Raw genomic sequence first — 144,179 nt, 5'->3', positions numbered from 1 at the left:
AGTGAGCTAAAACTCGTATTTCGGATCCACGCATGTACCATTGAAGCTTTTCTAAGCTTCCCCGCACACCATGGACGCCTTTCAGTCATGGTTGCATGCCCCCAATGTCCCCATTACATTCGGCGGCACCTCGGCTGCCATTGCACATTCCCACATGTGGTCACCAAGCCACACACATTTGGATGTGTGAGGGCGAAACAATTTTTTAAGAGCCCTCATCTAGTGGGGCCTTTCCTCCATACATGCACCCCAGCGTGGATAGATGCCCCGCGTACACTCACACACCTTCTACTCTATCCACCATGGATTTATTCCCACCCCCACCCTTGCATCACCTCCCCTTACGCCACAACTTGACATTCCAAGCTTAGCACAAGCTCTAGGAAGGGGAGTGTCACAACACTTGCACCCATAAACATCACATACAAAACCTACCTATGTGGGTGAAAATTTTTAAACTTTTATCGAAATTCCATGGAGTTGGAAACCCCATATACCACATTGAGGTCTTTAACCAAATCTGTCTCAGGCATTTCAAATTTTTGACGATTCAACCAAAGTCCATCTCCTTGGACTCATGCAATGGTTCCAATCCTTGGACCCTCAGCCTCAGCACAAAGGTACTTTCAAAGTAGTGAGAGAGGCCTTTATTCTAGGCTTTGCACCCCTATCGGCCCAAATGGAGCCCCATTATCCAACTGTTCCAATTGGAACAAAAACCTAAGGAAATATTATACGACTATATAGCACACATTAAGTACCTTGATTCACGTCACGAAGATAGGAAAAAATTGAGTGACAAGTACTTAATGAACCATTTCCTCTTGGGGTTGCATAATCCAAGGCTACACGACCACATGTTTGTCAAGGACCCCTCCACCTTTGATTAGGCAAGCAACGAATGGGTGATCTTTCTCAATGACAACATGCAAGAAAGCTATTCCACACAATTGGCCACTGCGCCAATGCCAAGCTAAAGCTCATTTGTAACATTACCTTCCTCTCCTCCCCAAGCCCCAAGCCTGACTAGTGGCACCACCCTAAAATAACCACTCACACACACAGCGTCACCACAACCTTATCCAAGTACCCATCTTTCCATTCCAACCATTGCCTCTTCAGGCAAATCCTATTTCTCATGGAAAGATTCAAACCGGGTCCATTGCTAAACCTGTGGAGCCCGCGCACTCCACCCATCCCTAAGGCACCCTTAACACCTCATCTCCCTTTGTCGGCGTCTCACATGGACCCTAAACCACTTGTTCACACTATCAGTGCACCTTCAAGGAAACCACCTCTTCTGTGTTTCCTCTACCATGGACCTTATAGAGTGGCTGAATGCCCTCAAAAGAAACGTATGCAAATGCAACGACAATGTCACGGGTGGCTATGGAATTGACCACATTACTATAAGGATTGCCCTTTGCAATCAGTTTCTCAATCCACAGTCGAAGGCATTCCATCCCTCAACGTGTTGAGCATTCAACATGGGAAGATTTTGATTATCCCATTGAATGTCATCACACGGTTGTAGGCCAAGCTAAAGAAGGCCACATCCTAAAAGAAACAACGCTCACGTTGGCCATGGAGAAGATCGGGTTAGCTTCCGCACTGGCTCAACAATGACCACATTATCCTCCTCTGGGAGCAACGATCGTGCTGAGCTGCCACTCCCCCATGCAGCCCAGCAAAAACTCACCAAATGGGAAAAATGGCTAGCCAGATATCCCAATGCCATCCTTGAGAAGAAACCTCTTCAGGAGACCTAAGCACTGGTAGAGAAATGCCAGGCTTAGCTTCAATGCCTATTCCACAAATGACTAAGCCCAAATCCCACGTTCACATCGAACAACTCGATATGAATAGTGACACAAAGTATGATAGCAACTCATGAGGTTTGCACACCAAATTTGCTGAAATGTTTTATCCTCCTACGACAACCGAATCTCAACCTCCACACCAGTCAAATAAGGACCAAATTAAACTTCCATATACTATTGCTGGTCCACCCTATGATCAAGGCCCCACCCCTCTAGAAGCTCCTACTCATCAACGCGACTGGCTATCCTCTCTGCCTTCCTTTCCTCCCAAATCCAAATGCCCATTGGAACCTTGTTAAAAGGTAGTCCAAATTTATGGAATGACCTTTGGGATTAGATGGAACACAAACTACATGCTTCTATGGAGAAGGACGCTACCTCAAATTCCTTGGGATGAATCTGAGCTAACCATCCTGACCTACTCCATCACCACAACCCATAGCCCAACCACCAAAATTTTGCGTAAATGTGCTGGGCCACTACTTTGAGGTGATGACACCAACGCAACCTTTTCCATTTCCTATAATGGGCATGTGGTCAAAGGAATCCTAGATGGAGGTGTTGGCATAAGCATCCTCACACAAACATGTTGGGAAAACTGGGGCCAACCATACCTTACTCCCACCAAATTGGTGAGATTAAGCTTGCGTACGGGAAATCTGCAAAACCCTTGGGCATAGCGCATAACCTCAAGGTAAAAGTCTCTGACATGACATTCCACCTCACATTTGTGGTCATGGACTTTTGTAATGCTTCCTATGACAGCATCTTGGTGGGTAGATCCTTCATGCGCCAAACACAACTAATCCATAATTGGGATACGCATCATGTCTACCTCCGCAAAGGGTCTCAAATGCTTAAGGCCAATTTATATATGTGGCACTCACATCCCATGGCCAAAGCTCCCTTTGCTGAAGACTCTATAACCACCACTAGGAGCAATGATCTCTTGGTTTACGATGCTTGTCATCAAGCCCTTGATGACGTGCAGGTGCCATGCACGGTCACTTCTGTCAATAGTGATGAAGTCAACCATGATTGGCTTAAAATCGTTGCTACACTTGACACCCTCCTAAGTCGCAAACTCGGCACACAATTTGTGATCCCAAATGGCGAGACCCTCCATGAGCCCTACAAAGCCATTTCCTTGCTTAATACCCTTAGTGTAAGTATATCTCCCCAACTTGAAACAACCACCCTTGGGGTTTGGATAGATTTTCCCTTTGGCAAAAATATGCAGAAGCGAAAGTGTGCCTTGCTGTCACCCACAGTTAGCCACAATCTTTTCCGTGGGAAATATGGGTCTCTTTGGGAAAACCATCTCTTAAAACTGCCCATGCCAAAATTCAGTTGCCTAGTGGAAACTGTACATAAAGCTTTGGGTCCTTTACACAAACTGTACATACTATATCTAACCCATTGGCTTGTAAGTTCTATGTGGTTCCCATAGGTGAGCTAAAAGAAGCAGTCATCCTCGGAGGAAGGTGCGTCCAAAATGCTACAAGTACAATAAACTATGCTGACAATACAGCTACCCTCAAGCTTCCCCCCACAAGCTTCCCCCCAGGGCAAGGTAACAATGATCCTCTGGGGGGACGGGGAGTGTATTAAATTTGATCCTCTACCCCCACCAAATTGAATTCCACAAAGGGTATTCTCATACCCCCCACACTAACTCTTAAGTCTTCCACTGCCTTTGAACTCCCACCAGAACTCAACCCACCAAGAATATGGATTGTACTCCCGACCGCAAATGGTCTCCAATGGTGGTAAGCCCACATATATCCTATGGTCCACACCAATCTCATCTTCTTGGAGGTGTGTAAAGCTCTTGGAAAACCCACACTAACAAAAGAAGACACTTACATTAAAATATCACATGAAATGCATCTAATGAGTGGGGTATTTCATTCCTAAAATTTCTATTGGAAATAACCAATTGGAGTGCAGGTTTCATGTCATTGATGCAGGGGCACTCCAAGGCCAAATTATCATTGGAAAGGAGTGGATTAATGCCACTCACTACCAAATCAATTGGCACAAAAAAATGGCCACCATGGAAATCAATGGCCAAAAGGCTACAATCCTCTTGTGTCCCCAAGAGGAAATCATACACACCCCCTCGCTCCCAAGACTGCCCTTCCCCCTCATGCCCCATCCTCATCACCGTCGACAGTCTCCTATGTGCCCACACCCCATGCCTCACGAAAGCTGGTCAATCGGCCACCAATGTCAACACCATCCACCAATGACAATCAAGCCTTGTCGTCGACATTGCCCCTCACCTCTACACCCTCGACCACCCACACTGATAATCAATGGTGGGTGCCCAAGAATCTTCTTGCTGCTCAGGGATTCTACGAGGGCTACAGAGAACTATGGATCCCTAAATGGCCATCTCCACCACCCAAGCACAAGAAGCCAACTAAGCCAACAAATACCAATCGTAAGCCAAAGCTTTAACGTTGGCTTTGTCCCCAACCGCCTGTTGCTACAAGCACAAGGCTACTATGAAGGCAACACTCACCTTTGGCTACCCAAGCATGCCGCCTGTGCTCGTCCACCACAACAAATCCCTGAGAATTCACGACAAAAGGCCCCACATTCACCGGTTAGGTAATTCCAAGCCCAATGAAGCCAACAACACTGGGTGCCTACAACTGTCCTTAAAGATCAAGTATTCTGTGAAGGCAACACATAACTATGGCTTCCAAAGCCACCATCACAAGGCCCTCCTCTGTGTCAACAAAACCACATCATAGCTTAAAGCCTCATCGACAAAAAAGCTAGAAGCCTTGACAACCACGAACCTTCATCACTTGGCAGCGTTGGGTGCCCAAATGTCTCTTAGAAGCCCAAGGCTTTCATGATAGCAATTCTATCATTTGTCTCCTAAGGCATACCCCTCAGCAGTTTTCCCAAACCACACCCACCACGCCAGTACCTGTCCAATTGACAATGATGGTTTGGCAACCAATGGGAAGGCAAGTCCCCTCCTCCTTGTTAAAATCCTACGGATTTGCCCACACCCAACCCATGGGCACTCAAAATCTCAATTTGCCCACACCTTTTCCCCAATGCAGCCTCCCACACAAATCTCCACCCCGCCCCTCGACTTCGTCACCAAACCAAGGGGCAGTGCTACAAATAGTTGAGCTTATCCAACCACTCAAAGCTAAAATCAGAGGTAAGCTCACACATCTCGCCAAATGGACTACTCATCAGGACAAAACCCTCTTTAGGGGTACTGACCAATAAACACATATTTTAAAAAAAAGTCCCTAGGTGATTAGGACCACAGGCACACCTTTTTCCCTCACCTATGCACAACACCTGCAAATATCACTTGGCTTTGTCCTATGCGCACACACCGCATGAAGCCTCATCATACAACCATCTAGGTATCTCTGGATGGGGGGACCATGGTGGGCGGCGCAAGCCTGGTCAATGGTACGACCCATCGTCTGGATCTTCTTAATCACTCCATCTTCACCTGTTTTACTATGCTTCATGCCTAATCAATCCTACCCTTAACTTCTTCTTCGGCTCCATATGTATGGATCCTTGCCCATCGACTACCAATCCTCTCAACATAGGATCCCAGAGCTCCAATGACAGAAGAAGACAAAGCATAAAAAGAATTAGAGAGAATACTGCAACCTGATGAGTTAACTATTGAAATGCAAGCAAGAGTGGGCTATGGTGGATTAAATGCAAAGATCAATATGATTAGAAGGTGATTAGATGATGATTAAGATGATATTAGTGAGCAATTAATCTAATAGGATAATGTAGGCACGGATACTAAAAAACTAGCAATTTATAGGTTTTACATCCACAAGATGCCAAGCATCTAATCCCACTGATTTCTCCTTGATTTGTGTCACCTCCCCTATATCTGGGTGCACCTTTTCCTAGAATCTTTCCACACCCCTATATTCACTCATGCTACCCTTGATTCTCTTATCAGTAGATTCTTCTCACCTTTTCACTACTACCCACTTAATTACAGGCTCCCTTTTATAGTCTCTTGCTAAGGGCTTGTTCCCGCACACACCCATTCACTTGCATATTTCAACACCTCCCCTCAAGTGAATAATTCTAGCATGCTTTCCTCTTACTTGTTGGTAGCCCGTGACCTGTACCTCAAGTCCCAAACTCATAGTCCTTGTTGACACTCTCTCTCTATGTGTCCAAGGTTACTACAAGTGTCTATGACCTTGACTAAAATGGTCACACATACATCTACCACATGGCCTACATCATTGGTGGCTCAGAGATGGTTTTACTCTGTTGGGACAGGTTACATTGGGTTGTGGGGTTTCTCTCTTTTTCTCTCTCAGAAAAGATGTTCTAACTCCTCTACCTTAGGAGTTTGTCGATGTTGATCCTTCTTCATTTGGTTTGCTATAGCAATCTCTAGCCATGTGTCCTGGTTTCCCACAATTGTGGCAAGTGAAGGTCCTTCCTCCTCCCCTGCCTCTTCCTTGTCCTCATCCTTGTGCAAGGCCTCCTCGGGTGTAGAATGCGTTCTCCTCTCCAGTTGTTGGGTCCAACCCTTTCTTCTCTTTGACCTTGTTCTCTTCTAGTAGAGCTCCTTCTATCTCATATGCAGCTTCAAATCTAGTACATTCTTTAAGGTTGCCACAATGTTCTCATACTCTCCCTTGTCCACACTCTTCAGAAGCACTGCTAGTGCCTTGTCATCTTCTACTTTCTTTCTAATGGCCTGCCAATTGTTGCTTAATGCTTTTGTATTTATTCAAGTTTGTGGTTAGAGATTCACTTTCCTTCATGTCAAGTTTGTAGAATTGCATTAGCAGATTTATCTTTGAATTCTTTACTTGAGTGCCAAATAATTTGTTAAGTTCATCCCATGCATCTTTAGCTTGTTGTATTCCTACAATGTGGTGAATGATTTCATCATTTAAGCTAAGTGCAATGAGCCCTAATGCTTTCTCATTTCTTTTCTTCCACTCTTCCTTCCCATGCTCCTCTAGACATTCATCTCTTCCTTCAACTAGCCCCCACAGATTCTTCCTCATGAGCAAATACATGGTCTTTGTTTGCCATGTATGGAAATGCTCCCCGTTAAATTTAGCTATTTCTTATGTAGTGCTCATGATGATGTGAAGGGGGTCTTAAATCTTGATCCAATTCAAGATTCAAGGGCAATGTCTACCCTTTTATAACTCCAATCTCGTGTTAAATGATGATTACAACAGATTTACAAACATGAATACACTAAAAATTGCTTAAAGCCAAAGGTAATTGATTTGTACTGAATGGTTGGGATATCAAACCATCTTCGAATTGCAATCTAAAGTGATAGAGATCTTTATCAGATACCCAATGGTAAATTTGAACCATCAATTGTACCAAATGTAGTGATTAGTGCTAATTAATCATTGATTAATAAAATAATCTCCTATTTTATGTGCAAAAATAGAGTGTACGGGGAGGCTAGATCTGGTGCCTTAGGGTTCAAATCATATCAAATCCTTTCAAGAGCATTAATAGAAGTTAGTCTAGTAGAGAATCAAGCCAAGAAACAAAAGATTTGACCAAACATTGAATGCTTAATCTCTGTTTTACCAAAGTCACTCAATTTGATGCAGAGCTTGATTCCACTTCTCCTTGAAGAAATTTTGAAATCTAAGATCATAGGCTTGTAGAGCACCCTTGAAAACCTTTGGGGCCAAGAGGAATTAGCTTGATTCTCCTTGAGTGAGTGTAGATCTAAGATTTCCTCCAGAAAAAGGGCGTCGCGATGAATTCACGAAAATCAGCTCCATCCGACGGTGGTTTAACGAATTGACGTATGAGGCTGAAGTGTGGGGAAGCTGGCTAGGCTTGGATAAGAGGATTTAGTCTAATGTTAAGGATGGAGGGACATTAAGCCCCTCCACTAGCTGGGGGTATAGAGTATAGTTGAAAAAGACTTAAAAATGTGATTAACTCCTAATCATGATTAGCAAGGTAATTTATTGCTTAAAAACTAGATGAATACTAAGCTATGTCTCTCTGATACCATGTTGAAATGCAAGCAAGAGTGGGCTATGGTGGATCAATCCTACGATAACCTTGTAACTATGTTTAGGCGCCCCGGGTCACTTACTCCCGAGTGGCCTAGTTTGAAAAGGCTTGGAACTATAAAATCTAATTTTTCTTGTTTGAACCTCATTCTCCCATTTGTGCAATAGAAGTGGAGTGTTCTCTCTCTCCCTCTCTTTTTTTGCACCTCTAATCTAGCATGTGTGGTGTGCTTATTTATTAGGGTTAGAGTTTGGGAGTAATTAGTGCTAATCACTTGTTTCCCTCTTGCTTTCCTCACTGCTTTGTTGTGCTGCCATATATAGAGAAGTATGTACTTTCTTTTGGATTTCACGCTGTTGAGATGGAATTTAAGTTATTAGTTGCATGTGTTAGGTTTCTTATATTTTTTGTTTACTTTCTCAATTTCAGAGAGCACTGGTCTACTTGTTTAATTAATGTGGTGAAATGCCAGACAATTTTTATGAATAGCCTTCTCGGACTGCACGGACAGTCTAAATTGTAAGTCATTATAATCTATATCATTTCCTTCTTGCTTTCTAATAGCAGCAGTTGCATTGATTGAAACTCTATGTCCTGAATTGAAAAAGGATACAGAGTGGAAATTTCTCAACCAACCCGTTCCTATGCAAAAGGATTCGCATTCTTGTGGGGCTGGCGCGTATTCGCAAATTTTTGGAAGTTCCTCCTTTCCAAGTACACTAATTTTGACAACTGTGTAAGTTTCTTGTGTCACTGTAGTATAATTTCTCTATGTTCATTTTATGAGAGATCCCACATTATTCTAATTGACTTTTATGTTGTTTTGTAGTCTATTTGCTCAGACGAGTTCTGGCTGTGAAGTGTGTGGGGCAAAGGCAATAAAAATTATCCTCAATAATGCAGTTACGCCTGATGACCCTAACTCGCCACTTCCACCAGTTGTTGTTTTGGCACTAGTGCATCAAAGAAGAGAGAAAAGATGTCGTTTCATTCCCCTATTAAGCATTTCAGCTTTAAACAAGGAGTCCCTCAGAAGGGAAGCAAGGGCAAGGCAAAGAGAAAGCTTCCATTTGTAGGCAAGGCCAAGGACAAGGCAGGCAAGGTGCCAACAAAGAAGACAGAGGAGGAGGCCAAGGTGCCGAAGGCTGAGTCAAAGGAGGAGGCCAAGGTGCCGAAGGCTGAGTCAAAGGAGCAGGCCAAGGCCGAGTCTACAGAGCCCGAAACCGCTTAGAGGCATTTTGTATATGTCCAGAGACAACGTTGTAAAGATTCTATATTTTTATTAAGCTTGGCTCATTTTTGTATAAACATTCTATATTTTTATTGAGCCCTACTCACTTTTGTATTTTGTGAGTATTTTTGTGAGTATTGTGCTTTGCCATAATAAAATAGATTGTTGAGAATTTTTATTCTCATAACTTATCTTTGGTTAAAACTGAATTTTAAAGACATTTGCTTCAAAAATCGTTATGAGTACTTTGTAGAGTAGACACATGTTCATGTAGAAATTAAGTTCATCACATTAGTCATTGCTAAGATACAATAGTTCAGTTAACCCACCGTCCTGCTTTGGCACCAAATAGGAGTGCCGATAAAAGAAGACATTTTCCTTAAGAAGTTCTGCACTTGTTTTACAAGAAAACATTGCCTAACCAATGTCTGCATGATGCAATTCTTGAAATGTTCTGGTAAGGCTTTCCAATAGCTGCTCCTCTACCATGTTTGAAGGAAAAATATCTGCAAACAAGAAATAAGTTGACATAGATTGAAACATCTCTATCAGAAAATCTCACATGCCCCTTTCTACCTACGATACTTATAATTGTATAGAAATCGAGTTTGTTAGCGAAGATGGATATCTCGTACTATGTAAACATGTTGTACTGTGGCCACTAGTTTTCCATTGCTTGCCTTCTTGAAGCCTTGTAAATGACCTTTCCAATGGTGCTCCAATATATTTCGCCATCGAACTCAGTGAGGCCCGATTACAACAAGCTGTAGATAAACCCAAGCGCTCTTATGAAATGCCTCTCCCACCCAAGCACGATCATCGTCCTTCTTGTTGTGCAAGGATATTTCCTCAATCTCTTCTTTTGGTCTTCGTGGTACGGCCATATCTTCTTGGAAGCTAGAGTAGAAAGGTTAGGGTTAGAGTTTAAAAAAAAGGAAAGAAATGTGCAGACTAGGGTTTTACGGGAGCCTTGAAGATGAAAGAGATGGAGCTCCGAGAAGGGAGGGAGATTAAGATGGGGGAGAAAGTTTAGGGTTTCGGGCTTTGATGGTTTCATTAGGGTTGGGCAAATGAGATAGAGATGGAAGAGAAAGGGAGGAAGAGTTTAATTTAGACGTTCAAGAGAGAAAGCAGACTTGAAAATTAAAATTTTTTTATAAATTTGAGACGGGTTTTTGGGAGAAAATGTGAGTTTTGGGGGGATCTCGAAAATTTCAAAATTTTAAGGATTTTTTGAGCCACGAAAATGGTGGGACCATACCTACCCTAAACCCCCTATTTTTTTAAAAGGACAAGTGTAATTATTAGTACTGAAAGCCTAGTCCCCCTCCTTATAGCCTAGTCTCCCTCCCTATATTTAAAGGAGACCAAATGTTTATAATTCTCTATTCCTATTGGTCTGTTGCTAATTACTTTCATTAGTATAAAACGCCCAAAATATGTCCAAATGCCTCCTAATGCTTGCTAACATGGAGGAACACACACATGCTTCTACACATATATCCATGGAGTACACATGAGCATAGAGCACGATACATAGATCAACAACAAGATAAAAGACACAAGCATAACAACATAACATCATAATTCCATATCCATGTATCACATATTGTGTGTACAAGAATCATGTGTAAGAATGATATCCATACAATACTTATGTCATATCATATCATGTCTTATCCTGCCCAGTTTGCATACAAGAGGGGCTTTATAGCCATCCAACCATGTGACTCTTAGGATACCCATGTGACTCTTAGGATGCTCGTAAGCCAGTGAGTGTAGGGACCTTAGTGAGCCTTTATATCCAGACCTCATGCCTTCTCAGTGAGCTTTCCCCTCTGGCTTTCATGCCTCTATATTTAGAACCTATAGGCGATTCAGTAGGGATCTTTAGATGGGCTTCCTCCGGTCATCGTGCCTTCTCACAAGGTCTTACATATGACTCGGTAGTATCCTCAGAGCAAGACTCTTTCTCTTGCCCTCATGCCCTCATTTTTTCAATATTAATATCGGTCGGTCATGCCGTGTCACTTACAGGTGACTCGGTGTAGTATCCCAGCTAAGCGTCTCCTTGACCCTCAGTCAGGACCTCACTATAGGCTTCCTCTAAACCTCATGCCTTCTCATGGACTTATAGGCATCTTGGTAGTATCCCAACTAAGCGTCTCCTCAACCTGGTTGGGACCTTGCTGGGCTTCTTCCATACCTTATGCCTTCTCACGGACTTACAAGAGTCTCGGTAGTATCCCAGCTACGTGTCTCCTCGACCTTCTCATGCTTCATTCTTTCAATATTATTATCATTTTTCCATTGACACCATATTTCAAGACAATACTTCAACAATTGATGTAATTATATTGTTCCATTACTTCGTCAAATAGTCCACCTCGAGTTTCCCACGGAGGTGAAGGATGTGTTCCATGTACTCCATGCGGTAGGCATAGATAAGTTAGATTATCAAAAGCCAACATGTGATATGCCATATGTGTGCTTCTTTTTCTCACCATTTTTTATGCTTGATTTGATCTAAGCCCCGGTAACTAGTGCACCACACTAGCGCAAGACTAAGTGTGCTCCCAACAAGTAGAGCTTGGTGCAATACCAAGGTTCTTTCCATTCACACACAAGGCTGCTTGATTTTAACTTTAGTATTTATTTTAGAAAAAGAAAACCTCTTGCTTATGTGTATTTCCTGTGCATGGAAAGGCATTATTCCAAGGTGTCCAAGGAGTCTTAATAACTATGCATTATTCCAAGGTGCCCAAGGAGTCTTAATAGCTATATCATGCTTAATGACATGAGGGTCATCATCGAGTAGCCCATGTGCATCATCAGCCATGGCTACTTCTACATCAAAGAACACATCACCATCATCCTCAACTATGTGAACGGATAGCATCAAGTGGTGGGGAGAGGTAGATAACCATAGAACTTGTGAGAAGATGACATTTTGAATTGTTGAGAGAGTGCATGAAAATTTAGATAGAACCATACATTGCTTATGCATAGTTGCCTGCAATAAGAGCATATTGTTAAGAACTTTTGTCGTGTCAATAGTCGAGAGGATCACGGAGTTTGCAGCAATTTTGTGCCAAATAGACGTGTGATGTGTGTGTGTTGAGAGAGAGAGAGAGAGAGAAAGAGAGAGAGAGAGTTTGCAGCAATTTTGTGCCAAATAGACGTGTGATGTGTGTGTTGAGAGAGAGAGAGAGAGAAAGAGAGAGAGAGTGTGTGTGTTGCTTCTCCTCGTGGCTGCTATGTGCGCCATTTGTTGTGTACTTTTGGGCTGAGAATCTGTGGCCTCGATGCTGTTTAGAAAAGAAAAGGGATCTTAATCAATGGTGCTGGAGAAGCCAGCGGCATCAGCTTTTTCCCACAGATGCATCTGACTTTGAGATATGTTGAAGAGATCGATGTTCACAACGGAAGATGCCGGAAATGGATCCACATTTGTGGTGGTGGTTCAGGGGCAGCAGCAAACTCGGTTGCTTCAATCTCTGATTCTCCTTCATTTTCTTCATCACCCTCCTCCTCAATTTTTTCATCCCCTTCGCTTTCCTCTTTGTGGCTTAAATCTTCCTCCTCCTCCTCCTCCTCTGCTGCATCATGAGAAGTTCCTGCGGGTTGATCTGGGAGAGGGGCAGTGCCAACATGGCAAAGTAGTCATCATCGTCCTCGCAATCGGCCCAGGACGTCATAGACACAAGTGTCGACGTCCAGATCTGAGGCACAGGCTACGCTTCCTTTTGCTATGTGAGGTGAAAAATGATGCAGAGTCTTTAGAATCCCCCTTCTCCTTGTATAATCTCTTCTTGTTCGACCTCTTGCAGCGGCTCTGGAGGGCTGAGAAGAAGAGGCTGGAGTAACCTTCGTTGATGGGTGTTGTATCTGCCGTTAGTGTCGCTCTGCCGTCCTGAAGATCTGGTCTTGACCTTTTGGAAGAGCTGGCTCCTAGGATCAGCTGTGAATGACTTGATGTTGACATTGACCTCCCCAATGAGCCGGTGGTGGCAGGGAGGTTCATGCTCTATCCTAGAGCATGGTGATCCATAAGCAAAGGAGCCGTTGTAGTCAGCAGTCGTGGAACCCCACACCCATAGATTTCAGATGCACAAATCAACCTAGTCCACATTTAATTTAACTTATATAATAACTTCTTCCACCTATTACAATGAACAAACTTCTATCACCAATTTGGGAACTTCTTGAATAATCAAAATTTTTCATCATGCTATATATCATTGAAAAGGTCTTGATGAGTAGGTTCCAAATGTGCAATCTCTGTCAACTTTTGATTTGAAAAAATTCATTCATGAGCCTATTTTTCTAGAGAGAGGAAGCGTGGAAATCCTTAAGGGGAAAACATGAGAGTCCATACTTTGCCTAATACCTTGAGTACGAGACGGGCACATTAGCAAGATGTAAGGCTAGATGCCCAAGGAGCTATGCAAGAAGCGACCAACGTTAATGTCAATGAGGGAATGCATCAAGAGACTAATGTCAATGTCAATGAGAGAATACATCAAGAGGCTAATTCTTTGCAAATGCATAAGGTTGGCGGGGACATGAACATGAATACCATGATGTTCTTCATGCAAAACATGCTTAATAGAATGGATACAAATTTCCAACTCATAGTGAACAAGTCCAATGACTCGGTCAAGAAGAATCATTGTGGATTATCTAGCTTGAAACAAGAACTTATGGTGAACCAATGTTGCATGCATATGCACCAATCACATTGCAAGCCAATCTACCACAAGTTTGTAAGCCTTTTGTGGATTTAACACATGCTAATGCATCGCACACTTCTCAAGCTTAGTATACATCATGGTGATCGAAGTCATGGTTCTATGTCTGGTGTCTCTTTAATGTCTGGTGTCTCTTTAATGCAAGGAAGGAATTTGGACAAGGGTAAAAGTATGGATGTAAATGAGAGGACTCCAGAAATATTTGTCATGATGTATGAACTTGTGAATTCAAGTTTGCTAGAACCAAAGAAATTGGAAGCTTTCCTAGAGTATATAGTCTCTTCTCAAGTGAGTGGTAGTTATGGTTCAAAAGTGGAGAGCCATTTTAACAAGCTTTGTTTGTGTTTGATGGTGAAGGAGTCACTTACACGAGACTCAAGGATTGGATTCGTAATTGGTATGCTTACTTCCATGCCTTTCCTTTTGTGATGGCAAGCTTGACAGAGTGAAGAAAGTGACTTCACATTTCACAGAAAAAATTACATCTTGGTGGCTAAAAAGAATGCACAACCATGAGTGGGATTGGGAGAGTTTGTAGATTTTGATTTTGAGCTTTAGAAGACCATGTTTGGAGGATTTCTTTGATCCAGCAGGTACCAAATCTGCTGCTTCTTGCAAATTTGCTTGGTGCAGGTGTCTTTCCTCATGCAGATCTAGTATCCTCTTGGCGCCGTCTGTGGGATCTAGTGCCCTTGAGCCTCTACTTTGTAGGTGTTTCTTGCTTGAGAGTGGACTGCCATAGCTCCTCTTCTACCCACAGATTTGGCTTGCACGTGACAGTGGATTTCTCCTGCAGTTATTGCATGTTTACAGGTGGTGTGCCAGGCACACACACATGCATTTTTGTGAGCATTTGCTACATGTATGCTAACACACATGCATTTTTGTGAGCATTTGCTACATGTATGCTACTGTGGGTTATGCTAGCTCTTTGTGAGCTATAGTCATTGTATACACATTGTGTGGTCTCTACATTAGCTCCTCTTTCGGCAGCGAGTTGAGCATTCTCTTTTCGTGACCGCACACTACTTTGAGTCTTCATCTACGAGCAAAGATTTCTCGTCCGGTGGGAGCTCCCTTCGAGTCCAGCAGTTGCAGGTCTTTTCTACAACATTGGTTGCATCTTTTGGTTGCTCTTGGTGCCATGTTTTGGCATAGAGCGTGATATGCATTTGGGACTTGATTTTGATGCTCAATGATAGTTTGGCTTGCATGCCACATGCCTACAGTGCCTACAGTCTATGCGTTGACAGAGACAGTGATTTGTGGGTCAATTCACTTATGCATTGTGAGCTTTGAGCTCAGGTGGGAGATTATGCTTCAATGACATACAGATTCACTTGACAGTTATCTTGTACTTGGTTGCATTTGCTTACTTGCCGTGTTGGCATTGTGTTTCTGACTTTGTTTTGGGCTTGCCGTTTTGTATACGTGAGCTGGGATAGCTCTTACAGAATTGTGGTTGCCCATTATGTATGATCATTGTGGATATGTACTTTTTATGGTCAGATTTCTTTGCAGCCTTGTGTGAGGATCGTTGTGAGAGGTTTTATTGAGCTGGTGGCTGGTGATACAGGTGTGGAGCGATCCCTCGAGCACCCCCTCTGCATCGACTATATGTATGGACATGAGGTCTCAGCACTGACTTGCTGTGGACAGTGTTGCTTTATGCATTAGCCTTATTGGATAGTCTAGCATTATTTTATGCGTGATTTTGATCACTTTCTATTGGCTGGTTTTTTGGTATTTTGGACTATTTACAACCGTTATGCTGTCGAAATTCTGCCAGAATTTGTAGCTTTTTCATGCCTTGATATGCCATTGATATTCTCTCAGTATTTGCATTGATTAGACAGTCTATTTTGGCCGTTTGCTTTTGGTTCATAAGCCACTTTACAAAGAAGACTGCCGAAATTTTCTCAGTGATTTCGTGCATTATCTTGCTCTCATGGGGCGTCAAAGGACAAAGATGTCTATGACATAAAGAAGTTTGATGGTTTAAATTTCGCCTTGTGAAAAGAGTAGATACAAGATGTCTTAGTACAAAAGAAGCAAAGACTTCCCATTCGTTATGTAGCTAGGACAGAGCAGATGGATATGACACAGATTGAGTGGGATGAGCTAGATGCTATGGCACGGTCTACTATACGATTGCATCTTGCTGAGTCAGTCTATTTCACTATGTTGGAGTGTGAGACAACTTATGCAGTGTGGCAGAAGCTATGCAACACATATGAGAGAAACACTGCTAGTAGTAGCAATAAGGTGTTTCTGATGCGAAAGCTCTATGTTTTGCGGATGAAAGAGTCTGCTAGTGTTGCTGCACACTTGAATGAGTTTGACAGTCTGTTTGCCCAGATTAGAGCGCAGCAAATGAACATTGATGATGAGATGAAAGCAATTCATTTGCTTTGTTCACTCCCATTGTCATGGGATACGTTTTGTACTGCCATCAGTAATTCTGACTTTCCTCTGTGGAGCACTGCTTTCAGAAGAAGCTAGACGTAAGGCTATGGCTATGGGTTGCTAGACATTTTGGCCGGGCATGCTGCCCATGCCCATCACTAACTGGTCACTAACACTAAGTGTATAGATAACACTCGGTGAGCCACTCATGTATCATTATTCTATTAGCATACAATAGAGAAGAAGAGGGCATGGCTCTCCCTCGCACTCTGTGTCTACGCTCTTGCACTCTACTACTCTTGCATGCTTGCTCTCCGCCTCGCAGGTTTCTTCCGTTCCCTCGCTCCTTTCAATAAATGCATGGCATCTCTACATGAGGAAGTCCCTATCTAGGTATGCCAAGAAGATTGGTGCCTTTCCTTCTTTGATCCAGATATCAAGGAAAAGGAAAGTATAAATGGATTTGTGAAAAATCTAAACAAAGAATTCATATAGGTGGTCCAATGCATTATGGAAGGTGATGAAGACATTGCTCCCAATGATATATTGTTATTGGTGGGATTATTTTACATACCTACCTCATTTCTTAGTGGGCAATCAACAAGGCGTTCAATCCAAGTCTCTCATTGGAGACCATTACTTCCATGAAGACTCTTCAAGTGAAGATGACGATATTGATTGGGAATGCCAAGAGATTTCTATGTAGGCTGAAAATGAATTAGTGGATAGATGCTTTGTTGTGAGATGAGACTTTTCTCGATGAAGGCGATGACTATTATAGTAATCTTCATGATGGTGACTCTCAAGAGGTCAATGTGTATTATGATCATGAAGATGAGACAAGTGTTAAAGATCCATATGATGATAATGTGGATGATAATGGGACTGTAAATGATTGTGATCCATATGAGGACATTTATGCAAAAGATGGTATGGGTTATGATGATTATGAGGACATCTATAGTGCTTATCTATATAGATATGTTGATGACTCATAGGAGGACCATGATGGTGGTTCATTGGATGGCCATGGTACCTACACCTCCGATGATGACGATGATGATGCATATCCTTTTGACCCTAACATAAGTGTGAGTAAGAGCTTCATTGCTTATACTTTTCCTATGAGTATTAATGGTTCGGCTTCATTTCCATATGATCCAAGTGGATGATCTGCACATGATGGATATATATACATTTATACATCTACATAATGGGGGTAATGGATTTCCTTGGCTATCTTTCTTTGGTTGGGAGATGGCATCTCTCTACAAAGGATTGGCAAAGTGTGTGAGGCATGTTACATTGGAAAGCAATCAAGAACTAGATTCTCAAGAAGTACAACTAAATCAAGAGGGATCCTTGATCTCATTCATGCAGATGTATGTGAATCAAGCCATACACCTTTTCAATAGGTGGACATACATACTATGTTAGTTTCATTGATGATTTTTCCAGATATACTTGGGTATTGTTCACTCATCATGAAATCAAAGGATGAAGTATTTGATATTTTCAAGCATTTTCATATCATGGTTAAGACTATGATAGGTAGAAGAATCAAGCTTCTAAGATCTGATAATGGAGGGGAGTTCTTATCAAATGAATTCAGCAAGTACCTTTTACAACATGGGATACGAAGGCCGCTTTCTTGTAGCCACACACCTCAGCAAAATGGTGTGGCAGAGAGGAAGAATCGGACACTGTTTGAGGCAGCAAGATGTATGCTAAAGGATAAGCAACTTGCTAACTACTATTGGGCTAAAGTAGTCAATACTGTTTGCTACTTGATGAACCGGTCACCTACAAAAGTGTTGAAAGGCATTACACCATATGAAGCATTCTATGGAACCAAGCCTCAGGTATATCATTTAAGAGTGTTTGGATGTTTAGCTTTTGATCATATTCCTGATGCAAAAAGGAAGAAACTTGATGATAAATCAAGAAAATGTGTATTTGTTGGATATAGTAGTGTGAGTAAAGCCTACAAGCTTTATGATCCAATCAAGAGAGAAACTTTTGTCTCAAGAGATGTCATATTTAATGAGAATGCAAGCTGGAAATTAGCTTAGTTTTCAGATTTGGATGCATCTTCTTCCACATCTATCAAAGCACAAGTGCTAGGTTCTATAGAAGATGTTACTATTGAAGAATTGGAGGAAGAAGATGAAGAGCATCAAGCAGCTTTAAGGAGGTCTACAAGAGATAGAAGGCAACCCCAAAGATTGACCTATCATAGAGGTAATAAATCAGATTTTGAGCAATGCAATTTTGCTTTTCTTACATCAGTTTTGCAGCATGATGAACCTACTATATATAAGGATGCATGTGGTAAAAAGGAATGGACGAATGCTATGGATAAGGAGATGAATGCCTTACATAAGAATGACACTTGGGATTTGTGTTAACTCCCACCCAACAAACAAGCAATTGGTTGTAAATGGATTTACAAGCTGAAATTTAATAAGAAAGGTCACATTGATAGGCATAAAGCAAGGTTGGTTGCTAAAGGTTTTGCTCAAGAATATGGTATTGATTATGAAGAGACATATGCTCCTGTAGCCAAGATGAGCTCCATTAGGTTGTTGCTCTCTTCACAAATGGAAATTGTGGCAAATGGATGTCAACAATGCCTTTCTCAATGGGAAGCTTGAGGAAGAAGTCTATATGAAGCAACCAGAGGGATATGTTACTGCAGGTCAAGAGCAATTGGTATGCAAGCTGAAAAAGAGCTTGTATATGGACTGAAGCAAGCTCCACAATCTTGGTATGGAAGAATAGATAACCACCTCAAATCTCAAGGATTTTCCAAGAGTAATGCTGACCATACTCTCTGCTACAAGATTAGAGGGGATGATATTGTTGTTGTTTTACTTTATGTGGATGATTTGATTTTAACAGGAAGCAATGATGCTTTGGTGGTGGATGTGAAGTCCAAACTCTCTCATGAGTTTGAAATGAAAGACCTTGGATACTTGCATTATATTCTTGGTCTTGAAATCAATCGAATGAAGTCAGGTGACATATTCATTTCACAACAAAAATATCTTCAATCCATCCTTGAAAGATATGGTATGACTAACTCCAAAGCTATTTCTACACCCATGGAATCATCCCTCAAGCTTACGAAAGGATGAAAATGGTGTTCTTTCTGATGCTACAGTGTATAGATAGCTCATTGGTTCTCTCATTTACTTGACTATCACACGACCTGATATTTGTTTTGCTGTAAATTCACTTGCTCAATTTATGCAAAGCCCAAAAATGTCTCATTGGGTTGCATGCAAAAGAATTCTACGATACTTGAAAGGTACTCAACATTGGGGTATCTTATATGCAGGTGATAAGCTGAATTTACATGGTTTTAGTGACTGTGATTATGCTACAGACTTGGTTTCTAGAAAGAGCATTAGTGGTAATGCTTTCTTTCTTGGAAATTGAGGAATTTCTTGGTGTTCCAAGAAACAAAATACTGTTAGTCTGTCATCTACAGAGGCTGAATACAAAGCTTTCACTACCTCAGCTTGTGAAGCTATATGGTTAAAGAGATGCTTGCAAGAACTTGGTTTTTATGGATCTTGTGATCCCACTCCTATCTTTTGTGATAATACATTAGCTGAATCTTTGGCAAAGAATCCTATCTTGCATCAACGCACTAAGCATATCGAGGTTCGAGAGCACTTTATCAGAGAGAAAGTGCATGATGGTGATATAGTGTTGCATCATTGCAATACTAAGGAAAATGTTGCTGATATTTTTACTAAGGCTCTAGGCAAAGAGCTCTTCTTCAAGCATCAAGCAGGACTTGGCATGATGGAGCTTCCCTTAAGGGAAGGAGTTTGAGAAGTAAGGGAAGGCTCATCATGGAAGGCTTCAATGTCTTTCTATCATTGATTCGCTATTTAGATTTCTTTTTCATTTCATTTGTTTTGGAGTTGTATTCTAAGATGTTCAGAGATAATGTTGAACTTGAGGGAAGGTGTTAAAGTATACAAGCTCAATACAATCTCTTCACAAAGGTGTTAAAGTATGCAAGCTCAATACAATCTCTTCACAAAGGTTGATTGAGCAAAGTCAAGGTGATACCTTGATGGTGATATGTTGTAATGTACATGCCTAAGGTCATAGAATTGACTTTGGATGTACCTTTGATAGCACACATCACGTGTGCATGGTTGGTGAAATAGACTCCTTTAATCAAGGAGAAAAATTTTGGATGCTAACTTTGATGTATGCAGGGTTGAAGTATTAATATCTCTCAATCCACCCGTTAACTTTTGGAGAAGTTAAGAGATGAATTGTTCCTCTCTTTATGAACAACAATCTCACCGTTGGGATCTTCTAGATCATATTTCTAGAATGATATATACAGCCTGCAATTTAGCTATCTACCTACCTGCAAAATTCTGGACTGCACCTACCTACCTACTTGGCAACCTCAGTAACTAAAGAAGATTGATCCTCCAGCTCATGGAGCATGAAGAATAGTTGTCCCCCATATTATGGATCATCCACCTACAAAAGGATTGGTCGTGGTTCACTCACAGGGGTGAGATACATCAGTTCTTCTACAGTTGCAGTTTGCAGTCTTGGACATAGTTGGAGAGTGAGACACACACATACTGTGTAGTGTTGAGAGTGTAGTGTGGTGCTGATTGTAGCCAACACTCTTGCTATTGTATGCATTAACATATCAGAGCTTATTGAGCCTATTGGTATTAGTTTTGGGTTTGGGGATTAGCCCATGATTTGTACGTAGTAGTCATTGCTACTCTACTCCATTGAATAAAAGTGCAGTATTGTTTCTTCCATATTGAAATTGTCTTGTTGATTGAGAACATGTCTCATTTCCTCTCCATCTCCAATTCTTTTCAACAGGTCCCTCTTGGAGGAAGGAGAAATCTCCTCACATCCATGATATGACCAAGAGAAAGTGGATTTCCCACTTAATCCCCTTAACTAGCATGAAACTAGAGTTAGGCATGCCCATGGATACTTTTAAGTGTACTTTGAAAGGGAGCATGTATATGAGGCAATATGGAACCTAATCTCATGATAGTCACTTTACTAATGAAAAATTACCTTTTGTCTCGCTACACCTAGGCTAATCTCTCTAAAGTAGGCTAATCCATGCTAAGGTAGGATAATCTTGGTTAATCTAGAAGTAGCTTTCTTTTAGTGGTATTAGAGCTCCTCTTTGATCCATTTCAATTAATTTTTTGATTTTTCCTAAATCTAAAAATTAATTTTCTAGTTTTCATCAATCTTGCCAAGAAATCTTGTGAAATTTCATTTTTTCTAATTTCCTTGGTCATTTTAGAAGGAAAATTGGGCATATTTGATAAGTTTGTGCTTATCTTGGGCATTTTCTTGATTTTTTCTAATTGTTGTAATTTTCGTCATCATTTGGGGCCATAGGAGAAAACCTCTTTCTATGAGATCTTGTTTGCCCTTTCTTTGCCTATTTGTGAGCCTTTCTAGCCTCTCTTAGCAAGTTTTAGTGATCATTTCCTCTTCCAAAGAACACATGGAGCTAGTGACCAATTTCCTATAGGCCTAGGCCTAAATTTCATCATTCTCTTGAATAGTGGAGGTAAAGTGAAGTGTGTGGTGTTTTCAATGTTACAAATGGTATGTTACAAATGGTTCATCAAAAGCTTGGGACACATTGGTGAGTTTCTTGGTTGCCTATGGGCTGCAATTTCATGTATTTCCATTGAATAAACCCTATTAAGTAAGAAAAAACTCCATTGAAGCTTCATCCATAGCTTCTTGATTCTTAAGGGTTTCTTGTAAAATTTGCATTGCCATGGAAGCCATATACATATGTGCTATTGATTGACTGCCATTAAATCAATATACATGGAATGGTTAATTGATGCATGATGGATGCACAATGGTTACTTTGGGATTGCACATGATGTGGATGGATTGGCTTCTTATCATTTTGGACTATGTGTAAGAGGCTTTGAATTGGAATTTCTTGTTGGAAGCAAAGTGTTACGCCTTATGAGATGGGAATGATGAAATGAGCATGAGTGCTATCTTTGTAAAGTGAACTCTCTCACATAATTATTGTTGGCAAGCTTTAATTACATTAAAATTTCAATTCCAAAATGATTGGAATTGGAATTTCTTGTTGGAAGTAAAGTGTTATGCCTTATGAGATGGGAATGATGAAATGAGCATGAGTACATGCTATCTTTGTAAGTGAACTCTCTCACATACTTGATGGAAAGCATTAATTACATTCAAATTTTAATTCCAAAATCCTTGTAGAATCTAGTATGGTGAGAGGGTATCTTTGGCACTAGGTGGAGTGGCCAAAGGGAAGTGCAACTTGAACCTTTTATGCATGATGAGTGCCTTGGTAAAGCGGTACGAAAGGGGATTAGGTATATGTTATGAAGACATGTCCTCAACCCTTTCCATCAAATTCTAAACCTTGGTAAGGGGGTGGGAAGACTTGGCAAGAGATAAAAAAATAACGCTTCATTGATGCTGCATATTGGTTGTTATTCACATTGGTATCAATTTGGTAATGATTATGCAAGGCAATGTAGTGGTGGAAATGTTCATGGTTTTTCATTCATATTTTTCAATTGATGCCCAAAAGTCATGCAAACGTTTTCAAAATTTCTTGGAAATACATTGATTGATGCATTACTGAGAAATGGATTGTTTCCATGCTCAAAGGGATGCTTCAAATGCATGATTTTAGGATTTTTAGCAATCTTGACAATATTACAACAGAGGACAAAACCATAGTTCAATAGAAGAGGTTTTGTACTAAAGCAAAAGTGGATATAGGGTTGTATTCCCTACTCCTTAATAAGCTCTCATTCTAGCCCTTAATCTCTCCATTCAGACACCTCAATAACCGGGTGTCTGAATGGAGTAACCGGCTAGGTTGTAGTTTATATCGGCTGCCCTGTTTTTTAAAGTTTTGATCCACTTAGACTGAACCAAATATGACTTCATAGTTGGATAGTACACTCTTATACCATCCTATAGAGCCAAATAACTCCCAAATCTAACATCATTTCAGGGCTCAAAATGCCAATTTACTATCAATAGAATTTCTATGAAAAAATTACAATAGAGAGAACTATAGCTTTGACTGGGTTTTTAAAGGTGATCACCTATGTGAATTGTACACTCCATCACCTCTCGATAGAGCTAAGGATCACTCAAATTGGAATTTAGGAGCTTATCCAAAGGAGGAATCAACATTTTTAAGATGATGCTAAAGCCCAAACCTAAAGGAAACTACAAAGAAGCCATTAGGCAAAATATGGACTCTCATTTTTGCCCCTTGAGGATTTCCACACCTCCTCTCTCTAGAAAAAAGGGCTCATAGTGATTTTTTTGCAAATCAAATCAAAATTTAGCGGACATTACACATTTGGAGTCCCCAAATTGTTGATGACATGGTTACATGCCATATGATGTATGAACTTGTGAATTCAAGTTTGCTAGAACCAATGAAATTGGAAGCTTTTTTAGAGTATCACTTGTGTTGAGGTTCATGTTGTTGATGAAAGATTGAAGAAGCTTGATTGTACACTTACTCCACCACACCCACTCACTTTATTATCGGGCCTAAGCTATGCCGACGAGTGGCATGGCCTCACTACCCACTCTCATTATACAATGAATAGTGAGTTCAAGATTCTTAAATAATGAGAATTTGAAGCTCACTACTGTACAGTGAATAATGAGTTAAAATTTCTTGAAAAATTAGAATTTAAAATCTTACAATTTTCTTAGAATGATTAGCTTTTGCATTTGGAAATCAAATCTAAGCCTCTATACAATAAGATCTAGGTGGTTGAGGGGTTACTCGTCGTCGACAAGCCCATGCATGGAAAAGGAGAGGTCCATGTGTGGAAATGAAACTTAGGCATGTAAAGTGATTTCCATGCCTAGGCTCCCCTCCACCCAAAATTATGCACAATATACTTTGAAAAAAATTACATCTTGGTGGCTGAAGGAAATGCACAACCATGAGTGGGATTGGGAGAGTTTGTCTTATGAAGTTGTGCAAAAAAAATTTGACCACTCAAGAGAGAATTAGTTTTAGACATAAATGCATGGCACCTCTGCATGAGGAAGTCTCTATCTAGGTATGCCAAGAAGATTGGTGCCTTTCCTTCTTTGATCCGTATATCAAGGAAAAGGAAAGCATAAATGGATTTGTGCAAAAACAAAGAATTCATATAGGTGGTCCAATGCATTATGGAAGGTAATGAAGACATTGCTCCCAATGAGATATTGTTATTGGTGGGATTATTTTACATACCTACCTCATTTCTTAGTGGGCAATCAACAAGGTGTTCAGTCCAAGTCTCTCATTGGAGACCATTACTTCCATGAAGACTCTTCAGGTGAAGATGCCGATATTGATTGGGAATGCCAAGAGATTTCTATGTATACATTGGTGGCTAAAAATGAATTAGTGGATAGCCATGAGGATACAAGTGGAGATTAGGTTAATGAAGGACAATTGCATGGTTCTCTTGATGAGAATGATTATGGGGATAGTGATGCTTGTGTGATGAGACTTTTCTCGATGAATGTGATGCCTATTATAGTAATCTTCATGATGGTGACTCTCAAGAAGTCAATGTGTATTATGATCATGAAGATGAGACAAGTGTTGAAGATCCATACGATGATAATGTGGATGATAATGGGGTTGTAAATGATTCTAATCCATATGAGGACATTTATGCGAAAGATGGTATGGGTTATGATGATTATGAGGACATCTATAGTGATTATCTATATAGATATGTTGATGACTCATGGGAGGACCATGATGGTGGTTCATTGGATGGCCATGGTACCTACACCTCCAATGATGACAATGATGATGCATACCCTAACATAAGTGTGAGGAAGAGCTTCATTGCTTATACTTTTCCTATGAGTATTAGTGGTTCGGCTTCATTTCCATATGATCCAAGTGGATGATCTGCACAGGATGGATATATATACATTTATACATCTACATATGGGGGTAATGGATTTCCTTGGCTATCTTTCTTTGGTTGGGAGATGGCATGGATTTAAGTTTGATCTAAGAGGGACACATTTCATGAAGAATGCATTTAAGGACTTAAACGGTGCTTGAAAACAGTGAAATAGCTTGCTAGAATTTCTCAAAATCACTGTTTGGGTAGCCCTATACCCTTAAATGTATTGTGTGGTAGCTTCACGAGATTTATATGTCATTATGGAGTATGTGATATGGCTTGATTTGAGGGCATTGGGTTTACAGCCATATACATGTGTTTCCAGCTCCATGCCGGCTCCAACATACATGGCTCATGCATGAGCATGTTACTTGACGTAAGTCCTTGATGCTATTCTCCATTCATGCAAAACTGCACATGCATACCTAAGGTTTCGCGGCCCGGATGAAACCTCTTGGGTGGAAATGGTCTGTAACAAAGTTTAAGTCAATTTGGGCCAAACCAAGGGATCAAGAATATGTAAAAGGGACCAAGGGTTGGGCATACCCATGGACACTTTTTAAGTGTAGCGTGAAAGGGTGGCCTAGTATGTAAGGCAATATGGGTCCTAACTCTTGTTAACCACCATGATATTCATTTTACTAATGAAAATTGATCATTTCTCTCTCTAAACATAGGCTAATCTCTCTAAGCTATGCTAATCCAAACCTAATCCATGCTAAGATAGGCTAATCAAGGTTAATCTAGTTTGATCAAGGATGAAATTTGAAGGCTTCAGAACAACGGGTTTCAAAGGCATGTAGGCCTTCATAGGAAGGCATTGAAAATATTTGGCATGCAAAAAAAATTCATCCAAGAATTTTGGTCTTCACGCTTTGAAGGTTATGCAATAATTGATTCTTTCAAGAGAAGGCCAGTTTAAACAAGAAGCCTTCAATAGTTTTTAAATGAAACATGTAAATTCATTTTTTAAATTTAATACTGATTTTTTTCAAGTTGAGTTAAAACTTACATTACAACTTACAACTTACAAATTATAATTACAATTTATAAACTATAATGTTTGAAATAAAAACGTTCAGAAAATACAAAAAAAATATAATGATACTTAGTAAGTATTAAAGTTCCAACGTACCCTGCAGCCTGTATAAGAGCCAACTTGCCAAGTGGCCCGTGGCGCCCATGGGCATTATAATATTGAGCCTTGGCCCCTCATTTATTACTATCTCAACCTTAAAGCTTTTCAATTTTTTGTTTCCTGCTCCTTGCTGGCTCTAGAGGCTAGCTTCTTGGACTCTGGAGTCTTCAATCTTATCTCATTAGAATCCTTTAACCCACAATGTGATTTTCTCAGATACATGGGTACCCCAAACATGCCTGTAAACGATGAGTACTCATCATACACAAATCAAACTTCAAGAATGGAGTTTCTTAAAGCTGCACAGGAAGTGTATTGGTCATGCCTGAAGAGTGCAGTGTAAAAGAGCCCTTTCATTTCCATCTTGATTGGTGATAGCACAGATTTAACCTTTCAGAAACATTTGATTGTTTATGTTAACTATTTAGAGGATGAAGGTAGAGACGCATATGTTTATAAATATGTTTCTCTTTTGCCCTTGGAAGATGGACAGGCTCAAACTGAGTTTGATGCTTTATTCAGCTTAATAAAGCACATGGAGCTACCTGTATCATGTTTGATCAGGTTTGCATCTGACGGTGCCTCTACTATGAGAGGTGTAAATAAAGGGGTGCTTACAAAACTTTGTGAACTTGCTCCACATATTGTAGGGGCGCATTGTGTTTCACACAGAGAAGCTCTTGTGATCGTTGGTGCATGTGATCAGTTTAATAAGTTTTCTTTCACGGATGCATTTGCAAACACGATTTATGCATGGGTTGGTAGATTCGAAAAGACATAAGGCTTTAGATGAACTTATGAAGGAATTTAAGCTTCGATCCTTGGAAGTTTTAAGAATCCATGAGGTGCAATGGTTGTCATGAGTTCAAACTTTGCAAAGTGTAGTGAGATTGGTGCCTATATTACTTAAAAAATCAAGCAACATGATGCTAAACTATATGCCATGGCCACTACCTTCCAGGTGAAGTTTTTATTGCATTTATTGATAGACATCTTGCTTGAAATGAATGAGCTAAATAAAAAAATTTCAAAAGGAGAATATTGAGATTACAAAGATAGCTATTGGATTGGATTTTGTAATAGAGAGCTCTCACGAAAAAGGTATCTTAAACAACCTTTTGCTTACAACTCCAAGCAATTGAAAGAATTTCCTGCAAATTCTAAGGACGGTGCACTTTGTTGTATGGATGAAGATGGCACTATGCATATACATGCCTTGCATTTTTCTAGACTTAAAAACAATCACAGTGGACAGTGTAACTTGATGGATGCATTGCTTTGGGATGAAATTTTGTTGAAAACAATCGTTGATGGTTTGAATGAGAGATTTATTGACGCCTTTTTTTCATGCGGCCAAGGTGTTTTATCCCAAGCATTATGATAGAGATTTGGAGAACTTAGATGATGCACATAGAAATTTTTTGGATCGTATGTGTCATAAGTTTGGAAAATATGTGGAAGTAGCTACAAGTGAAAATAAAATGGAACATTTTTCCACAATCATTTTTAAGACCCATCTAAGTTATGGGTTCTTTGAAGCTTGGGAGCAATGCGGTGGAGAGGTTCAATGGATTGACTCTTACCCTAACTTGACAAGGCTTTGGAAAATAATGCTCTTGGTTCCAACGAGTAGAACATGTTGTGAACGTGGTTTCTCAAAACAAAACAAGATTAAAGAAGTAGTTTGAGCCTTATCACATTGGACACCCTTATGTTCTTGTCTCTCACACCACCTCAGTCTTTTTGATGAGGCAAATTGGAAGAAGATATTTGACACTCCAATTTCACTTAAGGATCGAAGACCTCAACAACTGGCTATATGACCTTTTGTAATTTTCCAACTAGTCCTTAGTTTCTTATTTCAATGTCAAGTAGTTTTTAATATTTGAAGTTTTTCATTTCAATGTCAAGTAGTTTTTTATATTTGAATCATCATGACTTGTAGTTTTATCTTGTTTCTGAATTTTAGAAAATTGCTTCAAGCATTGACTCCTTTCTTAATATTTGTGCACACAATCTTTATAGCTATAAACTCTTTGTAAGATCTTTAAAGTTCTTGAGCTTTTTTTTATCATATAAAATATTTTTAAAAATAACGGTCCAAGTAATACAATGGTATATTGATTCATTAATTTGGTTTCAAGATTAGAAGGTCACAACCTTGGGAAACAACACAATCTCTCTATCTCCACTGAACACACACGTGCCTTAAACGATGTAAATGGCCTTTTTTCATGCTTATGGATACATCATTGGCTCATAAAAAAAAGTATCAAAGAGTTCGATGTTTGTTCATATTCTCTGGTATTATTTTGTTTATTTAAGGCAAGTAGTGTATAGCAGTAATGACTTTCTAATTACCTTAGGTAGCCTAACATCCTTGCAAAAAAGCATAAAAGGAGAAAAAACCACATGGCATGTAAACTAAATTAAATTATCAAAATAACTCCCTAAAAGTAGCTCAAAAAGCTCAATCCACCTCTAAGGTATTTTTGAGAACTGTTCGTTGAAGGACGTACTTCCATACAATAAAAGACTGTCAACCACCTGCAGTGATTCATGCGCATATAGGCCAAGCCCCGGCTGTAGAATTCGACGTAAAGAGAGATTTCAAAGCAAGCTCGGCTTTCCTTCTTAGCGAGATCGCATCAGCTAGCTCATGCGGCATGTATAAATGCTGTTTTGCCCAGACGAGCAATCGAAAATCCTAGGCAGAGGCCACGAAACCTAATCTCGTCCTGACGAAAACGCCTAATTTTCCTCAACAGCTACTCTGTTTGAAAACCCTAATTTCCTCCATAAGGTACTCTAACATGCACTCAGCAACACTAATTTCCTTATCCACTCTCTGAAGCACGAAATCTTCAGAGCACACACTACAAGTTTAGTCGTTGTTGCGATCTAGAAGAAGGCGTGAGAGTTAATGATTGAGGAAGGGACAAATCAAGAAATGGATGGTCATGATATGATAAGTAAACTTACCATCTGCAACACTGCAACAGTGGGCAGCTCCCCCCAAGCGAAGATCATGCTGGACAAGCCTGGATGCAAAGCTGTTGTTGATGAGTCCCACTTGTGAGTGGAGAGAGCCGTCGCCACCGACCAGGACATCTATGGCATCACCACGAGCTTCAGAGCCTGCTCCGACAAGCGCACTTCACAAGTGGAGGGGGCCAACCTCTGGCCAAGATGTTGCCATAGACGACAGTAACGTTCCACTAGAGGCAGTAGTCGTAGGGGATACTCCACATGAGGGCCACGGTCACGTTGCGGTTGCGCACGTAGTAGGTGATCACGCCCACTGTGCCTCGAAAAGAATCATTGGTCTTGAGAGCTCCGAAGAGCAGCACATGGTCAGTAGGTATCGCCGCAGAAAGTCCCTCCTACTCTAACACTCTGCTGCTGGGTCTCTCTAGCATCTGGTGGAATGTTCTACAAGCTCAGGCGCATCTTGCCAATCTGAACGTTGAGGGGCGTCCCGCGATCCCTTACCCTTGTGCCACATGGTTGGCCTCCTAGTGGGATGGCCGAGTGTGAAAGCCTGTTCTCCTGATGCCTACTGTCTTATGTAACATAGACGGTAGCATCTTGCAACAAGTATAGACGCTAAAAAGTGTGCTGCCCAAAGTTGGATGTTGCAAATTTCATCTTCCAACTAGCCGGTGGCTTGTATATTGACCTGGCCTCCTTTGTGCTACTACTTATGGAAGTTCAACATATCTTCAGAGTTGCCCAGAGGCAAGTGTCGTGGTTCCCGTGCAAGGAGACGTTGCAAAGCCTCAATGAGGGCACCCTCTCCATGTCGACGATGGCCACGACCTTACCATGCCCATGGAGGGTCCCATAGACCAAATCTCCAAGGTCAGTGGTAGCGCATTCATGTGCACCATCATGACGCACATTATCAAGAAGGATCAAGAGATCTATTTCTCGTAAGACGATCCTCTTATTTTTCGCATGGAAGACGAGATAAGAAGCATTGAAATCTAAGAGATACCAGGGGCAAGCTTGTAGACATGGATGCTTGTGCTAAAGCAACACAACGGGATGGCTTTCTATGCATGGACACGATAAGAGAGCTTCTACTGATGCATTTCATTATAGAGAGAGAGAGAGAGAGAGAATTTAATCACAGATCTCTACTTTTGTTGGCATATAAAGACACTGCAAACCCTAACAAGCATGCTAAGGCTAGGCCATTTTCAATGGTAGCATAAAACAATAGTAGATCACTCTCAAAGACTGGCCAAATATGACTGACAACATGGATCTAGAGGCTACTTTCACAATGGTAGATAACATGTCCATGCCTTCTGCAGATCCCCTTGGTTTTCATGTCACAAATCGAGAGTTTCTAGACGTCGACTTCTCATTTTTACTTGTGAGCCATGCCTCCCGTATAGAAAAAAGCCTTTGCCATTTTTGCTTGGGTAGCATACTTCGTATAGTGTAGAGCATATTTGAAATGCTTGAATGGACATGAATTTGAAAGCAATGCTAGACTGCTATCCACAATCGATGAGCTTGAAGCTTGTTCTTATGTTTGATGGGGGTTCAAAAGTATCTCGCAAATTAGAAAATTACAAATTAATTACCACATTTGAAAATGAGTTTTGTATCATGAATCAATGCATAAGACTAATGGCCACCTTAAATACTGAAGGTGTTTTGGTCCACTTTCAATATTGAAAGTGCTATTTGAAAAACGAGAAAAGAGCACGTACTTCTATGTTTATTAAATTTCAAAATGGACTATGCAAACTTCCCGCCGTACTTTTATGTATGATTTATTTATTGTTACTTCACTCACACTCACACAAACAACACGACAATCCTAGAACTTGATGGATGATGTGTAACTCAGATTCAAATGTGGTAATAAATTTGGAATTATCTACTTGCGATGTACTCTAAGATCTCTGTCAATATCCATCAATTCCTCATGTCGAATATAATCATAGACTTGATGTTCATACTCGTTCAAGCTCTATAAGTTGTTCATATAAACTTGACAAAGACACGCACGCAAAGAAGGCATGTTGCAGAAATGGTATGGTTTGCAATGTCCATCTTCATTCAAGCACTTTAAGATATTTGTATGTGAACGGAAGGACACACGTTCTTTTTCAAAGTACATTGACAACACACAAGTGCAAGCAATCAAGAGGATAAGGGTACCAAAGCATTCTAGTTTTATATAATGAAACATTCATCTCATCAAAAATAGGGAGCTTGTTTGTCGACAGCAGGCTCTTGCCCAAGTGGTTAGCTCACTATCCAGGAGATGGTGAGTTCATCTTGAAAAAGAAAAAATTATGTATATATATTGATGGTTGTGTTTTTTCTTCTTGAAAACTCGTCAAATTGAAAAGACTGAGTGAGAGCATTCAACTGCAGTAGCTACTACACCCCACCTTTAGTGAGAGCGCCCCCTGCAATGTATTACAATGTCCTTGTGCAGATAAGGGGAGTATTATTGAATATACCCCCTAAATGGACACTGCTAGCATATCATGGCATTACTCTTATCAATAAGAAGAGACTGCTCGGTCTTTGTCAAAGAAACGTACTTTTGCCACCCAAAGTCTGCATCTTTCACAGGTCCAGTTGTCCAGCTGATGCCCATATCAAGCTAAAGTTCAGTTAATCAACCTGCCCAACTACCATTGAAAGGTGCACCACAGCCATGGAGATAATTTTACACTACTTGCCCAACTCAGCGTTACCATTTGCACAACTGCTCAATACCTGTCATGTGTTCGATCCATGGAAAAAGGACAAAGACGACCTTCGGAGAACAAGAGGCTTCCAGGTTCTTCCTGGCAGTCCAAACGGGGCCATTGCAATCATTTCTCGCGGGGGGCAGTGCAAACCCACTCTGTTTTCTTACATTTTTGAGCGTCAGGCCAGATGGGCCAACTGATAAGGACATTAGACGCTGAAAAGCCACTTGAGGACTTGCTAGATTGACAACCAATCATAACGATTAAAATGCTCAGTTTGCCCCCAAACTCACACCAGCGGCAGCCACCCATGCTTTGCTCTGCATTCTCTAGCCGCTAGTGAAAGCCTCAGGACAATGAAGGGAACTGGCTTGATCTATAAACACCCTAAATATTGTCTACCCTATCGATGACATCCAGGGCTTTAATCTTGTCCACTTCAAAATCAAAGGGAACTCTGGCCGCGTGTCGCCGGGAAGACGCGAAATCAACCTCCGTGGAGGTGCACGGAGAATGGCTGTTGCTTTTACTTAACCTGTTTGTACGGTACGCAGCTTTCACTTTTGAAGTGTTGAACTCCTGACTTTTACTGATTCCCGGAGTAAACTTTTTGTTCTTCACGCCTTGCAACATCACTTGATCTTCAGGTGAGAGTTCTGGTGTACCCGCAATGTGTCCATTCTCTCTCAAGGAAGGATTCTCATTGCCCGGTATAATCTTCATATGCTGTACGGGAGAACGGATCGGGGACTTTATGGGCGATTTATTGCCTGGAACATTGCTTTTTGCCAATCTTACAAGGTGATGAAGCCATACAACCAGCTCTAGTATGTAATGCTCTGTTGCTTTTTGGTCCGCATGGTGAAGGGTCTGAAGAAGCGTCAGCTCCATGTGTCCAGGCAGCCGTCGATCTAGTGAAGACCTTCATGTACAAGCAATTACCGTGTTAACAGTGGGCAGTAGCAGATTATCTTTACTCAAGTGATGAAAAGAATCTTAGAGCTTTACCCTGTGTTCGCCCACTCTCCTACCCAGCCAAATCCATGATGGGCCCTGACGTGTGTGATGGCAATCAGTGAGGCAAAAAACTAAAATCAGCTCGACATAACCTCAATATAGCCATGTTTACTCACTTGGTGGTATTGGCTGCTACTGGCACTAACCAAGCTAAAGTCCTTTCCATTTCTTCTTTAATCTGAGGAATAGTTAACTGCAGAAAACCCCTTATAATTAGAAATCCCTCCTTTTTTTTTACCATTGAATAAATCAACATTAAAAGCATGCTTCAGAATCCATATGAAAAGCTCGTGCAGATTTACCTCCTCCTTGATAGGAAAGCTGAGCACTTTATTACGCAAAGAAGATTTTATGCTTGGTGGAAGCCCTTGATAGAGGTTGTCTCTCGTGTTCGGGGGAACCGAACTTGGTCTAGAGACCTGCCAAGTCATTCCAACACAAAATCAGATCGAAACTGCAGCGTTCATATGTACATCTTACACAAAGGCTACCGCCAAGAACAAGGGGTGGACTTCAATGAGACCTTTACACCTGTGGCAAAGTCCACGACAATTCACACTGTTTTAGCATTGGCAGCTCATTATCAATGGCCCTTTTATGTCAAATCTACCTTTCGGAATAGAGACCTAGAAGCAGAAGTCTAACTCAACCAGAAGGATTTGTGGTCAGAGCATGGAAGACAATCTGCAAACTCGAAAAAATCCCTGTAAGGCTTGAAGCAAGCAAGTAGGTCTTGATATGCAAGAAAAAGATGCATTTTTCAGTAGTGCACTCTTCACAAAAGTGAGGCAGATCCTAATCTTTACGTCTTGCACGTGGTTATTCTTGTGCTTTATGTTAATAATCTCATCCTCAAAGGCAATGATAATTCAGTCGTTAAGCAGATAAAATAAGCTTTCTCCCAGTAGTTTGAAATAACAGCTTTGGGACTGTCGCACTACTTGGCATCAAAATACTCCAGCACAAAAACGGCAATTTTATGGGCCAGTCAAAATACGCCAAGCAGTTTCTGGGCAGGCTCAACATGCAGAATTGTAACACCCATCTCCGCTACCAAGGAGAAAGGCCTAAAGTTCAATTCGTGTCCTGAGGGTAAAGATACACTCATGGGCAAGCTCATCTATTTGACGACCATGAGACCTGACATGCATGTGGAGTGGGAGTTGTAAGTCAACACATGGTACACCCAAAAGATATTCACTTGAAGGCGGCCAAGCATGTATTGAGATACATCAATGGCACATTCAATTATGGCATGTACTTCAACCATGGACAGCATTTGCATCTCCAAGCTTCACACATAGTAGTAGCTTTGACAGAAAATCTACTACAGGTTATGCCTTGTCACTATGCAGCAATAGTGGAATCTGTCTGGTAAAACCACTATTGCATTATCATCCACAGATGCCAAGTATATGGAAGCTACAGTATCAATTATGGTTTCACAAATTACATACAGAGCTTTGCCTACCTATCAAGGATTCTGTCCAGATTGGTTGGGTGACTAATCACGCATTTTATTGGCAAAGAACCCTATTGATCATGCCCAGATAAAGCACATTAACATAAAATATCACTTCGTTAGAGACAAAGTGGAATTTAGACAGGTCGAATTGATCTGTTGAGCTACACAGCAAAATTCTAGCCAAAGACAAATTCTTCATGTGTGGACATCTACTCAGAGTATAGGAAAACTTAACTCTTAAGAGGAAGGATTAAGTTACTCGTCATCAAAGTCACTTTTTCATGCGAGGGGTGTAATTGGAAAAATGCTTCAATGTTGGGTTGTTTGTACTAGGTTACGATGGTCTATGACCAAAATAATGTGCAACCAGTACATTTAGGATAGCAGGAGATGCAGGAGCCATAATATAATTCTGAATTCAGTTAGGCCTCCCAGCCAAGGATTCTCTAGTGGTCTAAGTTATTTGAGGTGCCACATCATCATTTTTTAGGGTTAGGGTTTGAGTCTCTCTCTCTCATTTCATTTCTCTCTCTCTCTCTCTCTCTCTCACTATGAAGCTACTACTAGAGCTTCATAGTTCTCGAGAGAGACTCCTCCAGACACCCGCTCCCACTAGGGGTGGGAGACAGTCCCAGCTCACAAATTTCTTCCAGAGAGCTATGCCAATGCCAGCTGATGTACCACGTGGGGTGACCGCACAGAGAGCAGAGGAATTGAGAGCCAGGAGGAGACCTAGACAGACTGGACATAGAGCACCCCGACTCCGTCACCGAGAGATAGCAGCTATCCGAATGAGACACCAGATGGAGACACAGGAGAGGGTAGCTCGCTTTCATTCAGACTCAAGGTACATGTTCACGCCATTCACAGCCTCAGCATCGGCGATGTATGATATCTTATATCCCTCTTATGGCACTCGATGGAGTTAGACATAGATTTGCATAGCATGCTTGTACTACCCCTTCAGCATATAGAGATGCATCTTGCCTTAGCACTACATCCACATCCCCACCCCCCCTTATATTGTTTGTATATGGGCTCCACCGATCCATGATGATTCACAGTTGTATCCAAACACATGCGCACTTTTTCTTTTCTTTCTTTTCTTCCGATGACCGGAAGAACACAGTTGTATTATTTTTTGTCTCATAGGCCGACTTTGGCCTCTCGTAGACGTTAATATAACTTTCTTTCTTTCTTTCTTTCTCTCTCTCTCTCTCTCTCTCTCTCTCTCTCTCTCTCTCGTCTTTTGTAGATATTAATAGAACTTTCTTTTTTCTCCCTCACTTGCATGACCTAGATCCTCTCTTAAAACAAAAGATTAGCAACCCATACTCCATGGTATGGCTTGTAGAAGGTGTTGAAAACAAAATTTAGACCACTCAATAGAGAGATGATAAAAAGAATTTTTTTTTTCAACCGCATGTTCAGCTTAAGAAACTGCAATAGTAGTTATAAATTGCATTGGATAATTTTACATATTGAGTACTAACTAGCCTCTACAATGGAAAAGGGAACCTTTTTCCAGACATCCACACTAGTTCTTAGGGGTCAAAATGTAACAGAAAGGATTGGAGCATACCATCTGAACCCCTTGTTTAAGCAAGGCATAAATCTGAGAAATGCCTTTTTGCACCTAGATTTTAGTCAGCTTTATGCAACAGAGAGGGTACATACCAAGCTATCTATTTGATTGACGATATTAGCGTAGTGCAGAGAAAGACCAGCAGGACCTAGCCGCTGGCAAACTCCCTCACTAGAACTCCCTCGTTTGCCATGTAAGCTCTCACCTGCAACCAAAGATGGCATCAGGCGCCTCTCTCTCTCTCTCTCTCTCTCTCTCTCTCTCTCTCTCTCAACCGTAGTTGGGTTTTTTTTCTCATGTTTTCTCCGTGATTATGTCACTTCATGGACACATTGCAACACTTTTGGTCTCATAGAACCTTTGGTCTTTTGTAGCGTTAATGTAACTTTCTTCTCTCTCTCTCTCTCTCTCTCTCTCTCTCTCTCTCTCTCCCCCCCTCACCCCCCCCCCCCCCCCCGGCGGGCACGCGGGGGGGTTTTCAATACCACGTGTACATGGAGGCCTGCATAGTACGCAGGTCTTTTCATTTCATTTTCAGTACCTTTTGTTTCCATCTTCACAGTTTACACATGGAACGTGTTGGTCTCATAGACACATTGGGTCTTTTGTAGAGGTTAATGAAAACTCTCTCTCAGGACTTTCTCCCGCCAGCTCAGTTGGGTACCATGATGCACTGCCCTATGCAGGATATTTTAGGGTGATGTGAGAGCTTGACGCTCTTTGTATTGGGATCAGCTTTGGCATTTCAGCTCTTGTTCCTTTCTTTTATTTTTAGTACCCATGATGATGTATTCCATAAAGATGATGTAATCTTTTGGTCTCATAGGTCATTCGTTAATATAACTCTCTCTCTCTCTCTCTCTCTCTCTCTCTCTCTCTCTCTCGCGCCTGCTCTCTCTCTCTCTCCCGCCTGCTCTCTCTCTCCCGCTGCGCCCCCCCCCCTCTCTCGCGCGCTGCGCCCCACCCCTTCTGCTGCCCGCTTCGCTGCCTGGCTGCGCCCCCCCTCTCTCCCCCCTCCGCTGCCCCCTTCGCTCTCCTCTCCCGCTGCGCCCACCCCTCCCGCTGCCTTCGCCCTCTCCCGCTGCCCGCCTGCGTGCCCCCCCCTCCCGCTGCCCGCCTGCGCCCCCCCCCCCCTTCGCTCTCCCTCCCGCTGCCTGCCTTTCGCCCCTCCCTCCTGCTGCCTGCCCTTCGCTCTCTCTCTGCCCTCCCCCCCGTTTCTCTCTCCTGCACATCTCTCCCTCCCCTCCTCCCCGCCTGTACGCCTTCTTGCCTGCCTGCACCCCGCCTTTTGACCCCTCCATCTCTCTCTCGTCAGGCCTCTCTCTCCCCGCCTGTGCACCTTCTTGCCTGCCTGCACCCCGCCTTTTGACCCCTCCATCTCTCTCTCGTCAGGCCTCTCTGTCACCGATTGGCTTCGCGCACTTTTCCCCACCCACCCTTGCTCAGGCCCCCAAGGCAGCAACATAATGGGGACTTGAACTTCATCCACGTGTCACATGCTCATGAGCAGAGATGCTGCTGCTGCTTGGAGGAGACTCAGAGAGCCCCGTCCTCCCACACCTATTGCCGATCCTCAGACCTGGCAGACATATGCAGAGAGACTTTATGATGTGCCTCCACAGCCCCCTATACCACAGCCCACAGAGCCATGCTCCACAGTCTCCACCTTCTTCACCCCACCTATGGTTAGGAGGGCCATATGCCAACTCCAACATGGACGGGCGACAGATCATACAGGATTACAGGGAGAGCATCTCATCTATGCTATTGATACATTGGCACCATTTCTTGCTCATCTCTTCAACAGAGCTCTGTCAGAGGGGTTTCCGGCTGAGTGGACGATGCACACTATTGTGCCGATCCATAAAGCGGGAGATGTACTAGACCCCGGGAACTACAGGACCATCATGATTGGCCATATATTAGCCAAACTATACGGGGCAGTTTTGGAGGCAGAGCTGAGCACTCCTGCAGAGGTTGGGGGATTGAGAGCAGCAGGCCAGGCAGGCTTCCCTCGACCCTTTTCGACCATCGACCACATTTTTACATTGAGGTGCCTGATTGATCATGCCAAGGCACGGAGGCAACGGCTCTATTGTTGCTTTGTGGATTTCCACAAGGCATTTGATACTGTGCCTAGAGAGCGCCTCTTTCGGCGACTACAGACACTAGGCATACCTTCAGACATGATGTGGGGCATATACAGGCTATATGAGCAGGTCTTTGGGAGAGTCCGATGCCCAGGAGGCTTGTCCGACACAGTTGCTAGCATCATTGGTGTGAAGCAGGGGTGCCCGCTCTCCCCCACGCTCTTTGGGCTCTATATTGATGAGGTGGTCGATTACATCACACAGGGAGGAGGCTCTGGGGTTGAGCTATCAGGTATTACTATCCATGTTATGCTTTATGCTGATGACATCGTCTTGGTATCCGACACGCAGGTTGGGCTTCAAAGACACCTTGTGGCTCTTGATGACTTCTGCGCACAGCAGGGGCTCACAGTGAACCTTGGGAAAACCAAGGTTATGATCTTCCACACTTCACCCGCAGTCAGGAGCCACACTACTCTCACATTAGCAAGAGGGCAGGTCGAGGTGGTGAGCTCTTATGTTTACCTTGGCATCACATTTACTAGCTCAGCTGGACGCTTCTCCATGGCTCAGGCAGTCCGAGACAGAGTGACCCGGGGGTATGCAGCTTTTGCTGGCCTTGAGCGTTAGTGTCATCAGGCACATTTTCAGGAACCCCGCACGAAGGGGTGGCTCTTTGATACATTAGTGACACCAGCCTTGATGTATGCAGCAGCGGTTTGGGCACCAGGGCTTGCAGCCTCCACATGGGTACAGCTGGAGAGACCACAGATCTTGATGCTCTCGGGGATGATACGCAGCAAACCATCCGTCCTGCACCAGCAAACCATCCGTCCTGCACGACATTGTTCGAGCTCAGTTTGCTGCACCACCTATGGCAGTAGAGGCATTGTTCCAGACGATCTCCTTTATATACAAGATGAGGGAGATGCCCACGGAGAGATTATCCCGCCGAGCTTTTGAGGCATCCAGACAGCTAGCCGAGGCTGGACACACTAGATCTTGGTATGCACAGATGCTATAGTGGTTCTCACATCATGGGATAGACATTGAGCGGTTGCCACTGTTTCAGTATGATCAATCTGCTCCACGGGGTTACCTCTCTCTCAATGAGAGGAACAGAGTGATGAGACAGGACATATGGCAGCACTACATACAAGAGACATGGACAGCACCAGAGAGCCCACTACCACCGAAGATGCTGTATTACAGAGACCACTTTATGAGCATCTCAGGGGATGGGTTTATACATCGACCGTAGTACATGGATGTATACATGCCACACAACTCTCGCGTTGCTATTGGACAGCTACGAGTCTCATCACATCAGCTAGAGATAGAGGCTAAGAGAGAGGCACGGGTTCCCAGAGCTGAGTGGATATGCAGATTGTGCCGCGAGGAGCTGGAGACTGAGGATCACTTTGTATGTACATGTAGAGCCCACCAGGGGGTCAAAGATAGATATGCAGGATTGTTTGAGGAGCACTCTTCACTACATTAGTTGATGGAGGCTCGAACCAGCGACAGCTTGGCAGACTACTACTAGAGCTTCATAGTTCTCGAGAGAGACTCCTCCAGACACCCGCTCCCACTAGGGGTGGGAGACAGTCCCAGCTCACAGATTTCTTCCAGAGAGCTATGCCAGTGCCAGCTGATGTACCACGTGGGGTGACCGCACAGAGAGCAGAGGAATTGAGAGCCAGGAGGAGCACCCTGACTTCGTCACCGAGAGATAGCATCTATCCGAATGAGACACCAGATGGAGACACAGGAGAGGCTAGCTTGCTTTCATTCAGACTCAGGGTACATGTTCACGCCATTCACAGCCTCAGCATCGGCGATGTATGATATCTTATATCCCTCTTATGGCACTGGATGGAGTTAGACATAGATCTGCATAGCATGCTTGTACTACCCCTTCAGCATATAGAGATGCATCTTGCCTTAGCACTCCATCCACATCCCCACCCCCCCTTATATTGTTTGTATATGGGCTCCACCGATCCATGATGATTCACAGTTGTATCCAGACACATGCACACTTTTTCTTTTCTTTCTTTTCTTCCGATGACCGGAAGAACACAGTTGTATTATATTTTGTCTCATACGCCGACTTTGGCCTCTCGTAGACGTTAATATATCTTTCTTTCTTTCTTTCTCTCTCTCTCTCTCCCGCTGCTTGCTTGCGCCCCCCTTCGCTCTCTCTCCCACTGCCTGCCTGCGCCCACCACCCCCCCCCCCGCCCCCCCGCTGCCCGCCTACCCCCCCCCCCTCTCCCGCTGCCTGCCTGCACCCCCCTCCCGCTGCCCGCCGCACCCCCCTTCGCTCTCCCTTCCGCTGCCTACCCTCCACCCCTCCCTCTTGCTGCCTGCCTGCCCCCCCCCCCAACGTTGCCTGCCCTTCGCTCTGTCTCTGCCCTTCCCCCCATTTCTCTCTCCTGCACATCTCTCCCTCCCCTCCTCCCCACATGTGCACCCTCTGGCCTGCCTGCACCCCGCCTTTTGTCCCCTCCATCTCTCTCTCTCTCTCTCTCTCTCTCTCTCTCTCTCTCTCTCTCCCTTCCTTTATCCTCCCCCTTTCCCTGCCTGTGAACCCCGATCACCATCCCTGGGCCCTAATGGGGACTTGAACCCCCCACCCTATTTCATCCATTTCTTCTCTCTCTCTCTCCCACATATTTACATGCTCCTTTCAAACATTCCCTCCCTCTACAATGGGAGGGTCTGTAGATGACAAAATCAACCAGCTTGATCATATCCTTAGGGATCTTATCAAGGACCAGAAGATAACATTGGACAACACCATCACTGCCATCAAGGAGGACTTATTGACGCGCATGGGGAAGCTAGAGGCCGAAGCGGAAATATGGAAGGAAGAGAAGCTTACCATGCAAGAGGAGTGGGAGAAGGAAAAGCTCGCTATGCAAGAGGAAATCAACCTTTTGAAGGGCGAAGTGGCATCCTTACGCAATCGTCCACGGGAGGAAGGAGAGATTCTTGAGGTGGACAAAGAGGCAATCAAAGAAGAGATCACCAAAACCCTCACCCACACAATCGAGGGGAAAATGGAGGCGGCCCGTGAAGGATGGGTAGAAGTGATGAAGAAGAACATCAAAAAGGAGGTGCAAGAAGATGTACAAGTGATGAAGAAGAACATCAAGAAGGAGGTACAAGAAGGATGTACACATGATGCAGTCTACTCTTGATGAAGAGAAGATGCGACGGATCCGGCGCCTCAACATCCGAGTCACAGGGATACGAGAGAGCACTGCCTCCACGCCCGAGATTGACGGGCGGAACCTATGTACCAAGCTGGGACTAAAGGAGGATGAACCGCTCCCATTCACTAGAGTATGGAGGACAACCCAAAGGACTCCACCAAAGGCAAGGCCTTAGTGCTACAGTTCCCAGACAAGGAGAGTAGGATGAGCTTTATGAGAAGACGGGCTATCTTGAGGAGCTTGCCAGGGGACCCCATCTACTTCCATGATGACCTCACATGGTTGCAACTGGAGCACAAAAGATTATGCATGCCGAAGATCAAGGCGGCACGCAAAGAAGGAAAGAAGGCACATTATAGGGATGGTCACATCTACATTGATGGGAAGAAGGTCGAATAGCGCCATCTGGCCTATGAGACACGGAGGAAACAACATGAAGACAAAGAGATACACATAGCAGTCTGGAACTGTAATGGAGTCCTATGGACACATCCAGGGAGACTTGAGGAGGTGATGGAGGGCCGGGATATCATCTTGATGACAGAGACACATGAGAGCCGGAGAGGGGCTTACCACGGGTTGAGGGTTATCAGTGGGAGTCAACTCACCGACAGGGGATGAGACAGGCCACCTCCCGAGGTTCAGGAGGTATTGCAGTGCTTTTCAGACATGGGTTACATGAGCATGTTCGAGTCGTAGCACGAGACTCGGGCTATGTTCACCTCCCAGCTCTCACATGTACTGCACTCCGCAGCCGTGAGGAGTTTCCCATACCACATACAGACAGGATAGCCACCTATATCTGGGAGCATGCCCCAGAACCGATGGTATGATGATGAGTGCAGAAACCTTTACCGCAGTCTCTGAGTGCAGAGGGCTCGCGGGGAGATCACCCAGAGGCAGGCAGGCAGGCAGGCAGGAGGATGCATACTCTCACCCGCCGTAAGCAACGAGCTTATGAGGAGTGGAACTGGCCTTCAGAAATTTGACGGGTGGTGAAACAAACACTCGCACATAAAACACTTCAACGCCATTGAAGACCTAGAAAAGTAAATTAAACAGGGGGAGCTAGAGTGCTCCTGCAAACAGTACACGGACACCAATTGGCCCCAAAACGCAGTGGCGCCCCTTGCGGTATTTCTTTAATTGATTATAAGAGCTTTGATTACAATAAGGCTGGGAAATCAGCCGTCACAGTAGAACTCCTGAAGCCTGCAAAGAACCTGCATCATGGCATCCACAAACAAGTCCAGCCATTGTTCTCATCAAAAGACTCTCACACATTGAGTCTGCATACAGAAGCTTTCTCCCATAATCAAGGCTGCCACAACCATCCATAGCCTCTCACCCTATGAACAGCATCACACCCTGACACATCCAGTGCTTTTGCATCAGAACACCGACTCCCAAACTGTCTCTTCAAAAGAGAACTCGTATCACAGCACAGCATACCATATAGACGACACACCTGTACCAACCCTCTCTACCTTCCAAGGGTACTATCCATCTCTGTCAAGGATTCCCTCTCCCCTGCCCAATCAGTAGCAAGGTTGTACCAAACATGTGTCCATTCCTGTACCTTCTGCCTGCATGTGACCTATCTCCTGGAGAAACCCAAAAACATGTTTCCTCGAGAAACCTACGACCTGTTTCCACATGAAACCCTTAGGCCTGTTTCCCTTTTGAAACTTCTGTCCTGTTTCCATGGCACCATTCAACAACAGGCCAACAACGGCATACATCTAGTTACCTGTTCCCTCATGAAACATCTGGAAACATAGAGATGCCCATAACTGTAGGTCCCTCTGTTCCTTTCTAGCAGGAAGAAAACAATCTGCTCCATGAGCACGCAGCCATGCGAGCTTGCATCACTCCCATGCCAAGAAACATAACTAGGTGACCTGTACTTGCAGAAATTAAAAAATGGTCAGCCATACAAACGAGGTTATGGCAAAATTTTCTAAAATTTTGTGAAAACCCAAGTACATAGCTGAATTTGCAGCCAAACAAAAACAGCCCATAAACTGTCCTCGAACTGATCTCAAAACAGTCCCGAACCAAAGCAAAAAGAAGCTGAAAGTTCCATCAGTTGAACGCCATCAACATGATGTCTATGTTCATGAAAAACCAGCCCCTATCCGCCCTTATGTTCAGAGAAAACAGCCCCTCCCTTCTGCGAAAACACGGCGTCCTCCAAAAAGCACACACTGGCTGCCTGTGTGTCCAGAGAAACTAGCCTGTAAGCTGCAGCCTGACTATATACTGTCGCTTCAGCCCGCCAGCCCTCCTTCAGAAAAAGCACACGCATGGCCTAGCTTTTTATGCGCCGCCTGTACCCTGGTGATGCGCTGCCTGCAACAGTACAAAACTGAACTGTCCCGCCTGTACCTGCTGGACAGAACTGTCCTGGTCCGCTTGCATGTACCTGCACAGTAGGCGTCTGCAACCACTGCCATCACCTGTTCTGTACGGGCAGTTCTGTACGCAGCCAAACACCTAATGCCTTTACCCCAACAACCTCCCACTTAAAGGCAAAGTGCCCTTGAATGAAGGAAAAGAAAAAATCAGCATGTACATGATAATATACAAGGCCATATCAAGGCTGAAACTGGCCTCATCCAATGCCCATCAAGTGTCTGCAATGAGCAAACCGCTCTGGAGGCAAACTCTTTGTCAACAGATCAACCGGGTTGTCATCCGTACGAATCTTGACAAGCTGAATTAGCTTGTTCTCTATCACCTCTCTGATGAAGTGATACTTCACATCCACATGCTTCGTCTTTGCATGAAAGACAGGGTTCTTTGCCAACTGAATGGCACTCTGACTGTCACAATGCAACAATGGAATATCCCCTGTATAACCCAAATCAACCACTAACCGAGATATCCATAATGCCTCCTTGCAAGCCTCTGTGGCTGCAATATACTCGGCCTCTGTAGTAGATAAGGCAGTGTACTTCTGCATCCTGGATATCCATGACACAGCACCTCCTGTGAATGTAAACACATAACCGGTAGTAGACTTCCGGTTATCTGGATGACCGGCATAATCCGAATCCGAGTAACCATGCACTAATGCATCCTGTTTGCCAAAGCATATGCACATATCCTGTGTGCCCTTCAGGTATCTCATGACACCTTTCACTGCTTCCCAATGCTTCTTGCCAGGTTTGGCCATGTATCTAGTAACCACTCCCACTTGGCATACATGAGACTGCCACAAGCTGAAGCATACGGAATCTTGGCCATATTAGCCCTGTCACTATCCGACTGTGGGCTGTCTATAGCACTGAGTTTCACATATGGAGGCAAAGGAGTACTTGTCTTCTTTGATACCAGTTTTACTCCTACGCCACCGTCAGACCCGCGAACGGGTACTTTGCTGCCAGCGACACGCTTACTAGCACCAGACTGACAAAAATCCGTCATGTCACTGGATTAAAGAGACAGTGTCCCTTGCTCTCATTGTTGTAGCCCACAAAGATGCATTTGATTGTTTTATCATCTAGCTTTGTTCTAAGTTGCTCTGGCACATAAGCATATGCCAAACACCCAAATGTATGCAAATACTCCACTTTTGTCTTTCTGTTGTACCAAGCCTCAAATGGTGTTATGTTCTTCAAGGCTTTTGTTGGACACCTGTTCAACAGATGGATTGCACACATGATGGCTTCCATCCAAAAGGTATGAGGCAACTTCTGTGCTGTCACCATACATCTCGCCATCTCCATGAGAGACTTGTCCTTTCTCTTAGCTACATCATTCTACTGTGGTATGTAAGGCCCCATGCACTAATGTTTGATGCGCTTTTGAAGAATATAATCCTTGAATGCATTAGACATGTATTCTCCCCCTCTATCAGAGCGGAATGTTTGTACGTTACACATACTTTCAGCCATTGCCACAAAGTGTTGAAAGCATGTAAACAGATCTGCTTTTGCTTTCAAAGAATATACCCAAGCAAACCTTGAGTAGTCATCAATGAATGTGACAAAGTAAAGATGCCCCCCCCATGGATGGTGTCCGCATCAGACCACATACATCACTATGTATAAACTGTAATTTTTTTTCAGCTCAACAGCTCCATCTTTGGGAAATGGTTTGTGATGCATCTTTCACATACATGTCTTCTTGGAGAGTCAAGAGACGTGATACAGTGCGGCCATTAGAAGCATAAACGAAGTGCTGAAATACATCTTTGCAAGAAGTGATATGGCTTGAAGCACCACTATCAAAATACCAAATTACATCCTTACTATGGGAAGCAATCAAAGACGTATCCTGTTCTGTGGCACTTGGTGTGTCACTATTGCATGTGACCAAAAATGTCCACTCCTCATGGACTACATTAGCAGACTACTCAGCTTTGTCAATAGAATTGTCAGGTACTACATTACTTGCATCTTTCTTCTTCTCTTTTGCCATCCTCTTTCTACATTCATTTATGTAGTGACCAGGCTTATGACAGTAGTGACATTTGCCCTTCTTTTTGGGCTTGCTAGCATCCCCTTTTTCATACGTATCACCTCAAGAATGACCAGCCTTATTGGACTGGTGTCCTCCACGCTTAAAGCTCTTTGCTTTCCCCTTATCCTTGGCTGAAAATGCCCTGTCACGACCATGGTTGCTTGATAGATTTGCTCTTGTTTGTTCTTCCTGCAAGAGCAAACCCACCAACTCTTTAAAAGTGACAGGTTCAGCACCTCCTCTCATAGAGAGATTGAGAGAGGTGTGAAAGCCCAAATACGATGGAAGAATGCAAAGTATTGGTGACCAACTGTTTGTCTGGGATAACTTCACGACGACTGTTCCTACAAATCTTTCACTTTGGTGAGGTGATCTGTCATAGAGTCACCCTCATCCATAGAAAGAGTATCCAATTGCCTCTTCAAGCAGGAAACTCTTGCCTTGTTGTGTACCTGGTACATTGCTTCCAAAGTGTCCCATGTAAGCTTTGTTGTCTTGCAGGACCGAATGTGCGGAATGATAGACCTTTTGATAGAAAGGGCTATCAAAGACATGGCATGTGCATCCCTCCAATCCCATCTTTTCTACTCTTGTGTAGGAGCAAGACCACGTACCTCAGCTCCCGGGGCTCTTTCAGCAGCTCCCCTCTAAGGTGTTGCTGGCTACAAGGTAGGTGGGCGTGTGTCATCACCACACACAATGCCCCAAAGCCCTTTGGCTACCGGCAGATTCCGAATCATGAAACTCCACAAGAAGTAGTTTGATCCATCTAGCTTATCCTCCTGGGTTAGCACACCAAATACATCTATCGCATTTAGAGCCATGAGGTCAGAATCCACACTTTATTACCAGCATGCAAATCAAAAAGCACATACGTGCACTACCAAGCAACCCAATGTTCCTATGCAAACTGTCTGCCTGCAAAAATGCCAATCTCAAGCAAGATTATTCTTGCTGTAGATTCACTGTAGTGTCAAAAACACTCTGTGTGTACATGTGTTTCAAATCTCTGCCTTGTAACCCTGATACATGCTCCAAACAGAAAAGCCCCAAATTTTGCATATATTATTGGCTTCAATTTATGCTGAATTACATGAATTTTAGAAAAGCCCCAAAAGTTGTCACTCTGTACTATAGCACCTGCAAGCTCAAAGCATCATCAAATGACAAGATTCAAAAGTGGAGACCTATAGACCTTCGACAGGGAGGAGGTACCTGGCAACAGCAACAGTTTGGTCAGGTAGGTACAGCAAGCAACAACAGCTGGTCGGGTAGGCACAGACGACTGCAGCTGGTCAGTACAGCAAGTGACGGCAGCCGGTAGGTACAGCAGGTGCACGACCACGGGACAGCGACGGCAAACAGAGACAGCAGGATGGCAACAGAGGCAGCTGCGACTGAAGACAAATGGACCGCGATGGAAAGTTGGACAGAATGGCGATGTCAATGGGACCTCCATGGGGCCTCTGCCATGTAATCCTCAAAGTGGGTGGAGCACTGCCCGCTGTGGTTACAGCACTGCCCATTGGCTGGGCGGCGGGGATATCCAAGGGGAAAAACCACGTGGGAAAAAGTGCCCTTGGTTAGGTCCTGTGCACACATAGCACTACCATAAGTGTGTATTTGTGTGCTACAAGCATCCATTTGCAGTACCGAGCATATATCCGTGATCAGCAGGCTAAGGGCATCTCTCTCCACCCTACCTTGTAGCAAATCATCAACTTTCCTTCTCTCCTACCTCTCCGTTGTTTTTGCTCACACAAAAGTTCGAATATTCATCTGATGGCAATTCCGAGCATAAGGCTGTGATCTACAACTTGAGGGCAACCTACTCCATGCTTCATACCTCAGTTTTCAGCAAACCCTAAAATTTCACCTGTACAGGCTGCCACGTTATCAAGCCAGCCTGTTGGGGCTGTTTGGACAGCCTATGTGAAGACTTCGACACGGCCGGAAAGCTATTTATGCTGAACGACTTCTTCTACAAAGGTGAACTCTGATTTCGAGCTGATCCGGGTGGCCAAAGTGCCAGTTTGAGCCTTTTGGGCAGCACCCGTGACAGCCAAGGAGACTTTTTCACGGCCAGACTTGTCCACAGACTTGCTGCTGCTGGAGTTTGAGCCCGGGAGTGCTCTCCAATGCCAACACTTCTACACTCAGCAGAGGCCTTATTGTGAGAGTGCAAGCAAGAGCTAGTATGCGCACACCAGTTTGTGTGTGGACCTGGAACACCAAGGGATGCTTGCATCTCTCCAGGAACTGACGAGGATTGCTGGAAGACAGCTACAACGGGAAAATCTACTCCAACATCTTGTTCGGTATTTATGTTTTCATTTTGTATTATGGCAAATCTGGCTATATTTAGCCCATGAAGTTTGTACAAGATAAAATACACTCCGGTATTGAGGGGCGGATCGGCCTTTTCCGGCCCTAGTGGTGGTGTCTTGTGCAAGTTTATGTTCAGCTTTGATTATCCATCAATGCTGTGCCATTTAAATAAGTGTTTAAGTGATTTTATACTACGAGACGCGTTCAACAGTGCCCACACCCATACGGTGTGAGTTACAGCCGGAATCTATTAGAGACCTCCGTGCTGCATTTCAGAAAACCCTGCTGGTCGCCCTATGTACTTGACCTTCTTCCTTGCGGCAGCTCGCGACTTGGTCAGAACTTGCAGAGATTTGAAAAGCAACAGGGCTGGAGCACCCTTAAATAGGGGCTGGATGGCTGAATTATTAGCAGGCCAACTAGGTGCATGGGCTGGCTGACTTGCACTTGGACAAATAAATATTATTTGTCTTTGCGTTTTCCACACGTGAGGCCTTCCCAAGCTGGAGCAGCCAAATTAGCCTCCTTCCCACCATATGGGCTGTCCACCATCCATGGCCCCAAAAGCCATGAAATCCCACTAAGTGTTGCTAGTTTCCATCACATAAATAGGTTCACACACAGTCATGGGCTCCTGTGCCTAAACCTATAACTTTGACACATGCCTGTTCACCCGGCTACTAGCCTAATAAGTGCCCAGAACATTAATACATTATTTAAGAGGGTTACATCAGTGTACCAGGCAAGCACGACAAACAAGTGCCTGACGTGCACACATGACCCTGACATTCATGTGGTGGCACACTGGTTGACATGTCCCTCAACAAGGGCTCACAAGGGATCAGATGGCCAGCCACAGGAGGGCTAGCACTTTTCCTGTAAGTCATGTACACGGCATCCAAGTGTGGGATGCATGTGACAAAGTTCTGCCAAGTTAGACCATGCATGATGTATTTCATGTCTGTTGGTTGAAGCTGTGTGTGGGTACTATGCCTTCGCCAGGTTCTGAACGAGCTAGAGCCTGTAGTTACTATCAACAAGTTAAGTACCAGGGGTTGTCACGTGCACCCCGCATGATGCGATGTGGACATGTTGAATAGACGAGTGCAAGGACCCAAGGGCAGACACTGCATTTTTTGAGCCCTTGTCCAGGGACGAATCGCCAGTGTATCACAGTGTGGTCAAGTAAGATCGTGGAAGGCACCGGACAACCCAATCACTCTCAATTAGGTCCAGCCCAGGTCAAGCTGTGGCACGTATCTCACAAAAGATTCAAGTATCATCAGGAGTGGCTAAGTTGCACGAACGACATCCAGAAAAGCTGATGTCAGTGGTACAGGAGGTATGAAACAACAGAGATGACAGACTTTCACAAGGAGGCATTGCCCTGGGAGATAGACACAAGCAGATGCTCAGCTGAGTAGGAAACTACAGTTAAGACATATGGGGAACACTTGCTTGAGACGGGTATAACACATAGTTTGCTGATATAGAAGTACTCGCAACTTTGTTGATGCCGCACTGCTGCAGGCAATAAAGCATCTCTTGGCAAAGGCAGCCACAACTTACGAGTATGTGGTTTCAACATGGCCAAGTATTGCTGTTGTGGACATCATGTATTGCAAACCCTCAGTTCCAAAATTATGACAAGTTCTTAAGTGCATTGATGTGTTGCTAGGCAAAGAGTGATGCTACAGCAAAACCCGCAATATTGATACCTCAATCCTAGGAGCGACTCGCGAGATGGCTGCTTGTCAAGTCCTCCTTTAAGGTCAAGGGGCTACTGTGCAATGAGATTGACAAGCCCATTCTGATCGGAAGATCACTGTACAGTGCTGCAGCAAGCTATGTAATATTACTTCCCAAAACACATAATCAAATTAGTGTAATCCTCTCTTGATATGACACAAACCCTTGCTATACTCTCTAATCCTTTATGCATACCCTAGCATGGTATCTGATTGTACAGTGCATCTTGGGCAGTCAAGAGTTTGGCAATTGCATCCATCATTGATCTCCAATGACATGCAGTGCACATAGCTATCAGCAATGCAACCTTAAAACTCTTTCCGACACTCTACAGCCTCCTCCACAAAGAAATCCAGATTGCTCAGGTGGATGGATGGGGCATAACAAATGCCAAATCAATTGGGATTCTAGGAATGCAATACTATAAATTGCCTCTAGGTAAAACAGTGGTGATTCTCATGATGGGATCTCCTAATGGGGACCTGACTCTTTGTTTTGGAATTTATTTCTTTTTGCGGGTTTGTTTGGGTGGGGTTGGGAAGGCCGCGGGGGGGAGGGGGGGGGGGGGGGGGGGGGTAAAAGAATAACCTATGGTTTCTCTCGATAGAATTGGGAGACCTGTTGCTCTACATTGCTTGATTTGAATTTTTGGATTCCTTCCCCAACATTTTTTCTGACACAGGCAATATGGAATCGTGTGTCTTGTCGAAATCGCATTTTGGATTTCTTTCCTACGCTTTGTTTGAGAACCATAACGTGAGCATAAGGGCTACAAGATTGTAAGAGATTACCTGCCACACCGAAAGCATCTTGAATTTCCTGATGAAGAAAATAAACAATATCCACCAGCTTCTCCATAACCTGTGTGACATTCCAAACCTTTAAATACACAAAGATCGATAAAGACCTACCAAACTCAATAACATCAGTAGAGTTTGATAGCTTCACTGCATGCATACCTCTTCCAGTATCTTGGACCACAAGGATCTCTTTTTCAGGTTCTTCACGTGCTTCTTCTGGCTTTTTAATTCACTTCTTAGAATGGCAAGACTGTCACCTAAAACCCCAAGGCACATCCATCAGTCTAACAAAACCTTGTATACAAGCAATAGTGGCCACTCACTATTGCAAAGAGTAGACATAAACATATACATAAAACAAGCAATGTGCATTGACCAAACTGCCAAACCATAATCTAGTTATTAAAATGCCCACCTCTTTGAGAGCTGTTGAACAGCTCTTCTTCTTGGAGTTTTCGACGATAATCCATTTCAAACCTGTCCAGCGCATGCAGTTCATGATACAACTCCTGAAATGGATTCATTCAATCAAAGAAAAAGGGGTAAGATCATCAGCTAACATGCTAGATGGTCACTATCTGTAATTGCAATGTAAATAGTTGTATTGCAAAGAGCATCAATGACCTATGTACAATATCAAATAAGTTGAAACAAAATGTGGTAACACAGGGAAAGAAAAACCTTAACCGACCCCTAACAAACACTAGCAATAGTAGTGCTGGCAAGGCCCACCATCTAGGGGATCCTGTTAGTACAGAGAATGTTTTTGAATACTTCATATTAGCAAATACCAAAACAAAAATCACTTCTCACACACTGCTTCTGAATGGTCATGGAGGCTCCTGTAATCACATCAATTCACAGACATTGTTATGGGCGTAATTGGCCATAACAGCTGGCATGTAATTTGAGGCTAGGCTTGTACCTAGGTCTAAGAGAAACTGTTGGTTTCTTCTTACCGCTCCATGGGATGAGACCTAAGCCAAGTGAGCAGCAGTAACCTGTAGTAGAGTGTCTGCTGTATGGCATGATTCTGTGTACCCTACAAGTACCTGAGAACACGGAGACAAGCTCTCCAATGAGGTTGCCTGAGTTGAGAGGAAAACTGACTCAGGACTCCAACAAAGAAACTGATGTCAGGACAGGTGTTGGAAAAGTAAATGAGTGTACAATGCAGCATCAGCAAGAGGGGAATCATCATGTTTGGAAAGCTTGTGTCCTGTATCCATGGGGCGCTGTTAGCATATTCATCCCCAGATTCTGCTCTTTTATGGTGCCCATTTGGCCCCTTTTGCATGGCCCTTGCTTGTGGGCTGGCCACCCCTTTTTTACTATTTTTCTGGGAATTTTCCCAGCCTTTCTGGCATTTACCAGTCGGCCATGTCCATTAGCTCCAGTCGGCCTGTTTATCAGCTCCAGTCGGCCAGCATTCCCTTATTATAAATAGTGGGTGCTGGACTCTCTTTTCTCATTCAGTCTTGTACATATTTTTCTCCCTCACTTATGAGACAGTCTGTGTCTCTTGCTTGGGACTGTTTTGCTTCAGTATATTCAGCATAGTTCTCTCCATATCTCTCTCTCTCTTGCACTCTCTGTTTAGCACATTCTAGTGCCCCTTTGCTTCCGCTCTGTGCACTCTTTCATGGTATCATCGCTCCTGGTTTAGCAACCTCTTTGCTGCCTCAGATTCAGCCCTGTTTTCAGCACCTCCTCCTCTGCGTTTTTCTTCCAGATCCACAGCCCTTGCTGCTGCGTTTTCTGGACAGCAACTTCTGGTCTTTTCCCCTTCAGTTTTGGCTTCTCCAACAGCAGCCATCTGGCGTTTTCTGATCAGCGTCTTTCTCACTTGGAGGCGGCCTGTTTTCTACAGGACAGCGGCCTTTCTGTGCTGCGTTTTCCTCTCCAGTGACCCTTTCCCTTTTGCAGAGGGGGCTTGTGGTGTTGCAGGCTTTGGTGGCACTCTTGGTACCTGTGGAGGACACTTCTTCTTCATAGTTTGTGCATTTTTTGAGATTGAGCCCAAGCTTTTGTGATGGCTGCACCGACTTCTCTTCATATGTTTGCTGAGTCTGCCAAGTTGGATGGTTCCAACTACACCCTATGGAAGGTGAAGGTGAAATCGGCCTTCAGTGGCGTGGATCTTTGGGATTGTCTTGTTACACTAGCCAATGCCACCCCTCCCACCCTTGCTTCTAGTGGTGCGACTCAGGCACAGATTGATATTTGGCAGTCGAATGATCGACGTGTTTTCTCCTTCTTGATGTTGAACTGTCAGGATGTTGTTCTCTCTCATGTGCGTACAGCAGATGCTGCACATGAAGTTTGGAAGGCTTTTGCAGATCTCTATGAGATTAAGTCTCCGGGTCGGATTTTGGCGTTGGAAAAGCAACTTATAAACTTATCAGTTTCTACGTTTCATCTGCTTTCATCTCGAAGATGAAAGATCTCCGGGACGAGCTTGCTGTTTGTGGCAAGGACATCTCCACAAAGGATATGGCTATTCGGCTGCTCTCCAAACTTCCAGAGAGGTTTGATGCATACTTTCAGTCTCTGGTTTCTTCTCGTCCTGTTCCACTTTACTTGGGAGGAAGTTCTCCCCTCCGTTATGCAGATTGAGTCTCGCTTTGAGTAGCCGATTGGCACTTCTGGTGGCCCTGATGGAGCTTTGGCAGCACAAGATAAAGGGAAGACTCAACAAAAGAAAGGAAAAGGGGGATTCCGACAAGAATAAAGACAACAATTCTTCAAAGAATAAGGACATTGAATGTCATTATTGTGGCAAGAAGGGTCACAAGTCACCCCAATGTCACAAGAAGAAGCGTGAAGAAGCAGCAAAGAACTCTTCCTCGACGGCAGGTCTTGGATTGTTGATAGCGGTGCTACTGCTCATATGACACCCCATCGAGATTGGTTCGAGGACTTCATTGCCAGATCAGGTGAGATCACTCTGGGTGATTCTTCTTCTGTGCCAGTGCATGGACATGGCACTATCCCCATCTTCCGTTCTGACGAGGACAAGAGGTACTTCTCTAACGTTCTATATATTCCAGATTTGGCTTTTAACCTTTTGTCAGTGAGTGCTCTTACAGCTCAGGGTGCGGAGGTGATCTTTTCTCGTTATGAGATTACCATTCGTGATAAAGCGACTCGTAGCATCTTGGCTCAGGGAGTCCAAGACAGTGGTCTCTACAAGTTGACCGCTCTACTTTCTTCTGATGCTTCTTCTGCTCTTTGGCATGCTCGGTTTGGCCATTTGAGCTATCAGCTTCTGCAGCGAGCTTTGAAGGATGGGTTGGTTGAGGGATTACCAACCATCAAGGCTCCGTCTTCTGCTTGTTCCTCTTGTTTACAAGGGAAGCAACACTGAGCCGCCTTTCCAAAGGAGGCGACACAGAGATCTTCGACATCACTTGCTCTCATTCATGCAGACTTATGTGGTCCTATGAGTACCGCGTCTTTGAGTAAGGCGTTGTACATGCTCGTGATGGTGGATGATTTTACCAGATATACTTGGGTTTTCTTTATGAAGGCCAAGGATGAGACTTTTCATCACTTCTGTGATTGGAAAGCTGAGGTGGAAAAACAGACCGGTCACTCAGTCAAGGCTCTCAGGACCGACGGAGGGGATGAGTTCACATCCCAGGAGTTTCAGCAATATTGCAAGACACATGGCATTCGGACACAGCTTACTACATCATATACTCCATCACATAATGGAGTTGCCGCGAGAGGAAGAATAGGACCATTATGGAGATGGCCTGTGCTATGCTTGAGCATTCTTCATTACCTTGACGTTTCTGGCCTGAGGCGGCTTCCACTGTTGTCTACATTCAGAATAGGTCTCCTACTGCTGCTCTTTCCGACAAAACTCCATATGAGGCTTTCCATGGTGAGAAGCCCTCCGTTGTTCATTTCCGGATATTTGGGTGTACGGCATATGTTCATGTGCCTAAGGAGCACCGCTCCAAGTTGGACTTGAAGTCTCAGCGCATGTCTTTTCTCGGATACAGCACTGTGTCCAAGGCATATCGTCTTTATGATCCTCATGCCGGTAAAGTTGTTGTGAGCCGTGATGTGGTGTTCGACGAGACTCCTACATCTTCAGAGGGGGGTGGTGAGCTTCTGCTTCCTTCACCTCCGTCTCCACCTCCTCCTCCTCCTGCTCCCGCTGTTTCTGTTACACCTCCAGCTGAGGATACTCAGTCAGATGGTATTATCAGACATTTCGTGATTCTGGGTTACGTGAGCTTCCTTCTACTCCTCCGCCTGGTTCTCTTCAGCGTTCTTCCAGAGTTATAGGGAAACAAATTCATGAGGGCAACATGTTTGTTAATTATGCTCTTATGTCTACAATTATTAATGGTCCTTCTGATCCCACTTCCGTAGACGAGGCTCTTTCACATGAGCCTTGGCGTCATGCTATGCAGGCAGAGTATGCAGGCAGAGCTGGATGCTATCGAACGGAATGGCACTTGGATTTTGGTGCCTCGGCCTCTGCACCGTAAGGTGATTGGTGTGCGTTGGATTTTCAAATCAAAGTTCTGAGCTAATGGCAGCTTGGACAAGCACAAGGCGAGGTTGGTTGCCAAGGATTATGCTCAGCGCCGTGGTGTCGACTTTGATGAGACCTTCGCTCCGACGGCCCGGATGACTACCATTCGCACCGTTCTTGCACTTGCAGGACATCATAGATGGCCTGTTTTCCAGATGGACGTCAAGTCGGCTTTCCTGAATGGAGGGCTTACACAGGAAGTTTATATTGATCAACTGCCAGGATTTGTTGTTCCAGGCAAATAGGATCATGTGTACCGGGTGAAGAAGGTTTTATATGGTCTAAAGCAAGCTCCGCGGGCTTGGTACCAGCGGATTGATGAGTTCTTTCAGAAGCTCAGCCTGCACCGTTCTCACGCAGATTCGAACCTTTAAATCCTCCTTGAGAGGGGGTTGGTTGTTATCATTGTGGTCTATGTTGATGACCTCATCTTTACAGCTTCTTATTCTGTGCGGATCCGTTCTGTTATGGATGCTTTCGAGACAGAGTTTGAGATGACAGATCTTGGCCTCTTGCATTATTTTCTTGGCTTTGAGATTTGGCAAACCTCGAAGGGCATTTTCTTCTCTCAGCAAAAGTACACTCGGGAGATTCTCGACAGATTTCAGATGACTGGGTGCAAACCAGTATCTTCTCCTATGGATATTGGTGAGAAGCTTTCTTCACTTGATGCTTCTCCCGGGATTGATGGGACAGTATCAGGCTCTCATCGGTTGTTTGGTATGGTTGACCTACTCCCGATTGGACATATGCTTCGCAGTCAGTTTATTGAGTTCCTTCTCATCCAAACCCCGTCAGCAGCATTGGCGGTGTGCTCTCAGAGTTCTTCGGTACTTGCATGGCACTCTGGATTTTGGCATCTTTTATGGCCAAGGACGCACTCTTGTTGGATGGTCTCTCTCAGACTGGGCTGCAGATCTAGATACACGGCATTCGACCCACTGGTTGTGTTTTTTCACTTGGGTCTGGAGCCATTTCTTGGAGCAGTAAAAAGCAGCCTACTGTGGCGCTTTCCTCTACCGAGGCGGAGTACCGTGCAGTTTGTTATGCTGCATGTGAGGCGATATGGTTGCAAAGATTATTGGAGGAGCTCGGCTGTCCTCCTTCCGGATCTACTTTTCTTTGGTGTGACAATCAGAGTTGCATCGCCATCGCCAAGAACCCTGTGTTTCATGCTCGTACGAAACACATTGAGATTCAGTATCACTATGTTCGTGAACGGGTTCTTCCTGGATTTGCGTTTGGAGTATTGTCCTTCCGCGGAGAATGCTGCAGATTTGTTCACCAAGTCGGTTTCTCAGGCTTCCTTGGCTCCTCATCTTCGGATTCTCGGAGTTTGTTCAGCATCTGGTGCTGAGAGGGGGTGTTAGCATATTCATCCCTAGATTCTGCTTTTTTATGGTGCCCATTTGGTCCCTTTTGCATGGCCCTTGCTTGTGGGCTGGCCACCCCTTTTTTACTATTTTTTTGGGATTTTTCCCAGCCTTTCTGGCATTTACCAGTCGGCCATGTCCATTAGCTCCAGTCAGCCTGTTTATCAGCTCCAGTTGGCCAGCATTCCCTTACTATAAATAGTGGGTGCTGGCCTCTCTTTTCTCATTCAGTCTTGTACATATTTTGCTCCCTCACTTATGAGACTATCTCTGTCTCTTGCTTGGGACTGTTTTGCTTCAATATATTCAGCATAGTTCTCTCCGTATCTCTCTCTCTCTTGCACTCTCTGTTCAGCACATTCTAGTGCCACTTTGCTTCCGCTCTGTGCACTCCTTCAGGGGGAAGGTATGGATTTGCATTCAGCCATCCTAAATGCCTAAAGTATCTCCTTGGAGTAGCTAAGAGATGAAGATGAAGCCATCTTGCTGCCAGAACTCCAATACAAGGAAGTAATGCAAGACACTGAGATCGGTCATCTCCTTGCAAACCTTCCTTGGTATCTTGGATCTTCTTCTCATGATTCCCAATGATCAAGTCATCCGCATACAAGATGATTATCACAAGTTCATCCTCCTTAAAACAGATATAGAGGTTAGCATCAGCATTGCTTCTTTTAAAACCAACATGAAAGAAGAAAGCAGCATTGCGATGATACCAAGCTCTTGGGGCCTATTTCAGCCCGTGTAAAGCTTTGTGGAGCTTGCAAAGCATTTCCTCCTTGTCTGGCACTTGGAAACCTGGAGGTTGCTCTATGGTGACCTCCTCTTTGAGATTTCCATTTAAGAGTAATGATTTAACATCCATTTGAAAATAGACCATCCATAATGAGCAGCCAATGCAACTATTGTGCGAATGGTACTCATCCGTGCTGTGGGTGTTAAGCATAGGTGCAATGACACGCGTTTCACTGCATCTGAATGAAATAAAACATTTCATTGCAATGAAACGTGTTTCTTTCATGGCAACTGGGAAAACCTACGAATTTCAGCGTTTTATTATCCAGAGAGCACGATTTTTGAAAAAACGTGTACAGGTGACTGTGAAACAGATTGAAGGAGCTCTTGCCTTGCACAAGTCAGCCCCTAGCACCTCCTCCCATAGTTCCCAGGTTCCGTGCCTGCCATCTGTCACCAATTGGCCGACCATTTGGTCCATCTCCAGTTTTTGCATCTCGTTCACTTGAGGCCAGGCCAATGTCTCATGTGAAGAGGTCAATATTTTGCTGACATGGACGGGAGCCAGACTGGTGCCACCCGTGTGTTAGTAGGATGGTGTCGTATGGACGGGAGCCAGACCAGTGCCACCCGTGTATGACCTGGACTGTGTTCGATCCATGGGATTGTCACGCCATGGAAGAGCCAGTATTCGTGCCGTGTTTTGCCTATGGGACTGTCACACCATAGGGAGACTCGTGCCTCGAACTGTGTCTTACCTATGGGACTGTCACTCCATAGGAAGACCAGGTTTTTATGTTTTATGTTGTGCCAGTTTTGTGCCGACAGATATTTTGTACTTGTTCCATGAACAGGAGATATGTCCATGTTACTTTTTGCACATGCACACATACTTTGCATGTTTGAAACTGTTTTCGCATGACATGTATTTGTGTGTTTGCCTGCTTGACGTGTTACTTACTGAGCGGGGACGCCTCCCAGTGAGTCGTGAAGTCTGCTCTGTATTCTGACAAGTTTTGGTGCATGTGAACAGGTGGTAAGTATGTCGCACTTGTTGTTTTAATGTTTTTTATTCTAACCCTTTATTTTATAAGGTTAGGTGTTCACACTTATTTAAAAGTGGGCACCCCCTTTGGGCACCCACTTTGGGGCCAAGGTGGGGAGCCCCACTTTTAAGTGAGTGTGGGGGTGGGCATGGTCACCTACCCCCACTAATCCCCCCACATGCATGCGTGGGTATCACCAAAGTTAACTCCACATTAATTTTATTAAAAAGGGCTTCATCCATGAAGCGTAAGGGATCAATCGTTTCTCTCCTTCAAGCGTAAAAACATCATCGCTTCATCTTACGTAAAGGAACCGGCGACCACCTCTTCGCTGCTGCCTCCTCCATGCAAGCTGTGCATGCTGCTGTAGGGCTGCTTCTCCCTCCTCTACCAGGTGACTGATATACTGCTGCACCCACAGGCGGCCATCTCTTCCATCGTGGCTGGTGGCTGTACACGCCTCAAGTGACTGCACGTATCCTCCAGCCGGCTGCTCCTCCAATAGGCGGCTGCCTTCCCTGCACAACGACTGCAGTACCCTCTGCTCTGCTGGCTGCACCTACTTCCCTACCAGGCGGCTGATGTACTGCTGCTCCTTCAGGCGGCTGCTCCTACAGGCTGCGCTGCCTTTCTCCACTGCTCTCAGACGTGGGCCACCTCCACAAGGCACTGCTGTGGCTGCTCTCACAGGCGGCTACTGACAGGCTGCCCTTTCCTCTACCCTCAGGCGACTGCATCCCATTCCTTCTACGCAGCCCACCAAAGTAACTGGCTGTGTGTCCATCACTCACAGGCTGCGTGTGCATCACCAACAAGTGGCCTCTTGCTTCTAGGACATTGTCCACCACCAATAAGTTGTGCTCCTTCTCTCACAGCAGGCGGTGGTGGTCTTTTGCGGTGATTCTTGTCTTGGTGGTTCACCACAAGGCAACTATTTCTTCAACAAGGGTGGCTTCATCTTCTACACAAACACCACAAGTATTGGTTTTTCCTATCAACCATCTACAAGTAAGTGACTTTCAGATTTGAATAAAGTATTTTATGTTTAAATCTGATAAAGGATTCATTCTGCTCGGCCAACACCCGTTCGGTGCCGGGTTGTCCAAGCTATATTGGCGAACCTCGGTCCAAAGGTGCTGAGATCGGGAGAGCCAGGCGTTAGTACGAGAGCGCCTGTTTGTGCGTGGTCTCGGAACACCAGTGAGGCGCTCTCCGCGGAGTCCAGTGAAAGCACAGGACCGTAGAGATTGGACCACACTAGTGGTCATACTGCTTCAAGCTTCTACATCGAAATTCGACTTCGAGCCTATTTGTTTGGTACTGTTTTCATATGTACATGGACATTATCTGGTTCTTGGAACCCATGGAGCATTGTATTTATTAAATACTCCCAATAAATATATCATATATTGAGGGGGGGGTCGGCCCGTTCCGGCCCCAGTGCTGGTGTCCATCTTTCCATTTCATTTCATTTAAATTTCAAGTTGTTTTAAAGTTGTCCATTTCAAATTTGTGGTTTTAAAGTTGTGCTATTAAGCGTGTGGGTGTCCAACGGAGTCTTTCCCACTTGACGGGATCGGTTTCATTGGTATTAGAGCACGGTTGTTTCCCTCTTCCTAGTAGGGAAACGAACCTGTGTACTGGACATCCCGCTTTTAGCAAATTTAAAACACAATGGACAGCCAAGGCAACCCTTTGGAAGTGCCAAATTCGAGGGGTCCATCTAGTGCCTCTCGTGGGTCTGATGCCCTGCGAGGTAGACACAAGCCCCTTGAAAGGGTTATGGATAGTGAATCAAAGGGTCAACTGTCTCCAGGAAAGACAGTTATGCTTGAACAAGAGCCTGATGCTATGAGGGCTGAAATGGAACATATGAGAAAACTTTTGCAGGCTCAAGAGCAAGGGTTAAAGTTTTTACATGAAGATCCCCATCTGCAAAGTGCTATTGAAGCCCGGAAGGCTGATGCTATGGTTGATGTAACTTTTGAAATAATGGCTCGTGAAGTGGGCAAGAAACCAAGGGAGTTGGCACTTGCCTATCTCCTTCGCAAAGGTGATATCAAAGAGGGGGATGACGGAGAGCTAAAATTCAGAAATCCACCTCGTTTGAAGCATGGAGATCCCGCATCCCAGAGGCTGAAATCTTTTATGCAAAAGGAAGAGGTGACAGTCACCTCTCGTCATGCATCCTCTCCCCAAGGCACTAAGCCTGAGAGATATATGTATGCCAGTGCTCATGGAGGGCATGAAAGTCACATGCATGCAAGATATGTATCTCATGGTGACAGGTCTACTTCCAGAAAAAATTTTGCCTTCTGAGTTGTCTCATGGAGAGACCATGCCATATGCAGGTAAGTCACATGCATCTGAGTTTCGAGTTCGTGGAGCACATGCCACCGTGCCCCATGAAGCTTCTATGACGGCCCATGGAGCCCATGCAGACAGGGCTGCCCCGTTGGATAAGGGGAAACGAAAAAGAGAAGACCATGAGCCTCATGCCAGGAAGCTCAAGGAATTCAAAGCAGGTGATAAATCTGTCAAATTTGATGTCTTTCATGGTGAACATGATGCTTCTAAGGTGTTAGCATTTGTGGCACAGTTCGACATTGCTTTTAGCGATGAGGATTTCACAGAAAAGTCAAAGGTGCGCCATGCTAGCATGTTTTTGAAAGGGACTGCTGCCCATTGGTGGATCACTGAAAAGATCACCAAGGATCCCATTTCTACTTGGAAGGAATTCAAGGATAGATTTTATGCTCAGTTCTTGCCACCCAATGCAGAGCAAACTCTCACTCAAAAGTGGGACAGGTTAGAGCAAAAAGATAATGAGAGTGTGCAACAGTATGTTAACAAATTCTGGAAAGTGTTGCTGGAAGTGACTCCCTTCATGCAAATCACTGAGGATGAAAGAAAGAGGATGTTTCGTTCTGGACTGCAACCAGCATATAGATCGGGTATTGAATTGCACCCGAAACATACGTTGCAACAACTCACAGCTTCTGCTCTTGCTACGGAGCAATTGGTGCTCAAGATTAAGCAGGATCAAGGAGGTTCCAAGGGGAAGGACAAGGTTGTCCCAAATCAGCAAAAGGGTGGACAGCCACCTAAAAAGAACTTCCGGGAGCCTTACAAGGGTGGTAAAGCTGAAAATAACACATCTAAAGAACAGGGCCCAAGAAAGAACAAATTCGGCTTAACCTCGGAGCAAAGAGAGCAATATGCTAAGGATGGAAAATGCTTTTCTTGTGGTAGCAAAGACCACATGTTTCGGCAATGCCCAGATCGCAAATCAAAGCACGAGGACAAGCACACCAAAGCTAATGTACATGCAGTTCCTGATGTGCAAGGAAATACAGGTCATGATGCAAAAGAGCGAATGGTTTGCAAGGCTTGGGGGCAAATCAAGGATTAGCCCGCACTCTTCATGTTTGATGACTGTGCAACTGACAATTTCATCTCTATGCAAATGGCAGCTGCATTGGGTATTGAGGTTGAAAACATGGGACCTCAGATTGAAGCCGAAGCTGCATTTATTGGTAAAGAGGTGCAGGTTACCCCTTTGATAGGGAAGTTGCGTATCCATATCCAGGGCTACCTTGACAATGAGCATTTCTTAGTTGCTCCACTGAATGGATGTGATGTATTGTTGGGCAAGCCGTGGCATCATAGGCTTGAGCCCCGCAAAGACTACAAGTCTAATATGATTTCTTTTATGCATAAAGGCCACATGCATTTTATTGATGCTGGCAAAGAAGGGGATTCCATCCCACTTGTATCACACATCCAAATTAATAAAGCAATGAAAAAGAGTCTTTCAGCGTACTTGGTTTTTGTTCGTGATAGTCTTGTGCCAAATCAACAAAATGTGGATGCTATGTCTAATGATAGGCTAAATTTTCTTAATGCATTCAACGACTGTTTTGCTGACTCGTTGCCAGGTGAATTACCTCCCCAAAGGCCTGAAGATCACCGCATAGATCTTGTGCCAGGTAGTTCTCCACCTAACAAACCGCATACCGAGTGAGTGCCGCACAACAAGAAGAAATCATGAAGCAGGTAAACGAGCTTTTAGAGAAAGGTTTGGTTCAGCCCAGTTCCTCACCTTACTGCTCTCCTGTGCTTCTTGTTCAAAAGAAGGACGGATCATTCCGTATGTGTGTAGACTATAGAGCTTTGAACAAGCTTACCATCAAGAACAGATTCCCAATTCCACGTATTGATGATATCTTGGATAAGCTTGATGGCTCAGCTTGTTTTAGCAGACTTGATTTGAAGAGTGGTTATCACCAGATACGCGTGGTACCACAAGATGTCCATAAGACTGCTTTCAGGACAGCCTTCGGATTATATGAATTCTTGGTAATGCCTTTTGGTCTCACCAATGCTCCTGCTACTTTTAATCGTATGATGGATAGGATATTCCGACCCCATCGCAAGTTTACAGGAGTCTTCTTTGATGATATCTTGGTTTTCTCCAAGAATGAGCAGGAACACAGAACTCATTTGGTCACAGTGTTCGAAGAGTTGCGGAAGCATAAACTTTTCGTCAATGCCAAGAAAAGTGAATTTTTCCTTTCAAAGATGCATTATCTAGGACATATTGTATCCAAGGACGGAGTTACAATGGATCCTGCAAAGATAGAGACCATTCGGAATTGGCCCGAATTGCAAAACGTACATCAAGTACGTAGTTTTCTGGGATTATGTTCGTATTACAGGCGTTTCATAAGGCATTTTGCTATGATTGCCACTCCTCTACATGATCTCACGAAGAAGAAAACTGCTTTCAAATGGACTTCGAGCTGTCCTAAATCAAGAAGGGCATGCAGTTGCATACGAGAGCCGTCGTTTGCATGATGCCGAGCTTCATATGGATATCTATGAGAAAGAGCTCTTGGCTGTAATTCACGCCTTAAAGATTTGGAAACACTACCTTCTTGGGGCTGAATTTGTAGTCAAGACAACTTCACCATCAACTTCTTAACCCCCTACCTCTCCACCCCCTCCTTCCCTGGCTTCTCCTCCTCCTCCTACTCCTACTCCTGTGCAATGGAGCCCCCAAGATTCCACTATGGCTGGAAACCACTATTCGTGATTCTCCTCTCTCCGATATGGAACTTCATCGCCTTGCTGATTCTTCAGCACAATCTTTGACACGAACACAGATTACAACAGCTTCGTCATTCTTGCAACCTCACCCTAATGAGTATAGTGATAGAGTCATATGAGCCTACTACAACTAAATAGGCTCTTGCTCTTCCTGAGTGGCGGGCAGCCATGGAGGCCGAGATTGATTCCACTGAGAGGAAACGTACATGTGAGCTTGTGGACCATCCTCTGCATTGACAGGTTTTTAGGGTCGAGTAGTCTTTAAGACCAAGTTTCATGCTGATGGATCTCTGGACAAACACAAAGCCAAATTGGTTGCGAAGGAGTACTCTCAGATTGAGGGTGTGGATTCTGAGGAAACTTTTACTTCTACATCCAGATACACCACCATCCGGACAGTTCTTGCTCTTTTTGCTCATGAGCACTGGCTGGTTTACCAAATGGATGTCAAGTCTGCCTTTCTTAATGGTGAGGAGGTGTATGTTGAACAACCTCAAGAATTTCAAATTCGTGGACATGAGGGTAAGGTGTACAGATTGCACAAAGCCCTTTATGGTTTGAAACAGGCACCCAATGTGTGGTAAAATTGCACCACACGCGAATAAACCACCTCCAGAAGCTGTCCTGACTGTAAAAACAGCAGCCACTACACCACCAGCCACTTGGACTTGCACCTTGGCACCTTGCAGGGGTTGCATGGGGCAGGAGCACCTCTAGAAGAGAAAATGCTGATGTGAAGAGGCAGAAAAAACAGATTCAGCAGAAAATGCAGCCAGCAAAACTCCAAAATGTCAAGCATGGGACTGACGAGTATGGCTGACAGGTCTCCCTCGGCTATGTCACGTGGAAAGGTAGCTCGATGGTGGCGGTGGAGCATGCCCTGGATCTGGAGCTAATGAGGTGATCGAGGCCGGCGGGGGGGTCGAGGGCATCGGGCATGCTCGAGTGCCGAGGCTCGGTCTGAGGTAACCCCTCTCGGGCGAGGTAGGTCCAGAGCAGCTCGTGGAGGGTCCACAAGATCCACTATGTCGGTGTCCTCCACCTCCTGGGTCCAGAAGAAACTGGTGATGGTGGGCTGCCGAGGGAGGGGGCGGGGTGGCTGGGTCCTGTGTCTCAAGAAGGTGTCCCTGTGTCTGCAGAGCTCAAGCAGGAAGAGGCCCAGGCAACGCTGGTCCTGGAAGTCAATGATCCTGGAGAGTGGACCGAATCCCTCACGAAATAGACAGTGAAACCTCCCACGGATCTCATAGTATACTGGGCAGCGGCATATGTAATGCTCCTCCGTCTCAACCTCTGTGTGGCATAGTCGGCAGATCCTCTCCTCTTTGGGTGTCCATATGAGCTTCCCGGCTCTGAAGAAAACACAACCACCTTCTGAAGCCAGAAACGCAGGATAGTCGGCAGATCCTCTCTTCTCTTGGTGTCCGTATGAGCAAAGAAGAAAACACAGCCACCTTCTGAAGCCAGAAACGCAGGAGGATAAATGAGGGCAGCCGGGACCTAGTCGTCTGATACCATGTTGGAGTATGCACACGCGGAAGCATAGACAAGGGGGGAGAGAGAGAGAGAGAGAGAGGGGGAGAGAGAGAGATTAGTTGTTGACAAGATCACCTTTATTATAGCATGAGGCTTTTACAATGGCAATAGCAAGCAAGCGAGCAGTACAATGTGCAAGGATTGGATACCACAAGTGATAATGAGGAGGCCCTTTATATAGTGATGCAAGGAGCTGACCGACTACCCCTATGGAGCTGGCCGACTGCTCCATGACTCACAAATAAGGGAAAAAATATATAAAACTCCAATAAATAGGCATAGCCACAATACACTGAGATGCACAATATTCTAACATGTTCATCATTTGCATGGTTTCTATGGTGTACATCAGTTAGTGTATGCAAGATAGGATCATCTTGCACACAAAAAGGTGGAAGATCCTAGGTTGTGATACCAATGTAATTGCCCCAAAAAGGGTTGAGCAAAATCTTGACACACCTTAAAACTATTAATACTATTAAACAAGATGAAATGGCACAAAACCAAATGAGAGAGCTTCTAGAGGTGGTTAATTTGCGTGTGGTGCAACCTGACAAGCAGCCTCTACAGCCCTGCTTCTTCCCCGGCTTCCCCTCCCTCGGTTGGGTGTTTCCAGTGAGTTTCGGTGGACTGTTTTGCTGCTGTCCAGCTCCTTTCTCTCTCAGATTTGAGAGGGGGCTGATTGCTCCTCGTGCTTCGCAAGTGTGCTCGAGATAAGTTTTGGAGTACTGAGATTTGCGTTTTGTGCGGCATACTTTGTTGCTGTGGATATGGCTCCCCGTCGTACGAACAAGGAGGACAAGTTGGATGGAACCAACTATGCTCATTGGAAGCTAAATATGCGGATCTGGTTCATCCATAAAAGATTTGTGGAAAATTGTTTAGGGCAATGAGAAGAAGCTCGAGTGTCCTCAAAACTCAAGGTGTTGGACCCAAGTTTAGGAGGATGAATTCCTTGCGGAATTAGAAGACTAGGACAATCGTGATTCAAAGGCGCACTCGATGCTTGTGCTAACCATTACAAAGGAGGTCTCACCGGCCATGCAAACTCTTGCCGATGCACATCAAGTTTGGTCCAAGTTGGAGAATCTCTATGCTCGAGATTCCTCGATGACTGCAGTTACTCTGCAAGGGCAACTCTACAATGTGGAATTTTCTATTGGTAGTTCGATGCAATCATTTTTAATGAAGGCCAAGGTTATCCATGACCAATTAACTAGCCATGGGTGCTACCTTGTCCTCTGCTTAGTTGGTTGCACTTATCCTCATAAAGCTTCCTCCAGAATATGATATGTTTTCTTGGGCGTTGAGGTGCAAGGTCACAAGTAAACTTGATTTTGATGATCCAGCTCCCTTCTCTTGAAAGAAGAGTCCGTCCTTGTTTCCCGAGGAAAGGTCAAGAATGGTCACGATCAGGCACTTGCTTCAATACAAAAGAAAGGTCGGAGTTGTTACTACTCGTGTGGGAAGAAAGGGCATTTGTCTAAGGATTGCTTATCTAAGAAGAAAGACAAGGGCAAGGGCAAGTCTTCATCCTAGAAGAAGAGAAAGGACAGTGATTGCTCTCTCTCCTTCTCTCTCTCTCTTTCTTTTGTCTATGCTTCCACCTATGCATACTCCAACACCACCCACCCTTACTGCATCGTGCATAGATGAAACAATCAGCCGTGTCTTGATCCTTTGGTGGTGTGGTGACCAAGCAAACATTGTATCAACATCAGGCTCAACTATGCTAAGTGCTTTGGTGTCTCAAAAGAAGTGCACAAGTCCAAGGAGAGAAAACACAAGATGTGTCAAGACCCCCAGAAGCTGGTTGGTGTCACGCAAACCCAAGGGGAGGGTTTCACGAGAGTCGGTAGACAATTGGGACTGCCCCCAGAATGCTTTTTTGGAGCAACTCCAAGGGATGATGTTCATGTTAGCCATTTGGCCTCCGGGAAGTCCTGGTGTGAACACTTTTATCCACAGGCACTTTTTTACTCTAGCTGGACAGAGGTTATTTCCCCGTGGCAACACACCCTTGTGTGTTGGGCCTTGAGCCTTAAGAGTATTTAGTACTTAGTACTTTGTACTTTCATTATCATCAAGTACATTTTTCCAACATGTCTCACTCTCACGTATCTCTCTGAGCTCGACTCTGTGTGTCTTTGTGCGTGTTCTCTTGCAGAGCTCCCTCACATTAGCCAACATTGGTATCATAGCACTAATTAGCTGGTCGCCTGTCATCTCTGCTGCCCACTGGTTGCACATCTGAGCTGGTGGCCATTCAGAACAGTCGCCGTTCAGCTTTGCAACAGCCAGCCCGTCAATCAAATCTGGTCGCTTGCCGATTCAGATCTGGTCACACTGCACAAATCTGGAGCAGCCGCCTGCAGTCGCCACCAAAAAATGCCATTTGTGCCTGCTCCTCAATGCCGCCCAGCATCTAATTGACAAACCCCCAAATCAATTTTTGATTTGAGGATTTCCAACAGCACCACCTAAGCCGCTAGTTCTGCCCGCCACCGCCGCCACTGTTGCAAAGCCAAAATCTCATACGAGAAATTTTTGCACAATTATGTTCCTCATCCTTTGCCGAGTCTGCCGAGCCAAAGCACACCTAAATCGGAGCCAGTTTAGCCATCGAATCCTCTCTGCAAATATTCAGCTTCTCCAAATACAAAGCTGAATCGAACCTTGGGTTGAATCCGGCATTCCTCGTGCGCCCTCTCAGTGCGCTCGGCATCAAAATACAACATTGTGACACCCATCTTCGGGGTCTGTTTTGGTCATCAAGCCTTTATTTAGATAACTTTTCTATCCCTACACTCTATCATCTCGATACATTTGCAAGTCCTTGTCATCAGTGAATCATTGGGCATCACAGAGGCTTGCCTTTCAGTGGACATTACAATGAGCTTGGGACAGATTGTCAATTACCTTTGAGACATGACTAATAATGACGTATTTGGGATGTTCTCTGCCGAGGACAAGCTTGATGGGACTAACTATCCCATGTGGGCATATATGATGAAGCAAGTACTGGTTGCAAAGAATTTGTGGGTATATGTAGGGCAGCTAGCACATCAGGGGGATCCACTGTTGGAACGAGTGATTCTGGTTCCCACCGCCTGCACCTGTTCCTTCTACACAAGAACAACTCAAATGGGATGCTAAAGATGCACAGGCTCATGCCTTGATTGCTCTCTCGTGTAAATGGCAAGTCATACCTCATATCCGTTTATGTACTTGCCTCTTTATATCAGATCCACAATGAAGTTCGCGTAGCTTATCTCCGAAAAAAGCTTTACTTGGAGCATATGACTAAGGGTGATTCTATGGATGGATTTCTCACCCGTGGGCCGTGTTAAGGATTTGCGAGAGCAGTTAATCAATATTGATGAGGTGATACCTAACAGTTCACTTGTCTCTATGGTTCTTAATGGTTTGCATGAATCCTATCAAGGATTTGCTACCACTCTTCGCCTCTTAACGAAGAGAAATACAGATTTGTACACATTTGATGATTTGGTAGCTCTCTTGTTACATGAAGAGCAATCTCGTTCCAACCAGAACAACATGATTGCTGCAGATCAGGCTTCTGCTGCCTAGTGCTAAACCTAAGGACAAAGCACAAGTCCATTCAAATCCTCCTAAGTCTAAAGAGGAGAAGACTGAGAAGACGAGGAGATGCAACTATTGTCGGAAACCTGGTCATGTAATTAAGGAATACATGAAGCGTAAAGAGAGTGAGAAAAAGAAGCAACAGCGAGGTCTTGCTACAACTACACGTGACAGTGCCAAGGAAGTAAATTTTGCACATGATGGCTATGCCTTAACAGTCACATGCAGTGATTTGTCTACCTCTTGTTTGTCATTGTCAAATGCTGATTGGTATTTTAAATCAAGTGCTACAAAGCACATCACTTCATGCAAGAAGCTGTTTGCTACCTTGAGAGATGCACCATCAAGTGGTACAGTTCTGTGTGCTAATAATGCATCATATGCCATTAAAGGCATTGGCAATGTGGAGTTGACGTCATGTAGTGGGGCCACATTTACTCTTGTAGTGTATGTACCTAGAATTTGCAAGAACAAAAGCTGGTCTTAAAATCCAGTTCTCTAATCATTGCTGCTCCATTTATGACTAAACAAATTCTGATGCGCTTTTGTGTGTGTGAACAGCCCCTCCAAAGGCTTATGTGTGTGTAAATGTGTTATGGAATTTGGGGTTCCATTTGGGGTATTATGGCACTTTATGAGACAGTAGTTGGGCAGGTGCGGACTTCAAAGGGTCTCTCCCAGCCAGTACACTCCACTATAGGGCTGCCCACTCTCTCCGACTCTATTTGGACTATCCATTGATGAGATCTCTGAATATTGGGACACGAGGGGACAGAGGAGCCCAGTTGGTTGGCACTTGGATACCTCTGCTCTTACATGCTCATGATATTGTGCTTATAGCATACTCACCAGAGGGTATGCAGAGGCACTTGGATACTTTACATGCTTATGCACAAGACAATGGGCTCTCAATTAACCTTGGTAAGACCAAGGTTATGGTGTTTAATACTACAGCTCAGTGGGTCTGGAGATCAGCGCATATTTTCACATATGGGCAGGAGACAGTGCAGTATGTTGACTCATACACATATCTTGGAGTGGTGTTCACTGGGCCCACATTTTCCATGAGGGGGGCAGCAGAGGCCAGATTGACTAGAGGATATGCAGCACTAGGAGGTCTAGAGAGGATGTGCTCACAGGTATAGTTTCAGGAGCCACGCACTAAGCTAGGGCTTTTTGACAGGCTGGTCACATCGGCTATGGATCTGGGGGCTTAGCCTAGATCGTCACAGTCGATCAGGATGCACATTCGATGGATGGAGATCGATGGAGAGACCACTTGTGTCCATGATCTCCAGGATGATTCAGGCTAAGGCCTCGGTACCCCATGAGATTATCATAGCCGAGATGGGAGCACCACCGATCGTAGTCGAGGCTCTTGCCAAATCAGTGTCCTTCATTCATAGCACCTAGGAGGTTCCCCAACACCGGTATGCACGACTTGCTTTAGAGTCCTCTCATCAGCTAGCCATGGAGGGAGACACTTCATGTTGGTATGCGCAGATAGCATCTTGGTTTGAGCTCCACGGGTTCAGCTTAGACAGACTTCCACCCTTCCAGTACTCTCTAGAGGCACCCTCTCTCACCTTGACACATTCTGAGATTAGAAGAGCCATCAGACAGGACCTCATTCAATTGGACACCACGAGGACATGGCTAGAGCCCTCACAGGAGTTAGCGACAAAGATGGCTTTCTATAGAGACCATCTTCTCCACACCACTGAGGATGGCTTTATACTTAGAGCGAGCTACATGGATACCCATTTGTCTCATGGATTGAGGTGCGCCATTGGGCAGATCCGCACCTCTTCACATCAGTTAGAGATAGAAACAAGCAGATTTAGAGGCATACCTCCAGGAGACAGGATATGTCAGATTTGTTGGATAGAGCCAGAGACGGAGGAGCACTACATCTGTCGCGCTGCATAGCATATTATGAGATTCGAGGGCGCTACCATTGCCTTTTTAGAGAGGGATTTGGACCACTGGCTAGAGTCATGGATTATTGTGATCAGCGATGCTTGGGTTTTTATCTCCTGGAGATCCGCAGGCTCAAAGAGTCCATTATGAGGAGCAGACGCCCGACTGGCAGGGAGTCCACACAGAGACAGATTACTGACTTCTTTAGAGGGACTACCCGGGAGGACACACAGCCGACAGCTCAACAGTGGGCACCCCGTGGGACTCTAGTTGAGAGAGCTATCCAGTTGGGCAGCTCCAGGCGCGCGAGGGTTCGCGGATCCTCACATCAGACACGGTGCCTACACCGGAGGATTCAGAGCATCATTGCGAGGCATCGGGCTCGTCCGACCAGGCATCTCACTATGGCAGAAATATCCAGGCCATCCGGCAGAGACCCATGCTAGAGCTCCTAGGATGATTACCACTCTAGCCATATACTGTTGTACTCACTGTCACTTTTGTACTCCCCCATATTCATGTATTCATGTATCCATGTACTCATGTACCCCATTTTGACTAGTAGCATTAGCTTCCCACTCTCCCTAGTTGCTGCTTCCGGATGCTCCCTACTGATGTATTGTAGGGCTAGATACTTACCTTTAGTTCTTTCTTTTCTTTTCCAAACAGTGTATCAAATGTCACATGGTTGTAACTTTGGTCTCATAGGTCACTTTGGCCTTTTGAAGACATTAATATAACATTTCATTTCATTTCTCTCTCTCTACAGTTTGAATTTCTCTCTCTTCATCACCATCACCATGGCTATGATCCAGAAGCCCCCGTAGCTCTGCTTCAACTTTCTCATTTTGATGCATTGGCGAATGATAATTGGATTACAGCCATGCATTCGGAGTTAGCCTCCATTGAAAAGAATGCTACATGGAAGTTATGTGACTTGCCTGAAGGCAAGTGTGCTATCGGCATAAAGTAGGTGTATAAATTGAAATGCAAGCTTAATGGCTCGATTGATCGCTATAAGGCTTGTTTAGTTGCCAAAGTGTACGCCCAGCAAGAGGACATTGACTATGAGGAGACTTTTGCGTCTACTTCCCCTATGACTACCATACCCACTACCCGCTACCCACTATTGTTGCATTGGTTGCGCATAAAGGTTGGAATGTGCGTCACTTGGATGTCAAAACTATTTTTCTGAATGGTGATTTGCAAGAAGAGGTTTATGTATCATAGCCTCCTGGCTTTGTTCAGAAAGGTGCAAAGCATAAAGTATGCAGATTACGTAAAGTTACCTCTCTCTCAATGAGAGGAACAGAGTGATGAGACAGGACATATGGCAGCACTACATACAGGAGACATGGACAGCACCAGGTATTACAGAGACCACTTTATGAGCATCTCAGGGGATGGGTTTATACATCGACCATGGTACATGGATGTATACATGCCACACAGCTCTCGTGTTGCTATTGGACAGCTACGAGTCTCATCACATCAGATAGAGATAGAGGCTGGGAGAGCGGCACGGGTTCCCAGAGCTGAACGGATATGCAGATTGTGTCGCGAGGAGGTGGAGACTGAGGATCACTTTGTATGTAGATGTAGAGCCCACCAGGGGGTCAGAGATAGATATGAAGGATTGTTTGAGGAGCACTCTTCACTACATCAGTTGATGGAGGCCTCGGACCAGCGACAGGCTTGGCAGACTACTACTAGAGCTTCATAGTTCTCGAGAGAGACTCCTGACACCCGCTCCCACTAGGGGTGGGAGACACTCCCAGCTCACAGATTTCTTCCAGAGAGCTATGCCAGTGCCAGCTGATGTACCACGTGGGGTGACCGCACAGAGAGCAGAGGAATTGAGAGCCAGGAGGAGACCTAGACAGACTGGACATAGAGCACCCCGACTCCTCACCGAGAGATAGCAACTATCCGAATGAGACACCAGATGGAGACACAGGCGAGGGTAGCTCGCTTTCATTCAGACTCAGGGTACATGTTCACGCCATTCACAACCTCAGCATCGGCGATGTATGATATCTTATATCCCTCTTATGGCACTGGATGGAGTTAAGACATAGATCTGCATAGCATGCTTGTACTACCCCTTCAGCATATTGAGATGCATCTTGCCTTAGCACTCCATCCACATCCCCACCCCTCCTTATATTGTTTGTATATGGGCTCCACCGATCCATGATGATTCACAGTTGTATCCAAACACATGCACACTTTTTCTTTTCTTTCTTTTAGTTCATTTCATGTTCATTTTGTCCTTTTTTTTTCTGGTCATCCAGAAGACATTGACAGTTGTACATTGATTTAACTCGTAGGTCAAGTTCGGCCTCTAGTAGACGTTAATACAGCTTTCTTTCTTTCTTTCTCTCTCTCTTTCTCTCTATGTTGATTGTTCTTACATCAAGAGTTCCTATGCAGTGCTTCCGCATGTAACAAGGAATAATGCCCAATTACCCTTAGTTATCAGTGTCATGTAAACCTGCTCTATCACATGTAAGCAATGAGGTTATCAAGCACACGTAAGCACTGATGTGAGTGGTAAGTGTCTCTAGCATTGGGTCAAGGGTCAAGGAGGGAAGATAGCATGTGCGCTTCACCTCCTAGAGGTTAGGGCACCCCCTCCTCCTATTATCAGTCATGTACAACCCTATAAAAGGGTGAGCTACTTGTGTATTGATCAACTCATGAATTTGGAATCTAGTGAGTTAATGGGAGTGTTTCCAGCATCATGTAGTCCAGGCGTGCTTCATCGTGTTTACTGCTAGATTCTCTTCTTGTTAATTATAAGTGCTATTAAAGCCTGACTAAGGAGTTTATCAGTGCTATCAAGCTTATTTATCCCTGCTAGTTTCTTCAGCAGAGTGATTCAGAGCACTGTGAACGTTGACATGGATGCAGCAATGATAGTTGTGAGACTAAGTGCACAGGGATATAGACTAGGTGTACATCTGTGAAGAGATATCAAAGATCAAGAGGCTTTGGCCTATCAGAGTGCGCATATGGAGTGAATTCAGGCAAGTAAAGAGCAGGATTGAGTGCAGATGGAACAGCCAGGTGACCGAATTTGGAGGAGGTTTGGGCCTGTTTGGGGCAGCAGCCACAACAGCCCAGACCAGGTGCCCAAGGCCCCTGCCCAAGTGCGTTGGCAACACATTCAAAATCACTCAATCCAATTTGGAGCAAAGGGCCCCTTATTCCAAGAAGGTCCCATTGCCTTTCCTTTATGTTATAGACCTTGAATGTGTCCCTTGCCTCCTTCCAATGTAGGCTCCGTCCAAGAGCCACAGGCACGAAGAGCGAGGTATCCCCTTCCTTTCTCCCGTTGCTAGAGGGGCTTTAATGGTCTTTTCACCCCCCTTTCTCATACGTGGCAAGCTTTATGCACTAAGAAAAGCTGCAAGAAGTTCCTACAATAACAAATACATTTTCAACCCAATAATTAGCTTGCAATGTTTGCTTATTGCAGCTCCATTGAAACACTTAGAGCTCATATCCTCAGGTATATAGTTACCAAAGCATCACAACTTAGGAGGAGAAAAGGTGTCTTTAGTAGATAAAGCATCGAAATCCTTCATAAACTACAGTCCAAACTTGCATTCATCATGAGAAACAGAGACATACAGCAGTATATTGTGCCAAATTCATTAGATTCTGGATTTCTGCCTCTGCCTCCTCTTTTGTTTGCCTTGGAACACTCACCTCCGCACCCAACCTACAAGTTCAAAAATCCTCACCATTATATGACTAGTTGGAACCAAACATGCACATGCATTAATACTTAAATGTCAAAAATAGATAAAGTATAAACATCACTTCTCAAATAGCCGGTCTAATTGATGCCACTGAGGATCCCGGCAGTGATTGCCAAAGCGAACCACCTCTCCTGAAAATATTTTTAGCTCATTCCTGGAGGAAAAATGGCAACCAACATAAGTGCTCTCTCTCTCTCTCTCTCTCTCTCTCTCTCTCTTTTCTTACAAAGACATTGTATCAGATCCACCAATTGTTGTAACCTTTTTGGCCTCATAGATCATTTTGGCCTTCTGAAGACGTTAATATATCATTTCATTTCATTTCTCTCTCTCTCCCAAGGAGATCCTCCAACGTCAAGACACCTTCCCACTAGCAATGGACATGGCATGTCATGTGCATCCCGCACTTGGATGCCACGTAGACATATCTGAACAAGAAGGTGCATGACCTAGAGTGGAAACTGGTCCCATGTGAGCCTAGTCCGGGACGAGTCAGCCAGGGTTCCACTCTACACGTCCAAGGTCAGGTGTGCATTGTCCTGCACATGAAGAAGCAGTGCCAGTCTGTACTGTGAGTCTCCCTCCGGAATGATGTCAGATGACTTGAGTGTTTGGTTTGCAACCTGATACTATGCATCTGTAGGAGCATGTAGGTTGCATGTAGAAGAGGGGGCAGCCCTTTTGGCTACCCCTGAAAGGGAGCGAATACTCCTTTCACTTTGCATGGGGTAGGTCTTTTAGGCCACCCTAAAGAGGGCCAAGAGGCCCAAGATTGGGTCAGCATGCTGTCGGCCAGCCCCAGGGTGGCCTGGACAGCAAGGCGGCCAGCCTTAGGGCTTGGCCAGCCTGTCGGCCAGTATTGTAGGCCTGGGCAGCCCAGTTGGCCAGCCACAAGGCTTGGCCAAACTGTGGGCAGCCTGCGCAGGCTGAGACAGCCCCACACAGTGGCTGGACAGCAGCGCTTACGGGCTAGCAGAGCAACAGTGTGAAAACAAAGGTGTAAAATAGCAAATAAATGCTTTTTGATCAGGTCGTGAGGCTATTTGCAGCTGGCCGACCAGGGCAATCTAGGGATATAAATATCCAGCCAAGAAATCAGTAGATTCATCTCATAATTCACAACCAGTGGTGCGTGCCAAGCCATATAAATAGGCCCCATTGCCCCCACATTATTGTATTCAGTTTTCATTGCGGGATCTTGGGTATAGAGAAGAGTTATACGCCTATCTCTCTCCTCCTCTTGTGCTGTCTATTTTCTGCACTCTACTTGCTCTTGTGATCTCAAATTTTGTTATCATCTCCACTGCGTATTTTGACATGGTAGCAGAGCCCTAGGCTCTTGAAAGATCTTGGGAGTTTTCTGAGCAAGAGGGGGATTGTTACGTTGCTAATTGGTGGACTGTTTGGACTGTTCGAGAAGAGGAGTAGCAAGAGGAAGGCGGGCTAAGTTGCTGGACAGCCACTTGCAGGTTTAGAGTTTTTTTTTCCCACCCACCCACCCTTTTCAGTTACATCCCCGCGATGGCAGATTTGCTAGGGCCGGTTGAGAAGCTGTTAGAAGTCATCTCCTGTCTAGATTTATACACCAATGCCTTTGTTGTGCGTGTCCCGCCCTTATGAGGTGTTTTATCATTTTTCCTCACTCCCCACATTTTTCCCCTATTTTTCCCATTTTTTTTGTGGCTTGGGAGGCAGCCCTGAGTTGGCAGGAGGATCCATTTGCTGGCCGACTACATCAGGATGTGTGTACTTGAGCTGGCCGACTGTACTTGACCAGTCGTGGACCCTCAGAGCTGGCCGACTGGCTGCATGTTGCTGGCCGACTGATGATGTAGTCGTGGAGCCTTTTTCAACAGGCCGACTGCTCATGTGGGGGCATATAAATAGGCCCCCAGCCCCGATACCACTTGTGTATCATACCCGGGATTTTCTTGTGTATATCAGAGCAGAGTTACACGCCTATATCTCTCTCTCTCTTGTGCTGTTTTTTCTGCATGCGTTTTTTGCTCTTGTTAACAGATCTGGTCATCATCTCCGCTGCGTATTTTGACATGGTATCAGAGCCCTAGGCTCTAGATAGTTCTTGGGATTTGTGTGAGCAAGAGGGGGACTGTTTTGTGGCTGATTGGTGGACTGTTTTGGACTGTTCGGGAAGAGGAGAAGCAAGAGGACGGCGGGCTGATTTGCTGGACAGCCACTTGCAGGTATTAGTTCTTCTTTGTTCCCACCCACCCACCCTTTTCAGAGTACATCCCCGCAATGGCAGATCTGTTTGAGATGGCCGAGAGGCATGTGAAGATCCCGACAATCCCCACGTTCTCGGTGGACCGTCAGTTGGACGGGAGTAACTACGGCATATGGAAGGTTATGATGGAATCTGTTCTGGAGTCTTACGACCTCGCTAATTTCGTCGTTGTTGGAGTTCCACGACCGGAAGTTGAGGAAGGGGAGTTACCGTCGACCCGAAAGGACCGGGAGGCTCAGACACAGATGTGGGATCGTGTCAACACCAGGGTCCGTTCGTTTATCTTTCTCAACTGCACACCACAGGTAATCAATCATGTAAAGCATATGACGCTGGCCAGAGGTATATGGCAGCATTTGGCCTCACTTTACAACAGGGTATCGCCCATTTAGAGGATTTCCTTGGAAGTACACATGCGGGTTATGAACCCTGCAAAGTCGTCGACGATGCGGGAGCATATTAACAAGCTGCAGGCTCTTCAGCAGGAAGTTCTTCAGGCTGGGAAGGAGATATCGTAAGAGGACGTGGCCATAATGTTGCTGTCACACTTGCCCTCTTCGTACTCAGCATTTTACTCGTCTTTGATTACCAGTGGCAAGCTCAGCATCATCACGTGGAAGGAGCTTGTGCCCATGGTCCTCGACCAAGAGGAACGATTCACAAACCCTCCTCAGGGTGGAGGTTCGGAGGCCTTAACTGGCCAACGGTCGAAAGGCCGTAATACGGGCAAAGGAAAGGCTTCGTTGGAGAAGTCTTCTGAGAAGAAGTCCGTTACTAACCGCGAGAAACTGAAGGCAGAGAGGACCTGTAATGATTGTGGCGAGAAAGGCCACTATTGGAGGCAGTGTCCCAAGCGGAAGACCGAGAAGGGTGAAGATTCCTCACTAGCAATCATGAAGACTCCGGCTTTTGTGCACCCGAAGGTGGTGGACACTGATGTTTCATTTTCTTCAGGCCGGGAGGAGATTGGAGGATTCTCCGCAACGGATACTCGGGAGTGGATTCTCGATAGTGGTGCTTCCAGGCACATGACTCCTTCCCGTTCCGGTTTACAGGATCTCTGCAGGCTTTCTGGTCATATTCTTACTGGGGATACATCCACTATCCCAGTTCACAATGAGGGCAGGATGGAGATAGTTCCCGATGGCAGAGGGGGGAAGCATTCCTCCCAGGTGTTGTATGTTCCGGCACTTGGTTTTCATCTGTTGTCAGTGCATCAGGTTTGCAAGACTAGCGTACGGGTGGAGTTTGATGAGCATTTTGTTGCTCTCCGGGACAAAGCAACAGGCCAGGTGGTTTGGGAAGGCGGAGTGGAGAATGGAGTTTACAAGCTTTCAGCACTCTCTCCCAGGTCCTCAGGTTTGTGATGAGTGGCACTCTGGTAATGGCCACTTAAGTGTGGATACGCTACAGGTGCGGGCTTTCCGGGACCAGATGGTGGATAGCTTGCCAGTAGATGGCAGCAGTTGCAGGAACTTTCCAGTACTAATGTTGGTAGTTCTTGTGTTCTTCAGTCAGAGGAAACTGAACAGGTCACTTATGCTCTGATGTCTCGTCGTATTCGAGACAAAGAACCTCCAGTAGATGAGGATGTTCTTTCCACGGGGACCTTTCGGAAAGCCAAGCAGGTAGCAGTTGATTACTTGCAGAAGGAGGTGGTTTCTCCAGGCTTTGTGGTTCCGGATTCAGAGGGGGTGGTTGATAGGTTTCAGAAGGCCTTGCGTGGTCTTCATCAAGTTTCCAGGACTTGTTTTTGCACCGTAACAGGTGTTGATCCTTGTGAGCAGTGTGATGCCTCTTTGACTCAGAAGCAGAATGATTCATTAATCTGGTTGATGGACACCAGATTGGATGGAAGCTTCCTGATGAGGCAGTTGAGCTCATGGTTGCGGATGACTAATTGGGAGACAGGATTGCGTTTCCTGTGGTTTCTGCGCCTTGCGAAGGATCATGGACTCTTGTACACAGGAGGGGGATTGTTGGATGGAGTCCGACTCCACGGTTGGAGTGACTCGGTTTGGAGAGGAGATCCGGACACGAGGAGATCTGCTTCAGGCCCAGGAGCAGTTTTCTGGAGCAATAAGAAGCAGTCATCTTTTGCCTTGTCAAGCACAGAGGCAGAGTAGCGGGCTGCTTGTGATGCTGCTTGTGAGGTGGTGAGGATGCAGAGGTTGCATTGCAGGTTTGGGCTTCCACTGGAGGAACCCATGGTCATCCAGAGGCACTTTGTTCGTGAACAGATCGTTGCTGATGACATCTTGCTGGAGTTCTGTTCAACGGAGGACAGTACGGTGGACCTCTTCACGAAGTCGCTATCTCAGGATATGCTCAGCGGCACCCCAGCTCCCTATGGTTGGTTTCACAGCCAAGAGCTGAGAGGGGGTGTTAGAAGTCATCTCCTGTCTAGATTTATACACGAGGGCCTTTGTTGTGGGTGTGCCCGCCCTTACGAGGTGTTTTATCATTTTTCCTCACTCCCCGCATTTTTTTCATTTTTTCTGTGGCTTGGGAGGCAGCCCTGAGTTGGCAGGAGGATCCATTTGCTGGCCGACTACATCAGGATGTGTGTATTGGAGCTGGCCGACTGTACTTGACCAGTCGTGGACCCTCAGAGCTGGCCGACTGGCTGCATGTTGCTGGCTGACTGATGATGCAGTCGTGGAGCCTTTTTCAGCAGGCCGACTGCTCATGTGAGGGCATATAAATAGGCCCCCAGCCCCCATACCACTTGTGTATCATACCCGAGATTTTCTTTTGTATATCAGAGCAGAGTTACACGCCTATATCTCTCTCTCTCTTGTGCTGTTTTTCTGCCTGCGTTTTTTGCTCGTGTTCCCAGATCTGGTCATCATCTCCGCTGCGTATTTTGACAGAAGCATGTGAAGATCCCAACTCTCCCCACATTCCCAGTGGACCGTCAGTTAGACGGGAACAATTACGGCATCTGGAAAGTTATGATGGAGTCTGTGCTGGAGTCATATGACCTTGCTGATTTCATCGTTATTGGGGTTCCACGGCCGGAAGCAGAGGAAGGGGAGTTACTATCAATGAAGAAGGACCGTGAGACACAGGCACAGATGTGGGATCGTGTCTATGCCAGGGTCCGGTCATTTATTTTCCTCAATTGCACACCACAAGTAATCAATCACGTAAAGCATATGACACTGGCCAGAGGCATACGCTTCTCTTTATGATAGGGTATCACCCATGAAGAGGATCTCCTTGGAAGTGCAGATGCGGGTTATGAAACCTGCAAAGTCGTCGACGATGCGGGAGCACATTAACAAGTTGCAGGCCCTTCAGAGGAAGTCCTCCAAGCTGGGAAGGAGATATCATCTGAAGACATGGCCATTACTTTGTTGTCCCACTTGCTTGCTCAGTATTCCGCTTTCTACTCCTCTTTGATTACGAGTGGCAGGCTCAGCACCATTACCTGGGAGGAGCTTGTGCCCATGGTCCTAGACCAGGAGGAACGTTTCAAGAACCCTCCTCACAGCGGAGGTTCAGAGGCCTTAACTAGCCAACGGTCGAAAGGCCGGAATAACAACAAGGGCAAAGGAAAGGCTTCACCGGAGAAGTCTTCTGAAAAGAAGCCTGACTCAGAACAAGAGAAACTGAAGACCGAGCGGTCCTGCAATGATTGTGGCGAGAAAGGCCACTATTGGAGGAAGTGTCCTAAGTGGACTGGGAAGAGTGCTGATTCTTCAGCCTCAGCTGCAAAGACTCCTGCAATTGTGCACTTAGAGATGATGGACTCCGATGCTTCATCATCTTCAAGCGAGGAGGCAGTTGGCTTCACCACGAAGGATACCCGAGAATGGATTCTTGACAGTGGTGCTTCCAGGCACATGACTCCGTCCCGTGACTTCTTTTCGGATCTGAAACGGCAGTCAGGTTGCATTTTCATTGGCGACAACTCCACTATTCCGATACACAATGAGGACCGGATGGAGATTATTCCCGACGGCACGGGGGGCAAGCATGCTTCCCGTGTTCTTTATGTCCCTGCTCTTGGTTTTCATCTTCTCTCAGTGCATGAAGTATGCAAGATTGGCTTTCGGGTGGAATTTGAGGAGCATTCAATTGCTCTACGAGACCGTGAGACTGGCCAGGTTGTTTGGGAAGGCGGTGTGGAGAATGGTATCTACAAGCTCTCTGCACTCTCCTCAATGACAGGTTCTCAGGTCAGAGATCTGTGGCACTTTCGTTTTGGCCACTTAAATGTGGATGCACTGCGGCGAGCTTTTCGAGACCAGATGGTGGTTGGCTTGCCAGATGTTGGTAGCAAGCAAGGACGTTGCAGTTCTTGCATACGTGGTAAGCAACACAGGGAATCCTTTCCGAAGCAAGCTTCCAGGCGAGCTTCAAAACCATTGGAGTTGATTCACACTGACTTGTGTGGACCTCAGCAACCACGATCAGTGGGAGGATCTCTCTATTTTATGCTACTTGTTGATGATTGCACCAGATTCACGTGAATCTACTTTCTTTCACAGAAGGACCAAGCTTTTGCACGGTTCAAGGATTGGCACGTGATGGTGGAAAAAGAGTCTGGATTGCAGGTAAAGACTCTCAGGGCTGACAAAGGGGGTGAATTCTCCTCGAATGTATTTCTCGGATTTTGTGCAGATCATGGCATCAAGAGGGAACTGGCCAATACAGGATCACCTTCAGAGAATGGAGTTGTAGAACGCAAAAACAGGACTGTGGTGGAGATGGCGAGGACCATGCTGGAGCATCGTGATCTTCCTCGTCCACTTTGGGGAGAGGCTGTGGCAACGGCTATCCATACCCTCAACCGGTCTCCAACGACTTCAGTACCTAATATGACTCCGTTTGAGGCATACTTTGGCAGGAAACCTGATGTCTCGCACTTCCATGTTTTTGGGAGTGATGCGTATGTACATATTCCGAAGAAGCAGAGGGGGAAGCTTGACTCCAAATCCCGCAAGCTTATATTTGTGGGGTATAATTCTCTTTCCAAGGGATACAGATTGTATGATCCAGATAGGAATGAGATTGTTGTCAGCCGGGATGTGGTTTTTGATGAGCATGTTCCAGTATCCACTGTCGAGGAGACGCCACTTCTTGGAGATCCACAAGAGTCTGATGATGATTCCCAGACTATTGTTCCAATTGATCTACCTCAGTCAGTACAGGAGGTTGAGCCCACAGCTGGAGTAGAGCCCTCGCAACAGTAGGAGGCTCCACGATCTGTTCGAGTACCCAAGTGGTTGGACACCCTTCGGGAGTCAAGTGTCACGAAGTTACCCTCCGAGTGGACCACAGAGGACGGCCCTCGAAGATCGCACAGAGTCTGTGACAAAAGCAATACAACGGAGCTTCTTCAGGTAAACTATGCTTTGATGTCTCGTATTATGCGGGACAAGGAGCCCACTTCCGTGAAGGAAGCCCTTTCACAGGATACTTGGAGGAAAGCCATGCACGTGGAACTTGGTGCCATCAAGAAGAACAAAACATGGGAGTGGTACCGAGGCCATCGAAACGGTCAATCATTGGTGTCAAATGGGTCTTTAAGACCAAATATGCCTCAGATGGGTCGGTGGGCAAACACAAAGCCAGACTTGTGGCTAAAGGTTATGCTCAGCGCGGCCAGGCATCGACTACAAGGATACCTTTGCACAGACAGCACGGATGACTACGATTCGGACCGTTCTTGCCCTTGCTTCTTCTCAGAGGTGGCCAGTGTATCAAATGGACGTAAAATCTCCGTTCCTTAATGGTGACCTGCAGGAGGAGGTGTATGTTGAGCAGCCCCCAAGCTTTGTTGTTCCAGGATCAGAAAGGAGGGTTTACAGGTTACATAAGGCCTTGTATGGTCTTAAGCAGGCTCCCAGGGCTTGAATCAGAAGATTGATTCCTTCTTTGTTCGGACTGGTTTTCAGAGATCGGTTGCAGATCCCAACCTGTATCTCTTTCAGGAACACGGCATGGTTACGATTATCATCCTTTATGTGGATGATCTCATTCTCACCGGCAGTCATGTGGAGCACATTGGCATGACGAAGGCTGCCTTGTCAAAGGAGTTTGAGATGACCGACCTAGGCTTACTCCACTTCTTTTTGGGATTGGAGATCTAGCAGACCCAGAGGGGGTTTTTGTCTCTCAGTAGCAGTATGTTCATGAGTTGCTTGAGGCCTTTGGGATGGAGAACTACAAGCCTATTACTTCGCCGATGGACCCAAACACAAAGTTAACCGTTAATGATCCTTGTGAGCCAGTTGATGCCTCGTAGTATCGGAAGTTGGTTGGTTCATTGATCTGGTTGCTGAACACCAGATTGGACTCGAGCTTCTCCGTGGGGCTGTTGAGCTCTTTTATGCAGATGCCATTGAAATCTCATTGGAACGCAAGATTGCGGATCTTGCGGTATCTGCAGAGTACGAAGGATCTAGGACTCTTTTACACAGGAGGGGATGGAGTCAAACTCCAAGGTTGGAGTGACTCAGATTGGGGAGGAGATCAAGACACGAGGAGATCCACTTCAGGTTACAGTTTTACCCTCGGCTCAGGAGCAGTTTCTTGGAGCAATAAGAGGCAGCCAACTATTGCCCTATCTTCGACAGAGGCAAAGTACCAGGCTGCTTGTGGTGCTGCTTGCGAGGTTGTGGCTGCGGAGGCTGCTAGGCGAGATTGGTGCCCGGACCAAGCACATAGAGATACAGTATCATTTTGTCCGTGAGAAGATCTTGGCTGGTGACATCTTGCTACTTCATTGTTCGACGGAGGACAATGCGGCGGACCTCTTCACGAAGTCTCTACCTCAGGCTACGCTCAAGCGGCACTCCAGCTCCCTGGGGTTGATTTCACAGCCAGGAGCTAAGAGGGGGTGTTAGAAGTCATCTCCTATCTTTATTAAACACCAGGGCCTATATTGTGGGTGTGCCCGCCCTGTATAGGTGTTTTCTCATTTTTCCTCACTCCCCGTATTTTTTCCCCATTTTTTCCATGGTGTGGGTGGCTTCCACATGCTGGCAGGAGCAATTGGAGCTAGCCGACTGCACTCTTTTGCACATGGAGCTGGCCGACCTGCTCAATAGGGGTCGTGGGTGATTTCTATGCTGGCCGACTGGAAGTACCCAGTCGTGTGGGCTAGCGGCGCATCTCAGCACTAGCTGACTGCAGTTTGGGGCCATATAAATAGGCCCCATTGCCCCCACATTGTTGTATTTAGTTTTCATTGCGAGATCTTGTGTATAGAGAAGAGTTACACGCCTATCTCTCTCCTTCTCTTGTGTTGTCTATTTTCTGCACTCTACTTGCTCTTGTGATCTCAGATTTTGTTATCATCTCCGCTGCGTATTTTGACAACTAGTACATATATATCCTAGAAGTCCCATAAACAAATGTACTGTCAGCTGTCAGTACCTTCAGGTGAGACAGAAGCTGCACCAAGCGACCTCTAGATGACATCTGAGCTTGCTATATCAAGGGAGTGGAGGTGCTACCCCCCTCTTGAGCATTAGGCGATGCTCCAGACCTATGCTCTGCTGAACCTGAATGAGCCGTAGCAAGAGTCTGCTCCAACTCAAAGGCATCAAGATAAAGCTGCAATACCTAAGGTGAATCTGCTAAGTCACCCTCCTCCATCCACTTTGCATCCATCGGTGAATAGTTCTTGAACTTCACAACATAGCGATAGGAAACTTTACCTCATACCTTTCTTTCCTTATGTGCCAGTATCTGCTCCGGAATAAGAACCTCATCAAGTTCCTCCACTTCTGGCTGAGCCTCATCTGATACATCCTCAGGCACATCCCCACGGAAAGGTCTAAGTAGACTCACATGAAATGCATTATGAATCCTCCAGTGATCTGGTAGCTTCAAACGATAGGCCACCTCACCTATCTTTTCCAATACCTGAAAAGCGCATGCTCAACTTAGGGAATAAGCGCTCTTTACCCTTCATCTTCTTGAGCCTAGCTTTTTCGAATCACAAAAGAACCCAGTCACCCAATGCAAACTCTAATGCACGCCTGTGACGGTCTACTGCCTTCTTTTGCTTTTGTTGAGGTTTTTGGAGTGCCAACTTAACTCTCCTATAAGCTTCATCCATGTTCTCCACATACTGGTCAACTTGAAAGATCTTATCTTTTGTGTGCAAAATGGGTGGTACCTTCTTCCCTCCTTCCACAATCTCAAAAGGCACTTTGCCCGTCGAGGTATGGATGGTGTTGTTATAAGCGAACTCCACCAAAGGAAGATACTTTTCCCATTGTTGCTTGTGCTCTAGCACATAGCACTTGAGAAGATCTAACACTGTGGAATTAGCCTCTTCCGATTGCCCATCTGTCTGTGGATGAAACGATAATGAAAACTTGAGAGCTTTACCCATGTTGTCAGACAACCCTCTCCAAAATAAACTCGTCATCTGTGGATCATGGTCACTGATGATAGACGAAGGCATGCCATGATGTTCGCCATGAACAACTTCACCATGTGATCAATTTTGATCTCCTTATGCACGGGAATGAAATGAGCCTGCTTACTGAACTTGCATATAATAGTCCAAATGCCATCATTTCCCGTTTGTGTCCTCGGAAGATCAAATATAAATCCATGGCAATGCTCTCCCATGGTCTATCTAGAATAGGTAAAGGCTGAAGTAACCCTGGTGTCTTCTGACGGTCAAACTTCACCTTCTGACATACGATGCATTGCCTAACAAAAGCATCAACACCCCTTCTCAAGGTCGGCCAATAAAAGAAAGCCTCAACTGCCTTTACTGTGGCCTCAATGCCTCTATGACCTGCATAGGGTGGAGCATGAATTTCAATCATAACCTTGAGCCGTAACTGCCTGGTAACACACAATCTACCATGAATCAACAAGAAGCCATCCTTGAGAGTATAATGATCATGCCGCTGACCCTCAGACATCTAATCATAGATCCTGTCAAAATCCTCATCCTGGGTAGTGAGCATACTGCTTTTTCATCTCATCAAGCTCATGATGTGAAACTGCTGAGACCTGTGGCTTGCGTGACAAAGCATCTGCCACAACATTCTTTTTGCCTTCCACATGTACAATCTGAAAAAAGAACATAGACAAAAAGTTGGCCCGTCTCATATGCTTCTCAAAAAGTTTAGTTTGTGTGAGGAAATAACGCAAGGTCTGATGAACTGTCTGCCCAGTGAAATCAGCCCCAAGCAAATAGTGTTTCCATGTAGAAAGAGTATGAATTACAGCCAATATCTCTTTCTCATAGACCTGTAAATGCTTCTCGGCATTCTGTAATATACGACTCGCATAGGCTATCACATGTCCTTCCTGCATGAGAACTGTCCCAATGTTGTTCCCACATGCATCACACTGGACAACAAAAGCCTTTCGGAGATCCGGTAGTACCAATACGAGATCCGAAGTAAGCTTTTCTTTAAGCTTCTTAAAGGCCGCAATTTCTTGATCTGCCCATCGAAACAGAGTTCCCTTCTTTGTTAAAGCATGAAGGGGCAAAGCAATCTTAGCAAAGTACCGTATGTACCGCTTGTAATAGGAACACAATCCCAAAAAGCTGCGTACATCATGCTCAGTCCTTTATTCTGGCCAATTGAGAATTGTTTCTACTTTCGAAGGATCCATACGGACTCCATCTTTAGACACGATGTGCCCCAAGAAGTGTATTTCTTCCAAGAAGAACTCACTCTTCTTGCCATTTATGACCAACCTATGCTTCCGGAGTTCTTCAAACACTGTGGCCAAATGCTCCCTATGCTCCTCCTCTGAGCGTGAATGCACAATCATGTCATCAAAGAATGTGCCCACAAACGCGAGAAGCAGGCTTTGTTGGATGCCAAGAAATGCTTTTTCTGTACCGAAGAGGGACATATGTCTTTCAATTGTCCCAAGCGTAAGTCCAACAAGGACTCTGACATTAAAGGGGAGCCCAAGTCTAAGAAAGCAAAGCCTTCTGTAGGGTTAGTTCATGATCTTGTTGAGGAACAGCCAGGTGGTAAGGAGACTGAGTTGTGCAGAGCATGGGGCAAAGTTAGAGATCAGGATGCTTTGATTTTCTTTGACACGGGTGCTAGAGCCAACTTTCTCTCACCAGATTTGGTTGGCAGATTGGGAATCTATGCAGAGGAGATGGGGACTTTGTATAAGGCTAATATGGCTTGTCTTGGGTATGCAGAACACATTACCCCGATTATTGGGAAGCTGAGGCTTCATGTGCAGGGTTATGTGGACAGTGAGGAATTTTATAACATGCCACTTGATGGGTGTGATGTTTTGTTGGGTATGCCATGGTGCCATAGAGTACATGCGGTGGTGGATACGTACAACAGGAAGATTACTTTAACTCCTAGAGGGAAAGAACGTATGTAAAGCTTAAAGGGAAATCTATTCCTATTGTATCAACTTCGGCCATTTCATCAGTAATGAAAAAGCATCTTTCCGCATACTTGGTTTTTGTTAAGGATGCAAAAGATGAAAAATCTCAATCTAATTTGTCTATGTTAGATAAAGACAGGACTAATTTCCTACGTGAGTATCAAGATTACTTTTCCGAGTCATTGCTAGGAGAACTTCCTCCGAAAAGGCCAGAAGATCATGCTATTGATCTTATTCCGGGGAGTACCCCACCAAATAGACCGCCGTACCGTGTTAGTGTAGCCCAACAAGAGAAAATTATGAGCCAGGTATAGGAGTTGTTGAAAAAGAAGTTGATTCAACCAAGCTCATCACCCTTTTGCTCACATGTGCTCTTAGTGCAAAAGAAAGATGATTCTTGGCGCATGTTTATAGATTACAGGGTGCTAAACAAGAACACCATCAAGAATCGATTCCCTATTCCAAGGATCAATGACATACCGGACCGCTTACAGGACTCCACAGTCTTTAGTCGGATAGACTTGAAAAGCGGGTATCATCATATACGCATTAGACCCGAGGATGTGCATAAGACAACATTTCAGACCACCTTTGGCTATATGAGTTCTTGGTCATGCCCTTTGGCTTGACAAATGCTCCCGCCACCTTTAACAGGATGATGGACACGATTTTCCGGCCTCATCCCTAATGAGCTCGTTCCACATAATAGGTTGTCGGTCAACCTCATCCAAAGACCTAGGAGCCCTTTGTCGCAAAAAAGATCTCATGCTTCTCCATGCTCTGACAATGGCTACAATAAGAGGGGAAGATGGTGCCCTGAAATCAGCCTCTATGAACAAAAAACGTGTGCTAGGCATCCAGTCTCTCCCGAAACTGGGTGTACATCCGGAAATCTGAGACAAGAAAAAATCCTTCCAAGGCTCAGTGCCTGGTAGGAAACCTCTGACCACAAGTTTGCAAAGCAAACGCCTTGCACTGAACATCCAGATCGATAATATTCTAGCCCTCCTCTCGTTTGGACTGAATAATTGCGAGCCAAGCTACCCTGGCACGATCGTCTGAGGTGCCATCGAAACCCGACCAAAGAAAATTGCGGATCAATCTCCGCAATTGGCCAATGCACGCACGAGAGAAGCACCAACAAGAGGCAATAAACCAAGCTAAGGCAAGCAATACCTGATTAGCCACCAAAGCTCTAGAAGCTAAATCTAATCTCCTGGAGCTCCAATGGAGGAGCTTCTTCTGGATACTCATAAGTACCGGAGCAAACTGCTGTGCAGGAGAAATATCAATCCCAACTTGGCATCCCAAATATCTAGCAATGCATCCTCTGCTGATCCAAGTAAAATCAAGCTCTACACCCCAAGCAACTCTCGGTGAATCACTAACCCAAAAACCAACAGATTTGTGCCAATTAATGAGTGTCCCTGCTGCCAAACAAAACTCCTCTAGTGCTACCCAGAAGGAACATAAGCATATATGTGAAGCCTCCAAGAACATGGCTGTGTCATAAGCTAACTCAGAGTCAACCAATTCCTCTTGACTACGAAGAGGCAACCTCAATCCCGAAATACCAGCAGTGGAGCGGAGAAAGATGCTCATGGCCTCTGCAACTATGATGTATAATAATGGGGCTAAAGGGCAACCCTGCCGTACTAAGCGAGAAATCTGAAACCGCTCTCCTATATCATCGCAAGCGAGCACTCTACTGTGGGCATCACGATACATGCATGAAACGCCACAGAAGATGTAGCTTTTTGTTACTATATAAATATATTGAATACACAGCCATCTCTCTCTCTCTATTCTCTATGTTGATTGTTCTTGCATCAAGACAGTGCTTAGGGCTAAAAGAAGACTCCCAGAGCTTCTGCAAAGCCCCGCCAGCCCTCACTCCTTCCCTTACAAAATCAAAATAAGCTTCCCAAACAAAATGCATGACACCAATCTTGATAACATAAAATCTATACTGCATAAAGCTAGCTTAGTATTTAGAAAAACCATGATATAAGCCCTTGCTTTACGGCAGCCAAAGCTCTTGCAGCAACATGCAAAGGAATGTTACCTTTTATCATCAGCAGCAATTCTCAGCAGCTCGGCCATATCTGTTGAGATCAAACGTTGGACTCCCTCCGAGCGCAAAATCTCCTCTTTCATGATTTTCATGCTCTCATGCGACAAGGACTGCTTTAGGTTAAAACCCTTCACAACTGTGTTAGCCACTTCAAATGCAAGGATTCCGATCTTATTTCCTTTCGGGGCAGCCCCAGAAGCAAACCCGCTTCCAAGGTTAAGATTTGTCATGCTGCTACCTAAAGTATCGAGAGCTTCTACTGCCTTCCCAAATCCAACAGTACCAGCTCTCCCAAGAAGTGCTCCCATCTCATTCACCTGTTGAAAAAAGAAAGAAAGAAAGAAAAAAACAATCAAAACACTTTGAAGCATGTGATATGATGAAGCATCATCCTAGGCAACACTTCACATATCACATCTATCCACAGTAGAAAACAGTTACAACTAGACAAGATCAAGCTGGCATCACGTAAGCAAGCAATGGTTTCCATTGTATTGTGTGCGCTCTAAAAGGGTCTGCAGGCATCATCTAGATGCCAGTGCGAAAAGATTCCCCCCTATGAAAGGCCTGTCTCTTCCACACTTCAGTTGCCTCCAATCGGACAAATCTTTTCAAGCGCTTTGCATTCGCTGGCTGTGTGCAGCAGTCTTTCCCATAATAAAGGGACATTCAAATGGGCCCCCTGTCCACCATCCTTGCCCCTGCCCATGTACTAGTACTAAGTAGTCACTGCAGCCTTCCAAAAGGCACGTGAGTCATGCATTTAAAAAAAGTTGACTTATACACATTCCACTAGAGGCAACTAATAAACATCGTAAGAAGATTACCATCACGTCTTATGTTTTATGTTCAATTGTGCTGTAAAGGTGATTGCCAGGTATTACAATAGAAAGACGATAGTTCATTAACTACCTTTGCAGCTCCTATCCTTGCCACAGTGGTTGTCCTTGATCTTGCAGTCCTAGCTTTAGTAGAAAGCACCCGGGCAAGTTTCTTCCTGTCCCCTTTGTAGTCACCTTCTCCAAACTCCTCACTAAAATCTTCCATATCCTCTGAACCGCTGTGCATCCTTACAGGGGTAACAATTGGGAACATCCTCTGAATCTCTGCCCGGCTACCTGTGGCGCTCAAAGGTAACTGACTTGCAGTTTGATCCATGTGCTCATGCTGATAGGCCTGATTCCCGAAACCGACATCTTCCACATCTCCAGACGCACGGCGCATCCTTGCAGGCATAACTAGTGGGAGCATCTTCTTCTTCTCAAAAGATTCAGACTGATTGGTTGTGGGTTTCAATGATCCGGAGTGATCCGATCGCCCATGCTCATGTTCATGCATATGTCCATGGGCATCCACAGAGCGTAACTCCGGGAGGTTATCTACAGTGGATCGCCGAGAACAGAGGCCACCCATGTTGGCAGGCTCAGAGAAAACCCAGAAACAAAACTTCAGCTCACTCTAGGTTCCAATGGGGGTTGGCTCAGTGGCAAATCCATGTCTATCCGATATCCATTCTTGCTGTCGCTGCTGCTGCTACCCTCGGCTAGCTCATGCCCAGCTAATTCGAAGATTACAGAACTACAAATCGTATATGCAAGCTCTGACGTGTACGGCCCAGGACCTCTAACGTGTACGACCCACCACCACCTGTGATATACACGACCACTGATATGCAATAAGACCCACCGTCTTTTGAAGGAAACTGAAGCGAATTTGAAGATCGATGAACTGAGCATGCGCCCAATGTGCAGGATCAGGACTCGAACGAATTGGGCACAAGCAGATCGATGGAAACCTCCAAGGCTGTGTGAAAGCCAACTAAAAAGTACATAAATCGAGGACGGTGATGAGCCCGAAGAGAGAGAGAGACAGAGAATAGCGATTCGGGCGCCGGGGGGGCTGGAACATTCAAGAGCTGGCCCATCCGATTCCAATGGCTCGCACAAGCTCACTTTGACCTCTTTGAGTCCCCTTTGACCCAAAGTTCTAGGTTCCCTGAGTGTTAGGAAAAACGTTGTCTTCGACCAAGGAGAGGTTCTTTCTTTTGCCGGTTTTTCCACCAAAAATCTACACATCAATCGGTTTTACAACTAAACTTATCAAATTCTTAGCTGATAATTGCAATTATTATTTCTCTTCAAATTAAATTGAGAAGTGAAAAATACACATAAAACTTGTTTTTCGATTAAAAAACCTTTTTCTCAACCAATCAAAAGAAGGACAACTAATTCAATCAACCGACTCTTATTGCAAGAATGTTTACTTAATGCCAGTTTTATAAGTGAAATGTATGAAAAATAATCCTTTACACAAGGGCTAGGAAAATCTTTAGTTGGCTTCCTTTAATTTCATTCGATAAAAATACATTATAATATTATTTTTTTCCACAAGAGGATTCTGGGTGTAGGACATCTAGGGAGTGACTATTACTGAGAGTGGACACCTACGGGCAAGCAGTCTCGGAGCTATTTGCAAAAGCGCCATTGTTCATGGGGCATAGAGTTGTACATGCTCTCCAATTTGACCCTCTCTTTGATGTGATCAAAAGCTTACAAGAAGCCTGCTCTGTTTGGGTAGAGATAGTAGGCTTGCCTCCCTAGCTTAGGCCTACGCTGAGCGAGATTGCATGTGCTCTTGGTCCGGTTATGTATTTGCCAAAGGATGAGGCGGGAGGCCGTCAAGCTAATAGTGTATGTATTTCATGGAATACCGTGGTGGAAACCCCTAAAACCCTAGAAGTAGATTTAGGGGAGTTGGGAAAGCTAGAGGTGATGAACTTGAAGTTCGAGCCATTTCCAAGTGCTTGTTTCAGATGTGGTGGCTTTGGGCATATAGCCAAAAACTGTGTAGGGGGGGTGCATGCAAAAACTAAAAGCGAGGAAAAAGAATTAGGGAAAGCTGGTGGGGCTCACTCTCTCTCTCTCTCTCTCTCTCTCTCTCTCTCTCTCTCTCTCTCTTCCTTTTCCACCCCTCTCCTTCTCTCTTCTCTCCTTTTCTCTTTTCTCACACGGTCGTCCTCAATAAGGGCGACCGTCGCCCTTATTGAGGACCAACCTCACTAAGGGTGATGGTCGCCCTTATTGAGGGCCTATAGTGTGGTTATATGCCCCCCCCCTCTCTCAATTAAAATGTGCTACCCCCCTCTCTCAACTTAAATGCAACAAGCGCCCCTCTCAACTCAAACATGGCAAGCCCCCCCTCTTGCCCCCCTCCTCTCTCTCTCTCTCTCTCTCTCTCTCTCTCTCTCTCTCTCTCATGGACCGCCCATTCCATCCTCTCTCTCTCTCTCTCTCTCTCTCTCTCTCTCTCTCTCTCTCTCTCAGACCGACCCCTCCCTCTCTCTCTATCATTTTCCCCCTCTCCCTCTATCCTTTTTTCCTCCCCTCTCCTACTCTATCCTCTCCTTTTTCTCTTTTCTTCGTTGTTCCTGCTCCCTCTCCTCTCTTCTTCTTTGTTTCCTCTTTCTCCTCCTCCTTCTCTCTAATGTTCCATTTTCAAAACCCTATTTTCTTAAAATTTATCTTTTTTCTCTCTATTTATATATACTGCTTTATTTATATCTCCTCTATTTATATCTTGCTTTTTTGCTCTATTTATATCTTCTCTTCTCTTTCTTATATGTTCTAAGACTCTTTCTTTCTTGTTGAATCTCCTAGTGGTTGTATTCAACAAAGAAAAAGATATATATATATATATATATATATATATATATATAGAGAGAGAGAGAGAGAGAGAGAGAGAGAGGGAGAGGGAGGGAGGACATAAAGAGTGAGCAAAGACAAGGATAGAGAGAGAGATAGGGATGATAGAGAGAGTGTGCAAAGAGAAGGATAGAGTGAACAAAGAGAAGGAGAGAAAGAGAGAGTGGAGACTATAGAGAGTGAGCAAAGAGATGGAGAGAGAGAGAGAGAGAGAGAGAGAGAGAGAGAGTGAGGGAAGATATGGATAGAGAGAGAGAGGGAGGATAAAGAGAAGTGAGAAAAGAGAAGGAGAGAGAGAGAGAGAGAGAGAGAGTGTGTGTGTGTGAGTGAGCAAAGAGATGGATAGAGAGAGAGAGAGAGGAGGATAAGAGGAAAGAGAAGGATAGAGAGAGAGAGGGGGGGAGAGAGAGAGAGAGGGAGGATAGAGACATATATATAGAGAGATAGGGGGGAGAGTGAGACGAGTGAGACAAGGGAGAGAGAGAATAACAATGGAAAGATGTGAGATGGTTGGAGAGAGCAAAGGAGAGGAAGGGAAGATGGTAGAAAAGGAGGAGCAAGGTAGAGAGAGTGAGCAAAGAAACAAAATAGAGAGAGAAAAAGATAGAGAGGGGAGTGTGAGACAAGGGAGAGAGGAGAGCAAGGTTGGTGGTGGAGGGGGCGGGGCTGGACTGGGAGGTGGTGGTAATGGTTAGAGAGAGAGTGCTCAAGTAGAGAGAGAGGGCAACCAAGAAAAGCTCCCTCCGCCAACCTCCCTTGGTGACCATCCCCCATCAAAGGGCTCACATTACTTTGGGATCTACTCCCTCCAGTTTCTCCTATAGCTCCTTTATTGAGAGCTTTCCTAGCCTCCTCTTAGCTTGTCTAAGGCTGCTTTTCCCCTTAACTTTTTTCCAAGCTCCCTCATCTTGAGTCCCCCCTTCATTGACTAAAGCCTCTTTCCCTTTCCCTTCTTTTACCCCCTCAATGCTTCTCTCTTTTCCCTTAGACCTCAATCTACTACTTTCAAACATGAGTTTTTGTCTTTGATCAACATTGACATCACATTCTTGGATGCACCATCAAACGATCACACTGAATAGTGCTTCTTTTTTAAGACTATCAACATCAAGGGGCTCGGTGTTGACAGTATTGTGCTGGAAGCATATAGGCTGGAAAGTTTGATCCCAAGGTACTCCACATTTGAGCAATTTGAGCTCGTGAGCAAGGGTAGTTTGCGGCATCTACGGATTGAGGTGCATTATACAGTTAGAAATTGGGCAATCAACCGATTTACTTAAGGAGGTGATTGTGAGTGATTTTAGGTTATGTGGCCGAATTCTATCAAATGATTTCAGGGGCAAGTAACCTGAGGAAGTTGTGGTTGTGGGGTCTACCGTTTGATTGATGAGGAGCAAGCCATTGACTTAAAAATGCTTGCCTTACTGTCGTTTACGTACCTGAGTTGGCTTGCTCTAAATTATGAGCATTATCAACATGCCTTCCGTGGCTCTGCCCGTTTGGAGCAGGTGGTTGTACTCGAGCTTGGTACATCCAAGATCCATGAGCTCTTTGCTTAGTGGATTGCTGGCTTCTTGGAATGGTGCCCAAACTTGAAACGACTAGGAATTTATGGTTATGTCTCTGAGGCCAAATGTCGTGAAGATTACTAGCTGATTGGTAGGTTCACTTCCTTGATGATAAATCTCATGGGTTAATACTCACACATTGATGTGAAATTCAGATTTTCTTGAAACCTATAAAACCAATAAATTACAACCCTTGCATTTGATTATTCTTTTACTGGTTGAAGTCCTACAGACTTAATTCTTGATGGGAGGTTTCCTAATGTTTTTATGTTATGTAACTATGTTAATGAATGATACTTAAGGTCATATAGTTGCTTCAAATTTTTAATGAGTTTACAATATTTCGACAACTAGATAAAAATTAAGTCCATATGGGGAGAGTGAAAGGGAGGGAAGAGAGAGAGGGAGGGAAGAAGGAGAGAGAGGGTAGTGTGGGCTGGGTGGTGGGACAAGGAGAGAAAGAAAGAAAGAAAGAAAGATTTTATTAACGTCTTCCAAAAGACCAAACTCGACCTATGAGATAAATCAGTGTACCTGTGTGGGGTATCCTCTGTCATCCCAACAAAATGAAAAAGTACTGAACTAAAAAGCTGAATCTGGATGTGCAATAAGTACAATGAGTGGGGGAGGGGATCTACTGCTAGGAGAATGCAAAGCTATATGCATGGAGTTTACAATCATGATATGCAACCTAGCTAGCTCCATCCTGTACCATACTAGGGGTATAAAATAGAATACATCAATGAAGGGGGTGTCCATAGCTCCTTTTGAAGAACATGCCTGGGTCTGCTTTGAAGCGAGCCAGTCGCTCCGCACCCTCTCTATGAAACTGAGCTTTGATCTCTGTCATCTCTCTCTGGTATAGGCGTGGTGTCCGAAAGCCAGGTGTCCTTTGTCTCCTGCGAGCTCTGAGTGTTTCTGCTCTCTGGAGAGTAATTCCCTGCTGTGTAGGGGCTAGGAGTAGGGTGGGAGAGTGAAAGGGAGGGAGAGAGAGGAGAGGGAAGAGGTTGGAGAGGAGAGACAGGGAGGGTGAGAGAGTGAAAGGGAGGGAGAGAGGAGAGAGAGGGAAGAGGATGGAGAGGAGAGAGGGGGAGGGTGGGAGAGTGAAAGGAAAGGAGGGAGAGGAAATTGAAAGAGAGAGAAGGGGGAGGATACAGAGAGATACCAAAGAGAGCAAAGGATAGAGAGAGTTAAGAAAGAGAAGGATAGAGAGAGTGAGATAGGGAGGACACAACATAGAGTGAGAAAAGAGAAGGATAGAGAGAGTGACAGGGGAGGATATAGAGAGTTAGCAAAGAGAGAAAAGGATAGAGAGAGTGAGAGTGAAAGGGAGGGAAGAGAGAGAGGGGAAGGGAAGAGGGTGGGAGAAGAGAGAGAGGGGATGGGTGGGAGAAGGAGAGAGAGGATGAGCTCCCTCCACCAAGATCCCTCAAAAATCGCATTCCCTCTGATGTACTCAAATCCCTTTAGCTCTCTGGGAGATGTGGATAGTGGGACCTCATCTATTCAAAGGTTTGATTGGCAGGTGGAGGAAACTTGGAAGGAGATGTAAAAAGATGTGGCTAATAGAGGGAATGATGAGGAAGTGGACATGGTATCAGAAATAACCTTAACATGAGTAAGTCAATAGAAGTTAGTGGATGCACATGGAATGTTAAAGGGATTAAAGATTTTAAAAAAACTCTACTTTTTGAGGACTAGTTAAAGATTGGGGGATCTCTATTATGGCTATTCAGGAACACAACCTGTTTGGGTTAAAGTCCTTTAGAAAAGATGGGTATAAGGATTGGATTGTATTATATGGGGGAGGGACGGGTCGGTATAGTGGAGTGATGACCATCATTAAAAATAGTATAAACCCTAGTATTATAGCTAATCATCCTAAAGGTAGGATTTTGGTAGTGGAAGCTCAAGTGAATGGGGAAAGGATGTGGGTGGTGAATATATACTGAGCTCATAATCATAAGATTAGAAGTGGGATGTGGGAATGTATTGCTAATCTGAATATTCAGGGCCATTGTATTCTCCTTGGAGATGTTAACATGGTTGAAAAGCCGAGGGATAGATGTGGGGGGAGCACCATTTTGATGGGCCAATTGAAGAAGAGGTGGGAGGAATTGAGAGGAAAAATGAGGTTGATGGATGAGTGGAATATGGGATTGTTCATGGTGGAGATCTTTTGGGTATGTTAAGGGGTCTGAAAACAAGCTGGCTACAAAACAGCATCATAGCATTGGTCTGTAAGGCTCAGCTAAGCAAGCACGAGTGTGGGCAGTTGATCTGCTAGTGTAGGGACCCCATTGCCTTGCCGCCCCGCAAAGGAAAATTGGAGGAGCAGTGCACCAGCAGGTGTATACTCAGGAGCAGCAAAAAAAAATAATTAAAATTCATGCCATTTGTGAGGTTTAAACAAAGATTGTCTATTTTATCACGCTTGGCACATTTCCAGCCAGTGCGTGTGGCACCTGCACCCCATTTCTGAAGCTGCAGGAGATTGTAGGCAGAAGCACTGATTGGCTTTTTCTCGGTAGTCCAAGCTGTAACTTGCTCCTTCCGTTCAGCTCCTATTGTTGCTAACACACCGTCCACTACAAGTCTGACTTTTTCTGGCAGTTTTGGTCGGCTCAGCTGAGAGTGGCGCTCCACAGTGGATTGCTAGTGCTCCATGAACAGGAGCAAATAGTTTACATTAAAAAAAAGAAGAAGAGAAAACAAAATAAACAAGCAAGGAAATGGCTTCATCGCCTCTGTGAGGCTCGGCACATCCGAAATAAGCACAGGTTCTCTTTAAATGCTCTCTGTAGTTTGCACTCTACTACCAGTGTAAGGCTTGTGTGTTTGCATCGCTATTCCAGCACACGTAGCAACATGCAAGCTGGTGAGCCACACAGTGAAGAAGCCATGTGTTGCCTTCACGACCAAGTGTTCCTGTAAGGCGCGAGTTTGTTGGATTAAAGCGCTAAGTTGAAACTTCAGCAACAAGCAACGTTCTACAAACGTAACAGCACGCAGCCCCAGTAATTTGTTTGTCAAACAAGCACTGCAAGAAGCGAGTCAGCAAAACCACTTCAGCAAACATAACATTGTGTTCAAGTTTTGTTTCACAACAGCAAGCGCAACGATTCACAGCAAACGCAACATTGTGTTCAAGCTTCGTTTCACAGCAGCAGCAGCAAGCGCACAATGATTCACAGCAAACACAATAGAGCTCAGCAGACAGTGGAAAGAAACAACACTTTTTTAAAAAATACAATTTTTTTTTCTTACCATCATTACTCTAAGAGCTAGGCTGCTCTTTACTCAAGCTCCGCAGAGAAGATGAGCTTAGCAGATTAGATGAGCTCAGCAGAGAAGGAGAGATAACCTGGCCGCCAACGTGAGAGGGAGAAGTAGAGGGGAAACAAAAAGTGTGTGAAGTCTTTAACGTTTAGGTCTTTCTTTTCTCTTTTTCCCTCTTAGCCTTTCGGCACCCCTATTTTTACCTTGGATTCTTTGGCCATTCCAAACTGTGGGCACCCTTTATACTCATACACAATCCATAGTGGGCACCTAGACACTTACATTTTGAGTACTGCTGTGTGGGTTTGTTTATACGTTTTGAGCCACGAGGGAGTTGTTACTATGCCATGGATAGATTTGGTGCCGGTTGAAAGGAAAACTCATAAGCCCATCCTCACGACCACACTATGAATCTGGCATAAAAAGTATCCGCCGAAGAAGCTCGAAACTCCTGGCAAAAATGTTAAGTGGTCCTGGCACCAAAGAATCATCGTGTAGGCCAAGACTCGAATACGTCATAGATGCACCTGAATGTCGAGCCACATATCTGAAAACTATGCTTCTCAAATGGCAAAGAATGCATCCAAAGAAAATGTCTTGACTCCAAAGAACACAAGATCGTGTGTTGACATCCCCGCAGGAGCCAAATGAACATAGCTCAAGGTTGGCCTCATGTAGAGTCAAATGTGAACTCATGCCAGTGTCACATGTAGTACCACTTAAAAAGTCAAAGGCATGATCCACCATATCAATGTATATATGAGTGTAATCCGACCCATGCTGAATATCTCCCATGTGCAAGACACTCTATATGTGTGTGTCCCTCTAAAATAGAAGCTAGAGCACCATAAAGATCATCAACACTAAGTACTGACAAAGTGTCTATACAAAAAATATAAGTGGTATCAGTCAACTCACTATCAATGGAAGCTCCGAGGCCACTAAGGTCATCCCCAAAGGTAAAGACAAACTCCATCACTAGTGTCCCTATATGACCTAAATCCCATGATAGATCAATCTCTAATAGCACTGGGTCTAAGGAAATACCTAAATCAAATGTAAAGCTCTTGAAGTCCACGTCATAGGATATGCCAAAAATATGATCGATATGCATACTCCTATGATCTATGAACTCATCACTACTCTCATGCACTATCCCTGACTACTCAATCACAACAACTTGATCCACTCTAATGCTGCCAAGAATGCTATGAAAACTAGGAGTAGTGGTTGTATCCAAAATCTCTCCACATGTAACAAATCTAGAGGAGTAGCCCAATACATCTAATACTAGAACCTCTGGTGTATGCTCCTCATGGTCTATGATGTGCTCAACGACATGTGAAGTGTCAATCCCATGTGTAACTAGGGATGTATGACTAGTCAAATGCCCATCAAGATCATGGAATGCATCACTATGGTCATCTAATGTATCCCTATGATCACTAGGAATAGAGATAGGTAGCTCTATGATGCTCGTAATGTTAGATGTGCTCACTGCCATCCCTACCCTCGAGATCATGTCCACATGATCTAACTCACACACATCACTCTCACTATCACTATCATATACATCATCATCACGTGCATATGTGTTAGTGGCATCATGTGCACGTGTATCACTATCATCATGTGTATGTGTGCGACACATCAATATCATCATGTGTGCATGATACATCATCATAGGTATGTGGGTGTGATACATCAATGTCATCACATGTGTGTGTATGATCATCACCATGTGTACATGTGTCAACATCAATATCATCATCAACATGATGATCATCATCACGATCCACATCATCATCCACTAAATGCATGTCATAAAATGATACCCATCCTCAGGTATATAGTCATCTCTGCTCACAAATGTAGGGCACTCAATCAAGTCCCCACATACATCATCCCATGCAAGCAATGTCGAACCATCCATGTAAAGATAACCACATAGATCCTCAACAAAAACACCATGTGTAGAATGTCTAGACCATCTAGCACAAACATCCTCCTCATCAAATAAGTGTCTAAACTATCTAGGTAACAACATTTGAAGCTCAAACATCCAAAGGTAAGAGGATTGGCACCCCCCTCAATGACAGATTCAAAGAAGTATGAAAATGAAGATAAGACTCAGATAGACAATCCAAGGTGAGATTCACCATATCTGAATCTGGAGTAACCTCATCAATATTTAGAAGTTCCTCTCTTAGATCTTGAAGCTTTGTGAGATGATCTCCTCCTCCATATAAGTATGGTTCAACTCCCTTTTCAGAAAAGAAACCTTTGCATCATTCTTGCCTGCAAACATATCCTCAAGAGTATCCCATGTTGCCTTTGAAGTTTGGAAAGAGCGTATATGCGAAACCATAGATCTCTTAATAGAAAGTGAAATGACTGATAGTGCCTGTGCATCACGAGAAGCCCATCTCATCTGCTCTGCTGTAGGAGCAATAGGAGGTGCAACTGCTGGTGCTGCCCCTCTGCCTCTTCCACCTTGTGGAGGCATATTAGGGGCAACATTTCTAGGCCTCGCCTCATCACCAGTAACATAATCCCATAGACCTTTGGCAACTAAGATATTGTGAACCATAAAACCCCATAATGAATAGTTGGTACCATCCAACTTATCTTCTTGTGTGAGAATGCAAAAGATTTCATTGGAACTGGTGTTTTGAGCCATGAGTGCCAAACAAAGTGCAACATATACTATCAAGAAGCTTCCCTTGCTGTGGCGAGCAAATAAGCACAATCACAAATATCTTCCAAGATATCAAGGCAACAATTGAGTAGTTAAAAAAAAGGCAATCACACCAAATGAGGGTGCGGATGGAATTAGAAGACTGTATTTATCAGCTATGTTGCTAGGAGGAGCATTACATCTACAAATGCACTATGTACTATGAGATCCAGGGTAGATATTGGTGCCTCTTCCATGAGGGTTTTGGACCATTGCTCTGGAAGATGGAGTTTTGAGGACCAAAGATGCTTGAGATTCTTCCTATTGGAGACGAGGTTACACATAGAGGTCCTCCTACGAGAGGGAGGTGAGCACAATAGGACCTACCTTGCCAGCGAGTCATGATTGATTTTTTCAGGGCTTTGAAGCCCTTGATAGACTCTACCAAGATCCTCACCACCACTGCAACTACCTAGTCACCTAGTAGATGGCCCACTAGAGGAGTCAACCTCAACAGAGCTTATAGCACTATGTCGAGCGAGACACCCATAACCACCCGGACCTCGTCCATGGCCGTGCCATTAGTAGTGCCTCAGAGCCATCATCATCCCCATGAGACATTGGCCTCACCTCTTCAGATTTTTTATTTTGCAGTAGCCCATGAGAGAGATTTTGAGATGAGTTCAGCTCACCGGTTTTATGCCAATGATTCAGATACTACACCCTTCTTTTTCTTCTAATATTACACTTCTTCTACACCAATATAAGGTTTTGTAGTTGTTTTCTAGGGCTAGATAGTCTTTCTCTTATCATGCTTTGATAAGATATCATTGGCCTTTATACTAGTTTCAGGTCTCATAGGCCTCTTTGGTCTTTGTAGACATTAGTCTCTCTCTCTCTCCCAATTAGATGGCCAAAATCTTTGGCTCTATAGGTTGCTCTATGGGCTATCTATAGATACTGCTCATTCCTTGGTATGTGCCTCGTAGGTCTAGTTATTAGACTGTTAGGATACATGGTACAGTTAGTACATGTATCTTTTATGACACCTAGTTGTGTTGGGACACCCTATCCTAGGGTTTTCTCATATTGGGTGTAGTGTTTGTATTCTTCATCACTTTAGCAATACAACTACAACAGCTCACTTCCTTGCTTCTGCCTCTGTTGCTTCTGTTGTCCACTCCATCCAATAGTGGTGTCAGAGCAGGCTTCTCCATCTTGGATTGCCATTGCCCTTGTGCCTGTCCTCTACTATTGTTGGATCTACAGCCTTCCTCAAGAGGAAGTCTCCATCCTGAAGCGTTTTCATTTCCGCCGTCGTGCATGCGTAATTTCTTGTGTGTAGACTGCACTTTGTGGTCCTTAAGGCTGATCTCAGCGTGCCAAGCAGTTTTGGGTAAGCACTTTGGGGTTTAGATCGCCATTCGGAGCCAATAGTGCAGTCCATTTCTCCAATGGAGCAACAGTTTGGAAGCTGCAATTCAGCACGACTTACTTTGTGTTGACTATTTGCTGTGTTTACTTTTTAGGTAGCAAGTTTTTCATTCTTGGGTGCTTGGCCGACTTCGTGGAGCTGATTTTTACATGCAATGTTGAAGATTACTGCTGCAACAACTTTCTTTTGCTGAATTTCAACCATTTTCACTTGATTCTGTGCTTGGGATAGCCGGATAGTGCACCTAACAGCTCTCTTTTGCTGGGCAACTTGATTTTTGGTGCATCTGGAGTGATTTCCAGCCACTACTTGCTAATTTTCAGTCCCATTCGATTGCTACGTACAGACTGTGTGTTTGTTCTCACATTTTCTCGGCTTTCGGGTTGATTAATGGGGAATATTTGGTGCCTATTTGCTATCTCTCCCTTCTTTAGGTACCCCTGTCCTTTCTATTGCATAGTTGGCAAGGCCCTTGTGCCTCTAGATTTGGCTTTTCAAGTACCTTCTTTCAGTGGGAAACAATGACACTGGGGCAATGATCTTGTATCAGTTTAGTTTATGCTTTGAAAAGCCTCGAGGCTTCCGCATATAGTGGTTGGTATTTAGCTGAGAGCTTGAGTGATCATACTTGCTTTTGTTATTTGTGCATAGCCTATCTGCTTGCATAATGGCCGGAGGCAAGGATGACCTTTTTGGATGCTTTGGGGCTGATGATAAGCTTGATGGGGTTAACTACCCTATGTGGTCATTCATGATGGAACATGTTCTTGTGGCTAAGAATTTGTGGTTGGTATTTGCAAACTGAGAGCTATAGTGATCCTTTGTAGGGGCCCTGGGTTTTGTTGATGAAATTGGTGTTGGTGAGATTGTTTTGACCTTCGGGGGATCCATAGTTCCTATTTGTTATTTTGTGCTTGGAGTAGGTCCTTCCTAACCCATACATTTCTTGAAGAGGTGAGGTGTCGTGGATGGTGTTAGGCTGTTGTTGTGTTGTGAGGCAATATCGTTTCTCCTTTAGTTCTATTATTGTAGGGTCATCCGTTTCTAACAACCCAACCACAAAGGTTCTTCCCTTGCTGGTTAGGGTAGCGGTTTGCCACCTTCAATCAATCTGGTAGTTGACTTGGTAACACCAAGTTCTCCCTAGTACCGTGTGTTCATCCATTACCCTTGTAAGCATTACAAAAAATCTACTTGTTATAACATGTCCATTGACTTTATTAGCGAGGTCTACATACCCTAGAGGCTCTGTAAACGTGCCATCAATTGATTGTATGGTAATGGTTGTTGAGGTGAGGCTTACCTATGGTAGCGACTTCCGAACTTGTTAAGAAACAAGGCTGTTGCGCTCGCTCCAGGATCGATTAATGCCTCAATTCCTATAGTTGATCCTTGTGTTACCTGCAAATTGAGCATTAGTCTAGCTGATTCAATTTGGGGCTCTATGTCCAAGTCATTAATTTGTTATGGGGTTGCTTTGTAAAGAGTCATTGGTCGACTCTTACTTTTGATTTTAGCCTCCCTTGCTTTGGCTTCTTGTTGTGCCTTATTTTTGAGAAGGAGTTGCTCTTCTTTTGCTCTTGGTCACAGTGGATGGCTTGTAGTGTTTGAAGTGTGAGAGATCCATAGAACCTTTTCAACTTACTTCCATTTATATATCCATCCATGTGACTCCATCTAGTGTGGCAATCTGTATAGCTCATTGTGGTATAATTTCAACCACATGATAAGGGCCCATTGCTTGATATTTTAGCTTTCTTTTGGTATTGTGCATAGGTTGCCCTTAGTCGTGTCTCCTCTAGTTTTTCTAGTTCGACTAACCATTTTGATAAAGCTTCTTCGGTAAGTCTTTCCCTTACTGCCACTCTCAAGCTTGGCACTAAGTATTCCATGGGCATTACCGTCTCCATTCCAAAGGCTTAACCTGAAGGGTGTGTGGTTTGTCGCTACCTTATAGGCTGTTCTATAAGCCCAAAGTGTGGATGTAAGCTTGTGTTCCCAATCATTGTGATTGGCTTTCACCATGCACACATTAATGAGAAGGGGTTATGTGAACTAATTGATCAAAGTAAGACAACGAGGGCACATCAAGCACATCAAATAATCACAAGACACTATGCATAATAGTCCAAGTTTTAGGAGATGAGGTGATCAACCACGCCGCAGGGATTAATGATACAAAAGTAGTGTGTGATGAACTCCATAATTTATTTGGGAATGAAACTGAGAGCTCAAAGATGCACTTGCTAATTTAATTCTATAGATTGGATAAAAAAAAGTCATACACGATGATACCACATATAAAGAAATTCAAGGAATTAAAACAATAACTTCATGATGAAGTAGAAAATCGAGAAAGATTTAGCAACAATAGCAGCTATATTCCTCAACACATGGAGAAATTTGTGGAAGATTAAGTAGAAGTACTACTCAACAACAATGCTTACCATATGATATTGTTGTATCTACCCTCAAGAATATTGAGAAAGGACTCAATGAGATTGAGACAACATTACTTAAGCATGAGGATGTCAAAGAAGAAAAGAATGCCTCATCAAGGCCACCAAGTTGTAATCATTGTGGAAAACTTGGGATGTTACTACAAGCATCTACCACAGTAGGAATGTGCATTTTGAGTACAAATGGTTCATAAAGAAATGTAATGCTATCACAAGAAAAAACAAGCCAACTACATCAATCCAAAGAAGAATAAGTAAAAAATGATGGGTGGATTTTCTAAAATCCATTCTAAGTTTCACCCCTTTCACTCTACAAAGAGTGGTGTAATCACCCTCTAAGGCCATATCATGCACTCGAGGTGATTAAGCCAAAATTGCTATAGGCCAAAGTTGCATCAACACATGGAGAGAGAGAGAGAGAGAGAGAGAGAGAGAGAGAGAGAGAGATTCCAAAAAATCATATTATCTCAAAAGTTTTACAAAATATAAAATATGTAATCTCACATTTGACCACCTTGTAGTGCCCATGTTGAGAATTGTCTTGCCAAAGTGCACATGGGTGCATTTCTAGAGGATAGAAATTGTGGTATTAAGAGGATGAAAAATTCAATTGGATGTGATTAATTGTGACAAGCAATGATATATATGTGTGTGTGTGTGTGTGTGTGTGTGTGTATATATATATATATAGAGAGAGAGAGAGAGAGAGAGGGAGAGGTATTCCAAAAAATCATATATGCTCAAAAGTTTTACAAAATATAAAATATGGAATCTCACATCTAACCACCTTGTAGTACCCATGTTGAGAATTGTCTTGACAAAGTGCACATGGGTGCATTTCTCGAGGATAGAAGTTGTGTTATTGAGAGGAGAAAAAATTCAATTGGATGGCAATGATAGGTTGGAACCATCTAGAAATATGGAATGGATTAATTTAGTTTTCCTATTTAAGAGGGAACCTACTAATGGAAATGTCATCTCTTACTTTGAGCCTATTTCTCTTTACATGTGGATTGTGTATGATCCTTCATATCCTTTCTATCTTTAGCATGAAGAAGGATGTATTAGAGCTCTCCTTTAGGGGATAAGTTAATTCAATTATACTTTCTCATACAACCTTGTGATGGCAGCTAAGGTCCATTCACACCTTGATTTGCTCCAACCGTTCCCACATCTTGTCTCTTGGTACCATGTCAAATGCATTTTTTTAGTATATTAAATTATAAAACACTAGTTTGTATTTCCCTTTGGCTCCATATCTTAAGCTAATGTGACTAGATGATCTATTATAGAGTGCTTGAGTCTAAACCTTTCTTAAGATGGACCTTTAATATTATAGTTCTCTGCCTACATGTAACTGAAGGCTATCTAGCCCAAAAAATTCCTCTCATCATTCAAATCTTTCCAATATCTATCAATACATGTTAGATACACAAACAAAGGTGCTCCATTTGCATTGATCAATATATGTTAGATACACAAATGAAGATGCTCCATTTGCATTGATCAATATATTTTAGATACATAGACAAAGGTGTTCCATTTGCATTGATCTAGGTTAGTGTGTATTTGAGAAAATATTAGAACATGACTTAATCATTGCTTATCCAGATTTTGGTTCAAAAGATTGATCTCTTTGACAAAAGCACACTCAAAAATTGGAAGTTTGATTTACAATAATGCATTCAAGAGATTTCATCCATTGACCAAACACCTACCATGATCATAATCAAAGCTTTTGGGTAAAGAAAATATGCTTAAAACTTGGTTGTGCCTCCCCCCTTGGAAGGTGACATTTATATTTCTATCACCTACAAGGAATATTGTAGACAATGAACATGTATCAATGCACGATAAGCTAACCATGATATCCTAAGCACAACCTCATAAGCAATATAGCAAACAATAGGTAAACATAATCAATACTCCATATACACTTGCTCCCTCATTTTTGGAACCAATGAACTTTGTTTGGGAATCACATCGCCAACTATGTCTTTTAATTGGTGAAAATTTTTAAGGGAGCCAAACTCCTTGTGATTGTTGTTGCACTACATAGCATATCTTGTGAATTCAGGGTTTAGTATACTTGAACTTTGTCTCAAGCCTTATGTTTGTGTAGTAGTTTACCACATCTTTAATTAATCAAAAGACATGCCACTTACAAAAGTTTTAATTTGGTTAAATTTGGTTTCCTTCATCAATTTGAATGCAATGCCTCAAAATATGTTTCTATCACTATATAGATGATTGACCTTAAGGTGTAGGTTATACAAGAAGATCACGGGGAGTGACAAAGTGTGTCACATCTCCCCATAAATCATGGATTTTCATTACTTGCTTTATAACAAGTTCTATTTGATATCTTTCTAAATTTCTCACTTTCTTATTTTTAAAATTTCACTATTTTGGTTTTTTAAAAAGTCGAGAGCTTTCTAGTATTCACTGATTGAATATGTGGAAGTAATTTTTGTACTTAAGTAAAATGATGCTATGAGAAGCTAACTAAGACACTCATTTTGAATGCATGTTCTTGTTAGTGAGCAAGAATTAAGGAATAAAACTAAATGACCTTGGTAGATGCAAAATTAAAAGACAATAATACCAACATTCACGCGATTGTATGCCAGTTCATAATATCTTAAAGATCAAAGTAATCATTACTTCAATGTTATCAGAGCAGGAACTTGCAAGCTGCCTTATTCTTGTATTTGTTGGGTCTATCACAAAAACTAAAATCACAAACCTCAAGGAGAACCATGTCGAAAGGACCTTGTGTCACATCTTATGTCTCAAATTTTCCTAGTTGTTTTTCTCTCTCTTTTTTTAAATCGCTACAATGCTATATTTGAGATTACATTCCAAATTAGCCATTATGTGCTCCATGACAAAATAAACTACAGTGCATTGGGTTTAGTTAATAAGCAATTACAACTATCAAAAAATGCAACTGTATGAGTTTCTTTCTCTCTTTTAAAAAAGTCTACATCATGTAGCAAACAAGCGGACTTGCACCGCTAGTTCATATATCTGTCGTGCAATAGTAATGCTCTTCAATGCAAAGGTAATTTTGCTCATATCCTTCAAAACATGAGGAATACTAAATCTTCCCACATGAAGCACGACCAACTTCACTTTCTACAATAGTTCCACCCTTAAGTTCATCAAATCCAAATGAAAACTTATCATACAATCATACTAACGTTCAAGTCCAATGTGCTATTTAAATGCCTTCTTCACTTATTCAAATGTTTCAATCTTTGAATAGGAATTCAAGTGATCTATGGACTTTTGTGCTTAGCAACAACATTTGTCAACTAGGTAGCAGGTTTCATCTCTCTTCCCTTGGGTCATTCCTCAAACTGGATAATTGCTTTCTACCCCTCGAATACCTCTACAATGGCCAACTCCTTTCTCATTCTTGGTGGGTAGTAGGCACCCTCCTTTTGAGCACTCCCCACCAATAGTCCCGATCTTCCTCCTTTCCATGGTCATGATTTCTCTCTCTTTTGGTCCAATGCACTTCCACTTTTGCCCCTTTTTTCCCCTCGCCTATGTAACACATGTCCCTTCCTTATCTTCCTTTTTTGGACCACCCCTTTCCTCTTATCATTCTCTTTTTTCTTTCTTAAAGAAACCCCTATTCTTCAAGTATCCTTTCCTCCCCTTGTTTCTAGTCTCAAGACGAGCCGCATATGAGCTATTGACATCAACATCATCATCCAGCCACATAAGCACATGCTTGATACATTCACATCCACATGAGCCTATCTAATAACAACTACATGCATACATTACATCCACATGGAATTTTTTTTGGCAAGTTTTGTATCCAAAGTTTTTTCACATTGCGAATGAAAAAGACATGAAGAATAACATTGACACAAACACATTTGCAACCTAAAGGTTTTTCTTGCAAGCTTTGTTTGATCCTTAATGTGCATTTTTTAGTTGTGAAGGAAAAAGAAAGGAAATCATAGACCCACAAGGCTCCTCCTAGCAAAATAGATGCACTCAAAGCAAGCACTCGTATATCTAATGCATTCAAAGCAAGCACTCGTATATCTAATGCATGCACTCCAAGCATGAATTTAAGGCATGTCCTATGTGCACATATTCGCCCAGCTTGTAGTGATTACCATATCCATCAATTGCATATGTTAAGAACACAAATACAAAGCAATCTAAAGGTGCATTAAACTTCAAAGCATGACCTAAAATTAAAAAAACATGCATTCAAGAAATGGAAGGAATCACTTTTAGTGCATGCAATTCAAGCATGCATATAAAGAATGCACTCTAAGCATTAATTTAATGCTCGCGTTGGAAGAAAATATACACCTTCCTTCTATTAGAACATTCATCTTATGCATATGTTGAGAATATGAATACAAAGCATTCAAAGCGAGCATTACTATTCAAATTAGTGTGGTAACTAGAAGCAATTTACTAATTGGAAGCATGCATATCTTCAAAGAAATGTAGCAATTGGAAGCATGCATCTTTGGTTTAAAGGTAATCACTCCAAACCTACATTAGTGTGGTAATTGGAAGCAATTCACTAATGGAAGCGTGCATCTTTGATTTGAAGGTAATGTCCAAACCTACATTCTAACAAAGCATTCAAAGCATTGCTTTTTGAAGCAATGTAGTGATTCAAAGCATGACTTAGATTTTAATTTACATTCTAAGCATGTATTCCAAGCAAGAACTACAATGAATAAGAGTGCATGAGAGCATGTAAGCATTGTCTAAGTTGTTGTAAGTAGAAAGAATCACCTACCTCTCTAATGTGATGTTGAGCCACGACCATCGGGCTCTCTCTCAATGTTGCTCCACAAGAAGGGAAAGGTGATGGGAAGGAGGAGAAGGTAGCATGAGTGTGATGAAGGGGGAAGGGTGAACGAAGATGTAGCAACAACGAGGAGGAAGCAAGCAATCACACACCACACAACACAAGGGAGTGGAGGAAGGTAAAAGCTTGTATTTGTTGCAACAAAGAGTGAAGACCAAAGTCAAAGGACTTTGCTTTTATATATGACATTTTTAGGTTTTAGCCAAACCCTAATTCCACTATCAGACCCGATTCTTTCAAATGGCTAATATAGGTCCAAATTGAGATTTGATTGCGATGGCCTCTTCCTAGTAACATCGGGAACAATATACAAGGCTTGACTACCCTTTCTCTTTCAATTAAATGGATTCTACATATTTACAAATAATGATGCTTATGGCACGTATACATAAGAATGGTTTAAAATGTAGTGGGACCCAGAGTTCCTCTATTACCCCATTTATTGGGTTAACATGCTCCTCTTCTTGTTCTTGATCCAATCCCATGGATCGAACTAGAGTTGGTGCTTGAGATGTTATCAACGAAGTTCATTTGTAGGAGGGCTTTGCATTTTCCCAATGTTGTATGGTGCCCTCTTGGTGGTGATGCTTTGTTACTCACAATGGGGTATGTTAGGTGTTTATGCATGGAAAGATCTTCTGGAATAGCTTGATTGGATCCATGGTAGATGGTTGTGAGTTCTTGTGACCATTCAAAGAAGAGTTAATTCAAAGGGTTGTGTGAATGAGAGGTCAAGTTACTGGTGTGGATGTAAAGGATAGTGTTAGTGGAGTAAGTGTTGAAGTACTATCATAAATTCTCCTCTCTTTAAATGTCCAAGTGATGTGTTGAAATGTCTCTTTGGAATCTTGTTGGATGAACCACTTCCCTTTTGTGCTTTTTTTTGTTTTCTTTCTTTTCCCTTTCTTTTTTTTTGCAAGGGGCCCACTCTTTGGATTGCTTTTGACTAGGCATTTGCCTTGGAGTTTCCCTTCAATCCATTGGTAATGGTTGTCCAAAGCATTGAATTAAGAGGAGTATTAGTAATGCTTGATTCAAAATCTTGATTTTGAGGATTGTTGTTGAAAAGCTATCACATGGGTTCAAGAAAATTCCTCTAAGTTTATCGCTTGATATTACATTCTGTGGAATAGTTGCGTGTACGCACTAGTGTAAGTTAGGAAAACCAAGAATGAGGTTAGTGAGTTAATGGTGGTGTGAGTAATTAAAGGGTGAAATCTGAAGGTCACAAGAAACACTTCAACCTTGGTCTGTCTGAAGCCTTTGTCCATGTATATGTTCTCTTGTGTTAGTCTTACATGTTTGCATTTGTGATTGGGGATGGCCATATAAGTTCCTGTGGGGCTAGTATGCAAGTTTCTCTCACCAAGAGTCTTGCATGCTTATCCATATTAGCATGTATGATAATAACTTTTCTGGTAACAAACTATGGTGCATACCATACAAACACCCTCAAGGTGCTCACATATTTGGTATGTGTAAGCCTATGTATCCTATTCTTTTAGGGCATCATTCACAAGAGCATATAATATATTGAAATGATTTTCACGATGTAGAGATGAAATTCTTTGGCATGCTTTATCACTCTATTGTGATACTTTTGTAAAATGGCATTTTTGCCCTTCTAGAGTCCTAGTACCACCTTACCATTGGAATATTCAATCATTTGACCTATGAAGGGCCTATCTCTTTACCAAGGAGAGTAGGTTCTTGTGTGACTACTTCCTTGGTCTCTTCATTTAGCTCATTAGTTCCATTTTGTCAGAGCTTTGGGGCTGCAACATTTGGCAATCTTCACAATTGAGCTGGCCTTGATCACTTGCTAGATCACTTGGTAGCAGTAGCATCGATCTTGTTGAACCATGTTGAGAATTTCTTCATTGCATAAGCTACGTTTACCTTGTGCTTTTGGACAAGCTCTTGGGCTTTATTTAGTCGTGTTCTTATGGATGCAATCACTTTTGATTCTTACTGTGAAGATTCTTGTGATTCTAGTCCTGATGGGATAGCTTCTTGTGTATCTTCAAGCATGATCCTTGTGACTCTTGCATCAGGTCTTGGCAGCTATAAATTGAATGCGATATTGTTTGTTGATATCATTGTTTGTGGTTCAATTGTGGTAGTAGGATGGATTATCTCCTCCTCAAAATCAAATTGACATACATTGGTAAGAGGGGATTCCATGTTGTTGTTATGGTGGTATTTGACATGATTTCCATGTCAACACCCTAAGTAGGCTCTTGTGTGTCTACTTGTGATGCATAAGATGGTAGTGTTAATAGTGGAATTGCCATAACCTAAAACCTTTCCATGACTCATGCCAGGTGGGTTCTTGTGGTTCCACGTGTGGCATGACCTTCCTTGGTGCAACCTTCATGGAAAAGCAAGGTGGGTTCTTATGTAGCCACCTTGATCATTGGGTCTTTAGAGATGTTGATGGTTGACTTGAGGAGTAGGCCTTTCTTTTTCTCCAAGGGGTAGTTTCTTGTGGGGACACCCCTTGGACCTCTTTAGTATGACTTGCACTCTTGGTCTTTTTATCTAAGGAGGCATGTTCTTGTGGGGCTACTCCTTGGATATCTTCTTGGTGACAAGCTGGCATAGTTTTTTTCCCCAAAGGGATAAGTTCTTGTGTGGTTATCCCTTGGACCTCTTCTGGTACAAGTGGTTGTTGTGAGGCTTTTGGCCTCCATTTTTTCTTATTTGTAGACTTCTTTGTGTCAATGATGGTAGGTTCTTGTGGGGCTACCACCTTGACTTCTTCTTGGATTGTCAACAACTGAGCTTTAGGATTCCTATCATGAAGGGGGTGTGGGAAGCTTTGCTTGAGTGTTCTTGTTGGATGTTTGGCATGGTGGAGTCACTATATCAACATGGTAATCCTTTGGGACTCAAATGTAAGAATTTTCATCATAAAATCCTTGGGGATAAAGGATGTTCTTGGGTATCCACCTATAGTATTAAGGAGGGCGTTGCAGCCCCCTTTTGTGTTGTGTCTTGTGGGTGATGTGAGGTTTGGATCTTCAAGGCTTGGGCTTCGGCTCATGACAATGAGGTTTCTTGGGTATGTGATGATGGTAGTAAGTCCTTGCAGACCCACTGTCGCATTATGCTCTAGGGGGGTGGTTGTATTACCTTGGCTTTGGGAGTGGTAGGTACCTTGGATGATGAGGATGGTGCATGTGGCTTGTTGATGGTTACCTTCTTGGCCTTAGTCACCTCCTTTGGCTTGGGTACCTCCTTTAGATTGGAAACCTCTTTTGGCTTAGCCATCGCCTGGCGTTTTGTGGCCTCTTCACATAGACTAATTGTAAATGTACCCTTGGAGTAGTGCATGGTGTATGTCCTCTCAAGCCAATTAATATGGTAAGAGGTTGTCGTAACCCATGGCCATCTACTTTTTCTGGTGTTTTACCTATTGGAGAAACAAAATACTTGCATGGTAGTAAGTAGTTATGCACAAGTGTACGTACTTCAATTGAAGCTACCACCAATGATTTTATATTCACGTGATCACAATATTTTTTTTGTTAATAACACTTGTGAACATGTTATTCACATGTTCACATGTTTTCATGTTCTCGAAATAGAAGGTCACCAGTGACTTGATAACCTGCCGAAGCTCGCCGGGCTTTTTGTTTTCCCGGCGGGCCCGCCGGGAAATCCATTTTTTCGATGGAAAAAAAAGTTTTAAAAAAATGGTCAAAATATTTTCATGTTCACAGTCATTCCTATCATTTTTGGGCCTTCTGGACTCATTTATGATGTCAAAAGTTCAAAATTCTTTGTACAAAAAAAGTTATCTCTAAATTTATCGCCTTAAGCTCGATTACCATCAATTAGATCTTATTATACTTCCAATTGAGTCTAATTGACATCAATTAATATCCAATTGAGTCCAATTGGTATCAATTAAGTCTAATTGGGTGTCAATTGATCGATTGGGCTCAATTGACATCAATTGACACCCCATTGGACTCAATTGGGCTTAATTAGACTTAATTGGATTCAATCAATTGACACCCAATTGGACACAATTGGGCTTAATTGGACTCAATTGACATCGATTAACACCCAATTGATGTCAATTGAGCTCAATTGACATCAATCCTAGTCAATTGATATCCAATTGATACCAACTAAGCCGAATCAGGCTTAATTGACACCAATTGCACTCAATTGGCACCCAATTGATGTCAATTGAGTCCTCAATTAACATCAATTAACACCCAATTGAGTCCAATTGACATCAACTAATACCCAATTGAGTCAAATTGATATCAATTAAGTATAATTGGGTGTCAATTGATCAATTCGGCTCAACTGATATCAATTGACATCCAATTGCACTTAATTGACATCAATTGGGTGCCAATTGAGTCCAAGTGACACCCAATTGATATCAATTGCATCCAATTGGGCTTAATTGACATCAATTCACACCTAATTGATGTCAATTGAGTCCAATCAGGGTCAATTCACACCCAATTGATGTCAATTGGGCTCAATTGACATCCAATTGATGTTAATTGGACTCAATTGACATCAATTAACACCCAATTGATGTCAATTGAGCTTGACATCAATCGTAGTCAATTGACACCCAATTGATGCCAATTGAGCCGAATTGAGCTTAATTGATATTAATTACACTCAATTGGCACCCAATTGATGTCAATTGAGTCCAATTAGACTCAATGAACATCAATTAACACCCAATTAAGTCCAATTGATATCAATTAATACCTAATTGAGTCAAATTGATATCAATTAAGTCTAATTGGATATCAATTGATCAATTGGGCTCAATTGATACCAATTGACATCCAATTGGACTCAATTGACATCAATTGGGTGCCAATTGAGTCCAAGTGACACCCAATGGATATCCATTGCATCCAATTGGGCTCAATTGATATCAATTCACACCGAATTAATGTCAATTGAGTCCAATCACGTTCAATTCACACCCAATTGATGTCAATTGGGCTCAATTGACACCCAATTAACTCAGGCCAATTGATATCAATTGAGTCTAATTCAAACCCAATTGAGTCCAATTACATCTAATTGGCCTCAATTGACATCAATTAACACCCAATTGATATCAATTAAACTCAATTAACATCAATTAACACCCAATTGATGTCAATTCAGCTCAATTGACATCAATCGTAGTTAATTGACACCTAATTAATGTTAATTGAGCTAAATTAAGCTTAATTGACATCAATTACACTCAATTGGTACCTAATTGATATCAATTGAGACGCAATTAATATCAATTAACATCCAATTGAGTTCAATTGACATCAATTAATACCCAATTGAGTCAAATTGATATCAATTAAGTCTAATTGGGTGTCAATTGATCATTTAAGCTCAATTGATATCAATTGACATCCAAGTGGACTCAATTGGATGTCAATTGGACTCAATCGACACCCAATTGATGTCAATTGACCCCACTTGGATACAATTGACATCAATTGGGTGCCGATTGAGTCCAATTGACACCCAATTGATATCAATTGCATCCAAGTGGGATTAATTGACATCAATTCATACCTAATTGATGTTAATTGAGTCCAATTAGGTTCAATTTACACCCAATTGATGTGAATTGGGCTCAATTGATACCTAATTGATATCAATTTGACTCAATTGACACCTAATTGATATTAATTGGACTCGATTAACATTAATTAACACCCTATTGATGTCAATTGAGCCAAATTAGACTTAATTAACATCAATTGCACTCAATTGGCACCCAATTGGGTGTTAATTGAGTCTAATTGGACTTAAATAACATCAATTAATATCTAATTGAGTCTAATTGACATCAAATAATACCCAATTGAGTCAAATTGATATCAATTAAGTCTAATTGGGTGTCAATTGATCAATTGGGCTCAAGTGATATCAATTGATATCCAATTGGACTCAATTGATATCAATTGGGTGCCAATTGAGTCTAATTGACACCCAATTGATATCAATTGCATCCAACTGGGGTCAATTGACATCAATTCACACCTTATTGATGTTAATTGAGTCCAATTAGGTTCAAGTCACACCCAATTGATGTTAATTGGGCTCAAATGACACCTAATTGATATCAATTTGGCTTAATTGACACCTAATTGATGTTAATTGGACTCAATCGACATTAATTAACACCCAATTGATGTCCATTGAGCTCAATTAACATCAATCAAAGTCAATTGACACCCAATTGATATCAATTAGGTGAAATTGGGCTTAATTGACATCAATTATACTTAATTAGTACCTAATTGATGTTAATTGAGTCCAATTGAACTCAATTAACATCAAGTAACACCCAATTGATTCCAATTGATATTAATTAACACCCAATTGAGTCAAATTGATATCAATTAAGTCTAATTGGATATCAATTGATCAATTGGGCTCAATTGATATCAATTGACATCCACTTGGACTCAATTAACATCAATTGGGTGCCAATTGAGTCTAATTGACACCCAAGTGATATCAATTGTATCCAATTGGGCTCAATTGACATCAATTCACACCTAATTGATATCAATTTAGTCTAATTCACACCCAATTGAGCCCAATTGCATCTAATTAGACTCAATTGACATCAATTAACACCCAATTGATGTTAAATAAACTCAATTGACATCAATTAACACCCAATTGATGTCGATTGAGCTCAATCGACATCAATTGTAGTCAATTGACACCCAATTGATGTCAGTTGAGCCGAATCGGGCTTAATTGACATCAATTGCACTCAATTGGCACCCAATTGATATCAATTGAGTCCAATTGGACTCAATTAACATTAATTAACACCCAATTGAGTCCAATTGATATCAATTAACACCCAATTGAGTTCAATTGATATCAATTAACACCCAATTGAGTCTAGTTGTCCAATTGACATCAATTAACACCCAATTGAGTCCAATTAACATCAATTAACACCCAATTGAGTCTAATTGATATCAATTAATACCCAATTGAGTCTAGTTACCCAATTGATGTCAATTAAGTCCAATTGGATGCAATTAGGCTCAATGGATATGTAATTGATGTCAATTGACTCCAATTGGGTTTAATTGACATCCAATTGATGTCAATTAAGTCCAAATAGATACAATTAGGCTCAATTGACACCTAGTTGATGTGAATTGAGTCCTATTGGATTCAATTGAGTCCAATTGGATTAAATTGGATGCAATTAGGCTTAATTGATGTTAATTGAGTTCAATTGGATGTAATTTATCCAATTGATGTCAATTGAGTTCAATTGGATGCAATTAGGCTCAATTGACACCTAATTGATGTCAATTGAGTTCAATTCATACCCAATTGTTGTTAATTGTGTCCAATTGAGCTCAATTAACACCCAATTGATGTCAATTGGGCTGAATTAACAATTAACACCCTACTGAGTCCAATTGATATCAATTGAGTCCAATTGGGTGTCAATTGATATCAATTGAGTCCAATTGATCAATTAATACCCAATTAGACTTAATTGATGTCAATTGGACTCAATTGATATCAATTGGGTACATTCAATTTAGCATTAATTATAATCAATTGACACCCAATTGATATCAATTGATACCTAATTGATATCAATTGACATCAATTAGGTATTAATTGATGTCAATTGAGCCCATGTGACATCAATTGTGTGTCAATTGAATCCAATTGATGTTAATTGAGCCCAATTGACATAATTGTGTGTCAATTGATACACAATTAGCTTCAATTGGACTCAATTGACATCAATTGACACCCAATTGATGTCAGTTAGGCTCCATAGACACCCAATGAGACTCAATTTGGCTCAATTGACATCAATTGACACCCAATTAGACTCAATTTGGCTTAATTAAGTCTAACTGGGCTCAATTAGACTCAATTTGGCTCAATTGATATCAATTGACACCCAATTAGACTCAATTTGACTCAATTGACACCTAATTAGACTCAATTTTACTCAATTGACATCACCCAATTGATGTGAATTGATGTGAATTGAGCTCAATTGCATCGAATTAGGCTCAATTGACATCAATTGACACCCAATTAATATCAATTGAGTGCAATTGATGTGAATTGATGTCAATTGAGCTCAATTGCATGAAATTCGGTTTAATTGACACCCAATTAATATCAATTGAGTGTAATTGAGCCTAATTCAGCTCAGTTGTAATCAATTGACACCCAAATGATTTCAGTTGCATCTAATTTGGCTCAATTGAAACCCAACTGATGTCAATTGAGTCCAATTGATATTAATTGGCACCCAATTGATGTCAATAAGGTTCAGTTGATGTTAATTGACACCCAATTGATGTCATTTACGTCCAATTGAGCTCAATTGTCACCCAAATTATCCAATTGAAGTTAATTGGACTTAATTGACTTCAATTGTGTTAATTGGATATTAATTGATATCAATTAACACCCAATTTCTGTCAATTGAGTCTAATTCAGCTCAATTGACACTCAATTTACATCCAATTGGGTGTGAATTGAGCTCAATTGTATCATATTAGGCTCAATTGACATCAATTGACACACAATCGATCACACAATTGAGTGCAATTGAGCCCAATTGATATCAATTGTGATCAATTGACACCCGATTGATGTTAATTGCATCCTATTGGGCTCAATTGAGCACAATAGGATGCAATTAACACCCAATAAGATGCAATTAACATCAATCGAGTGTCAATTGAGTGTAATTGAGCCCAATTGAGCTCAATTGATATCAATTGACACCCAATTGATGTCAACTGAGCTCAATTGAGCTTAATTGACATCAATTGTAATAAATTAATACCTAATTGAAGTCAATTGAGCTTAATTAATATCAATTAACATCCAATTATTGCCAATTGAGTCGAATTCGACCTTAGTTTATATCCAATTTATGCAAATTGGGTGCAAATTGGGCTCAATTACGTCGAATTAGGCACAATTGACATCAATTGACACCCAATTAATATCAATTGAGTGTAAATCAAGTGTAATTGAGTCCAATTGGGCTCAATTGAGTGCAATGATGTCATGGACAATTGAGTCAATTGATGTAAGTATAGCTAGATTTAATTGGTGTGTCAATTGAACTTAAGGCCAGCAAATTATACAAAACTTTTTTTGTGCCAAGAATTTTGAACTTTTGACATCAGTCAATTGAAATGGTTTGCCGCAACAAATGCAGGATCTGGAACATTCTGGTACCTTTGGTTCCAGTCCCGCCATTGCTGGACCAAGCCTGCTGAAGTGGCTATGGGTGTAAGATTGAATTTTAAAAAGTTATAAACCACATTAGGATCTTGTTTACGCAAGTCCTTGAACGTTGTCCAGCTCCACCTTCTTGTCATGGGCATGAATGTTGGATCGATGCATTTGATCCTATGAGCATTGCAGTACAAGCTCCATGCAAGAAGGTTTTCTTGTAAGAAGCGGACTCGCCACTTTGGCTGGATTCCCATCTACTGCTCCGTCGGTGGGAACTGGCTAGTCTGGGGCTGCTTGTATCCGCCACATGATCGTCGAGGATGATCATCTGCTAGCACCACATTGCATTGCTGATGAATTTGGTGAGGGTGCAGACATCCATTATATCGATCATTCTCAACCCTTGTTTTTGCATTTTGCCAGTTCATGTACAAAGACCTGCTTGAGTTTGCATGTCTTGGAAGGTGTACACCACTTCCGTCCATTCCTTTGGCGGCGGCGGTGGTGGCTACAGAGTGGTGGTGTCATCTTCATCCGCTTCAGCTGGGAAGTCTTCTGGTTGCTTTGGAAATAATGTGGCTGGGCCGGAGCAGCTTCAACGTTATCGATGAGGGTTTTTAGCATCTATCGCACAAATGTATGGATGTGCATCGTGAGCTTCCTGGCGTGTAGCTGGCTCCTTCCTTTGCTTATGAGTGCAACACGAAACCTTCCATCTTCCCTTCTTAATCTCGCCATCTGGACATGGCCATATTTCCTTTATAATCCTCAAAGTTGAGAGGTGGATTTTTGTTCTTCAGTGCCGTAACCAAGCCATTATAATTTAGTAAGAGAATCTCTATGCACATTTATGCTAGATCCTCGCTCGTGATAGTGATGCCAATTGTAGTCATCTAGTTTTGAAAAACTTTTACCCTAGTGACGAACTTCTCTACCACAAACTCAAACAAGTTCTCATTCATGAGTTGATTCTTTGGATTTTGAATCTACGTCTGATTCATGGTCTCATACTGATTCTTCAAGATCGGCAATGTCTCTGCCACCATGGTGACATGTTCAATCAATGCAATTATCAAATTGATAATATTGCAGACAATAGAACATAGTGCATATGCATCCCTTCTCGTCCATGCAAGAATTTAAACTGTAGTCAGCACCATTTGTTACCCTACATCAACCGAGTCTAGTCTCACAAACCGATTTTGCATCCACCCAAGCCACAGTATCCCAATCCTTGTATGCACGCAAGATGGCCTTCACTTTGAACTTCAAGAGTGGGTAGTTTGAGTCGTTTAACTTTTTTGCTTTTGGTGAATGGTGGGATTTGTAGTCTTGTGGTCTGAGATGTCTCTCACAATCTACTTAGAAACAAAACACATTGCCATATCTTCTTGCTAGAGCCTTTGCTTTGATACCATCTACAAGAAAAGAATACAACATTTGTGCACAACAAATTATGGGATCTCGTATGCAAGAGAGAAAAGTTGACAAGATGGAGAATTAAAAAATTAATTATTGTAAGCTGATACAATAGATGGTGCTCCCTCCCAACCGTGCACTCGTGAGGTAAAAGCTTCAATGTCATGAAAAAAACAATAGAGTATGGAGGTTTTATCCTCAGGAAACATGGTTGCTATAGTTTTAGTGAATATGGGCCTCACGAGCTCGCTCTTATATAGCCGCCAAGGTGTGGTTGGTAAGACCTATTTAGAGGTTTGACTTAGTCAGCTCTCGGTGGCCCCTTGGGGGCAATCACGGAATAGGACACTAACCACTCAATAGAATAGTGGAACAAAATAGAGCAACTAAACTATGCTAAACGTGCGGCCCAAAGCCATCTAGGATCATCTTAGGCCCCAAATGAGCTCCACAAGCCAAGAGTGGACTGCTTTGAGAAATGTTGCACCTACCCTCAGTTTAGTTAGATATGGAATGCCTTCTCACACTTTCATGTAGTCTAGTTGGTGATGTACCAAGTCTATCTAAAGCTATCTAGTCGTCAGGCCACACATGGCCCGCATTTGTTGTCTAATCTAGAACCTACCGGGTACCTAGCTTCTCAAGTGCCTTCTCCTCATCTAGGGGAATCACAAGTAGAATTAGTTGGTTCATGCATACTTACACGAGAGTGGGGAATTGGTAACTGATACTGGGCATATCTACGCTTTTCTAATGCCGCTACTGATGCTTTTCTAACCCCGCAATAAATTTGGTTAAGTGCTTAGTATTGGGGAAAAATGTCAATGGTGGGCGAAGTTGTAGCAATGTATCCTGTAAGACTTTGTGCTTAGTTTGATCGAAGTCTAGAAAACTTTAGATGATGAATCACCAACTCCACAGTCTCTTTTGGAAAAACTTTGCCCATTATATAGGGATTTTGCTCCTTAAGGCCCACAATATCTATAACCATCCTAGGAACACGATAGAAATATATAATTGTAAAGTACACTGCACATACATTCCTAACCAAAAAGCATACAATTTATGACTAAAACTCAGTTTCATTTTTTTCTAGCATGATAGGTTCAATGATGCTTGCAAACTTTCAAGTGATGCTTCCATTGGCCACTTCCCACAGAGAGTTCTTTCATTAGTTTAAAACACCTCTTGGGTGGAGGTGTATTGATTGGAGTATCCTTCAAGTATTGATTTTATTTAAAAAAAGCTTGTCAATCTGCTTTGTAAAGTTAACATTGTCACTCTCTAAAGTGAAAATTTGAACTTCACATCTAGCCAATATGGCATCCTTCTCTGTAAAGTTAACATCGTCACTCTCTAAAGTGAAAATTTGAACTTCACATCTAGCCAATATGGCATCCTTCTCTGTAATAGTGACTTGCGTCTTACAAACGGTTTTTTGCAAAAGCTCAAGATCCTTTTGCAAACCAGCACAAATTTTTGCTGATGTGAGTTATACTAATCTCATGTGATTGATGCCAATTCCGTTCTAGCAACTTTATTCGTGAGTCCCTTTCCATCAAATATTTATCCAAGCTACATGGACATTGAACTTACAATATGCTAGCAATCGATTCTCACTCTCACACAAAAACTTGAAAAAGCTAGTTAACCCAAATAAGGATGGAGGTTGAGAGGATGCTCATTCTGGTGGGTAAATTCTACCATCCAACCATAGATCAATATTTTTCTTTCTTTCATTTTGAAGTTGCCCAACATAGGCTTGGCATGTTTGCAAAGAGAAATTTCTCTTGCAACATGGAGCATACTCAACTCCCACTTGGAATTGATTTCCACCTTTCTTCTCTCTTATTTTGCAACTTCCATTGTATTATTCTACAAACAATATTTGCAATAAACATCATCAACTCGCATTGTTATCTCAATCGTATTAGAATGAGCAATATCAAATGTGATAAAGAGACAAAGATTTCAAGCTATCTCCTCTCCCATGAATGATACTTCAAGCAAACATTAACAAATCGGGTGCACAGCTACTCATTATCCATCAATTGAGCTTGTTGATATAGACTAAAAGCACCAAAATGCATGCCCAACCTTCACTTGAAAGATGGATGAAATATGATTGTTCTTCATGCACGAGCAGGTGTGGTGCTTGAATAACAAACCTTTCTCTATCCTAAAATTGTCACTTGAATATCTCCTCAAAGGTCGATGTGTTTAATCTATGTTTCATTGAATGTGCAATGAACTCAAAGGCAGACACTCATGAAATGGAGAGGTGAATTGTGGCCAAAGAAACAAGACGTTTTTTTATAACTCGCAAATGGAAAGAATGAATGAAAGGAGGAGAGTAACTCAAAAAGCTTCCCACTCAAAGGAACTAGGATTTGGAGTGGTGGCATGTGAGTGTGTATGAAACTAAAGGAGAGGGAAGGCAACAATGTAGGTGATGGAAGAAGGGGCATTATTCAATTTAGGCCTGGGTAACAAAGTTTCTTTGTGAATGGTTCCAATTTGAAATTGTGATGAAGAGAGTGTTAACTTTTTTTAATTAAAATAATGCACCATACTATTAGTCTTTGGATTAAAATAATACACCACATGTTAGTGTCCTCATTAGAATGAAGAATTGACAAAATGAAGCTCCTCTCTCCAATATCATATTCTAGTTTATTGGCATCTTCCCTCCACTTCACCACCACCACACAGACCCTTTTTTAGTCCAATTTTTTTCTAATGACCATTGAATTTCCATTTCATCATGGGGGATATCTAAAGGTGGATACATACAATCATATGCCTAGTTGGGAGTAATATCTCTTCATCACCACCAATTCAAAGTCTTTCAAAGCTTTGTTATTGCATGATATGCACATGGGCTTCTTTCTAGAGTAGAATAGTCACTCATCGTGCACAACATTGGGAACTACTCATTTGCATTTAGAGCAAGAGAAACAATGATTGGATACAAGAACATGGGTGCGAGGAATATTGGAGTGCCAAGGTGTAGAGTGAGGTGGACTATCGGCGTGGCAGGAGCGTAGAATGTGTGGGGAAGAGGGAGTAATTGGGAGATCGAGATCTAACATCATGCACTTGAGAAGCACTTAAGATGCAGGAAAGATATCCTAATCGAACAAGGTATTCAAAAGAAGGAAAAGGGAAAGGTCCAAGGCCAATGTATAGAAGGAAGAGGCACGATTAAATGATAGGAAATGAGTGATGGAACATTTGAAGGGCTAGAGACAGGTGGTCGGCATTAAGTAATATCACATGAAACGCCGACCGACTGTCTAAGGTTAGCATATATTGGTGCCACTTTCTAGCCACCTTGCACCCACGATTATTTATGGTTCTTCTTCTTGAACATCACTCTTACGTTGTTAAATGCTTACTATACATGACTCCTTAGTTGTTGCATAGTCTTGTTTGCAACACTATTACCACCTCTTCCTGGCTCCAACACTCCTTGCGAATTGCTAACCTTCCTTCATAGCCATGTCCTTGAACTTCGATAAGCAGCGATGGTCTCCTCCTCCTTCTCCTCAGCCCTTCTCTTTAATCTCTCTGGACATCAAAACCCTCCTCATCGGCTTGTGCGCTACCGTTTTGGTTTTCCTCGTCGCCCAAAATATGTTCACAACCAGTCCTTCAGCTTCGTGTCATTCCCTCCCCCAAGTGCAGCAGACCGAACAGGACTTGCTCGGCGCTGTGATGAGAAGTAATCCCACCATTGCACCTGCTTTGCCGACCCACAGCGAAGAATTAGCAGCTCCTGATGTTGATGAGAAACGAGTTTTCCGACCTTATGGGTCGGCTGCCGCTTTGTTCGTGTCTTATGGAGCTTACCGTGGCGGTAGTAACACCTTTGCAGTTGTTGGGCTCGGCTCGAAACCTCTTTATGCCTTTGGCGACCCACAATTCGAATGTGAATGGCTGCCCTCTCCTGCATCTCGGACCAACACACCACGCAAGAGCGAGATAGCATACAGAATGCTTCCGGATTATGGCTTTGGGCGTGTATACACCGTAGTCGTCGTCAATTGCACCTTCGAGGAGCCAGTAGGAACGGACCAGAAAGGAGGGCAGCTTGTATTGTATGCAACTTACGGCGACGGACTTGGAAAACCTGCGGAACGCATCGTAGCTTTGACAGAAGAAGAAAACGCCTACAATGCATCCTTGTATGAGCCACCATATCCCTATGATTATCTCTATTGTGGCTCCCCTTTGTTCGGGGCCTTGAATGCACAGAGAATCAAGGAGTGGATTGCCTATCATATCAAAGTTTTTGGTCCTCGATCTCACTTTGTTTTTCATGATGCCGGAGGAATGCACGAGGGTGTGAGGGAAGTATTGGAGCCGTGGAGAAAACTAGGCTACATCACAGTACAGAATATCAAGCAACAAGCAGAGTATGACGGCTATTACTACAACCAATTCCTTATTCTCAACGACTGTCTGCACAGAACTCGATTTATGGCCAACTGGACGTTCTTCTTTGATGTGGATGAGTACATTTACATTGCTCCCGATGTCACACTTCAGACCGTGCTGGATTGGTATTCAAACAACACCATGCTGCAATTTGGCCAGGTTCGAATGTCAGACAAGATATGCCAAGCGAATGAAATTTTGGGCGATTCAAGGTATGTAGTGCTATAAAGATTGTTCTGGGTGTTGGGCGGAAAATTTTGGGTAATTTAAGTAACAACATTTCTCCTTAGTTAGGAGCTTACATCCATGATAATTGATCAATCTACTCCACACACGTTTTCATTCAATTACTTCAAAGTTTTTGAAGCTAGTGGCACAGCAATATTGGCTATACTGGGGCGATCGTTTTAGTAGACAATCTGGAAGAGAAGGATAAGTTGAAGCTTAATCAAGGTTCTGATAGGTGAGATTCAGGATAATTTGAAACTTAATCGAGGATCTGATGATAGGTGATGACGATGTTTGTGTGCAGCAGCAGGTGGGGATTTGAGAAGCTAGTGTACAAGGACATGGCACCGGATGTAGTAAAGACAAACTCCAAGTATGCGGTTCAAGCGAGGGATATCTTTGCAACGGGGGTACATTTCTCACAAAAAGAATTGAATCACATGCAAGGGGAGGGGAACTGGGCTTGGTGGCCCAAGATGCGCTACTACCACTACCACGACACCATCACGAAGGAGGGAGAGGTGTGTGTAGAGCTCACCACCAACACCTCCCTTTCCTATGACGGCATCCCTTACGAACTTGATACCTCCATTACATTTATGGGTCCCTTAGTAAGACAATTTGAGCTTGAACAAATCGGACCCTTAATCAAGGATTCACCCTAGAGACTACATTCATCCCTCTCCCTCTTTTTCGCAGCTCCATTCTTCTTGCTTATAGTTTTCCAACTTGTGCTCTGCCATACACATTTTTTTTCCCATCTGCCTATTAATACATTTCATTTCTGATGTAAATTTTGAACCGTATAGAGAACGACAGATGTCTATAGAACTTGACCATGTGCCCTTCTTGTATTGAATTTGTAAGGCCCCTTTCTTTATCTATCCATTCTCATTAAATGTATAGGGCCCCTTTCCCTTTTCTTGTTGGGAAACTTCTCACTTTATGGAACCTTCTTAAAAAAGGCCACTTTTAAAAGCCTTATTATTGTCATTTCACTTGAAAGATATTGTATTGCTACTTTGTGTGCTTCCATTAATATTGATGCAAAGAGAGACTTGTTAAGAGTCTTTACAATGTTGTGTCATGCATAAAGTGTAATGGGGGGAGAGAGAGAGAGAGAGAGAGAGAGAGAGAGAGAGAGCACTCCAAGCTTCTTGCAAGTACTAGACTTCAAGCCCTCTCACATGGAAGAAGAGATCTTATAGTAATTATGCCTTATAAATGTACTCTTTTGAAAAGTCATGCATATTGGGTTTGTGCATGTAGGCATTAGCTTTGTGTGATCTAATCATGGATCAAATAAATTTTATAAACTTATTAGTTAATGAGGTGTTGATGAAAGCAATACATTCATAGGTAGAACCTATAATAGTATTTTATGAGACAAAACACACTACATACTGAAAACTCAGAATGTGTACATGGGGTAGTATTGGTAGAGTAGAATGGTTTCAAGTTGTAGTTCATAGTAGTACAGTTTTAAAAACATAACTATGTGCACGTTAGGTTGTGGGAGTCATGCCTCATCTAGGGGGCAATTAAGCACATCAACCATCTAGTACCCCATCATAGCAATCTTCTCCCTTGTATGTCAAATAGATAGTCAACGATGTTTATCCCCACCTATTAATCCTACCTAGATTAGGGTTAATACAAGTTCGTTGATATTTAATTCTTGCACTTATGTGATTGTTACCCTCAATAGATAATGACAAATAGATGCTAGGTATTTGTTTGTTTCACTCATGCTTCTCTTGTGTCTTGTGCATGATTATCTTATGCTACATATCTAAGTAAGTCTTTAGTAATCATAATAAATCTCAATGTAATGGCATCAAAGCATGTCAAAAATACCGTGTGGCTACCTTAAAGATTGACGTGCTAGCATCACTCCTTGTAGACCTTTATGATTTAAATAATTGAAGTAAGATTTCGTAGAGGATAGCATGCAACATAATATACTTCTAGAATTTCTTCCATGGAGAGCCTACATGAAGACCATGTCTCCCATAGCTCAAATATAACTGACTATAATAATCCACATAATGAGATCAAAGGTTATAAATGCAATATTAGAAAATTTTGGACTTTCCAAAAAACCAAAAATGAAAGTGGACTTTTGGAAAAGTCCAAAATTTTAAATTTTGCTTGAGATATAGTTTTTTCCCTAGCTTTGACCACAACATTTTCTTGGAAAATACCATATTTGAGATTAGTTAATTCACATTTCATATCATATTTAGAGGAGAAAATCTCAAGAAGCACTAATTTAAACCATATTCCACATAATTTAATTTAAATTCATATCATATTTAGAGGAGAAAATGTCAAACATAACTAATTCCCATTATTTTGTTCAAATTCAATAATAGCAAATTAATATGAAAGGGATAAACTTTACATGGAAGGGTGATGTCCAAGGTTGTAATCAAGACACATCAAAAGTTAAAGAATCTCCAAGAAATATGGTGTGGATACACACCATTTTGGTGTCAAAATACATCGAATGATATACATTATGAAATAATACACATTTTGTTCATGAAAAATAAGAAGCATTTTTATTTCCTAAAAGAATACATATCCTTGATATGTCTAAATCAATTACAACTTTATCCTCTACCCCTCACTTTTATTAATAGGGGGTGTGCTCATGGTAGCTTATGTCATAGACTCATTGTCTTCTGGTCCAGACATCGATGCTTATGTCATACATTCATCTCCCTCTCCAGTGCCTTTTCCTGATCATTGACCATCTCCACCTACATCTTGCCCTCTACTTTATCTCCATCTCCATCTTCCTCTCCACTTCCACTTGCATCTCCCACTCCAACTGATCGTTGATGGGTCGTTGACCATCTCCACCTACATCTTGCCCTCTACTTTGATCATCTCCATCTCCGTACTATCACAAGAGGCGTATTCAGTACACACTCTTACAGTACTGTTCGCAGAGTGGACTTGCCGGGCTGCCCACCTAAGCCCGAAGCTATCATTGATGCTGTGATAAAACTTCGCAAAAAACTCTGGACAGCTATAGCCCCTTCGCTAGTATTGCCTCCACCCACATCTATATGTTCTTTAAATCCTTCATGGCCCTCTCCACTTCCTTCGCTCACTACAAGTTCCTCTTCTCCTCTATCATTACCAAATATGTCAATAAATTGTGGAAACTTCATGCACTGTGGTATTACTTTCTCTTCTTCTTTCCCTTTGCTTACCACATCAATGGCTCTGCTCGTTTCTTTAGTGCCACCTTCTCTTATGATCAAAGGTCTTTCTATTGGCCTTGCATCCATTCGTTTTTTTGTGCGTTACTCCATGTGTGACTCAATGCCTTTAGTATCAAATACATGTCCTCCTTTAGATGATTTGTTACTCCTAGGTGTACTTGCTTCTGTGGCCTCTTCTGAATCTCCACTTTTTTAGATGTCATGTCATTTCCAGTATCCTCTGACCCTTTTCGTTTACGTTCATATCTCAATTGCTCTTCTCTCTTCTCTGCATCACTTTTAGCTTTTGAAGGTGTTGGCCCTACATCCCCTTTCTTGAGTTTGGTTAATGTGCTAAAATAGGAGTTGAAGCATTCAAGCCGGTGTTTGGTGTCAAGAATTAACATATCAAACCCATTTTTCAATACAGACTTTGTTGCCAAACCCATTCCATATAGCCCCACATCCCACCCCTTCATCTTGTAAGCATTGACCATCTCCAATATTAAACATGGATGCTTTGGTTTGTTGTAGTCCACAAGGGTTGAGATTGTAGGAGGCACTACCAACTTTTTCTTTTCTTGGAATAGAAGCTAAAGGTTCTTCTCTGGAGCATGTGTTGTAGGGCCATCTCCCCTATGTATAAATGCAATCACTATAGGTTGCAATGACTGAGTAGGAATACCAGCTCTATAGGAATGTTTTCATGGCGCAAAACTACTTCATCCAACACCTTTCCAATCACTCCTCTGCATATTGATCTCAAGCCTACACAGACACTGCCTCACTATGCCTCTGTGACAAACAATAGAAATGTCACTTTGTCATGGCATGCCATAGGACCTTCTACTATACCTCTAACAAGGTCAATTATCCTTAACACTGCAAGGTTCTGTAGCTTGTCAAATAAGATCATGTAAGGATGCTCAAATTGCTTGCTGTCCATGGATGGAAACTTTTCAATGTGCACCCCATATACACAAGCAAAATCCTAGTCATTATCTAAAAGACTGATGTCATAACTGAACTCAAAGCTGGGATCTTGATGATGAGGCATAATCTGCATCTTTCCTCTCAATGCAGTTGTTTTAATCTCCTCGTACATCATTTCGATGCATGAAGGAATCTTTGCATGCACATCTTTTGTCGGTGCCGAATTGCTATCCCATGTCTGCAACCACTTCATGGCCCAAACTTTATCGATTATCTTCCATAGGCCTCTTGCTTTCCTTTGGTCCACCCTATACTCAACACCTTCGAGATCTTTATCAGCTTGTAATAAGAACTTTACAGCTTCATATGCAACCTCGGCCTTTACAACTTGGTTTACCTGCCCCTCAAGGCTCGCCACTTTACTCTTCTTGCCAAAGAAGCATTGACCATCAAGAAGCTTTTGGCAAATCAACTGTACTATTCTATTAGGATTGAACCTTAGTGGCCTCCACCAAATAATTGACATTGGCTTTATGATTTTTTGCTTCTTCCCCATGTCATGTTTACTTGTGAGCTCTCCATCTTCTTACTCTTTTTACTTGCTTGTATACCTTTGAATCTTGCTTGTTGCTTGATGGATTCCCTTTCTCAAATGATTCACATACATCCACAATCATATGAAAGACTGATTCTTCACGGAAAATTATGTATGTCCAATCTTTATGCTTTGCAATGGCTCTCTTCAAGTCTATGTGTGCTGATGATACCTCATTCACAACACTAGTCATGCATTTATAGAAGCATGTTTGTCTTGCCAAGATTTCTCCTGTGAATCTTTTACCCATTGTAGATCGTTGGCTACCACAACCCCTTCATATTTTTCTCCCTTTTAGAAGGGTTTCTGAAATCATGAACTTTTTCTTCTTCTCATATGGCTCGTTGTTGAGCCTCACTGACTCTAGGATATACTTTGAGTCATCTTCAAATAAACAAACATGTGCTATGACTCTTAAGAACTTCTCTGTATACTTATCTCTTGGAATATTCCCTTTCTTCACTTCCTCCAATGCCATTCAACAAGCTTCACAAAAGTGTTAACCATTGATAGGCTCAAACCGACACCTCTCTAGAAACCTTTTTCTGCACAACATGTATTGTTTCTCAAGATCTTCACCATATCGTTGTTGATAAACATTAGCATGACGTATGATGTCAATTTGCCTGAAATTATCGAATGCATCAAGAAATTCGACACGCTTTTGGAATGAGACTAGAGCCAAAGTCTCATCATCTTCTAGGAGCCTCTCAAATGACATTAGACGCAATGTGATATTGCTGTGCATCAGTGTCTTCGTTTTCCTTATGCCTTCATACAACTTTCGTGCGAAGTGAACACGAGCTTTCTTTGATTGATGAACAAAAAAGCTCGATCGATTAGCGTTGTCACTACATTGTATTCTTTACCACCCCACAAGTACCCATCATCCCCATCTTTGTGAATATCAGTCATTATATTAATTTTAGAAAGAATGGACTCCATGATGACGACCTAGTTGAGGTAGAGCATGAGCTCTACCTCTGGGGGGGAGGGGGGTTCCCCCCCAACCAAGGCTGGCCAGCCATGGATGGCTAGCTAGTGGCAGCTAGCAACCACCTAGCTGGGTGGGCTAGGTGGGTTTGGGGGTTAGGCAGGGGTGGCTAGGAGGTCATGGGGGGTAGGTGGGAGAGAGGAGGGAGAGGAAAGAAGAGAGGAGGAGGGGGTTGGAGGAGGAAAGAAGTGATAGAAAGAGGAGAGGAGGAGGGGGGAAGGAAGAGGAGGAGCAGAAGAGGGAAGGAGGAGGGGTGGCAGGAAAGAGAAGAGGAGTAGAGGGAAGGAGGAGGAGAGGATGAGTGGAGAGGAGGAGGTGGAGGAGGAGAGGAGAGGAGTGTGCCATCTCAAATGCCTTAGTGCAAGAATGAGAGTGAGGGATGGAGGGTAGACATATAAATAGTTTAGTTTAGGGTTTAGGATTTTTAAACGGTTTTTTATGCCCTAAAAAAGCTGGCTCTCCTCTATGTAAGCTTGGAATTGGTCTTGAGAGCTCATTCTTCATGCTCCAACTTTGCAACACCCATCCTTGAAATAGAGCTCGTTTTGGGAAAAAAACTCATTTCAAGCATAACTGAGGTTTGCTTTGAAGTTGAGTGTATGCTCTATTTCCTTTTATTTTTTGAAAAATTTTGAATTTCTTGCTCAAATTTCATACATTTGAAACTTTTCCCTCCACTTCACAAATTTCAAAATTTTTTAAGTTTTCACTTGTTTTTTTAAAAAATTTCCCTCCACCTCAAGTTTTTTTTTGAGTTTCCACTCTTAAAAAAAATCCCCAACTATATGAAGTTGAGCGTATGCTCTACTTCAATTCTGTTTTCCATTCACCTCACACATTTCAAGTTTCTTTGAGCTTCTACCAGATATTTCACTTCCAACAATATGAAGTTGTCGACCTCATGTATATACCACAAAGGCACAAAAAAAACTAAAATCTCAATACCTTTCATTGCACATTTCAAATGTCCATCTTTAGAAATTTAAATATCCTATTATTTGTTTGAATATCATCATTCTTACAACAAAAACCAATATAGGTTATTAAAAATAAAAAACTTTTCAAAATATTAACAAAATTGAATTGGCTTTGTTTACTTCATTTTTAGAAAAAAACTAATTTTTGTTACAAATATTAAGGGGTTTTTTGCTATTGATGTAAAAAATGTTTTTTTTCTTATTTTGATCTAGCATTTGAGGGTTTTGTAAAAAACCCTAAAAAATTACTAAAAATTAATAAAATTGAATTGACTTTAGTACTTCATATTTAGGAAAAAACTAATTTTTGTTATAAATATTGAGGGTTTTTTTCTTGTTGACCTAAAAAAAGTATTTTTTCTTATTTTGATCTAGCATTCAAAAGTACTTAAAATTTACTTTTTTTTTCAAAAATTTGACCTTTTTTAAGGGTTTCTTGTTTTCATTCTTAGGAGTTTAGAAATGTTAAATTTTAAAATTTGACTATATTTAAGCCTTTATTTTGACTATATTTAAGCCTTTATTTTGACTATATTTAAATTTTAAATTTTGACTATATTTAAGCCTTTATTTTGTTCATTATATGCTTTTTTTTATAAATCCTTTTTAAAGAGGAGAAAATATGTGTTATATAATGCATGATTATTGGTATTGCTTCATTATAAATAGCACCACATACTTCATGAGTGATGATTCATGATGTAGCTAGTGGTATAGTTATATAAGAGTCTTATTGTAAATACTCGTAAACATTTAGTAAATCATTAGATAAGCATGTATAGCTATAACACTAGATACTCATGTGTAGCTAAACCATTAGTTACTAGTCTTAAATCTTATATGATGGAGACAATTCACTAGATACTCATGTATAGCTATAATTATGCTAAAATCTACCCATGTATAGCTAAAGGTCTAGATACTAGTCTATCTTATATGATGGTGACCATTGCTAAAATCTACCCATGTATAGCTAAAGGTCTAGATACTAGTCTATCTTACATGATGGTGACCATTCCAAATCCAATGCCATTGCTATTATACATTATAATTATTGCTTTGGCTATACGAGGGTATTATAGAAACACATATACAATTAATAATCGAATGCTTCTAGAAGTATTGTGGAAACCTCAAGACATTTCACAATTCCAATGGTATTGCTATACATCGGCCTTTTTGAGCATCATCTTAAATAGTTTAGGCATCCTTCATTGCATACTAATGCGATACATTTATCATTGATCCAATGCTTCTAGAAGTATTGGGGATACTTTGAGTAGTTACCTAATCCAATGCTATGGCTATGCATCAATCTTGTTATGAATTCTCTTCTTAATTAGTATTTGAGGCATCTTTTGTGTGTGTGTGTGTGTGTGTGTGTGTATATAGATACATACATACATACACACACACACACACACATGTGTGTGTGTGTGTGTGTATGTATATATATATAGTACATATAGGACATAATATTTACACACACATATATATTATATACTTACTCATATATTGTTGTGATCATGTTACTCAATACTCAAAATCTTAGTGAATTTTATTTTGTTGCTAATCAAGTCCAACAAATCTATACTTTTTGTGCAGGTACTCAGTTTGCAAGAGGGGTTAGATATCGTGTGCTATCAAAATGCTAAAGTTGTTGCATTTGGACAAATACATAGCATTGATCCTATGAAAATTTGTCATTTTCAACATTGTGGTGATAAAAGATGCATGATTATAATCACAAGCTTTCCATTGTTAGAATTTCAATTAAGGTATTTCCATGTGGAGTTTGAAACATTGGGTGATTTATTTCAATGCCATATTTTGTTTATTGAAGCGCGTAGGATCTTTGGGATCGTGATGGCATTATTCCAAAGTTCTTTTTGAATGATATGAAAAACTTTTGTGGAGGATCAAATGGTTGACATGTGAAGTTGACATGTGAAGGAACAATTCAAAATACTATGGAACATGACTCACACTTACAAGTTCATGAAAAGATCATATAGATAGTAGCTTTCTTGAAATTACATGCAGTGTCTTTCAAAATACCAGAGGAAACTAGAGTATACTATAGGAATAATAAGCGGAGACATCATAAAATTACCGCAGATGACACTTGTATATCGCAAAGAAAACGACATGATCGAATCAATTGTGCAACAATGAGGAGAAATGATATTGATGTCATCCATACAACTCTGACTAAAATTGAAGATATATTAGATGTTTTAGATGAAGTAAGAGCAAATAAAGTTACCAGTGACACCTACATTCTTACTGGAGTGGAAGATATATTAGATAATGTGTGTGAAACAAGTGTTTCCGAAAATGTACAAGGTGATGTCTGTGAGGCAAGGAATGTTCTAGTAGATAAAACTATTGAAGAAATGTATGTTGTCACACTGGAGTGGAAGATATTTCTAATGTTGCTTTTGATAAAAGTGATAGGGATATTTGTTGTGACTAGCTAATGTATGGATCACTCATCACTGGTGTGGAAGATGTATTTGTAGACAATGATAGAGATTTTACAAGAATGATTGATGTAGACAGTTCAACTTATTCATCTCATGTTGGTGACATTGGGCAACATCATGAAGACGAATCCATTTCTCCACATCCACAAGTCATGAACTTTGGCAATCGGTTAGCTTCAACAATAGCTTCTAAAAGATTACCCTTTCCAAGATATTACAATATTGCATCAAACAAAAAGCATGATAAATAAATCTTTGGTTTTGAAGATGAAAATGAAAGTGAAATAAAAGTAGTAGACAATATTCTAATTAGTCATAAACGAAAAGTGATTCGTGCAAAAAGAAAGTATGTTGCTATGAAGAGGTATCACATCATGGCACCAACTCTTGAACCTAAGCGACATGTCATGTTATCAGAATAGAATGTCCAAGAGACTATTATGAAAGTTTGTTGTTGCAAGAAACTTTGCATCACAAAAATAAGACACGAAGATTGTGAGGCAATATGTACAAGCATTTGGAGCAAGAATGCGATAACTAGACATAACTATGTGCTTCAACAATTTTTATGCTTTAATCAGCAATCAAAGGCAAGTCCATCTAAATCTCGATTGAAACCAAAGGTCAACAGGATCTCAATTTGCAATCAAGGATATCAATGGTTAACCATATTGTCACATGGAACATATTGGCATATTTGGAACAAGGTGAAAAATTATGTTGTGTATAAAATTCATAGAAATGTGAAAAAGCAAAAGGACACATAAAAAGCCTGCATGCTGCTACAACTTTAGCTCATGTTAAACAAAATGCAATGCCACAACCCCATGTCCAACAAAAATTGATAGATGGATCTCAAGTGTGTGAAATTCATGTTCCCCTTGGATTGACAAAGAAGGTTTTACCGGAGACTCTAAACAAAACATTAGAGGATGAGAAATGTTTATCAATTGTCAAATCTACCTTCTATAAAATTTGGCGATCACATTTTATGAATGTGAAAACACCATCAAAGCAGCGAATGTCTAAGTGCAAATTCTGTGACGAATTTAAAAGTGCAATTGAAAAAACTAAATGTGAGGTTCTTCGAGGAAATTTTATAAAAAGGAGGGCAATTCATTTATGTCACGTGCAAGATCCCAAGATGTTGTATGCTTATTGGAGGTGTGAAGCAATATCTGATATGAATAAGTACATGTGTATCACCACCATCGATGGGATGGATCAAAATACAACAACTTTGCCAAGGTATAAACGCACTTTACCTTCAATGGAGGGTAAACATGGACTAAAGACACACTTATGCAGTGTATTAGTGCATCGATTCTGTCTCTTTGTGATGTATGGATAGATTCTTTGCATGAGCATGATAGCAATCAAGTCGCTACTTCCATCATGAAGGCAATATGAAAGTTCAAAGATGCTCATGGCTTTTTGCCACCCACCCTTAGAATACAATCTGATAATTGTTGGAGAGAGAATAAGAATAAATATATATTTGGTTTATGCTCCATGTTGGTTGGTCTCTAAATATTTGAAGAAGTGAAAATGGGATTTCTTCTTGTTGGTCATACACATGAAGACATAGATCAAAATTTTAGTGTTATATTAGGAGAGTTGAAGGCAAAGGATGTTCTCACCATGGAGGACATCCTATCTCAAATTGGGAAGAAAATTGGCAAAGACCGACAAGAAGATTCAGAAGTGGCTATTCTAGAGAGAATTGTAGACTGAAAGAAATGTATAGAGCCACATTTCAAAGACAAACAAGATTATTTAGTAGGCCATAAAAACCCCACACTACTTTAAGCTCAATTTGAAAAATGGAAAACCAATGATGCAATGGAAATATTACTCCATAGATGGAGATGATCATTGGAGCAAGCCATATGCTTTATTACAGAAGACACCATCATTAAAAGAATGCAAGCTTACTTGGTGCCAAACAAATCACTCGATGATGATGAAATGAAGGGTCTGGATGCATTTATTTTGCACATCACAAGGATGATGGAAAAATTTCTAGAGTAGTTTGAAAAGAATGAGGTTATAATAAGGTCCATTGAAAGTCTTGTTCAATATTTGAGATCACAAGAGAAATTGGAGTGCGTAGAATATGTTGATATGTTTTGGCCAGTGTGACAAGAGGGTAACAAAGGGTCTCAAGGCCTTGGTAGAGATTAACCGGGTGTGGACATGGAAGAAGTTGAGCACCTCCTTTTGCCTCAAAAATTTTGTGGACAAAAAGGTGATAAGATTTTGCCAAAGTTTGATCCGGCTACTGAAATCGAAGAGGGACTTTTTGTTGTAGTTTTGGCACCAGATCCAGAATCAGAGAATGATGACTAGGGAGGACCAATTTGGATGGCAAAGGTTGTTGAGGTAACACAAAATGAACAATCACATAGCACATTTATAGCATTATGGTATGAACCAAAGCCAATGAAAAGTCTACCAAGAAAGTTCACGCTAAAACAATTGTATGAAGGTTGCTTGCAAACAAAATGTGAATGGGTTCCAACAATGAGAATCTAAGTCATTCAGTGGAAGTGAACAACATTGTGCATTGTTGGAAGTCAAGGACATGAAGTTAAAAAAAAGCATGGATATAATTTGTAGAAATGCATCATGATCCCTGAGAGTAGCCGAAAGCACATCAAGCATCATTTACGCACGCTCGGTTCTTTTGATATTTTAGATTCGGAGAATTCTAAAAAGGATTTTGAAGCATGAAGGAATATCATTTATTCACAAATGGTGTATCTCTACACCACCCATTTGTTGATAGCAACAACTCTTGAATTTTGGTTGAGACTTTTAGGGCACTTAAGTTGGATGTAAATGATTCAAACATATTTATAATTTTTATTTAGCTAATAGTATATTTACAATATAAATAATTTGGATACTTTTAAATTAAAATAAAATAAAAGTTACTTAAGTAATGGTATTTATTTCATACAATCAAGAAATATATTCTTTATTTATTCAATTAATTTCAAACCATTTTATAACATCAAAAAATTGTATTATTTAATTAATTCAATTAGTTTATGACCATTTAATAATCTAAATCTTTATGAACTATGAAATTGATGAAGAGTGGAAATAAGTCTTTAAAAAATATATGATGATGCTTTCATGTATGCAACTTAAGTAATAAGATATTGCAAGATGAAAAAAAACTGTTATTTTGGTGCAAAAAATGTAAATGTGGATGCAAAAATGACTTGTTTTAGTGAAAAGTATGTGAATATATGGGCATATTTGATCAAATCAAGGAAAAAGTCCAAAACTGACTGGAAAGTCGAAAAATTTCTAATATTGCATTTTAGCTAGTTTGTAGGAAAATATAAGTATCGAGAGGAATTTGGAGAACAATGTAGAAAGTAACACTACTACAATCTAATTCAAGAGCAATGGTCCAAGAAGCACTCTCAAGTTTGCAAACATATAACAAGCTTTGGTAGCACCGTGTTCACTAGCATTGTCAACTTTGTCTCATTGCTAAGCAATTTGACATGCAGCATTTCTAAGGAATGTTACATGGTTCTAAAAAGCACACTAAATTATGGATTTTCTATATATTAGAATTGGATTTCTAGTTGATGCAAATGTGCAGCATTCTAGGAATACTTGAACTTGAAAGTCTCACTTTTGAGAAGATTGGGAGAAAACCTCCATATCACATGACATAAATTAATAAAAAACTCATTTTTATACACATAGCATTATAGATTCTTTCAAATTCACCATTAGTAGGCATTTGAGCATAGATAGGTCCTCATAAGCATTCTTAATCTCATGGGATTAAGACTAATTTTCATAGGATTAAGGAGACAAATCTCATAAGGAAGCCTACTTTGGGGCTTTAAAATATAGCATTAGGGAAATTTTGGAGTAAAAAAAGGCCGTTAGGGAAATTTTGGAGTAAAAAAAGGCCGTTATGATTAGGAGCTAATCTTTTCTTTAATACAAAGATTAAGAGACCACCAATGACTCATGAGGAGGCTCTAGCATTTAAAATTTTCAAGAAACATCATTGGCCTCTCATTGGTGGATAAGTCTGTCACCCTACAACTAGGTTGCAACTTGGCCCCCACTCTAACATGATTCTTGTCATTTTGTGCCCCACCCCATTCCCATCCCTCTTGGAATTTTTGTACCTGACCCCTTGGCATTTACTCCCTCAAGCCACCAACTCAGTCTCTCAAATCACCAACTCAGTGTTTTAGAAAATTTTTAAAAATTTTCTAAAAACACCCAAAAGACTTGCAAAACCACCCTCATGCATCGATGTAAAGAAGTAGGGAGAGAGGGAGGAGACTCAACTGTAGCTTACTTCACAACTCACAAAAGAGAGAGGACACAAGCTTCACTTAGCCCACAACAACAATACAATGAGAGATGGCTATACCCTATATGTGTAACCCTAGAATACACGATGCATACATGAACCCAATCCAAACATATGTGGCGGTCTAACTGTGCCACAAATACAACTAACAAAAGTTGATGACATGAATGCGAGTCACCCAAGAGATACATCAGGGATGGAGCTTGATATCTCAACACTTCCCCTCAAGATCAAATCCATCTCAAAGTACACTGAGAAAGCTCCTGAATCTACCCAAGGCCTTCATGAAGATGCTAGCCACCTACTTCTCAGTGTGCTGATATAAACAAGATCAACCTCTCTAGCTAGAAGCTTCTCCCTCACAAAGTGATAATGCACCTCAATGTGCTTTGTTCTAGCATGATAGTCTGGGTTATTGGCAAGCATAATGTTGCTAATGTTGTCACAATAAAGGACAAGTGCTCCATGTACTAACTGGCCCAAATATGTAAGTAGCTTCTGTAACGAAGCTACCTCACATGCAGCCATAGCTGCGTTTAGTGAGAGAGGGGATGAAAGAAGAAGAAGGAACATGGAGAGGGGAAGAAAAAAGGGATGAGGAAGGGAGGAGGGAAGATAAGGACAAGAAGTACAGGAGCAATAATAGAGGAGGAGCGATGGAGGAGGAGAGAAGGGAGGAGGAAGAAGACATAGAGAAAATTTTGATTTTTGCTTTGCTCAACTTGTTCAAAACATTAGTTTTTTGAAAAAAACTCAAATATATTTTTTTGAAAAAGATTTCAAAAACCAAAATTTTCAAAAAGACACTCTGCTCTCTGCTCTTGCACATGGTACATTCGATGGATAGGCAAACAAAGAAGAAGAGGATCTTAAGCTACAATGGTTCCCTTGCTTTTAGGAATGGACCAAGGATAAGTGATTAAAATGCCTTTTCACAATTATATTTCATATATTGTTTAGTTTTATCCCATTTAGTATCTATATCTTCATGTTTCTAAATTCCTCCTATTCATCCTTGCATTCCCCACACCTTATCCTATATGATAAATTTTTTATTTTTGTTTTTTTTTCAAGTTATATGTCAGGGTTTCAGACTCCATGATTGTGCATATACAAGATGCAAAGATGCCTAAGGAGGCATGGGATATATTGGTGAAGCTATATAGCATCAATACCACTCCGTGCAAGATGTAGCTCAAGCAGGAGTTGCATAATGTGCATAGGAAAATTTTAAACATAAATGAGTATTCCATGAAGATAAAAGGCCTTGCAAATTCTGTTGGCTCAGTTGGAGCATCTATTGATGACAAGGGCTCAATGTCTGAGACCTTGAATGTCTTGGGAAGGAGTATGCACAATTTTAGACATCCATTGGAGTCTATGAGACTTTTCTTGATTATCAGGAACGTGTTGCTCTCTTGTTGAGTGAAGAGAAAAGGAATGGTGGGTTAGGCATAGGAAGTTCTCAAGAGTTTGCGTTCTACTCAAATTCCGGTGGAGGCGAAGGTAGAGGAAGAGGCCATTTTGGTGGTTGTTCAAGAAATCAAAATTAATAGCAACAATAAGAAAACCAATCCTATGGAGGAGGACGTGGTAACTCTACAGGTAGAGGGAGCCAAAGAGGACACAGTTCATGGCAAAGGAACATCAGGTAGATAGCAACACAGAGTGCTATTATTGTAGGAAGCCTGAACATAAAGACAAGATATGCTATAAAAAGTATAATGACATCAAGAATGGGAAGTTGCAGCAAAGCAACTATGAATCATCCAATAGGCATGGTGATGACAGAATGAGCACCGTTTTGTGATGCAGCAAATGGTTAACTCTATGACAAAAAATAATGTATATTGCAAATAATTTTGGTTTGTTGATTTAGGCAGTTCTAACCACATGACCACTCATGGTGGCGAGTGGTTTAGTGATGTCAAAATTTTGGAAAAGCCAAATTATGTTGAAATAGGTGATGATATTGCACATCCAATTGCATAGATTTGGAAGGTTGCCACTAACGGTGTAGGATGGCAGAACAAAGTACTTGTCAGATGTACTCAATGCCTAATATCACCAAGAATGTGGTTTTAGTTGGCAAAATGGTTGAGCAAGGTTTGCAAGTTAGATTCAACCCTGATGCATTCTTTGGTGAGGATTTGAAAAATCAATGCCACTTGGTTTCAAAAAGCAATAAAAATAGTAGAATGTTTATCTTGGATGCTCATATCCTGGAGGTTAAATGTGATATGTTTGTGCATGGAAGAGGTGTCATTGCATATATTGAAATATGGCACAAGCACATTGAGCATGTGAATATAGGGAGGATGAAAACTATGCAAACACAGATAACTGTTGTAGGTCTACCTAAATTCAAAGTGGATGGAATGCAAAAGTTGTGTGAAGCATGCCAAATGGGCAAGCAGGCCATACATGAATTTCCACGAAATGTTGAAGTAAGAAATAGAGATTTGGAAGTGATTCACGCAAATATGTAGACAACCAAAGTTGCTTCTATTGGTGAATGATGCCACTGTTATGTGAGATTTATTGATGATCACACTAGGAAGGTGTGGGTATTTTTTATGAAGCATAAGAGTGAAGTGTTTAGCCATTTCAAACCCTTCAAGGCTATGGTTGAGAAGGAAAAGGGCATGTAGATAAAAGTGCTGAGATCTAATGGATGGCGAGAGTATTTAGCATATAAATTTAGTGATTATTTGAAAGAGCAAGAAATTCAAAGAAATAACTCATGCAGACCTACCCCTAAGCAAAATGGGATTGCGAAAAGAAAGAACAAGCACATTGTAGAAGCCGGAAGGCTATGCAGAATGAGAAAATGATGCATGATTATTTTTGACCTGAAGCAGTAGCAATTGTTGTGTACATTATGAACATGACCTCTATGGCATCTACCCATGGCAAGACGCATGAGGGAAAAATCTATAGGTAGAAAACTAGATATTTTAAATTTGAAATTATTTGGTTGTTTAGCATATGTTCATGTTTCTAATGAGAAGAGGACTAAGCTAGATTCAAAGGCAGAAAAGTGCATATCTTAATTGGTTATTCTCTACAGTAGAAACAATATCACTATTATAACCTCTCCACTCGCAGAATGTAAGTGAGGAGAGATGATGTTTTTTATGAAATGAGTTGCTCATATGGAGCATCAAAAGTTATAAAAGATGCAGATGCAGGAAATGCTAGTGCTGCTACAATTACAGAGTGGCAATCATAGAATTTAAGTGGACCAGGTGAGTCCTCAAACAGTGGATCCAATGCATGATAGGGAGACTACGATCTAGTGGATCATCTCATGGCACCCCAAACAGTGGTACGCAAGTATCATAGGGAAGGAGAAGTTGGATGTTGCACCCGTATTTGATGTTTCATGTGGTCACTCCCATGTTGATGGAGAGTCCAGTGGCTTAGAAATGTGGCTTGACAAGGAACTTGGGATTCCATCAGTTGTTACTTCAGGTGCAAGGAAAAAGCAAGAATGTTATAAAGACTCATGGAGGTGATGCAAGTCTACACAAGTCCACATTTGTCTCAACTTAACCTAGTCTCTTCAAGTTCTCCATTTCTCTAAACCACTCATCATGGCTGGTCATGTGGTTATAGGCTCCTAAATTGATATACCAAATGTCATTTGAACAACTAGCTTCTCCTATCATAAGCTAACTAAGCATATGCTACATAATTGTTCATCTCTATCTCATCACTTGATGATACATACTTGCCTAGCTGCAACTTCCCATTGTTTAGCTCATTCTGTCTTTTACAAAAATCCTTCTTCATATGGCCTAGTTATCTACAATAATAGCATTCAATATTGTTTTTAACATCATTGTTCCTTTGCATTCTACCACGACCTCTCTAGCTCCCCCTGTCTCTTGAGCTGCCACATCCACCTCCATAATTCTGCTCATCTTGCTTGTTTGGGCTCCTAGACCATCACCCTAGATGGCCACCTCTACCTACATCTAAATAGAAAGTAGCCTCATTTGAATTTCCACTCGAAGGGCCGGTTCATATGGAGTGCTAGGGTGAACCTAACCCACACATAGTCTATTCGAGTTCTTAAGGAGGGGAAAGTATATCCCATTGGTGCAGTCACATCTATCAAGCCATCATTGTCTTCCAAACTATTCCTACCTTTGTCACACCAAGGACCAGTCACCTCCCAACCCTAAGGGCTAAATCACTAAGCAAGGCCAACCAAATGAGGTACATATGTTTTGTTGAAAATTGTAGGGTTCTTCTACTTCTTTCTTTACATGGGTGCCGAGTGGAATGCTAAGTGCATGCGTGTGCCCTTTCCATTGAAGTGCATACAGACATGCGGGTGCACCTGTCAATTGTTCAGTGGTGTTTATGAACCGTGCACAACCTTATGCCTTGGGTTTCCAACTAGATGTGATTGATCCCTAATTTCCTCTCAATGCATTAAATGTTCCTTGTTCTATGCACATACACATCTCATTCAACATAAAAAGTGCATTATTTTTTCTGAAAACACATAACCTTAACTACCGATTCACATTCTACCATCATTAACACAAATTTTCCAAAGTGTTTTCAGCTCTTGGGTACACGAAGGAGCTATCGGTCACCCATTCATAGACTAGGATCCACATAGAAGGTAAAAAATCAACATGTCCAAGGGCATTTTACAAAGCAAGTACTCTATGGTTGTAGACAAATATCATTCTACTATTGTCTAGAAAATATAGCATAGTAAATGAACATAACTTTGTTTTTGAACTATTGAAATCTGAGGTCATCTACTTATCTGTTTTAATTAGGGTTTCGTTTTCATAATTAGACCAGATTAACATAGCAACTAATGGTAGATTATTTTGGAACTAGATTCTAAGGTGTGTGTCCAAGACAAAAAAATAATGTGGGTTACTTTTTGGTTTTTCTTGATCGGACATCAATGTGAAGAGAGAAAAGAATTTAGGTTGCAAACCACCATTTCTTCCAAAAGAAACCAAAACCAAAAATTGCATGTGAACCTGACAATTTCCAACCAATTTTCAAGGAATATTATTGGAATATACAAGGGAATATTTTATCCAACCAATTTCACAAAAAAACCAATTTCTCTACCTCCAATTCCCAAGAGAATATTCAAAGTAGATTACAAGAAACTAGTTGCCAACCTAGTTAGGGGTTAACTAGATCTGGCTCCCAATTGGTTTTAGTCAAAGTCAATAGCTGACTATCAATCAACCATCAGTGGTCAAACTACCTCGTGACTTGGTCAATGTCACATCATCTACAACGTGCTATAAGGAATGGCCACACAAGGTAGAAAAGCATGCAAACTGATCATTGGGGGGATAGAGAAGTTCACACATGGGTGGTAGCAGTGGACTGGGGAGGAGAAGGCTAGATTTGGAGCAAGAATTGCTAGAAAAAATTGCTAAGGAATAAAGAGCCGGGATCATAACTCTAGACAACTTTTGAAACACTAAAAATGGACCCCTCGAGGTTCGAAAAAGGCCAAAAAGGCTCAAAAAACCAATTGTATAGAAGAAGGCGATTTGATAGGTTGGGTTAGCCCAAAACATGTTGAATAGCTTTCTTCTACACAATTGGTTTCTCGAGTCTTTTTGGCCTCTTTCGGGCCTCTAGTTGTCTATTTTCAATGTTTCAAAAGTCATTTTGGGGGTTTTGGCTTGCTCTAGACACGTTGGTGAGGTTAAACATACCAAAATCTACATCGTGTATTAGATATAATAAATAGATCATGCATCTTCATTGAATGTAGGTCTTTCTAGAACGTGTGCTTTCTTTCTCAGTTTAATTTTTATATTTTTTATTTTTTAAAGAAGAAAAAAGAGACATATAATGATTTCTCTCAGGGCTCCAACATGAGCTTTGATTTTCCTAATGCTAAAAATGATGTCACTTTGCTACGTTGTTGATCCTTGAAATGATGGAAGATAACATAAAAATTACATGGCATGATACAAATTGATTATTATTATTGCAAATAGTTTCGAGGAAGGTGCAAGGGGAAAAGATCAAGTGTTTATAACCAAAATAGTTACTCTGGTCCCACTATCATTTAAAAAGTCCTTGTTGTAGTCTTACACTTAGTTTCAATTTTCATTCTAGCATTGGTATATGATGCCTTGCACAAGGTTTCCCGAGTAAATTCCTTAGCTGGGTGGATAGCTT

General features: G+C 42.5%; 2 protein-coding genes across 3 annotated transcripts; one reads left to right on the top strand and one right to left on the bottom strand.

The window, feature by feature from the left end:
- Positions 1–31,532: 31,532 nt before the first annotated feature.
- Positions 31,533–91,180, bottom strand: LOC147621715 (protein PSK SIMULATOR 1-like). The gene is made up of 12 exons (XM_086822750.1): positions 90,030–91,180; positions 89,109–89,434; positions 74,507–74,599; positions 74,315–74,405; positions 51,220–51,313; positions 50,964–51,061; positions 50,796–50,865; positions 36,243–36,355; positions 33,403–33,519; positions 33,217–33,293; positions 33,092–33,136; positions 31,533–33,005 (listed from the first exon to the last, which is right to left on the bottom strand). Exons 1-12 carry the CDS (start codon positions 90,528–90,530, stop codon positions 32,471–32,473), a joined length of 2,160 nt encoding a protein of 719 aa, XP_086678876.1. The 5' UTR covers positions 90,531–91,180; the 3' UTR covers positions 31,533–32,470.
- A 31,948-nt stretch (positions 91,181–123,128) lies between these two features.
- LOC147621714 (galactan beta-1,4-galactosyltransferase GALS1-like) lies at positions 123,129–125,433 on the top strand. 2 transcript variants are annotated; one of them, XM_086823581.1, is made up of 2 exons: positions 123,129–124,420; positions 124,744–125,433. In XM_086823581.1, exons 1-2 carry the CDS (start codon positions 123,270–123,272, stop codon positions 125,099–125,101), a joined length of 1,509 nt encoding a protein of 502 aa, XP_086679707.1. In that variant the 5' UTR covers positions 123,129–123,269; the 3' UTR covers positions 125,102–125,433. The 2 variants fall into 2 exon arrangements, with proteins under 2 accessions (XP_086679707.1, XP_086679706.1); XM_086823580.1 differs by having other exon boundaries at positions 124,741–125,431.
- Positions 125,434–144,179: the final 18,746 nt, after the last annotated feature.

Source organism: Cibotium barometz, chromosome 29 (genome assembly GCF_041138505.1).
Source record: "Cibotium barometz isolate CiBa-2024 chromosome 29, ASM4113850v1, whole genome shotgun sequence".
Taxonomy (NCBI): Eukaryota; Viridiplantae; Streptophyta; class Polypodiopsida; order Cyatheales; family Cibotiaceae; genus Cibotium; species Cibotium barometz.
The sequence above is the reverse complement of the archived record's forward strand: the minus strand, read 5'-3'. Positions and strand labels throughout refer to the sequence as shown.

Coding starts and splice junctions, on each gene's coding strand:
- LOC147621715 (XM_086822750.1), bottom strand. CDS start 90,530: ATGGGTGGCCTCTGTTCTCGGCGATCCACTGTAGATAACCTCCCGGAG. Junction 89,435..90,029: donor CAAGGATAGGAGCTGCAAAG/GTAGTTAATGAA, acceptor TTTTTTCAACAG/GTGAATGAGATGGGAGCACT. Junction 74,600..89,108: donor ATTGCTGCTGATGATAAAAG/GTAACATTCCTT, acceptor TTTTTCCTCCAG/GAATGAGCTAAAAATATTTT.
- LOC147621714 (XM_086823580.1), top strand. CDS start 123,270: ATGTCCTTGAACTTCGATAAGCAGCGATGGTCTCCTCCTCCTTCTCCT. Junction 124,421..124,740: donor GAAATTTTGGGCGATTCAAG/GTATGTAGTGCT, acceptor GTTTGTGTGCAG/CAGCAGGTGGGGATTTGAGA.